The 101495-nt window shown below is 49.6% G+C and overlaps 2 protein-coding genes and 1 non-coding gene across 4 annotated transcripts; 2 read left to right on the top strand and 1 right to left on the bottom strand.

Annotated features, from left to right (window-relative positions):
- Window positions 1-5098: 5098 nt before the first annotated feature.
- Window positions 5099-93780, bottom strand: RASGEF1C (RasGEF domain family member 1C). 2 transcript variants are annotated; one of them, XM_023254000.2, is made up of 14 exons: window positions 93663-93780; window positions 43305-43487; window positions 43026-43148; window positions 41681-41818; window positions 33816-34016; window positions 32668-32742; window positions 22340-22429; window positions 20662-20764; window positions 20096-20175; window positions 19917-20012; window positions 15173-15268; window positions 13214-13337; window positions 6275-6347; window positions 5099-5798 (listed from the first exon to the last, which is right to left on the bottom strand). In XM_023254000.2, the coding sequence occupies exons 2-14, from the start codon at window positions 43479-43481 to the stop codon at window positions 5774-5776; spliced, it is 1401 nt and encodes a 466-aa protein (XP_023109768.1). In that variant the 5' UTR covers window positions 43482-43487; window positions 93663-93780; the 3' UTR covers window positions 5099-5773. The 2 variants fall into 2 exon arrangements, with proteins under 2 accessions (XP_023109768.1, XP_011279828.2); XM_011281526.4 differs by lacking the exon at window positions 93663-93780 and adding an exon at window positions 43722-44588.
- Window positions 87572-87677, top strand: LOC111556762. Its single transcript, XR_002736495.2, has one exon. It is a non-coding gene; the product is annotated as a U6 spliceosomal RNA (small nuclear RNA).
- On the top strand, window positions 93698-95151 carry LOC123385308. The gene is made up of 2 exons (XM_045057152.1): window positions 93698-94163; window positions 94446-95151. Exons 1-2 carry the CDS (start codon window positions 93698-93700, stop codon window positions 94622-94624), a joined length of 645 nt encoding a protein of 214 aa, XP_044913087.1. The 3' UTR covers window positions 94625-95151.
- The last annotated feature ends 6344 nt before the right edge of the window (window positions 95152-101495 follow it).

Raw genomic sequence — 101495 nt, 5'->3', positions numbered from 1 at the left:
CCCCCCACCCCTGCATGCACCCACTCTCTCTCTCTCTCTCAAAAATAAGTAAATAAATATTTAAAAAAAGAGAACAGCTTTCTGTATTGCTAGGCTGCACTAAACTTATTGTGGCACTTAGCCCTCCACTGTTAGCTCATCAGATGTGCACGCTGAGGCCAGGTGAATGTGCCAGTCTCCCCCTTGGACTCCAAGAAAAGGTTCAGGTGTGGCTTATCAACAGGTAGGGACTCTCCAGGCGCTGGGATGGGCTGGGATGGGGAGCTCAATCCACCTGCTCTCTGCCCTAGGAACAGGAATAATATAACCATTTGTTACTTTTCTGTTATGCAAATACTGTGCTAATCTTGGATTTTTTCCTTAAGATTAGTTACAGAAGTAGAATTACTGAGTTAAAAGGTATCTTTCTAAGAGATCTTTCTAAAACTGACCAAGTTCCACCTTGTAGTAGTTGGGGTATCCAGAAAAATCAAAGGAGAGATAGGTAGATAGATAGATAGATAGATAGATGATATATAGAAAGATAGATGATAAATGACAAATAGATGGACAGGTAGATTTATTATAAAGAATTAGCTCACACGGGGAGTCTGGGTGCCTCAGTTGGTTGGGCATCTGACTCTTGATTTTATTTCAGGTCATGATCTCATGGTTTGTAGGATCGAGCCCTGCGCCCAGGCACGGAGCCTGCTTGGGATTCTCTCTCTCCCTCTCTCTGCCCCTTTCCTGCTCTTGTGTGCACTTATGTGTGTGCGCTCTCTCTATATATAAATACATAAACATTTAAAGAAAAGAATTAGCTCGCATAGTTTTGGAGGCTGAGAAGCCCCAAGATCTGCTGTGTGCAAGCTGGACACCCAGGAGAGCCAATGATGTAAATTCCAATCCAAATGCAGAAGACAGGCAAAGAGCAAATTTTCCCCTCCTCCATCTTTTGTTTTCTTCTGGCCTCCAGCTGACTGGATGAGGCCCACCCACATTGGGGAGGGCAATCTATATTACTCGGTCTACGGATTCCAATGTGAATCTCATCCAGAAACACCCTCAGGTACACACCCAGAATAATGTTTGACCAGATACCTGGGCACCTCATGGCCTAGTCAAGTTGACATATCAAATTGACCATGACATGGCTCCCTTAAATTCTTCAATGCCCACCCCGCTCCCTTGCTCCCAGAGCCTGCAGTATAAACTTCAATCTCCTGGTCTGCCTTGTAGGGGTCTTTCACTGTCTGGCCTCTGCTGGCTTTTCCTGCCATTGCTCTCCACCCCTGATGTGCTGGATTTCTGCTCCCCACTCTTTGCTGAACTGTTCTCTTAGTGGTCCCATTGGTCAATAGTGAGGGTTCTGGCTCATGCCTCAGGTCTGTTCATTTCCAGTTAATCTTCCCACCTCTCTGGTCTTGCCTGCAGGCCCAGGGTTGGATGCCAAAGGAAGATGTTGTTAGGCGCCCTGCTCAGCCATGGGCAAGGGCACAGTTTTGGCTGAGAGGTATTTTGTGCATGTGTCAGGGTCTTCCTGAAGCATCTGTCTCCTGGCCCAGAGCCCCAGGGCTCCCACCTGGGTCCTGGGGAGTGAAAATGGGGTCATTTTCACTGAAGATGCTATGCCGCAGGATGTGAGCCTCACAGCATGCATATTGGTGACAACGGGCCGCATAATGGGGAAGGAGGTCTGAAGTCTTCTATTGCTAGGCATTATGCGTGACTTTGCCCAGTACAGGGCCCATGGAGGGGTGTGCGCAGTAAGGTAGGTGGAGGCAGCGGGAGGTTTTGCCTTGCACATGTATGAGATACTCCAGGTCACTCCTGAAACCCCAAGGGCACCAGGGGGCCTATACTGTCCATAAAAGGAAGAGGCAGGAGTGGAAGAAAGACGTTTGTCACTGTGTCTGTGCTTGCAGCAAGCCTAGGCTGCTAGTTGGAGCTCCTCCGCCCCCTCGGGAGCTGAGCTCTGGAGGCTGATGGACTCCGGTAAGCCCAGGCCTCATCCCTGTGAGCCGATTGTCCTTGGGCAGAGTCTCTGTCACTTGACAAATGGGATGGTGAAAGCACCCACCTGGGGGGTTTGTTAGGCTGTATGTAAAGAGCCAGGCTTGGGGCTTGGCACTTTGACAGAAGCATTTGAGTTTCTGGGTGAAATGAAGCTTCCAACTGAGGCACTCCCTGGCTGTGGTTCTTGACTGAGTTACTTGGCTTCTTGCTCCCTTGGCCCATCAGTGGGTGTGCCAGCACTGAGAGTTAGAGACTGGGGCATTGCTTGGGGGTACCCATTCTTTAAGAACCTCACGTGAGCCCTGCAGTGTGTGGGGAGGCCCGGGGTGGGGGGTGCAATGGTCTGAGGTCTGTTGGCTGCTTGAGAAGTTCAAAGGACCAGGGGCCGTGCTGGTAGCCCAGGAAGGGAACAGGGGGTTTTCTGTGGGTTCCTCTGGGACAGCTTTGGCCACGCCTTTGAGAACCACTCTGGGGTCATATCTTGGGGTCCTGCCCTGGAGGGCTGCTGGGTGGGATAGCTAGGCTTCTGCAGAAGCCTGTATGTGGCTAAGTTACTGGAATAAGTTGCTGGTCATGATGGAGACGCCCTCACCTCAGGAAGTGTGGGGGGTTGGGGATAGTGGGATGCATCTTCAGTGATACAGCGATGTGGGGTCAGGGTTTTCAGCTCTCCCATGGATCCCCTGTGATTGATTCTGAATCTCAGCCAGGCCCAGGGGCCTCTGAAGCAAACCCCAGTCAGGGATATCTTCTTGTCCTCCCCCACTTTGCCCTCTCTGGAGGGCTCTGGGAAAAAGCATTAGAAAGAGACCATGGCTGTACCCTCTCCTTGGCCTCCTGGGCACCATGGGGCTGTTGGCTGCCCCAAGGCCCAGATGCCTGCCTTGTGGATGAGCTGGGCAGCTTCAAACCCTGGGCTGTGTGTTGGGGGCCTGTGTCACCCACCTGGCACTGCGCCAAGCCTCACGGCCATCAGTCTTGGGTGCCACCTATGATGCTGACCCTCGATTCACAGGTGGAGGCCCCGCCCTTCAGAGCCCCTGTGGGCCATCTAACCCAACTGTAAGGACTGAGGCCAGGTCGGCAGGAGGACAGAAAGGGTCTCTATGGGGAAGGGCCATGAGTCCTGGAGGCGGCAAAAGAACCATCTGGGAGTCTGTAAGCAAGGCGCCATCCCTCTTGGGGTTCTGAGGTTGCACCTGGAGAAGGGCTACCACAATCCTCACCTTGGGGGCTGCCAGGCAGGTCTCTCAGAGAAAGCCTCCTCCTCGCTGCACTGGGGCCTCGACCCAGCAGGTTCAAGGGCCTATTGGATGAACCTGAGATACAAACACACTTGGCCTGAGCCTCCCCGGGCCCTGCGTTTTCTGTGGGGCTGATCATGGACTTTCTCCTTCTCACCTGCCCAGCATGGGGTGAGCCCCAGCCTCTCCCTGCCATCCTCCCAACACCCACTCTGCACTGAGCCACTGAGGGGCTGGTGGAAGCAGGCATGAAGACAGAGCTGCATGTCAGGAATCCCTCCCCAGAGGCTGCATTCTGACTAGATTGACAAGGTGGGGAACAGCATGCACAAGGTCACAGAAAACAGGAAACGGAGTGTTTTTTGCCTTGGGACCACAAGCTGGGGGCAGAAGGGTCAGCCCACCCTCTACCTGCACCGACAAGCTTGATTTACCTCCTGTCTAACTGCTGGAGCTGCAACTGTGGTGCTGTTCCGCTTTCTCCAATGTCCTTTCCTCATGTTCCCTGCAGCCTGGTAGGGGAGAGGCTGCTGCCATTTCTGAACAGGAGAGAGCAAGGACTGAGCTGGGCCTTGGCTATGGGGAGGCATGGCTGTGGGGAGGCATTTGGGCGCCTGGCTTTGGAGAAGAAGCTGGAACCCTGGGCCCCGAGACCTCTCCCAAAGCTTGGCATTCTGGGGTTTCCTCACAGGTCCCTGCACCAAGTCACTCAGGAACCAGGAGATGGAGCTGGGTGACTGGCAAGGGCTGGGGTCCAGAGTGTTCTGTCTCCCCGTGGCTGGGGTAGGACACAACCTTCTCGGGTGGGCACTGGAGCCTGAACAGGCCTCCCTGAGCTTCATGGGCACCAGCCCTGGACCTGCCATCATGTGTCTCAGAGGCCACTAACTCCTGTGATGCTTGCTTCCTGCCCCTGATACAGGACTCAGTGTGATCAGAAGGCAGTGACGGTCCCTGCTGATGTCTGCATGTCCTGTCTAATGTTGCCCAAGAGATACCAGGGAGCGAGAGAGTGAGGGAGCGAGGTGCTTCTAGCCAGGGCTCCTTGAGGCCCCATCAGGGGCTGGATGTGGCATGAGGCAGGGCGGCAGCCTGAGCCTGGCTGCTGGCTGAAGCCCATCCCTGCTCTGTTCCCTGCACTACTTGCCCTCTCTGGGGTCTCGGATGAAAAGGGGGTGTGCTGGGCTGGGCAAAGAGCAGATCCTGCCCAACCCTAATGTTCTCATGCCTTCTGTGGCCTTGCTGACATCCGGGGTTTGCTGGGCAGAATTCCCCAGAGAGGAGGCCCTTGGAAATGTTGTGGCATTGTCTCTGCCTGTCCCTCTCAGATGGGACCCAAGTCCATGCCACCAGGACAGCCAGGTCTGAGACTGAGCAGGGCCTGAGACTGGCCAGGGTGGGTCAGTGAACCCTAACACACACCCCCCTCTGCCCAGCAGACCCTGACTGGGTGAAAGATACACATCATACTCCCTGACTTCCTGGCTGGGTGACCTCTGGTCACATGCCAGGTGGGGGCTCAGCAGCTCCATGGCCCATCTGCTTCCTGGCACAGAAACGTGACTCAGTGTATGAGGGTCTGGGGCGGGGGGGTGGGGTGGGGGCGCGGGTAATGGGAGGAGTCTCATGGTAGGTTCATCAACCCCATCTCACCCCCACCCTCCAGCCCTCATAAAAGAAGTGTCTGGTCACATGTAGGGCTGTTGGGTGTCCATTCACCAGGCCCTGTCAGTGCAACATGGGGTCTACAGAGTGGAAATGGCCACCGCATCCCCAGGCCCGAGCTGGGAAACTGCCCTTCATCCTGCCAGAAGTTTATGCCAGACCCACGAGTGAAAAGCACAGTGTAGACGTGGATATGCAGGGTGTATGAACATGTTTATACCAACTCTAGAGTTTACAATGTACTGTACATGTTGTCATTTTTGTGACTCAAATCTGTCCCATGACCTGTGTCACAGCTGTCACCGGAAAGCTATCCCCTGATACCAGCAGGATCCAGAAAGGGAGTGAATTGGGCTGCAGAAACCAGCCCATCTTGGGGCCAGGGGAGGGGGACAGGGTAGGGTCCATCAGCAGAATGGCAGGGGCCAGCGGCGTGGTGCCTGCTGGAGATGTAGAGGCTCCCAGGCCACCTGGTGACAGACTGGGGGTCAGCCCCTGTGGCACTCATCACCCAATGAGAGCGACACTACAGTCACCCGGCCCTCTGGGGGTCGTGCCGTGTCCTTGCCGAGGTCACAGTAATGTGACCCCCACCATCCTGAAGGCAGGGCCCCTGAGGCACGTGCCACCCACATGTCAGGAGGCCCCTGGGCCTGCCGGGGCCGAAGTTCCACAAAAGGTGGAGGAAGGTCTCCTGTGCCGTGTGGTCGCTGGGGCGGGCGCCAGGCCGTGGGGTCACGGTTTGCAAAGCAGGGAAGCACCAACACCTCCACTTTCTGCTGGGCCGGCTGAGGCAGGGCTGCGGAAGGCTTCTGCTGACTTCCTCCCCTCCTCCTCCTCCACCTCCTCCTCCTCCTGCTCAGCGCTTCTCACGTCTTCCCCAAAATAGAAGATCTGCAGATTTAAACATGCCCAGGGTGGTGATTATACTTCCCTCCAGCCAGTCCCCTGCAAGGCAGGTGACTCCCACCCCAGAGGGGCTCTGTACAACCCTCTTGGCTTAGTCCTCAGAGCCCACTGCTGCAGGCTTGGTCTGACCTCCGCTGGGCCGTGTTAATAGGCTGAACGAGCAGGAGGTGGTGTCTCACTTTCTGGCATAAGAATATGGACTGGGGTTTCCTGGACCTGGACACACATCCTGACGGCCTGCAGGGCCAGCCTCCGGCCATGGCGGTGGGGGTGGGGGTGGGTTGCAATCCTAACCTCCCTCCCACCCAGTGCGTGAGTCCCACCCCCACCCCTAAGAGCCTGGCCTGTCCTGCCCCCTCCCCACGGACCTGGGTATCCACGAAGCCCCTCGGCCCTGGCCTGGCCCCAAGCACCCACCTTCTCCCCCATGCCAGTCTTTACTCCCGTCTTCACAGACTCACCTTAGAGATTTCCACCTCTCTTTTTCTGTTTGGTTCTCTGGGCTCTCACTTTCATAAGAAGCCAAATAAAGACCTGGTCAGAAAAAGAGGTAAAATCACACAGTTATGGCCTATGATAATAGCCTGCCCTATACCCAGAGTCTGACCTGCTTTTTATTCTTAAACGTGTTGGGAGGTACACATGCAGTTGTATGTGCTAATTAGTACAGAGAGGTCGGTGTACCCTTTCCCTAGTTTCTCCCAGTGGTAACCATTTGCAAAACTATAGCACAGAACCACCACCAGCATGTTGACAGTTTGCAGAACACCCTCATCACCACCAGAATCCCTCATGCTGCCCTTTTAAGGCCCACCTGCTTCCCTTTCTTAATCCCTGGCCACCACTAATAGGTTCTCCATGTCCAGATTTTTGTCATTTCAAGAATGTGATATAGGGACACCTGGGTGGCTCAGTCAGTTAAGCATCCAACTCTGGATTTCCACTCAGGTCACGATCTTGTGGTTTGTGAGATCAAGCCCCATGTGGGGCGCTATGCTGACAGCACAGAGCCTGCTTGGGATTCTCTCTCCCTCTCTCTGCCCTTCTCTCACTCTTGCTGTCTCTGTGTCTCTCAAGATAAATACATAATTTTAAAGGAAGAATGTGATATAAATCGAATCAGTATGTAACATATGGGATGGTCTCTTTTCACTCCGAGTGATTCTCCGCGTTTCATCCAAGCTGTAGTATGAATCAATACTTAATTCCTTTTTCTTGCTGAAGACTATTCCGTGGCATGGATATACCACAGTGTGTTTAGCCACTCACCCACTGAAGGACATCTGCATTGCTTCCAGTGTTTCTCTAGAACTATTTATGCTGCTGTAATTATTGGAGTGCGGGTTTTTTGTGTGAACATGAGTATTCGTTTCTCTGGGATAAATAAATGCCCGAGAGCACATTTACTGAGTCAGTCGGTGCAAATTTAGTTTTATAAGAAACTCTTTGTCTAGTTCTACATCCTGAAGATTTCCTGTTACTTTTATTCTTCCTAAAAGCTATACAGTTTTACATTTTACATTCGAGTCTGTGATTCATTCTGAGTTAATTTTTCATAAAGGGTGTAAGGATGAGGTCAAAGTTCATTTTTTGGCTTATGGATGCTCAGATGCCCCTGTTCCATTTGTTGCAAGGGCTCACTTTCCTCCACTGAATTGCTTTTACTCCATTCTCAAAAATCCCTGGGCACAGTGGGGTGTCTGGGTGGCTCAGTCAGTGGAGCGTCTGACTTCGGCTTGGGTCACGATCTTGTGGTTCGTGAGTTGCAGCCCTGCATCTGGCTTGCTGCTGTCAGCTCAGAGACCGCTTTGGATCTTCTGTCCCTCTTGCTCTCTACCCCTCCCCATGCACATGCTCTCTCTCTTAAAATTGAATAAACATTTAAAAAAAGTCACTGGGCATTTGTGTGGGTCTATTCTTGGGTTCTCTATTCTGTCCCATTGATCCACATATCTGTCTTACCAATACCACACTGTCTTGATTACTGTAGCTGTATAATATCAGCTTTAATATTGGGTAGAGTAATCCCTCTCATTTTATTCTTCTTTTTCAAAATTGTTTCAGCTATTCGAGTTTCTATGGCTTCCCATATACATTTCATTTAAAAAATTTTTTTAAATATTTATTTTTGAGAGAGAGACAAAGTGTGAGTGGGGGAGGAGCAGAGAGAGGGAAACAGAATCCAAAGCAGGCTCCAGGCTCTGAGCTGTCAGCACAGAGCCCAACATGGGGCTCGAACTCATGAACCATGAGATCATGACCTGAGCTGAAGTTGGATGCTCAACTGACTGAGCCACCCAGGCTCACCCCCATATACAATTATCTTAGAATTATTGTATCTTTGTCTGCAAAAAAAAAAAACAACCACTGTCTTTTGATGGGAAAATCCTGGATTTTGATAGGAAATGCATTAAATCCGTACTTAAATTTGGGGAGAATTGGTATCATTGCTATGCTGAGTCTTCCAATTCATGCATGTCATGTCCCTCCATTTATTTAGACCTTCTCTGATTTCTTTCATTAGCATCGTGTAGATTTTGGCATGCAAATCTTGGATATGTTTTGTTAGATTTATACCTAAGTATTTAATGTTTTTGAGCGATTATATTGAGTGATGGCATTGTATTTTTAATTTCAGTGTCCACATATTCATTGTTAGCACGCAGAAATATGATAGATTTTTGTGTCTTTATCTTGTATTCTGCAACTTGTGCTGAACCCACTTAGTTCTAGGAGTTTTGGAGATTCTTTGGGATTTTTTACATTTTTTAATAAATAAGGACAGTGTTAATTCATCCTTTCTGATCTGTCTTTATTTTCTTTTCTTGCGTTATTGCATAAACTAGATCTCCATTACTATCTTGAACAAAAGTGGTGAGAGTATATATCTTTGCCTTATTACTGATCTTAATGAGAAAGCAGTGTTTCACCATTAAAAATGATGTTAGTGGAAAGGTTTTTGTAGGTGCAGTTTATCAGATTGATAAATTCCCCTCGATTCTTATTTTTCTGAGAGTTTTTCCCATGCATGGGTGTAGAAATCTGTCAAATGAATTTTCTGTATCAGTTGATATAATCAAGTCATTTTTCTCTGTTAGTCTGTTAATATGGTAGATGACACTGATTGATTTTCAAATATTGAATAGTATTGTATCTCTGGAATAAACTCACTTGGTCATGATATCTAACTATTTTTCAATATTGCCAAATTCTATTTGCTAATATTTTGTTAAGGAATTTTTGCATCTATATTCACAAGGGATCTTAGTCTTTACTTTCTTTATTTTACTTCCTTTATCTGGTTTTGGTGTCAGGGTAATACTGGTTTCGTAAAATGAGCTGGGAAGTTCCGTCCTCTTCTATTTTTTTTTTTTATGTTTATTTATTTTTGGGAGAGAGAGAGAGAGAGAGAGAGAGAGCAGGCAAGGGGTAGAGAGAGGGAGACACGGAATCCGAAGCAGGCTCCAGGCTCCAAACTGTCAGCACAGAGCCCAACACAGGGCTCGAACCCATGCACTATGAGATCATGACCTGAACTGAAGTTGGATGCTTAACTGACTGAGCCACCCAGGTGCCCTGTCCTCTTCTATTTTTTGAAAACGATTGTGTAGAATCCATATTAAGTCTTCCTTAAAAGTTTAATAGAATTCTCTAGTATAACTGTCTGAGCCTAGAGATTTCATTTTTGGGATGTTTTAAAATTACAAATGCAATTTCCTTAATGGTTATAGGGCTATTCAAATGATCTATTTTGTGTTGAGTTTGTGGCAGTTTATGCTATTTAAGGAATTGGTCCATTTCATCTAACTGGCCAAATTAATGGGTCTAGAGTTGTTCACAGTATTTTCTTATTAGCCTTTCAATGATGACAGAGGCTATAGTGACATCTTCCATTTCATTCTAGATATTAGCATTTTCTGTCTTCTCTTTTTCTTTAAGAGGTTCTTTGCTGGAGAATGGCAATGTTACAGTTCTTTTCAAAGGACCAACTTCCTGTGGGTTACTTGAACAGTTTTTAGAATTCCATTTTGATTTATGTACAGTAAATTCCTGAAGGATATTTTCACTGGATATAGAATTCTGGGTTGGCAGCTATTTTCTTTCAGCACGTGAAAAATATGCCACTGCCTCTGGCTACCATGATTTCTGATGAGTACTCTAGTCATCCAAATTGTTTTGCCCTCATAGGTAAAGTGTCATTTCTTTCTCAGTGTTTTCAAAATTTGTGTCTTTTTATTTGGTGCTCAGAAATGTGACTATGATGTATCTTGGTATGTGTTTCTTTGGGTTGATCCTTTTTGGGATTCACTTGGCTTCTTGAATCTGTAGGTTTCTATCTTTTCCAAATCTGGGAACTTTCCAGCCATTACTTCTTGGATTATTTTTTCAACCCTGTCCATTTTGTCCCCTTCCTTCCCAGACTCTGATGACAAGAGTGTTAGATCTTTTGTTATAGTCCCACAGGTCCCTGACACTCTGTTGTTCAGATTGTTTAATTTCTATTGTTCCATCTTCCAGCTCATCGATTCTTTGCTTTGTCTTCTCCATTCTGCTGTTGAGACCATCTACTCAGTTTTTTATTTTAGTTATTGTATTTTTCAATTCTATAATTTCTACTTGGCTCCCTTTTATATCTTCTGTTTCTTTGCTGATACTTTCTATACTGTCACCTGTTTCAGAGAGCCTCAAGGCTGGCTGTATTGCTAGGCAGGTCTTGCCAGAGGAAGCCTGGAGCTGAGTGCTGGGCAGGATTCTGTCAGAGGCTGTGACTAACCCAGTTGGGGCTCAATACAGCTTAGGTCCCTTCTCTTGCTTTCTCCAGTTATTATTATTATTATTATTATTTTTTTTTGGTGGGGGGAAGGAGAGGATGAAACAAGGGTCACTAGAAGGAGCTCCTTTCTTTTTTGATTTGTTTTTTAAAGTTTATGTATTTATTTTCAGAGAGAGAGAGATAAATAGAGAGACAGAGTGAGAGTGAGCAAGAGAGAGAGAGAGACAGAGTGTAAGTGGGGGAAGGCAAGAGAGAGGGAAAGAGAGAGAGAGAGAGAGAGAGACAGAGTGCAAGTGGGGGAAGGCAAGAGAGAGGTAAAGAGAGAGAGGGAGAATCCTAAGCAGGCTCCATGCTGTCAGTGCAGAGCCCAACACGGGGCTCAATCCCATGAACCGTGAGATCATTACCTGAGCTGAAATCCAGAGTTGGATGCTTAACTGACTGAATCACCCAGGTGCCTTGGAAGGTGCTCCTTTCTAAGGGCACTTCAGAAGGGCTAAGTTTTTTTGCTGTATGTTCATGGCTGAATCACTGTCTCACACACAGCAGGTTCTCTAGAGATACCATTGGCTGAAGGAGTGAATGAAATGCCCTTCTCTTGGGACACTTGGGTGGCTTAGTCGGTTAAGCGTCCAACTCTTGATTTCAGCTCAGGTCATGATCTCACAGTTATGAGATGGAGCCCCACAATGGGCTTTACACTGGGCATGGAGCCTACTTAAGATTCTCTCTCCCTCTGCCCCTCCCCTGTTCATGCTGTCTCTCAAAAAAAAAAAAAAAAAAAAAAGAGAAAGAGAGAGAGAAGAGAAATGCCCTTCTCTCACTCCTCTCCCTGCCCCCAGGCTCTCCCACCCCTTTCTTAATATGCTTTGACACATTACTGCACAAGTTCTATTGGTTAATGACAACAGTTATCACAGTAACTAGTAGGTTAGATAATGGCCCCCAGAGATATCCAGATCCTACTCCCCGGGACATGTGAATATGTTAGCTTCCGTGGCCAAAAGGGACTCAGCAGATGAGATTAAGTTAAGGATATGGAGATGGGGGGATTATCCTGGATTATCCAGCAGGGCCCTAAATGACACTGCAAGTGTCCTTCTAAGAGCGAGACAGAGGAGACTTGACCACAAGAGAGAAGATGATGTGATGGTGGAAGCAGAGGTTCAAATGATGTGCTTTGAAGATGGAGGAAGGGGGTCATGTGCCAAGGAATATGGGTGGCCACTAGAAGTCATAACAGGCCAGGGAACAGTCTTCCCCTCAGAGCCTCCAGAAATAACCAGCTCTGTTGACACCATGATTTCAGCCCAGTGGAACTGACTTTGGACTCTAAGAGAATAAATCAATGTTGCTTTGAGCCACTAAGCCAGATGCAGCAGGTGAGGCTTAGAGAGGGTGAGGCACCTGCCTAGAGTCACACAGCTTGCTGGGGTGGGAACAGCCCAGGCTGGCTTATCCATCAGGCTGCTGAACTTCTTGTTGCAGGTAGGGATTGCTGTTTCAGGTGAACACTCCCCTCCCCGCAACCCACCCCTAAAAGTTAATGGTTCCAAAACATAACATATAAAATGGCAAACTTGAAAGTATTAACAATTAAAAGCAAAATCATTAAAAACTCCTTTCTCCTAAGTTTTTGTTTTTGGCAGAACATGTTCTCCCAGGCACGGGTGTGGGTCCCTTTATAAAATGCTTGCTGTGGGGACGCCTGGGTGGCTCAGTTGGTTAAGCATCTGACTTCAGCTCAGGTCATGATCTTGTGGTTTGTGGGTTCAAGCCCCGCATTGGGCTCTGTACTGACAGCTCAGAGCCTGGAACCTACTTCGGATTCTCTACCTCTCTCTCTCTCTGCCCCTCCCCTGCTCACGCTCTGTCTCTCTATCTCTCAAAAATAAATAAACATTAAAAAAATTTTTTTAAATGCTTGTTGTGCTCAGTGGGGACCTCCTGGGGTAGGTTGAGGGTCTTGGATCCAGGAAGCAGCTGACCATGGGGCCACATTGCCTCCCCTGAGATGATCAACTCAGGACCAAATGGCCACTTGCTTCCAGCACTTTCTCTTCCTGGAGTATGCTTGCTTAGAAAATTCACAGCAAATTTGTCACATTTGATAAATGATCAGATGGGAATGCTGATTTACTGGAGGGCACAGACATTAATGGCACTCTGGAGAAAAGATGCCTCAGCACACACACACACACACACACACACACACACACAGGCATGCACGCACTCACACAAACATGCACACACCCCCAGCTGTGGAAAGACCCATGGGGAGCCCAGGGCTCTGCCTTCCCTATGTGAGCACAGGGAGGGTAGTTCTCACCATCTTGCTTATTTTACCAATGAAGGAAGTGGGTGGGACCGATGGTTTCAATTTATGATGCCCAGCAGCAGCCATACTGTGTCCAAGGGGAAGCCTGGCCCTGGGGACCCTGGAGGTCCCCAGCCTGCAGCTCCTCAGGCCCTGACTGGTGCTCAGCCTTCTCTGCTCCCTTTCACATCCAGCAAACATGGGCGTGATGCGTCCTGCTCGCAGCAGGGGCCCCATATGGAGATGTGACTAGGAGACCACCCCAGAGTCCCAGAGCTGGGGGTGACAGAGGCCATAGGGTCACCTTACCATCCTCGCTGAAGATAGGGGCGGTGTGCAGGTAGTGGGTGATGCTGGGGTCTTGCTCAAAGGGACATTCCACTTGTTTCCACGTGATGAACTCTCCAACCTGCTTGGCCAGCTCCAGAAATTTCTGCCAGGGTCATTGAAACACAAATGGGAGCCCCTTACCCCACCTCCACCCCCCAGTGCCTGGAGGTCACCTGTGAGAGTGGGCCAGTCTCACTCATCTGTCCCTGGGGGCCCACTCCTGGGCAGGGCAAGGCAGAGCACTGGGCAGTAAATGACAGACCCCCCATTAGGAAACCTGGGTGTTCGCCACATCTCTTCATTCCCTCTGTGGAATCTGGGGAGAGAGAGCATCTAGGGCCAGGTCATCGGCAGGCAGCACATCCAGCGAGAGGCGAGTATTACTCTAGTTTCATTCTTTTTCATGATTATCCCTGCATTTGTTTATCTAGAGAATGATGCAAATAAATTTAAATAAATGTATTTAAGGAAGATTTAAGTGGATCCACTTAAAGCAGAATTTTATTTAAGTAAAATTTAAATACATTTATTTAAATTAAAAAAAATCTGTGCTGACTTAAAGAAGGCTTTTAAATAAACTGCCAGCATAAAGTCATGACCGGGTGGGAACGACCCTCTATGGCATCTTTCATCAGTCCTGGTGGCTGGCTCCAGCCCCCACTGCCCCTGCCCCAAATCTGGGGCCTCAGAAGCACTTTACAGTCTTGCCTTTCCTCCCTCGGTCTCAGGTCTGAGGACCAGTTTAAGAAGAGTGCAATACAGGGCTTTCCACAGCTGGTATGTGTGGGCTCTTCTGGAAAGTGTGATCTTGGGCTCCCGAGCCCCTCTGTTAATTTAACCCAAGGCCAGCCTCCTTTATGTCACTTCCAGTCCGGACTGTCCTGGGGATGCAGTGCCCAGGCTCCCTGCTGGACTGGACTTCTCCCTGCTACACAGGTTCTCAGGGCTAACCAGGCCTGCAGGCAGCACAGGAAAGTCTGCCAGGGAGTCTGTGTGAGGCCCCAGAGCAGAGGCAGCTCCAGGCCAGAGGGCCCAGGCGTTGGGTGGGGGACCCACCAGCAGGGGATGCTGTCCCTACAGAGCCCTTGGTGGGCTCTGTGCCAAAGCCCTGTTTTAGAGAGGGAGAGACTGGGGCTCAGATAGCGCAGGGGCCAGCCCAGGACTGACTGTCCCTTGGTGTTGGAGGCTGGGTGGGGCCAGCACAAGTGTGGGCCAGCCTTCCTAGGGAGAAGAGTCTCCTCCTTCCTGCAGATTCGGGGGTTGTCACTGCTGCATGGCTGGCTTTGTCTGTCTGAATCAGTGACCACTTGTTGTCACTGCCCAGGGCTCTCAGGGCTCCTGGGCCTCAGCTCCCACCATGCCTAGGCCACCAGCCACTCCAAGATATGTGTGCTGGGTGGTCCCATGTGTGTGTGGGGGAGGTCAGCCTGCCTTTGCTTCTAAGGAGCTCAGGGACTGGAGAGCTGTGACCAAAGAATGCCCAGTCCACTGAGTACGGGCTGGGCCACCCTCTGTCTGGGAAGTCAAGGGGAGCTTCCTGGAGGAGGGGGACACTTGAGCTGATGGCAGTGAGTGTCTGCAGAGGGAGTAGAAATCTTTCCTTCTCTGCCCACACTGCTTGCCCACCTCCTCCTGTGCTCAGGGAGGCCTTCCCTGACACATGCCCTGTGCCCTGTGCAGGTCACAGCACCTCACCCATTGTCACTGTGGGTCCGTGGGGCTTTCTCACAGCCTTGTGCTCTTCAAGGGCTGAAAATGAGTCTGCCTCACCTGTGGTGGGCAGTGGGGGATCAGTGCCTGCATGAGCCTCAGTCTCCTGTGGAAGGGGTGGGGTGGGGAGACCCTGATAATCCCGCCGTGATGTCTTGTGAACCGTGCCCCATTCGTCCGGTGCCCCTGCCCTGGGGGCTTTGATTGTCGGGGGCCCCTGGACTCTACCTCAAAGTTGACATGTCCATTGGGGAGGCGGTTGGCACAGCCCTCGTTCAGGAAGTAGATGTCTTTGATGAGCAGGCTGAAGAAGGGAATGACGATCTGGAAGAGAGAGAGTGCAGGTCAGCCCTCAGTCGGCAGGAAGCACAGGCCCCTTTACCCTAGCACCAGACTCTTTCTCCCCAGGCCCCATCAGACTCCAGTGCTGACTGAGCGCCTACTGTATACGCCCCCCCCCCCCCCCCACCGCTTCCCCGTGTTGGGGCTGAATGAAAGATGCATGGTCCTCATGCCCTTTGAACATTTCTTCCACTCTCCACTGGGAGAGGCTGGTGGCGGTTCCCCCTCGACCCTCCACCATCCAGGGATCTGCAGACCACCTGGTTCAAGTGTGCCAGGACTTCAGGTGCATGCGGAGCCCACCATGAGATATGTATGGAAAGTGAGTCACCTGTTGTGAAATTCTGCAGCCTACTTTTTAAAATATATATTTCATGATTTGTCATTTTATGCCTTTCTTGATGCCTGAAGGAACAGACTTTGGAGCCCGGCCTGAGTAGGGCGGGGGTCTCTGCGTATCACTGCCTGGATGTCTCATTTCTCCCTCCCTGCTCTGCACATGCCAACTCCTGGCCCCTAGGGAAGGGACACCCACTGCTGACAGCTCTGGCGACCCGAGGGGAGCTGGCTGGGTGCACGCTGCTGCAGTGGGTTGGACTGTGTCCCCCCAAAAGATATATTTGAGTCCTAAACCCTGGTGACTGTGAATGGGACCTAATTTGGAGATAGTCTTTGCAGATGGAATCGAGTTAAGAGGAGGTCATACCGGACAGAATGAGCTCTCCTCCAGTGACTGACGTCCTTGTGAAAAGAGGGAAATTTGGACACACACAGGAAGGAGAGCCATGTGAAGACAGAGGCAGAGATGGGAGTGATTTGGCCACTGGCCAAGGAACACCCAGGGCCATCAGAAGCTGGGAAAGGCAAAGAAGGATGCCCCCTTTGGAGGGAGCACGACCCAGACTACCTTGATTTTGGCATCTGGCCTCTAGAATGGGGAGACAATACATTTCTGTTGTTCTTTTCTTTTTATAATTTTTTAATGTTTATACATTTATATGTAACATTTATAAATGTTTATGTTTTTGAGAAAGAGAGACAGACCGTGAGTGGGGAAGGTACAGAGACAGACAGAGACAGAATCCGAAGCAGGCTCCAGGCTCTGAGGTGTCAGCATAGAGCCCAACGCGGGGCTGGAACTCATGAGCCGTGAGATCCTGACCTGAACCGAAGTTGGACACCCAACCAACTAAGCCACTCAGGTGCCCCTGTTCTTTTTTCATTTTTAAGTAGGCTTCACACCCAGTGCGGAGCCCAACACAAGGGCTTGAACTCATGACCCCCAAATCAAGACCTGAGCTGAGATCAATTCAGATGCTTAACCAACTGCGCCACCCAGGCGCCCCAACATTTCTGTTGTTCTAAGCCAGTTCCCAGGGAACTAACACACCTGCTGTGCCCTCAGGTTCCAGAGCTGGGCATGTGCTGCCAGTCCAGCCAGGAGCGGCCTTCAACCCATCACCCTTGGGACCTGACATTTCTGGCTAACCCTTTATCTAAGTTGATAAAGGCTTTGAGATCAGGACCTGGGTATGACCACTCTGCACAGTACAGATGCATGGATGGCTCAGTGGGTCAAGGAAGATGGGAAACTGAGGCCCACACAGTGGCAGGGCCTGGCCCAAGGTCACCCAAGTGAGTGAATGCTGAGGCTGGGACCAGAGCCAGATTTAGCAGGGAGATGAATTGCCTGGTTTGTCCAGGGCTGAGGGGTTACACGAGATACAGTTTCAGTGCTAAAAGTGGAGCCATCCCAGGGAAACTGGGACAAACTGGTCACCTTAGATTTATGTCAACTCCTCAGACATTTGCTCAGGTCTTCACTGTGCTAGGTGCTGGGGCTTGGAGAAGAGTGAGGGTGTGTCAGACACATCCAGTGTAGTGGAGCCTTTTCCCTGAAGTCTTTGCTACCTATAGGCTGGGTTTAATTCCCATTTGGGCCCCTAAAGAGCCCTCCACTCATACCTTTGTCACAGGGGCATTGGTGGCCGGCCTGAGTGCTCCGTTGTGCCAAGCTATACATGCATGGGGATCGAGTTTCATCTCAGCAAGTTCCGAGATGCAGGGTTCTATTACCCTAACTTACAGACAAGGAAGTCGAGACCCAGAGAGGTTAAGCAACTCATACAAGCTCACACAGCAGTAAGTAGCAGAGGAAGGACTAGCCCCTGTCCTGCCTGCTTTCTCACTGTGCCAGGAGGGAGAGCAGTCTGTGTGCATCTCCCTACGCCCACCACAGTGCTGAGCCCCAGGCCCAGGGTTGGGGCATGATGGCTGTGTTGGGTTGTAATGTGCCTGAAATGTTCCAAGACAGGGAGGGGATTAAGGGCAGTGGTCCTCGGGGACTCAGTGCAGGCTTCCTAGAGGGTGGACATTGGAACTGGTCCTCAAAGAGGCAGCATTTTCTGAGAACTTCTCACCATTTCTGCCTGCCCACATGGGCTCAGGCTACCATCCTATCAGGCTTTAGCATCCTGGCTGGTCTTCCTGCCCCCATGGGTTGACTGCAACCCACTGATGTTGTTTTCTGGAGCTAAGCGGTGGCAATAGGGGGTCAGCCAAAGAATCCTGTGTGGAGTGGGCCCCATCACAGAGATGGGGAGAAAGAGGGGCAGATAGGAACTAGCTATAGATAAGAAGAAAGCATAGAATGTCATGACCACTGAGACCTCCTGGCCTCAAAATTTCAGCTGTAGCAGTGAGGAACTGCGAGAGCATCAGCAAATATCCTTCCTTCCTTCCTTCCTTCCTTCCTTCCTTCCTTCCTTCCTTCTTTCTATTTGTCCCTCCATCCATCCAACCATTCATCCATCCATCTTCCAGTCTCCTATCCATTTATGAAGCACCTTCTGTGGGCCCAGCCGATGATCCATATCTCTTTGGACGTTAGAGGAGAGTGCAGCAAAATGAAAGGCACAGCTCTGTAAATCACCCACCTCGAGCCCCCGTACCCCAGAGCTGGAAGGGGGCTCAGAGTGCAGGAACGGGACATCACAGTCCACTCCACAGCCACCTGGTGAGCACGGATGGAAGAAAAATAGTGCAGAGTGCCACTGCCATAATTGACATCTTGGACCAAAGGTGGCAGCCAACTCTATCTGCCCCCACTCCACAGTCCCACTCCTGGGCCACAGGCGAGGACCTCTGTGACTGCCACACAGCACCTGAGCTCTGGGAATAAGACGAGGCCTGGTGGTGCGCTGGAGAGGCTGACTCCTGGTTTTGCCACCTACTTGCTGTGAGACTGGACAAGTGAGGTCTCCTCTCTGAGACTCAGTCTTCTAATCTGGGAAATGGCACTGCTAGAATCCACCTGGTAAGTAGTCATCAGAATTGAATGGAAGGGAGAGACAGAGTCAAGTAGTCCTCACGTGGTAGGTGTTCAGTGAAGCAAGGTCTCTGTCCCTGCCACTCTGGTTTTGCAGCTTCCTGGCTCCTGGGGGACAGGCTCACTTGCCTGGGATTTTGAGGTTCTGTCTCACTGAATGCTGCTCCCTGGCATCAGCCCTCCTCAGACCCAGAGCTGCTGAAGGGCTCACAGCCTGCATAGGAAAGGCCAGCTGGATAGGACATAGCCATTAGTGGGGCCAGGGTATGTGAACACCCACCCCCACCCCTGGGTGGGGGGTGGAGGGCTGGGAGGGCCGGCTGGGTGGCACAAACGTGCAGGTCTTGGCCTGCTCCCCAGACTTAAAACCCTGGTAGCCATCTCATCTAATTCCACAGGGACTTTGAATTTCAAGAACAGCAACTTGTTCTCAAACTGGAAACAGACCTCCACAAACATGGCAGAGACCTAATTCTGCCAATATTCCTGCCAGGAGATCAGGCAGAAAAGGTCTTGGTGTTTCTTCCCCATGGATATGATAACTCTAATCATCGGGCTGGTGACAGGTTTTAAGCCAGAGGTTCCCCTCAATCCCAGGGCCCAGTTTCTTATATTGGAGGCCACCAGGAGAATTTGGGAGACAAATACAATTGATCAGGGTCAACGAGGCCCCCAAATGCAAATGTATAAGAACAGAGCCTGTGAAAAGGCAGCTCTAGTGAGCGAGAAGCTTGGTTCAGTCATTGCCAAAACCGTGAATGTGATCTGAAGCTATATCAATGAAGGTATTGCGTTTAGAGTAAGGAGGTGTAAGACCCTATGTACTTGTAAACAATTTGATCTGAAACAGAAGGGACTCTGACAAGTCACACTCTTCAGGGACCAAAGAGATCCAAGTGGGGAGTGGACTGGAGACCGAGTATGGCGGGGCAGACCTGGGTTGTTGACTTAGGAGGGAGGGGAAGGGGACCCGGGGGCGCCGAAGGACTGGTGGGTAGAAGAGGGAGCAGCCTCATTCTGCATGGTCCTCCGGAGAGGACAACCCCAGCCCCATAAGGGAACACTTCCTACCAGCTAGAGCTGCGTGAGCATGGGCTGATCTGTCTGTAAGGTGGTGAGTTCCCCAAATTGGAGGCAAAGAAGGAACATGGCTGCCTATACAGATGCTGTAGAAGGGCAGGGGTTGGAGCCTGTGACGTTGGAGTCGGCATAGAGGCTCTCTGATACAACCCATCTAGGCCAAGGTAGGGAGTAGGAAGGAGTAGGGAGGAGCTCTAAAGGCCAGGCAAGCCTCTGACCTACCTTCTCCCGGCTGCTGTGGGCCGTCAGGGAGCGGTGGGCTGCCCCCCGCAGGGCTGTCCTGTAGTTGCAGAAATTCCCTGTCGGGTCCATCTGGTGCTGGAAGGAGACAGGGAAGCATGTGGGGGAGCTGCATCCCAGGGTCGGCCAGTTCCAGCCGGCAACCCGGCAGCCTTGCTTACCTCAAGGATGAAAAACTTGGCTGTCTTCACTTTGGCCCAGGTCTTCTTCAGCCTGGAGACAGGGCTCATGTTCATGCCGGCTGGAAGAGGGAGGGTCGAGCTAGGGGAGCGTCTCTGGGCTGCACAGTCTGCTTAATTCCCTAGGGCGGGAGGCCTGGGGGGTGGTCCCAGTTGGCCGCCTGAACCAAGGTTGAGGCCTCTGCAGACGGCCCGATGGTGGTGTATGGGTGCTGGGGACACTGTGTCTGGGCGAACCGGCCCATGTGTGCAGGCCACTGTCTCAGTCCCCGCCAAACTGGCCCCACACCATGACCAGGGTCTGGTTTGGGCCCCTGCTGTCCCTGGTTCTGGGGACACACTGTCCAGCCAAACACCCTGGCAAGGAAGGCCTCAAGGGGGGGGGGGTCAAGTCTCTAGGACCTCTGGGGCAGGGGAGTATGGGCTCAGCAGCACCAACCTTGCTCAGAGGAGGGCCCTGGTTTCCCCCCCCCGCACCCCACCCTTGGCCTGTCTGCATGTGCCTCTGGGGGCGCTCCCACGGGGACCGGGCCGGCTGGCCTACTCACAGATAATGGCCATCAGAGAGTTGAAGTTGCCAATGTTGAAGCACTCACGGGCCACGTCAATGAAGAACTCCACCACCTGGGCCCTCTGTTTCTTCTTGGCCGGCTGGGGACAAGGCATCTGAGCCTTAGTGGTGACACAGCCCCACCCCATCACTAGGGCAGTCCCTCATCAACATTCTCTCAACCCAGTTCACGGTGGAGACGCTTGATGCTGGGTAGTCTGCAGCCAGAGAGCTCAGGGTCTCTGCACGTCCTCGGCAGAGCCAGCAGAGCCCACCACCATGAAGGGCTGTGGGGGAGGGGGTCTGACGGGACTCCATGGGGCATCCAGAGTGCTGAGGGGCTCTCCCTCCAAGACACTGCTCCTCCCTCCAGGTCCAGCTCCAGCATCCTCCCTGGCTCCCTCACCTGTCCCCCGTGCATTGATCTTGCTCTCTCCACACTGGGGCTGCACGGACCCTGGCCCTGTCCCCAGAGTGGCCCCTCCACTGCTTCCTGTTGAATGACTGCATGACTTCACCTCCAGCTTGTGGCCAAGTGCTTGGGACCCTGACTTCTCTGATGGCTCCAAACAATGTCATCCCCTGCGCCGTCCTAGACTGAGGCACTGCCTGACTCCTGGGAGGGCTCAGTCCAGCTTTGCCTATGTAAAAACCGCCACCTGAGCTGCCAGGCCAGTGATGCAAATGCAGGAAGCAGATGGGCCCCATGGAACCCTACCCTGTGTTCTTTCCATATAGATTTTGCCGTCTTGCTCTTACGTGTGGCAGTGGTCTTTACTGCCACAAGGAAGCATGAGACCTGCTGCCCAAACCCCGTTCAGAAAGCCTCCCACCTGAGGTCCTTCCTGTCCCTGTCGGGGTGTCTGTACAGTGGTGGAGATGGCTGAGCCTGGCGGGGATGGAGGCCAGGCATTTCAGCCCGCTGTGGGTGCCCAACAGGAAGCACTCCCAAGGCTGAGGCATCGCAGACCAGCTTCTCCTTCTGAGCAGGCCTGCCTCTGCCCCTTTCTCTGCCCCTTACCCCAGTTTCCATCTCAGCATTTGCTTTCAGAGAGCCCCACCTAGCACCTGTGTTGCCTTCAGTCTTTCCTTCCCTGACACAAGTGGCCCCAGGGCCTCACCTGATGGTGACAGAGGGCTTGGAGGAGGTTCCTCCACTCTAAGGAAGAGAAGAGGGTGGGCAGGGTCTGGCCCTGAGGGACCGTGACTTGGTGACAAGGGCACCTGGCTCAGTATTGATGTCTTCCTGCCTTCTGGGAGAAGCTGGAGACCTGGGCTTTGCATGTACAATCTCCCAGTTCTTAAAAGGTTGAGGCATTTCTACTCTAAATCCTGAGAGAGCCAAACACAGTGTGGCAGCAGGGCAGGCCACGCCACCCAAGGCAGATAGGAAGAGATGGGGGTGGGACCACTTGGCAGATCTGACTCCTTCAGCAAGCCATCTCTGACACTCTCTGTCAGAGTCCAGTGGATCCATGCCAGGCTCCATCCAGAGAGAAATGTCACGGTAGGCAAGCTGGGTGGTGACACCTGGTGTCCCAGAGAGGTGCCCAGCTTGGTCCCGGGTTTGGACACGGACAAGCTCAAGAGGCCCTTCTGGTTCCCTCCCAGGTGGGCTCCCCCAACCCCCACCACCTTTGGCTAAGCCAGGTCATACCCCCCGGCTTTCTACGCACCATGCAGATCTCAGTCGCCACGAGGTAGCACAATCTGTTGAACCATTTCACATAAGCCTCCAGATTGTTGGTCTTGTCACTGAAACAAGGCTGGGAAAGACACAAGGATCATACTCAGTCTTTCCGTCAATAACTTTTGGAACATGGAGTCAGTTCATTCATCATTATTGTAGATAATCTGGAAACCATTGAAACCTCAAAATCATCCACAAATACCAATGGTTTGAAGTGTATCCTTCCAGTCTTTTTTTTATATACTCGAAGATGTAAGTTAATATGATATATATATATATATGTATATGCATAGCTCCCCCACATCTGATTGTCATTTTTCATGGATTCTGTCTTTGTGAATCTGTCTGCTTCCTAAAAACGTATTTGTAGCCCCAAATCGCTACTCATGTCACTGTCACTTGCTGTCATTCATGGATATGTGCAGAGTGGCAAAAAATTTGACTTTGGCTCAGGTCACGATCTCACGGTTCATGGGTTCGAGCCCCACATTGGGCTTGGTGCTGACAGCTCAGAGCCTGGAGCCTGCTTCAGATTCTGTGTCTCCCTCTCTCTCTGCCCCTCCCCTGCTCATGCTCTCTGTCTCTCTGAAAAACAAATAAACATTAAAAAAAATATATTTGAGTCACTCAAAGTGTCTTTTTGTTCCCAGCAGAGGTTGAGCTGACACCCTGCCTTCTCGTTTCAGCTCCCCTACTGTGAAGAAACTGTCCTTTTTTTTTTTTTGTGGTCTGTTCAGTGTGATGGTGAGTTCCCTGCTTAACGTGGCTCCAAGCACAGTGCTGCAGTTCCTGAGCACATGAAGGTTGTGATGTGCCCTAACGAGAAAATATATGTTAGGTAAGCTGCACTCAGACATGAATCATGAGTTCAATGTTATTGGAAGAACAATATACGTTAAATACGGTGTCTTTGAACAGAAACACGCACAATGCAAGGTTATGTATTGGCTGGTCGATGCAAATGTGGTGGGAGGCTTGCAAGGAACTTACCCCTGTATTTCCCTTGGGAGCAGTGGCATTTGCTAATTCTGTGTTCATGACAACTTCATGGATATAATCATGTTAAATTATGAGAGTCAACTGTATGTATCTATCTGCACATAACTGTGTATATGCTCCGTATTTTTCCAGATGAACCTTTTCATGTGTCATAAAATATCCCTTTGGAAACATAATTTTTCAATTGATGTGGAATATTCAGCTGTATAAATGTACTGAAGTTTAAAAGATTTAACTTAACTTATTAACAATAATAAGTTGAATCAACAATATTCATGTTGAAATTGCCAGGGTGACTTTCAATAAGTAGAGGGGGAGATAGAATTGGGGATCTATTAATCCAAAAGAAGTAAAGAAAAGAGGAAAAAAGATAGGGAAGAAGTGGGAAGACAAGTCAAAGGTGCACAGAAAGTGGTAAAACCTGATCCATATATATCAGTAACTATAATTGCTGTTATTTTATTTTATATTATTTTATTTTACTTTATTTTATTTTTCAGAGTGTGTGTGTGTATGTGTGTGTGCATGAGCAGAGGAGAGGGACAGAGGGAGAGAGAGAATTTTTTTCTTTTGGTTTATTTATTTTTGAGAGAGAGAGAGAGAGTGAGCAGGGAAGGGGCTGAGAAAGACAGAGACACAGAATCCAAAGCAGGCTCCAGGCTCTGATCTGAGCTATCAGCACAGAGTCCCACACCGGGCTCTCATGAGCCATGAGATCATGATCTGAGCAGAAATCAGATGCTTTAACCAATGGAGCCATACAGGTGCCCAGAATCATTTTTTTTTATGTTTGTTTATTTTGAGAGGGGGAGGGGCACAGAGAGAGAAGGAGAGAGAACTCCAAGCAGGCTCCATGCTGTCAGTGCAGAGCCCGATGTGGAGCTCAATCCCACCATGAACCATGAGATCATGACCTGAGCTGAAATCAAGAGTTGGATCCTTAACAGACTGAGCCACCCAGATGCCCCGAGAGACAGAATTTTAAGCAGGCTCTGCACTCAGTGCAGACCCTGACTCGGGGCTTGATCCCATGACCAGAAGAAATCAAGAGTTGGATGCTCAATCAACTGAGCCAGTCAGTTGTCCCAATTGCTGTAATTTTAAAACCCCAGCTACTTGCTATTTTCAAGTGGGACACCCCAAATCCAAAGATATAGGTTAAAAAAATGGAAAAATATATATGAAAAATATCACATAGCTGTACTAATATTAGACAAAATAGATTTTAAGGCAGGAATAAAAGACTCTAGGGCAAAAAGCATCAGAGAAGATTAAAGGGTAACCACATAATGGTAAAAGTTTGATCAATTGAGGGTATGTCACAAGTCCAAACTTGCTTGCGCCTAACAACATAGCTTCAAAATATGAAGGCAAATGCAGTCAGAAAGTAAGCCTCTTTATAGGGAGAAATCACATCTTCTTGCCACAGTGGAAGATTTTCACACATTGGCAGTAATCCATAGATTATGGAGACAAGACAGTATAAATATAAATTTGAGCAACACAATTTACATAGTTGAAGTAATGGACAGATATGGAAGCCTGTCTACCCTCCACCCTATGAGAATGTGCATTCTTTTCAAATAGTCGGAAATCTAAAAACACATTTTAAAATAATCTATGGGTCAAAGATGAAATCGTCGCGGAAATTAAAACAAGAACGAAAATGTTGAAAAACAAAATGTGGAGGATGCAAACAAAAAATATATTTAGAAAGAAATGGATAGTCTTTCATGCTTTTATTAGAACAGGGGCTCCTGGGTGGCTCAGCTGGTTGGGTGTCTGACTCTTGATTTTGGCTTGCGTTATGATCTCGTGTTGTGAAATTGAACCCTGCGTCAGGTTCCATGCTGAGCAGGAAGCCTGTTTAGGATTCTCTCTCCCTGCCCCTCCCCCACTCACGCTTGCACACGTGTGCTCTGTCTCTCAAAAAGAAAAAAAGAAGAAGAAACGATAACAACAGGCTGAATATCCAACAATAAAAAATAATTAGAAAAGGAAAAAGAAAGAAAGAATCCAAAGCTTTCTGGATTTTTGGATTTCTACTTTCTTTAAAGTAGATGGAGGGAAATAATAAAGATTAGAGAAAAAAATGAAATAGTAAAGAAAGATGCAACACATAGGATCAAGGAAGCTAGAAGCTCTTTATTTGAAAAGACTAACAAAATTGATGAACACTTAGCAAGAGGGATGACGGAACAAGGACGGATGTAAATACAGAGAATATTAGAGGTGAGTATGACTTGTTTGTTTAAAACAAACAAGGAAAATCTTGAATCAGTACATGAAAGTCTTCCCTAAATGGAAATAGCAGGCCCACATGGTTTCGCTGGCAAATTCTAGCCCAATGATCCAGGAGGAGGAAATTCAGTCTTTTATACAGAAGAGAGAACAGGGAAAGAGAAAATAAAGACTAGAAAAGAAGAGGGGCAGGCAGGAAAATAAGACCGTCTCATGATTATAGCTGCAAAAATCCTAAACAAAACAAGAGCAAACGGAATCTTAGGATGTACAAAAAAGATAACGATCACGACCCGATTTCATATATCCCAGAAATGCAAGGGGGGGGGGCTCCACATTGGAAAAAAAACGACTAATACAGTAAGTAGTTCCCCCCTTATCTGTGGTTTGTTTTCTGTGGTTTCAATTACCTGCCATTGAGCAAGGTCTGGAAGCAAGATGATCCTCCTTCTGACATAAGGTCAGCAGCAGCCTAACACCACGTCATTGGGCCTACATCATTCACCTCCCTTCATCTCCTCACCTAGGCATTTTATCATCTCACATCATCACAAGAAGGGTGAGTGCAGTGTAATAAGATATTTTGAGAGAAAGAGGCCACATTCACACAACTTTTGTTATAGTAAGTTATTATAATTGATCTATTTGATTATTAGTTGTTATCTCTTACTGTCCCTGATTTATAAACTTCATTATAAGTATGTATGTGTAGGAAAAAACATAGTATAGAGTTCAGTACCATCCGTGGTTTCAGGCATCTGGGGTTTTGGAGTATATACCCTGTGGATAAAGAGGGAGCCTACTGTATAAATAATCACTTAACAGTTTAAAAGAGAAGAGAACCTAGGGTCAATCGATCCAGAAAAAGTAGTTGAGAGGGGCACCTGGGTGGCTCAGTCGGTTAAGCGTCTGACTCTTTAATTTCGGCTCAGGTCATGATCTCACGGTTTTGTGAGTTCAAGCCCGTCAGGCTCTGCACTGGCTCTGCAGAGCCTACTTGGGATTCTCTCTTTCCTCTCTGCCCCTCCCCAGCTCATGTTCTCTGTGTCTCTCTCAAAATAAATAAATAAACTTAAAAAACATTAAAAAAAAAAAAGAAAGAGTAGTCAATAAAATACAACAACCATTCATGATAAGAACTTTCTGCCAAGTAGGACCAGGATACTGCCTTAAGCTGATAAGGGACATCTAAAAAAATGATCTTATAGTAAACACCATACTCTATTGTGACCTGTTAAAAGCATTCTGTTTAAAATCAGGACAAAAGAAGGATGCCGGGTAGCAACACTTCTATTTAGCATTTTACCAGAGGTCCTAGTTAGCATAATAAGCAAGAAAGAGAAATTCTTATTAGTCAGAATTAGCAGGGCTATTCTGCAGTAACTAATAATCCCAACATTTCAGAGTTTTAAAAACTAGGATCCGTCTGTCATGTCCATTTCCTATCAGTGAGGATTCTTTGTATGGCTACCATAGAAATAAAAAGAATAAGGATTGGAGTGGTGCCTGGGTGACTCAGTTGGTTAAGCGTCCAACTTCGGCTCGGGTCATGATCTCTGGTTTGTGAGTTCAAGCCCCATGTCGGGCTCTGTGCTGACACTGCAGAGCCTGCTTGGGATTCTCTTTCTCCCTCTCCCTCTGCCCCTCCCCTGCTCATGCTCTCTGTCTCTCAAAAATAAATGATAAAAAAATATGCATAAAGTACTCAGAGGAAAAAAGTCTAACAAAATCTGTTTAATATTTTTATGGAGAAAGTTATAAAGCATTAGAAAGGTATTACAGAGGGGTGCCTGAGGGGCTCAGTAGTTTAAGCATCCGTCTTTGGCTCAGGTCATGATCTCATGGCTCATAGGTTTGAGTCCCGCGTCGGGCTCTGTGCTGACAGCTCAGAGCCTGGAGCCTGCTTCAGATTCTGTGTCTCCCTTTCTCTGCCCCTTCCCCACTCATGTTCTGTCTCTCTCTCAAAAATAAATAAAAATTAAAAAAAAAAAGGTATTACAGAGTAGATCTAAGTAAATGGAGGGACCCACCATTTGTATGGATTGGAGGACTTATTATCATGAAGATGATAATTCTTCCCAAACTGGCCCACATGTCATATATCTTAACAAAATCACAGTAGGATTTTTCATTGAATTTGACAAAGGATGTAAAAAGTCAAACAGAAAAACAGAAGGCAAGGGCACCTGGGTGGCTCCGTCGGTTAAGCACCCGACTCTTGATTTCAGCTCAGGTCATGATCTCTCAGTTTGAGTTCAAGCCCCCATGTCGGGCTCTGCTGACAGTGCAGAGTCTGCTTGGGATTCTCTCCCTCTCTCTCTGCCCCTCTCCCACTTGCATGTATGCACACACACACTCTCTCAAAATAAATAAATAAAACTTAAAAAAAGAAAAAAGAAAAGCAAAGGGTCAAGAACAGCCAAGCCACCCCTAAAGAAGAACAGGAGAATTTACTTGACTAGACAGCGAGACTGATCATACAACTATAAAAATGAAGACTATGTAGGGGCGCCTGGGTGGCTCAGTAGGTTAAGCGTCCGACTTCAGCCCAGGTCATGATCTCATGGTCTGTGGGTTTGAGCCCCGCGTCGGGCTCTGTGCTGACAGCTCAGAGCCTGCAGCCTGTTTCAGATTCTGTGTGTCCCTCTTTCTCTGACCCTCCCCTGTTCATGCTCTCTCTCTGTCTCAAAAATAAATAAATGTTAAAAAAATTAAAAAAAAAAATGAAGACTGTGTATATTGACACAGAGATAGAAAAATTGACCAGGGAAACAGAAGAGACAGTCCAGGAACGGATCTACACGTGTGTGGAAACCTGACACACGATAGTGACAGAACTGTCTGGGCATATTGGTGGGCAAGGCAATCCATAAATTATGGTGTAGGAACAATTCCTATTTGTGTGGAAAACCATGAACATGGATCCCCACCTCAATCCACAGCCACAGAGTGAATTTCAAATCCAAGACTTAAATGTGAGGGGCAAAAGTTTTAAAACTTCTAGAGGAAAACATTGGAGATTATCTTCATGACCTGGGTAGGGAGTAGGGAGGGATTTCTTTACTACCTCCCCAAAACCTAACTGACAAAAAATAATCACCTACTACATATTTAAAAAAAACAAAAACAAAACAACTTATTTAAAAAAAAAAAGCTCTTGATAATCCTTAAGAAAAAGCCAAATCACCAAAAGGAAACTGGCATTTCATAGAAAACAAGAATGTCCAAAACACATGAAAAGATGTTCCGCTTAATAGCTTGACATTTAAAAGTCTGACAATTTTAGGGGCGCCTGGGTGGCTCAGCCAGTTAAGCATCCGACTCTTGGTTTCAGCTCAGGTCATGATCTCACAACTTGTAGTTTCGAATCCCACATTGGGCTCTGCACTGACAGCAGGGAGCCTGCTTGGGGTTCTCTGTGTCCCTCTCTCTCTGCCCCTCCCCTGATTTCTCTTTCTGTCTCTGTCAAAAATAAATAAATAAGCATTAAAAAAAAAAAAAAGGTGGGACAGTTTCACGTGTCAGTGAGGGTGTGAAGCAAGAATGCCTCCCTGCCGGTAGCACGAACGGGCATTGCCTGGTAAGGCTGGCCATGGGCCCAGCCTGTGACACAGTGCTTTCTGTCCTAGATATATTGTGGAGCCTAGGGCACAACTATTTTCATATTCATACAATGTCATTGTCTTTTCATTGTGTTGACATTTGCACTGACGTGTAAAAGAAAATCGTGTAAAATGGCTTCCCTCTTAGCCCGAAGCAAGGCAGAGTCACCAAGCCATAATCAGTGGTCATTGTGTTCCTCACTATCACACGTTCGAGGTCAAAGAAAAGAAGTGAGTGTGACTTCAGAACGTCCTTGAGGAGGCAAACATTTCAATTTTACTAAATCTCCATCCTTGTGTACACATCTTTTGGGTATTTTTTTTATTTAAAAAATTTATTTTTATTTTTTAAATTATTTTTGAGAGAGAGAGAGAGAGAGAGAGAGAGACAAAACATGAGTGGGGGAGGGGTGGAAAGAGAGGGAGACACAGGATCCAAAGCAGGTTCCAGGCTCCAAGCTGTCAGCACAGAGCCCAACACGGGGTTCGAACGCACACACTGTGAGATCATGACCTGAGCCAAAGTTGGATGGTTAATGACTGAGCCACCCAGGTGCCCCTCTTTTTGGTGTTCTAAGTGACTAAACACAAAACACTTCTGATGCATACAGAATTCAGGTCTTGAGGAAAAGCACTGGTGTGATTGGCTTGTGAGAAGAACTGGCCACTTTTCTCAGGAGACACCATTTTTACTCAAAAGAAGGACTGACCAACTATGGTTTTTCAGACTTCAGTATTTGGCTAATATTTTCTTGAAAATCAACAAGATGAGTCTGTCACTTCAAGGAAGCAATTGATAGTATTTGTTGCCAATGATAAAATTCAAGTTTTTAAGAGAAGGTTTGGAACTTGTAAAACATGTATCTGTCTCTGTGACCTTGACAGTTTTCCAATACTCAAGGGCTGTTTTGGAGGGATGAGATCAGTAGTGATATCAATGGATATGATTTTAAAATATTGTATGATGAGGGGTGTGTGGGTGACTCTGTCCATTAAGTGTCTGACTTTGGCTCAGGTCATGATCTATGGTTTATGGGTTTGAGCCCCAGGTTGGGCTTCGAGCTGACAGCACAGCGCCGGTTGGGATTCTCTCTCTCTTCCTCTCTCTCTGCCCACCTCCCTCACCCTAAATAAACTTTAAAGAAAAAAAAAGGATTTAAAAAATATTGTATGATGAAAGGTACCAACATTTGGAAGATCTGCCTGATTCAGTCAACTCCTATTTTCCAAATGACCAACGTATGATGTTATAAAATCATGCATGAGCAAAAGATACATTCCGGATGCAAGACGAATCAATAGATTTCAATATAATGGAGTGCAGAAAGTCCACGGGTATATTTTCAGATTCCAAATTGCAATTAATCTTAAAAAACTACCACCTGCTGAGTTTTTAGCATAGTATCAAGGAAAAACATTCACAATTATCTGAAAAGGCTTAAAATACCATTCCCTTTTCCAACTACATATTTGTGGGAGGTTGGATTTTCAACCAAAATAATGTGGAGCGAATGTGTTAAGAGATTGAATGCAGAAGCAGATAAGAGAATACAACTGTCTTTTAGTTATGTTGGTCATTATTGAGATTTGTAAAAATACTATAAAACAACGTCACTCTTCTCAATTTTTTTTTTTTACTTTGGAAAATCTAGTTAAAATATATTACTTATGTGAACCTATACTAGGTTGTTATTGCTAATTTGAATAAATAAATATCTCTAAAAGGTACCGTTTTTTTTTTAAGGTTTATTTATTTTGAGAGAGAGTGAGCATGAGCAGGGGAGGGGCAGAGAGAGAGGGAGAGAAAGAATCTCAAGCAGGCTCCACGTTGTCAGCGCAGAGCCCGATTAGGGGCTCTATCTCAGAAACCGCGAAATCATGACCTGAGCTGAAATCAAGAACCATCCGCTTACCTGACTGAACCACCCAGGTGCCCCTAAAATTTACTGGTTTTAATGGCTAATATGATGAATATCGGTAGATATGATCTCCATAATCAAAAGTTCTTTGGGGTCCTTCATACTTTTTAAGAGTATAAAAAAGGCCGTAAGACCAAGTCACTTGAGAATTGATGCCCTAGAAAAATATGCCCTGATGTATATGAAAACTTGTAAGTGTTCGTAGCAGCAGGATCTATACTAGCAGGAGGCTGGAAAGACCACACACGTTCCTCTACCATAGAGTGGGTAAAGAGAGGTCACTGCAATCTTGACGTGGTTCACAATAAAAAAGTGATACTTGGATATGGCCAAAAACCCAAACCCAAACCCAAATGTAAAAAACAATCTGCTACGAGTGGCAAAGTCTCCTTCCTACTCCGCCCGCCCGACCCCCGACACCCCTCTGGTTTTCCTAGAGATCGTCTACATGCATGTGCTGTGCAAGCAGACATGTATCACGAACCCTCCTTTTTGTTGTCACACGAATGGTCACATCCTCTTTGTCACTGCTCTTCGCTCTTGCTTTTTGTCTCTACAGCGGATCTGGGGGATTATTCTATTCTTCCAGTTGTTCTCATTCTTTGTAAGGGTCTCACAGCATTCCATGTGTGGAGGCACCGTGATGTAATCCAGCCCCCATAAGGTAGTTCGCTTCCGGCCTTTGGCCATAATAGCCACAGTGTATCCCAAATATCTTAACGCATACATCTTTGTGTACATGGGTGTGTACATCTGTAGGATAAGTTATGAGGCATGGGAAGTTGAGGTCAAGGGTGTACATGTTAAGTGTTGGTGTGATTGCCAAGTGGCTCCCCAAGGCGATCATGCCAATTTCACCCCCTACCAGACGTATGTGAGGGTGTCCCTTTCCCTACACACCCACAACGTTTAATCTTTGCTTATCTGAGAGGTGAAAAGGCATTCATATTTAGTTGCTCTTCTTTTATTAGGTCAGAGAGGAGAAGACAACAGTGTTTCCAGTTCTGATTAGAATTGAACCCGGTTGATAAGCACCAAGCACCCTGCTGGTTGGGCTCTGAGGGAGGAGGGGCAAACCCGAGATCCGGTGTGCAGATGCTGTCTGTAGCGCATGGCCCAGGGGCCACTGCACCACTTGGGAGAGCACACGTTTACCTTTCTTGGGCAGTGGGCACTAGCACGCACTACCCCGGGTGGCCACTGGAGGGCACCAGTGCCCACAGAAACGCGCAGGGAGAGAATGGGGGTCTTGGAGAGCACCTGGTGCGCCCTCCACTTTCCTTCTCACCCAGGGCCTTAGCTCTGCCCCTCCCCTCCACCCTCCCTGGGTAGGTGACCAGCTGGCTTCCCCAGGACTCCGGGACTGTCGGGGTTCGAGGCCCTTGGGCTGGGTGGCAAGCTGGAGGGACACAGGTGGAGTGGACACAGCCCCTCCAAGCCCATCTGCTCTACTCTGGGCCCCTCCGAAGCTCCTGCTGACACTCGTGACATTCCCCAGAGGGACCAGTGGGTGGGAGGGATGCTGCTGGGACAGCCGTCTAAGGGCCTTCTACCTTTGTGCTGGCCAAAGGATCCTTGTTCACAAAAGCCTGGACAAACTCCTCAGGCCCGATGTGTCGTAGGCGTTCCTGCACCAGAAGGGAGAGGAGGAGTCGGGAAAGGGGGTAAGGTATGGAGAGGGTGCCCACTGGGGGCCTGGCATGGTGCTCCTGTGGGCTCCCTCCCTCTCAGCCCACCCAAAAGGGTCTCTGGACACCTGTCCTTCTCACTAGGGCTCCACAACCCCTATACTGATTTGTCACGGAGCTCAAAACCAACCTGAAGGAGGCGCCCTGCCTTTCCCATGCCCAGGGACTGCCATGGTTCATGGGGGGCAGGAAACTAGGCTCAAAACTGGGTAATTGAAATGACCAGCTCCCTCCAGGGGAGGCCTGGTAGCTAAGAGCATGGGGTCTGGGTCAGAATTAAATCCCGGCTCTGTCCCTTCTACTGTGTGACTTCTGGCAAGTCACTTAACATCTCTGGACCTTGGTTTCCTCATTTGTGCAAAGAGGAGAATAACTGTGCCTACTGGGCAGGGTGGTGGGAAGACAAAATACAACAGCACACCTCACATGTTGAGTCTAATGCCAGAAAGCAGTAAGGGGGCCATAAATGGTGGAGGTTTAAAAGAGAAGAAACCTATCCCCCCACCTCCCCCTCTCTCTCTGGGGCAGGCCCCTTACCCTCTGCATCTATAGGGACTCCACCATGCTGGAGGCTAGGCTGGGGTATCCCCTTCACAAGCAGGAAGGCCTATATGGATTCCTCTGGGAAGCAAGGGTGGGTGCAGTGTGTCTGTGAGTCCTGGCTGGGGAAACTTAGGCCCTGGTAGGGAAGGCACTAGTTGGTGGAAGATCACACAGCAGGTGGTAGCAGAGCCAGTATTTGAACCCGGGTCCTCTGCCCCAGGCCCAGACTCTCAGGCAGGCCGAGCGTATCCAGCCCTCCTGCTGGAGTGGCGAGACTGTTCCAGAGCTAGGGAATCCTGGAGACGCTGACCGGCCCTGCTGTGACAGGCTCCAAGCACTGGGTTATGCTGACACAATGCAGGGCGGTGGGGGGGGGGGGAGGGTGGGGAAGGGGGTTGGGATCAGGGACAGCCGGTTCTCAGCTGTTCCTGGCTCTGGGTCCGGGTAGAGGATGGCACGGGCCTGCTCACCAGCTCCACGTGGGTCAGCTGCTGGGCCAGCGTGTAGGGGTCACTGCAGACGCCGAGGAGCTCCCTGTGGATGGAGGCGGGTGGCTTGGTCCTGTAGGAGATGGGCTTGTCGGCCCCCAGCAGGCCTTCTGGGCCCTGGCCCTGAGCTGCCAGCTTCTGGTGCAGAGCCTGAAGGAGTTGATGCATCGTCTTCCGGTACGCCTGGAGAGGAGGTGGAAAGACAGGGGCTCGTGCCCGAACACCCATCTCCCCATGTCCAGCGTCTGGGGCTCCAGGCTGGCAGAGACAAGCTGTTGCTTGATGTGCCCACGCCTGTCCCCTCCTGTGGAAGCTGGAAGATCACACATCGGGGAGGGTGACTGTGGTCCAGGGCCGCCCCGCCTCTTTGGGCTGGGGTGTGCACTGCCAGGGGGACAGAGGGAGGGAGAGAGGAGGGAGATGCCGCAGGTGCTGGCCTTTTGCTGGGCTTTAATGGGGGGCCCTCCACTGGGGGCCCTCCTCTCTCCTGACCCAGAGTGGCCTTCCTGACTAGCCATGCTGTCCTATCTCTGCCCCGACAGTACTTCTCCAGGTCGCTGCGTGTGACTTCTCTATGGGGCCACTGCGGGAGGTGATTGGGGTTGTTTACTGCCCCACCAGAATGACAGCTCAGCAGGCTCAGGGAAGCCTGTGTTGCCACCTCTGTGCTGTCAGGGCTAGGCCTGGCTCTGGGCACACGGTGGGCCTTTAATAACTACTGACTGTACTGACAAAAGTGTCTCACCATTCAGCTCAGACAGATGCCTTCTTGCTTTGGGCTGCTCTGGATTGGGGAAGAAAGGCCAGGGCCCCACCCTGGAGGGGCACCCATCCTCCCCTCCCACATCCACAGGGAGATTGATTATTTCCCCCCCATCAGAGACCCCTATTTCCAAGGAAGGCACCATCAGACTGGCTACGTTTACTAAGCCTGACATCCACTGTTCCCAAGGGTTTTCTCAGTAATCCACAGAAGGAGCCCCTGAACTTGTCAGCAAATGGCCCCCCAGAGGTTGATTTAACCCCCACAGGCCGAGGATCCTGGGTGGGAGTGTCTGAGGCCTGGCCTCCTGGCCATGATGAGCCATCAGGCAGGGTGCCCAGAGGGCCTAGAGGGCTGGGAGAATAATGGGTGGTCAGTCATCAGTACTTCAGGTAATTTCATAATTTTTTTGATGTTTATTTTTGAGAGAGAAAGAGAGAGAGAGAACGGGAGAGAGTAAGCACGGGCAGGGGAGGAGCAGAGAGAGAGGGAGACATAGAATCTGAAGCAGGCTGTCTGCACTGATGGCAGAGTCTGATGTGGGGCTCTAACTCATGAACCGTGAGATCATGACCTGAGCCAAATTTGGACCCTTAACTGACTGAGCCACCCAGGTGCCCCTAGCGCTGCCAGGTTATTTCAGACAGAAGAAGTGTGCTTTCTTCATGCTGCTTTGAATCACACAAATCCAGCAGCATTTTGCAGGTGGGGCGTCTGGCAAGCTGGGCCGAGTGTGCACGGAGAGGCCTCAACACTGAATCTGACGGGGCTCCAGGTGGGGCGGTTGAGGCCCAGCATTGTTGTGGTGCCCAGAGCTCTGGGAGACCAAGATGGCATCCGCTTGGTGCTCATGGAAGTGCTTCTCTGTCAAGCGGTCATGGGCAGAGCCCTCAGGACATGGGAACCAGGATGGGAGGCTGTCAACCCTAACTGAACCCGAACGCTAAGCCTTGCTTCCAGAGCCATAGTGGGCAGACCCACTGGTTAGCTGGATAGTATGTGGATAAACTGAGGTTGCCTGCAGACTAGCTGTGTCAGGTCCAAAAGTGTGGTCAGCACGCTGCCTATCAGATCTTTATTTGTGTGCTGGGAAAATGAGGGAGTTGGGTCCATCCTGTGAGCCCCGATACCTGCACTGGCCCCCTATCTCTGTCCTCACTCAGACTCAGATTTAAGCGGTCACACTGTCATCATGTTCCCTCCTTCCCCACTCACCCCTCCACCACACCACCCCACTAGTCACCCACTCCTGTCAGCCTTCGGACTGGCCCTTACTGCCTCCCTGGACCTCCTGTCAGGAGAGCCCAGGGCCCCTTCTCAGGCGGCATCTGCCTTGGCCTCATCGCCTCAGCCTCCAGTTCCTCCTGCCTCAGGCTGTCAGCAGGCTTGTCTGCATCATCCTTCGGGGTATGTGGGGGGAGTGGTCCTCCCTATCTCCATCTGGTCCTCCCCTTCCCCTCAGTCATACGCTGTCTAGAGTGTCACTTAGTGTTTGTGTGTGGACAACATCCAACTTCTCTGATCTCCAGATCAGATCACGGCTCAGGGGTCACCTTGACCCAATGCATGTAAGTGGAAGTCACCCTCACCTTGTCCAGAGCTGCCCCCTCTGTCTGCAACCCTGTCTCAGTGACTGGAGCACTGCCATCAGGCACGCAGGCCTGGAGACATCCTCAAGCCACCCTCTCCCTCACATCCCTCCCGGTTATCACCAACCCTCTTGATTTTGCTTTCTGACATTTCCATGCTCTGTCTCTGTGGTCCTAAGAGACCTCAGAGGGCCCCCCTCATCCATGCTGGCCTCTCTAGACTCCACTCTGCAGCTAGAGCCGTCTGTCGAAAATGCACATCTGACCCCTGCCTCTCCCTTCTTTAAAATACCTCCATGCCTTTGCAAAGACAGAAGCCCCGCAGGACTGGGGGGTCCTGAAATCAGGCTCTGGCCATGCTCGATGGCCTCCACACGGCCCCTGCCTGCCTTCTCAGTGCTCCAGACACATGCAGCTCCTTCGTCCCTTGACCCCTTCCCTGCCCCCGGCAGGGCCTGTGCAGCCTTGTCTCTCTTGGCATGCTCTTATCCTTGGGACCTCAGAGCACCAGGCTTCCTTCAAACACTCGGCCAAGCCTCGTTCAGGGGATTGAGTATCTCCTCTCTCTGGACTATCAGCTCCATGAAGATAATACTGTGTCACTCTTTGCTCATCCCCAGCGTGAAGGACACGGGGACTCACACACGTGCTGATTGGATTAATGTGGCCTTCACCTGCTTCTCATTGGTTGGCCTCTCCAATGTAGATGTCGGAGCCCTCCTGAAGTCAAGGATGCAGCGTATCTGTTCTAGTTTGCTAGAACCATGTGCTTACCCTATTTTAAAAATACACACATAGGGGCGCCTGGGTGGCTTTGTCAGTTATGCGTCTGACCTCTGCTCAGGTCATGATCTTGCGGTTCATGAGCTCAAGCCCTGCGCTGGGCTCTGTGCTGATGGCTCAGAGCCTGGAGCCTGCTTCAGATTCTGTGTTTCCTTCTCTCTCTCTCTGCTGCTCCCCTGCTTGCACTCTGTCTCTCTCTGTCTCTCAAAAATGGATGTGTTAAAAAAATTTTGAAAACATGCAGGTAATTTAGCAAGACTTGTTTGTACTGAGCCAATATTCACTCCAAATGGTTATCATTTTCCTGTTAGCTCATTCCTTTAGAATTTATCTGGTGGTGTTAGCCTCAAGCTTACTGTTGGTTCTTTCCCGAATCTTCTGCACCCCCTCGGAATATGGGGATGGTATTTACCCTTCATTTCCTCGCTGATTCCTACACCCTTGTGGATAGAGGCTGAGAGATCCCCTAGGTGCATCCGAGCAGGCCGAGAGAGACCTAGCACTGAGAATGTTGAGGTCATTCTTGTCCCCATCAGGAATCCACATTTCGGAACACATGGCTTTCCTGCATGCCATCCATTTCCACAGAGCCACCTGCTGTGTGCACAGAGCTGGGTTTCAAGTGCAGAGGTTGTCCAAGAGTGAAGGCTGTGCTTCTCCAAGGTGCCTCTTGGACTTTCATGGTAAGAACTCATCTCTGGCTGGACAGCCCTGGGCCTCTGTTCTTTGGAGTTCTTGCAAATCCCACCCGAGCCAACCCAGGGTGCCTTGCAACGGGCTTGGCCCACCTTGCATGGGCAGGAGCTTGGCACCTGCTGCCAGTTTGTTCTCCATGTCAGCTTTCTGCTACCTGTGCCCTTGGGTGCGGGTGAGGTTCCAGGGGCAGTGGGTCAGCCCAGCAGACAGTTGTGTGAATGGCAAAGCAAGGTCAGTCCCCCGGAGAGCCCATGGTATCAGCTTCCTGTGTGGCTGGCCCCATGGGTGAGGCCAGGGCACCAAGATCCTCCCGTCCTGTCTCCCTTACTGGAGCTATGACCTTGGGGCCTTCCCTGGCTTCTCCTTTAGCCTCAACACTGGCCTCCCTGAGCCAATACTGCTGAGTCCAACCCACCGGAAGCCCCTCTAGGGCAGGGTCCTCTCCCTAGCACAGGTTCAATGCAAGGGCCAGGTGCTGGGAAGACTTCCATGTTCAGTCATGGAGAAAAGCCTTTTCAGCTCCTCTCTGGCCTTTTGTTCCCAGATACTGAGAGGCAGTGGGCAGTATAGGAAGGGACATGAAGGTTCAGGAGAGGGGGCAGCTCATAAGAGAGAGGTGTCATCTTTCACAGTCCACTAGTGGGAAAGCCTCCTTGGTCCTGGCCCTGTGCTGTTTCCTCTTCTTCCCTGAGCTCCATTGTTATGTCACAGTCCTTACCATGCTTCCTCATTATAGAAAGAAGTTTAAGGCTCAGAGAGGTTAAGTAACTTGTCCAAAGACACACAGCTGTGAAAACACTCGTGCTCATTTCATGGATTTATGCATGGCATTTTATATCATTTGATCCTATTCCTATGTGAGAAATCTTTTATCGGATGATGCTGAAGTATTTTTGGAGCCAAAGATATAATCTTTATAATTTGTTTAAAAATAATTTGGATGAGGGCACCTGGGTGGCTCAGTTCGTTAAGTGTCCGACTTCAGCTGGGGTCATGATGTCACGGTTCATGAGTTCGAGTCCCACATCGGGCTCTCTGCTGTCGGCCCTGCTTCGGATCCTCTGTCCTCCCCCCACCCTCCTCTGCCCCTCCCCTGCTTGTGCTGTCTTTCTCAAAAATAAATAAACATTAAAAAAATAATTTGGAGGGAGGGGGAAGTGTGTGAAGGGATAGAAGAAACGATTTGGCAAAATGTTGATCATTGTTGAACCTAGGTGATAAATACACAGGTGTTCAGTTACTATTCTGTGTTTGTGTATGCTTGAAATGTTCCACAATAGCAACTCCATAAAAGTTAAAAATAAGCCCCATATGCCTGAATTTTGGAAATAATTTGTTCCCCATCACAGCTCACATTTACCAAGTGCCAAAATAAGAACACAAGTGACTTCAGGGATTCTTTGCTGCAAAGTTGTGTAGTGGGAACAGTATTTTTGCTGATGAACAAACTGAAGCTCAGAGAGGTGAAGTAACTTGTCCGAGGTCACACAGATGTGGTTTCTGAGCCTGGATCTATGTAGGCTCACATGGTATGGTCCAGACCTCATGCTCTGAGAGTTCTACTGGTCCTGCCTTATCAGTCTGGTCACCAGCTCCCTTCTGAGCCCAGCCTTTGCCCCTGCTGGGGGGCAGGGAGCAACCCATAGCCCCATCTAGGGGAGGGGAGGTTGCACATAGAGGACATCTGCTTTGGAGGGGCTGCTCCTGTGTAAGGGCAACTTGGGGATCTCAAAGACACATGGAAGCACCCTGGCCTGGGCCTGGGCGGGTAGGGACGGGGCCACAAAACCTCGTTCCAGCCCATACTGCTCAGCACACCTAACTGGATCCCAAGCCAGGGAATGAGAACATCTGCAATGAATTATTTCTGCCCCAAACACCTCCACCTGGTGGATGACTGCTCTTGACAGCCATTCCTAGGCCTCAGTTATTCTCACCCACGGGTGGTCAGAAAAGATTTCCCAGCACAGCCCTGGTGGCAGGCCTGGCAGTTTCTCAGGGGGCTGGCACTTGCGCCCTGTTTCCCTAGGGAACCAGTCCAGGACTTACACCCATCCCCACCACTGTAGCCAGAATGGCAGGGTCTGCCTTTGAAGTGGCTTCACCAATGGCAGAGGCAAGCCTGACAAGGGTGGATAGTTCCGCCGATGATTTAGATCTCATTCTACTGAAGGCCTCCTGGGGAGAGGGAGCTCTCACCCCCTGCATACCCTCCACTCCACTCCATTCATCCATCCATCCATCTCTTCTCCCCTCATCTGCTATTGCCCATCTCCCTTTTTATATAGTCCCCTACCAACAGATCCATTAATTCACTCATCTATCTTTCCTCTGTCCTTCCTAATGTTTGCCACTCATCCCCCTACCCATCCATCCATCCATCCATCCATCTATCCATCCACTCCTATATCCCTCCATACACTCACCCACTCACCCTCCCACCCATACATTCATCCACCTACCCACCTAACCCAAACTTCTACCCACCTAACCATCCACACACCCACCCAACCATCCTTCCACTCATCCATCCATCCATCCATCCATCCATCCATCCTCCCATCTACCCATCCATCCTTATTCACTCATCCATTCACCCAACCATACACCCTTATTCATCCATCCACCTATCCATCTATCCACCCATTATTCACCCACCCATTCATCCATCCATCCATCCATCCATCCATCCACCAATTCACCCACCCATCCATTATTCAGCTATCCATCCATCCATCTATCCATATTCATCCATCCATCCACTCACCCACACCCACATAGACCCATCCACCTACCCACACACCAACCTTCCCATCCATCCATCTATCCATCCCCCCATCTACCCATCAACCTTTCCACATCTGCTCACACCAAAAGTCCATCTGTCTATCAGAATACCCAAACATCTATCTTCCCCCTCCACCCATTCACCAAAGTAGCCAACTATCTATCCAGCCAGTCAGCCAGCATCTCCCTTCCTGCTTCTGCCCACCCTCCTGATTCATCCAATCATTGAGCTTTCTCTGACCCTATTTCCTGCTGCAACCTAAGCCAAGTGTCAGGATCCCCAGATGGCTTGGGGGAGGCAGAGGAGGAGGAGAAGGAGGAGAAGGAGGAGGAGGAGAGGGAGGAAGAAGAGATGATTTATCTCACTGAGCCCTCAGTATGGCTAAGTCATTTGTCTGCTCTGTGAAGTGACCCACAGGCAAGGCCTCCCTCTCTGAGCCTCAGTTAGGTTGTGGACCTTATGGCTTCTTATTGCCCAGCCTGATTTAGTTTTCCTTTGTTTCACAAGCACCTGGTTCTGCCATGTTCAGACCCACTTTGAGGCACATGACTAGCTACCAGCTTGCCACATGCAGTCTCCTCCCAGGGCAAGTGATGTGCATTCTCCCCAATGTTCTCTCCTAGGTAAAGCAACATCAGTGCTGGCCAAGGAGTCATCCTGGAGATTCTGATAAACCTGCCCCTTCTAAATGTACCAGGAGATCTCCATCCCTTCGCCGGGCCCTTCTCTGTACTCTGCTTAGAGGTGGGGATTTTTGCCCTCCTTTTACCTTTAAGTGTCTTCCCCAGAGTAATGCGGCTGGGAGAACTGGGCAGGGTGTGGGGTGCGGAGGCACTGATGCCCAGTACACTGGCTGCCTTCCAAGCCACTAGAGCATTTACCCTGGGATGAGGTTTTGGCCACACGGGGGCGCTCTCTCCTCCTCTGCCACTACCAGGGCCCTCCAGGTCAGCCTAATGGATCACTGACCAAGGGCCTGATCCCAAGAGCCCATGAGAGGGTCCTTCCTCGCCTGCCATCTGATGCCATGTATGAGTACAGGCCAGGAGCGAGGTCAAGAGACGCCTGGAACCAGAGGCGTGGTTTCCCTGCCAGCTCTGTAGGGCCTGATTTCCTGATGGGGCAGAAAGGGGCTGATTTTAGAGGAGCTACAGTGTACAGGAACGGGCTCAGGTCCCGGGTGTAGGGGTGCAGACGGGGGTGTAGGACTCGCGCTAGGCTTGCCCACCTCGTCACAGGGAGCGATGCGGCCCATCACGTCCTTCAGGTGCCCGATGGTCGACTCCTCCTGGAAGTCCCGTGGGAATGTCTCCGTCCATTCGGCCAACAACTGGAGGAGTTTTGGGCCAAACTTCCGGACCCGGGCCTGCAAGGCAAGCCAAGGAGCGTCTGCGCCAGGTGAAGGGTGCCTGGAGGCGGGGCCACATCAGCCGCTGCATCAGCCCCTCACCGCACATCCTCTGCCGGGGTCTGGACCACCGAGGCGGCGGCGCTGGTGGCCAAGGGAGGTGTGCCTCGTGCCTTCTCTGTGTCAGGTGACAGGGATGCGACATGGGGATGGGGCTGACCACCGTGGAACAGGGACAGACACACCTTTGAGGCAGAGTCCTCTCTTATTTTTGCCTGCTGGGCATCCGGTCTCCCTTCCTCTGGTGATAACATCTCAGTTTGCTTTGGGGGTTTCCCCTCTCACTCATTCCCAGTCCTTGGGGTTCAGTGGCAGCTTACCTAGCTTCAGGCCTCGTGGCATGGACTCGGATCAGTGCTGGCCAATCAGAACACAGTACACACCCATCATGCACAGTGATTGGCTCACATGGACATGGCGTCTAAGCTAAGCCAATGAGATAGAGACTTTTACTGGGAACTATTTAGAACGCGGCATGCTGTGGCCACCCAAATTGGTAAGAGTAGATGGTGAGCCTAGGGCGGCAGAGGCCACGTGCCACTGTGCAGGGAAAGGGTGAGGTTGGCACAGAGGAAAACAGGGCGGAGGGTGGGAGGGAGAAAGACCAGGTTTCAATGCGGCTCATTTGAGCCCCTGGAGCCAGAGACACTTGAGACTTTGCAGTTACATGAGCCAGTAAATCCCTTTGTCTTAGGCCAGTTGCAAGTGGGTTTCTATCACTGTAGTAGCAGAGCCTGATCGACACACCTATAAATAATCATAGCCCGCAGTATCTGGCCAGGGACGGATGTGGGGAACCACAAGAAGGCTAGGCCATCAGCGGACCCCACAGAGGAGAGAAGGTTGGAACAGAGTGTGCGGAGGGCAGGAAGCCCAGCAGAGGCTGCAGAACCATCCCACGTGGCAAGAGTCCTACTGACGGGGCTCTGGGGGCCCGGGTCTGGACTTGGTGTAAGCCCAAGGGCTCCCATAGGGCATTGGAAAACAGTACCTGGTTAAAGGTTGCAACTTTGTCCCCTCTGTCTCTGGTCCTCTGATAAGTTAGAAACCCCTGTGGGCTTCTCCTCCGGAGAATGGGGACTCACTGCCACTCCAAGATGCAGATATGTGAGGACACGTCAGGGGAGCGCCTGCGTATTCAGAGGGCCCCTGCCCTGCCCCTCACCTTGTCCAGCACCGGCTGGTCCAGCTGCTGCTGCTCAATGCACAGGTGGCAGACCCGGGCCAGGAGCTCCCGGGGCTCGATGAAGAGGCGGGAGCTCAGAAGGAAGGTGAAGATGTAGGCTTTCTGGGGGGGACAAAGAGAAAGGCAGCATGTGCTCCCCAAGTCATGGCAGGGATGTGCCCTCAGGCCCCAGCCCAGCCCCAGCCCTACTGTCTCCCCATGCCTGGTGGAAGAAAGCCCACTCTGAGGCCCCTCCTCCCCACTGAGTGGGCCACCCACCTCGGGGTAGTAGTCAGTAGTGGGCACCAGGTGCTGGATGAGGGTGTCCAGGGAAGCTGAGGAGGGAGCTCCGTCCAGGAGGGGCTGCCCGGCTTGCTCGCCATCCGTGGGCTCCGTGGGGGGTGGGCCAAGGCTGCCTGGGGTGACCATGTCGGAGGCGCTCAGTGTCCGGGGCATGCCTGCCTGTAATAACAAGGAGAAGTTGAGGCACGCCTGAGCTGGGGCCTGCTGGTCCTCCGGGCTCCTGGCTGCGTGGCTCTGACTCCTACAGGCACTTTGGTGTCCACCCAAGTCCAGTGATCACTTCCTGGGAGGCCTTCCAGGGATCCTTAGCCCCACAGCACAGCACTCCTCAGGAACCAGCCACCCTCTACTCTTGGTCCAAGCCATTTAGGGACTAACCCCTTCCACTCTTACCTCAAAGCAATGAAGGTTGCTTTTGATAAGACTTGGACAATTAGCATATTGCCCCTGCCCCTGGCCACAAAGACGATTAGTTCAGGGATGGGTCTGATCCAAACTGGAGAGCTCATGTGCAATCCCAGAACTTCTGTGGTACTCAGAAGCTCTCTTCCCTCTGGAGTCCCTGAGCAGGCAAGAATGGCACCATTCGGGCCATCTTGGCCCCACAAGGAGCCAGGGAGGTGGGCACATTCCTGAGTTCCTTGGGTGGGGCCTTGCGTCCTGCTGTGCTTGAAGCTGCTGTGTGGACTCCTCCATTGTGTGAGCCTGTTTAACGTGCGTTTCTCTCAGGTGGCCCTGTGTAGCCTGGTGCTCCAGACTCTGTGTGATTCAGACCCACTGACCCATCCAGCTGTTTCCTCCACAGAAATGCTCTCCCGCCATGTGCACTCGCTTATCCCTGTGCACCTGGCTAAAATGCTTCCTCGTCCGTGAAGCCTTCCCTTCTTCCCTACAGTGACCCCTGCCAAGGCTGGGCCTCACTTCAGGTGGGCAGCACCAAATTCTCCTTGTCAGCGCTGCTGGGTGCTTGCGATGTGGCTGGTGGTGTCTGGTGCAGAGAAAGGCCACCTGTGGCCTGTTTATATAGTGACTTCACCCGAACCTCATCCAGGTGGGGCTCAGCGCACGTGCTCTGAGCTGGCACTAGTCAAGGGCTGGCCTGTAGCAGGTGCCCATCCGTGTGTGTGCTGTGGACCCGGGTTTCCTCCCCCAGGTTCTTCCGCATATCCCTGTAGGCCAGTCTTCCTGAACTAAGCCTTCAGGGCACTTATGTCTGTGAGTCCTGGCCAAGCCTGTGACTGTTTAACCATCCCCCATGCTGGGCATTGAAGTCACCCTACAGTCTTCTTCTTCTTCTTTTTTTTTAATGTTTATTATTTTAATGTTATGTTTTTTAAAATGTTTTTTAATGTTTATCTCTCTGTTAAACAGAGAGATAGCCAGAGCAGGAGTGGGGGGAGGGGCAGACAGCCAGGAAGGAAACCAAATCTGAGGCAGGCTCCAGGCTCTGAGCTGTCAGCACAGAGCCCAAAGTGGGGTTCGAACTCACGAACTGTTAGGTCATGACCTGAGCCGAAGTTGGACACTCAACCAACTGAGCCACCCAGCTGCCCCTCTTTTTTAATGTTTATTCATTTATTTTGAGAGAGAGAATGAGAGAGAGAGAGAGAGAGAGAGAGAGGGCGAGCAGGGGAGGGGCAGAGAGACAGGGAGAGAGAATCCTAAGCAAACTCTGAGCTGTAAGTGCAGAGCCCAACCTGGGGCTCGATCTCCTGAACTATGAGATCATGACCTGAACTGAAATCAAGAGTCACTTAACCGACTGAGTCATCCAGTCGCCGTCACCCCCACATTCTTAACCAGGGAGTCCTGCAGGGTTACTGTAGGGACCTTCCAGGGAACAGAGTCTCCCCATCACCCTGCTCACTCTGCCTGTGCATTTCCCATGGCAGACTGGAACCCAGGCCCATTTCTGTCTTTCCTGACCCCTTGGGTGACCTGGCTCTGAAAGTAGAGACAGTGGTGTGCAGAATCAGAGCTGAGGTTGGGGGTTGGAGGGAGCCCTGAGGAGGGCTGTCCTGAGGGTGTACAGGGACTGGGTCACAGCATGGGGTGGGGGTTGGCAGTGTGGGAACCAGCGTGGATGTCTGCCGGCACAGTCCTGGCCCTGAGCACAGCGGCAACTTTATTTTCACCTCCCTGGCGAAGCTGTAAGTGTTCAATTTTCAGCTGATGCAACTGTGAAATGTCACAAAACCACCTCTTGCCAACCTGTGGGGGAGGCCGCAGGTGTGCACGTGGGCACACGGGAGGCTGCTGAGCTCACTGGGGGGGTGGCTGTCAACTCTGGGATGAGCGCCAGCTCTGCCCCACACACAGGGCCTGGTGTCTGAGCCTAATTCCATAAGACAGAACTCATGCCAGGCTGGCAAAGCGTGGTCTCTCCTGCTGGATACCTAGCACCTTCTCTCTCCAGGGATCCCAGTCCAATTTTCTCAAAGATGAGCCACTATCTTGGGTGGAGGTGATTCTAGAAACCTCTCTGCAGGGCAGGGTGGCAGAAGCCCTTCTGGGGAGGCCAGGATGCCACCACTTCAAGAGATGAGCTGGGAAGCCCCCAGATCACCTCCAGGCCTGGACTGCCACTGGGGGCTGGATGCGGGATGCTGGGCACGTGGGGAGGTGGGTGGGCTCAGACTCAGTTCTTCTTTGGAGCAACAGGCTCACACTGGAGGCTGGAGCGGAGCTGGAGGCCAGAACCATCGTGGTCCACAGGGATGCCCAAAGAGTGGACAGGCTGCTGGGATCACCCCTCCGACCTCCAGCTACCCATTGTGACCTCGGCTGGGCCCAGGCCTGGGGCTCAGTGGATGGGCTTGTGTTCCTGCTGCTGCAGTCTCTGGCTCCCTCTGCACCATTCTAGGTGCCGTGGACTCAGTGGGATCTCTCAGAACTGGCGGTGGGAAGTAGACCACGAGCAGACCAATGTGTGCAGAGTGTCCCATGGAGACATGTGCTCTGCAGGGTGTGCCCAGGTGAGGGGAGAGGGGAATGGTGGTGCTCCGCCAATCTTTCTGCCCCTTTCTGCAGGTGTGCTGGGGAGCACAGGGCTGTGGGGGCCCTGGGGGCACAAGCCAGCCTCCTCCTTCCTCCAGCAGGGGTTCCAGAGAAGGAGCCCAGAGAAGGGCTGGGGGCAGGTGGTGCTGTCTGTGCTGAGGACTGAGGGCAGGAGGCAGTCTGTCTGGAGACTTGCCAGGCCAAGGGGATAAGTGTGTGCAAAAGCTTAGGCAAGCTGGGGGGCAACACACTGTGGTCATGGGAGTATGTGCCTGGGTGGCAGGAGCCAGGCTGTGGTTCCTGGAGAGATAGGGGTTGAGTGACCTAGTAGGGGATCAGGGAAAGTACTGGGTGCTGGGGGCATCCCACGCCCATGTGCAAAAACACAGCCATGTGAAGATAGAGCCCCCCCACCCAACGCACCAGTTCCATAAGCAACTGCTTGTAGGAGAGCTTCTTTATGCAAGGATGAAGAAATTATATATATATATATATATATATATATATATATATATATATGGCACCTTTTCTGTCTTTATTAGAATATTGTATGCATTCTCCTGAGCTCTTTTTTTACTAACAACGTATTTTGAAGATCTTTCCTTGGCAGCATAGAGGGTGTTTGTTCTTTTTTTTTTTTTTTTAACCACCTCATGGTTTTCCATGCTTTAGATGTCTAGGGATACTTTTTTTTAAGTTTATTTATTTATCTTGAGAGAGAGAGAAAGAATGCGTGAGCACAAGGGAAGGGAGAATCCCAAACAGGCAGAGCCAGACATAGAGCTTGAACCCAAAACCATGAGATCCTGACCTGAGCTGAAATCAAGAGTTGGATGTTTAACCGACTGTGCCACCCAGGCTCCCCCAGGGATAATTTTTAAAAGCCAATGTTGCAGGGGCACCTGGGTGGCGCAGTCAGTTAAGCGTCTGACTTTGGCTTAGGTCATGATCTCACTGTTTGTGAGTTTGAGCCCTGCATCGGGCTCTGCACTGACAGTGTGGAGCCTGCTTGGGATTCTCTCTCTCTCCCCTCTCTGCCTCTTCCCTGCTTTCTCTCTCTCAAAAAAAAAATTTTTTTAAAAAGCCAATGATACAGCAACTCAAGTGTCCACTGATGATGAATGAGTGAACAAAATGTGGGCTATCCTTACAATGGAATATTATTCAGCCTTAAAAAGGAAGGACATTCTGACATGTGCTACAACATGAATGAAGCTTGAGGACATTATGCTAAGTGAAAAAGGCCAGCCACCAAAGGACAAATACTGTGTGATTCCACTTATTCAAGGTACTTGAGTAGTCACATTCATAGAGACAGACAGGGGAAGCAATGTGGTTGCCAGGGGCTGGAGGGAGGGGGAAATGGGGAGTTAGTCTTTAATGGGGACAGAATTTCAGTTTTGCAAGATGTAAAGAGTTACGAGGATAGATGGCAGGGATGGCCGCACAACAACATGAATGTATTTAATAGCATCGGACTGTGCCCTTAAAAATGGCTAAGATGGTAGATTTTATGTTGTGTGTATTTTACCACAATTAAAAAATTTTTAATATGTATTTTTGAGAGAGAGAGAGACAGAGTATGAGTGGGAGAGGGGCAGAGAGAGAGAGAAAGACAGAATCCTAAGCAGGCTCCAGGCTCTGAGCTGTCATCACAGAGCCCGATGTGGGGCTCAAACCCACAAACCATGAGATCATGACTTGAGCTGAAGTTGAACTGAGCCACCCACATGCCTCTACCAAAATTTTTTTTTTAAAAGCCAGTGATGATGGGAAAATTGTTTATTGTCACAATTTCCCTTGAAAAATCCTTGAGATCACCAGTAAGTCTTCCAATCTGTGTTTCTGTGAACACAGCCTGCATGGTGTATGTGCAGGGGGCTGGGGGTCTGGGCATAGACAGGGTCTGAGCCTGAGGGGCTCACCATGGCTGGGGACACTGGGCAGACTGGCAGGCTGCTCTGCCTGTGACCTCTAAAGAGAGGTTTCGATTCTCTCCTTCTGCCCTGCTGGGGGCCTGGGGCTCTGTGTGTGTGAACAGACACCTGCGTGATATGGCTCCAGTAGGCTTCTGCTTTATACCCATTAATGCACAAGACTGCATTAAACAGCCGGTGCTATCAGGTATGCTGGAGCATCCCATTAAATACAGCTGGGGGGGGGGCGGGTGTACTGTGTCACGGCCCCTTTGAATCGTACAAGATCTGGCTCCATGTGCCAATAGCCTGAAGTTTGATAGCGCCTTTCACCTCAGTCAAATGCTTGGAAACGCATCCCAAGAAAATCATCTGAAGGGGAAAAGCTGGGGAGAGGGGTCTGCTTTGGCATGAACTATAAGCAGGGGATTAAATCCAGAGCACCACAGATGATGAACGAAAGGAGACGGGACAAGAACATTAGCATGCACCTGTTAGTGCGGTGTCTGTTGTCACCGATAATGGGGTAATGAAGACTTGGTGGCAACACAGAAGCGGTCATGGTATAGAAGGAGAGGGGCGCCTGGGTGGCTCAGTTGGTTGAGTGTCCGACTCTTGGTTTCCGCTGAGGTCATGATCTCAAAGTTCCTGAGATTGAGCGCCGTGGAGCCTGCTTGGGATTCTCTCCCTCTTTCTCTGTCCCTCCCTCCACCTCTCAAAACAAGCAAGTTACATTAAAAATTTATATAAAAAAAGGAGAGACCACTGCACACATAGCGCAATACAAAACATATTGGAGTGGATAAGACTACAATGGGGCACTGCAAAAGGTGTCACTGATATGCATCCCCCCACCCCCACCACTGTTATTGTTTTAGTGTCCTTTATTCCAGCCCAGTCATCAAACAAAGCCTCAAGGATGACAGGCCCCAGGAACACCTGAACCAATCCCAGGGCTGCAAGGGGTGCTGGGGTCAGGGGCATGTCCACCCTGTGATGATGTCACTGAGGGGGCACAGATGCCTGGCTCTGACTTACAATCAAGAGTGGCCAAGCCACTCTTTGCACTCTCTGACCTGCCCAGGGGAGGACCCCTGCACTCCGGGATGAGTGACTCACCAGACCTTGGCACACACCAGACCTGTCTGCCTGCTGGCCTCCCAGCACCACGTGGCTCTCCCTGTGCTGCGATTCCTCTAGGAGGGGACTGGGTTGCTCACTGCTGCACTCCTAGGGTCAGCCCCCCCCCCACCTGGCACATTCATAGTGGGTGCTTGGTCAAGATGTGTGCTGTTCAAGTGACTCAGTAATGCAGGTGAGAAGCAGTGAAGCCTGAGATTAAATAGTGCAAAGGGGATGTGGCTAACATACATGTGGAAGGGATTCAGGTGGTAGTCAGTGGGGAGGGAGGAGTAGGGGAGATGTCTGGGGTCCTGGCCCAGGAAGGATGATGGGGCGACTTCTCCCTGCCTGCCCCCTCATCTCATCCCTTAGCCTTCTCATCTTACAGATGAGGAAAGTAAGGCTCAGAGAGTGAATGGCCAGTGCCCAGCTCACAAGCTAAGTACCCAGCAGAGCTGAGACTTGAGCACAGGTGTGTCTGGGTCCTGGGTCCTGTTCTGTCCACCAGCCCACATGGGCACTGATGTTGGCATCCCCAAACCACAGCCTCCAGGGGACTTGGCTGGCAGAGGGATCACCGCGGCCCCTCCTGGGACAGGCCAGCCCTTCCAAACATTGTGTTTGGCCTGTGGGTGCCAGCCTCAGGTGCTGTGTCTCTTTCCCACCCCAGACCCCAGTTCCGGACCCAAGTCCACCCTCCTGGTGCCTCCATCTGTTGAGTCTGCCTTCTCAGCATCCATTTCCTTTCCCTTCTGGCCAGAACACCAGGGTTTTGCTTGGGGAAATAACCACCACACTCTCTAATGAACACTGAACATCCTGGTGAGACTGTCAGGAAGGCTATGCCTTCAGCGGGCCAAAGGGTGGGCACCATCACAGGCTGGGCCAATCAGACGCTGCCATACTGAAAAATGCACCTGAAGGGAACCTGACCCGAAGAGGCCTAACCCCTGAAGGCAGGCTTCTGAGTCACAGCTTCCCCCAACTAGGCATGCACTTCTGCCTCCATGTCCCTGCTCACATCCCCTACTCCGGCTGCCCAGCCCACACCTGTCAGATGCATCCGTCTCTTCACATTCAGGTCTCCAAGCCCAGTATCTGGAGGTCCTGGGGCACTCCTGACAGTTATGGGGCAGCCAGTCTGCATGGCATCTGCAGAAGAAGGGAAGGCCTCCCTGGAGACCCACCCTGCAGGTGGGCATCCTTCCTTCTTGTGTTGCACGCGGTTCAGACCCGGAGCCCACTGGCGGCCAGGATCTAGTGCTGGACATTTTGGGACTGTGTGGCCTAAACCTAACTCCTTTATGGGAGACAGGGGGAAGTGTCTGCAGGGACAAGTGTTGGACCATAAGTGGGATTATAAGGAAGGCCCAGACCCAGAGGATAATCTTTCTTTCATTTCCTGTTTCTTTTTTTCTTTTTTCTTTTTTTTTTTTTAAGAGGGAGTGAGCGTGAGAAGGGGATGATCCCATGACCCTGGGATCATGACCTGAGCAGGACACTCAACTGACAGAGCCACCCAGGTGCCCCTCGTTTCCCAACTTAAAAATTTTTTTTTTAAACTTTTACTCAGTTTTGAGAGACAGAGAGCACAAGCAGGGGTGGGGCAGAAAGAGAGAGGGAGAGAGAGAATCTTAAGCACCCAGTGCAGAGCCTGATGTGGGACTTAATCTTACAACCATGAGATCATGACTTGAGCAAGAGTTGGACACTTCACTGACTGAGCCACCCAAGCACCCTTATAATTATTTTTAAAAAGTTTTTAACATTTATTCATTTTTGAGAGACAGAGACAGAGTGTGAGTAGGGGAGGGGCAGAGAGAGAGGGAGACACAGAATCCAAAGCAGGCTCCAGGCTCTGAGCTTCCAGCAAAGAAGCTGACATGGGGCTTGAACCCACTAATCATGAGATCATGACCTGAGCCAAAGTTGGACACTTAACCAACTGAGCCACTCAGGTGCCCCCCTTTATTTTAATTAAAAATTTTTGTATGTTAGCCAATTTGACAATAAACTATATTAAAAAAATACAACAGACATTCCTTGTTTCACGCAAAAATTTTTTTTTAACATTTATTCATTTTTGAGAGACAGGGACAGAGTGTGAGTGGGGGAGGGGCAGAGAGAGAGGGAGACACAGACCAATAATTATTTTTTAAATAAAAGGATGCATTAGTCTACAATATCATATAGAAAACAAAAAGTGGAGTAACAAAGTTATCATAATACAGGATTTTATAATTGCCCATGTATATATCTTTACCAGAGATGTTTATATGGCTTCAAGTTACTAATTAGTGTCCTTTCATTCAACCTAAAGATTCCCTGTGGTATTTACTGTAGAGCAGGTATAGTGGTAATGCACTCCCTCAGCTTTTATTTATCTGTGAATGTCTTAATGTCTCCCTCATTTTTGACATAGAGTTTTGCTACATATAATTGATAGTTGATAATTGTTTTACTTTCAACACTCTGAATAGATCAACCCACTGCCTTCTGGCCTCCAAGGTTTCTGATGAGAAATCTTCAGATAATCTTATTGAGGATTCCTTGTATGGGACAAATCACTTTTCTCTTGCTGCTTTCAATATTCTGTCTTTAGACAGTTTGATAATATGTTTCAGTGTGGGTCTCTTTGTATTTACCCTATTGGAGTTCATTACGTTTCTTGTATGTTTATATTTATGTCTTTCATCAAATTTGGGAAGTTTTTGGCCACTAGTTCTTCAAATAATCTCTTTCCCTTTCTCTCTTTTCTCTTTCTGGGACTCTAGCAACATGCATTGCGGTTTACTTAATGGTGTCCCCCAGACCTGTTAGGTTCTGTTCATTTTTCTTTAATCTTTTCCCCCCTATTCCTCAGAATCAATAATTTCAATTGTCCTATCTTCAAGTTCACTGATTTTTCTGTCTGCTCAAATCTGCTTTTTACACACTTGTAGTGCATTTCTAATTTTAGGTATTGCATTTTTCTTTTTCAAGATTTCTTTTTGGTTTCTTTTTATGTTCTCTCTTTATTGACATTTCTATTTTATTCATACATAGTTTTCTTGGCTATCCACCTTTTTTTCAATTGTTTTTTGTTTATTTATTTATTTAGAACAAGCAAGGGAGGGGTAGAGAGAGAGGGAGAGAAAATCCCAAGCAGGCTCCACACTATTAGTGTGGAGCCTGACATGGGGCTCAAATCCACAAACTGTGAGATTATGACCTGGACCGAAATCAAGAGTCAGGCACTTAACCTACTGAGCCACCCAGGTGCCCCAGGGATGGCTTCTTTGATTAATTTCCTCCCTTTAATTGTCTATACCTTCCTGTTTATTTGTAGGTCTTGTGATTTGTTGTTGTTGTTGAAATGGGATGTTTGAGTCTTATAATGTGGTAACTCTGGAGGTGAGATTTCTGCAGGGTTTTATCTATTTCTTTTTTATTTTTTTATTTCTTTTTTATTTTTTTATTTTTGGGACAGAGAGAGACAGAGCATGAACGGGGGAGGGGCAGAGAGAGAGGGAGACACAGAATCGGAAACAGGCTCCAGGCTCCGAGCCATCAGCCCAGAGCCTGACGCGGGGCTCAAACTCACGGACCTCGAGATCGTGACCTGGCTGAAGTCGGACGCTTAACCGACTGCGCCACCCAGGCTCCCCTCTATTTCTTTTTTAAAAATTGTTGTAGGGTGCCTCTGGGCTGGGATATACATTTAAGGTCCTTTTGGGTCTTTTCTGAGCCTATGCCTTTCTCTGCATGTGCAGTAACTTTCTAAATTCCCTTGTATATGTGGTTGCTTCTAAATAGCCAAATCCTTAAAAGTCCAGCTTCTAAAAGGAGAAAAAGGAAGAAATGAAGGGGGAAAACAATAGGCCCTTGAAGTCCCCTGGAAGCCTCTTCAGCCAGTACAGATTGAAGCAATGGTGGCCTGCCTCTGTATCTGCACTTCTGTGATCAGAAACAGCAATAAGCATCAGATCCTCCAGAATTTGCAGATAAGGCCCTTATTGTCCACTTTGGCTCCCACAAGCTCTGGGTAAACTATTCCAGGAACCTGTGTATGGCTGCCTGTCATGAGGCTGGGTGGGGTGAGGTGGGTGGAAGATGGGTAGCTGCTACTGTGCTACGATCTTAAATTGACCAAAATTAACTGAACATTTCCAAGCATTCTTATGGAAGCTGCAGGTCTTTGAACAGGCTCCAGAGTTCTAAGATAGTTACACCAGATGGATTCTGCCAGTTCAGCTGTCTGGCTGAAAAGTCTTGGTGCTTCCTGCTCCACTGTCTTCCCTGATACCCTCCTCTTCCCATTATATCTTTAACTGCATATTGGTATTGGATTTTACATGTGGGTTTTATATCTCATTAGTTCTAACAGTCTTGTTTTTCCAGAAGGCAGTTATGTCTACAATTCATGGTAATTTAATCTTTTCCTTTCTGGTGGTTAAACCTCATACACTTTTCTTATCATAACACATTGGACAGAACTTTTCAGGAGAAACAAAGAGAATAGTGCTGGTGAGAATAAGCATCCTATACTTTTCTATCTTACTGTCAGGGCCGGGTGTGCCGTGGGATAGAGCTCAGAGCCCTTTTAGGATGATGTTCCTAGTCCCCCTGCAGCTTTTTGGGAGGAGCTGAGGCACACAGCTCCTGGCATTGTGTGTGTCCCGAGAGCCCCATCTCTCTTCCTTCCCTTGACATGAGAAAGAGTGCCTACTCCTGTCCAGCTATACCTCTGCAGAGTCCATGTTTCAGCATTGTTCAGTTTTACTTCTATCTGTGCAGGGCCTGCAGAAGCTCCAAGAAGAGGCCTGAATTACAGGTTTCCTCATAGGGTCCACACCAGACTTGCTCCCCAGATAGCGTATCTGGAGCTCCAGCCAGACCAGGGCATTGTTAAAAGAGTCAAATGGGCATCTTTGCTTGGGACTACTTCTGCAGGAACAGGGACAGTCCCTGTGTCCTTGGTTGGGTGGTGGTGGTGGGGGTACTGAACTTGGAGTCTTTTTCAAAGGTCTTGGGCAAAGTGCCTGCTCCACCTGACCTGGACAGTTTCTATGTCCCAGGTTTTAGTTCAAGAGAAAACATGTGTCATGCTTTATGTGTCTTTTGTTCTCATATGTCACCTAATCCTTAAAACAACACATGGGAATGATTACCTACTTTATAGATGAGAAAATATGGACCCTAAAAGGTAAAACAGGATGGGCAGGGTTACCAGCTCAGTGACTAGTACCCCAGGCTCCTGGGCTCCTGACTCTAGGCCCAGCTCTTGGCCCTGTCCCTGGGAGGGGAAACTGGTACAACCTGAGCAGAAGATAGATGTGGTCTAGAGATTCAGCAAAGGAGCGGGGCTCAGGGGCAGGGAGCTTGGGGAGGGCAACCTGAATATTGAGAACCCCAATGTGGCCTGGCTTCCAGGAAGCAGGGAGCCCACTGAGCAGCCCCTAATGGACTCAGCTGAAGAAGAGACCTCAGTTGATAGCCAAGTTCTTCCTGACTCTCATAGGAACCTTAGGGGAGAAAAGAGTCCACCCTGGGTAGGGCCCTGGACCATGTCAACTCATGCCTGCTGCTCCAAGCAGTGGCAGTATCTTGTCCAGTGTCCACAAAATGCTGTGGTCCTCCACTTCTCCCTCCCCAACAAAGCCTGGGGCTGAGGCACTCATCTCATTCCAATTTGGGCCTCATAAAGGGCTCCTTCCTGTTCCCTGGTGTCTGAAAGGATGCCGTGGAGGTATGAGGGCCTCTCCCAGGCATGAGCCCAGGGGTTCTGCTTGCCTCAGCTGGGAATGCACCTGGCTTTGCCTTCAGGAGGCCACCCAATAGACCTGGCTGTGAGGGGAGGACTGGCTTCAGTTATTTTTATGCGCCATATGTCTCTCAGCTCCTGCTGACAGAACCTGCTGCTTCCACATCTCAGGAAGCTCCTGTGTCTGCAAGCTCAGGGTCCAACTTGCAGCCAGTCTGCCACATGCAGGTTGATAGCACCAAGACCCACCATAGGCTGGTAACTGAAAATAGAGCTCTTCAAAGAGGGAACAGTCGGCCCCTCTGTTGCTCCATAATCCATAGGGTCCCTCACTCTTGGTCTCCATCCTCAATTATTTCCTGAGGACACACTTCTATAAGGAGAGCCACTGGGCTGAAGAATGGTAGTCCTTTCAAGGGGATCAAAATATACTGCCCGGTTGCTCCCCTGAACACAGAGAAGGGGTTTTGTTTTGGATTCCCAATGGTCATGCTTCCTTACTTCCCGGGACAATTTCTCACCACTGGATGGAATCCTGGTTAGGGTGGGGTGAGGGGTTAACTGAAGCCTCGCCAGTGAGAGTTCAGCATCCCCTTCTCCCATCCCTGATCAGGGACCTGGGTTATCTAATCAGAATAAATCCTGGGCCTTCTTTGGAGATCAACCCAGAGATGTTCCCTCGATATTTTTTCCTCTCTATACTTTTATTATTTTATTAAAAAAATTTAATGTTTATTCATTTTTGAAAGAGAGAGAAAGAGACAGAGCATGAGTAGGGGAGGGGCAGAGAACAATGGCGACACAGAATCCGAAGCAGGCTCCAGGCTCTGTGCTGACAGCTCAGAGCTGGACGTGGGGTTTGAAACCACAAGCCATGAGATTTTGACCTGAGCTGAAGTCAGATACTTAACTGACTGAGCCACCCGGGCACCTTATTATTATTTCTTAAAGTTTATTTATTTATTTTGAGAGAGAGAAAGTGTGTGCGTGTGTGTGTGTGTGTGTGTGTGTGAGCTCACGCACATGCATGTGAGTGGGGGAGGGGCAGAGAGAGAGGGACAGAGAGAATCCCAAGCAGGCTCTGTACTCTCAGCACAGAGCCCCATGTGGGGCTTGAATTCACAAACCATGAAACCACGACCTGAGTCAAAGTCAAGAGCCAGACACTTAACCGACTGAGTCACCCAGGTGCCCCTCCTCTCTTATACAAAAATTAAACACAAAAGAGTTTATAAATACATCTACAATTTAAATTATAACAATTTTTTAATTATTAAAACTAAATGAACATCTGTGAACTGATATCCAGGCTGATATAAAAAGCATTATCAGTACCTTAAAACCACTTATTCACCTTCTGCAAACAAGCTGACCTCCTAACCCTCAACTCTAGCTGATGACCATCCTTTCATGCTAATTGTTTCCTTGCTTTTCTTTATAGTTCTACCTGTGTATCCATTCCAGACAATATACCACCTATTCTTAGTATATGTGCTGCCGAAGCGAGCACAAATACCACCTATTCTTAAAAACAGAGGGTAAGCACACTGGACAGAGGCTCCAGGAGAGGGTGAGGAGAGCACTCTCTGGGTCGTGGGCTGACTTCCCCTTCATTGGGAGCTGACAAGGCCCCTTCTGGGGAAGTGGCAAGCAAGGTCACAAGGGAGTCTGGGGAAACACAGGGCACTCCACAGCCGGGCGCCTGGCAAGGCTGAGGTGTGCACCGGGCACCCGACAGAAGTATGGCCAGAGGGAATGGGCTGCCTTGTATTTTCCACTTCTGAGCCTGCCATGGCCCTCTGGCTCTTGGGGAAAGCCAAGAACTTCTGGGAGTGATACATGTGTCCTCAGCAAGCACGAGGGGAGAAATCGTCAGCAGCACATGGTCAAGGCAAGCCAAGTCCTGATGAAAATCTGGGCCAACCTCTCATGGGTGATCTGTCCTTGGGTTAAGAGCATGGCCCTATGGAAGTGGCAGGGGAAGGGGGATCTTAGTGATGACCGTCTGTCTGTCTCTTGTGTCACACAGAGCCAGAACGGCTCAGCTGCCTCCACATCTGGAGCAGAGCTGCTGATCTGGGATCACTCCATCATCCTTTGAGGAATTCCCTCCTCACTTCTTTTACTGGGTCTCCTGCTTCCTGTATCTTGTCTCCTCATTTTTCTTGGCTTATTTTCATTTTGATGGAGCACGTCCTCCAGTAGCTTCTTGCGAATAGATACTTAGGAACAAAATTTTGAGACCTACATGCCTGGGAATGTTCTTACTTTACCATCATACTTCTAGTAGGTTTGAAAGCTCAGCAGGGTATAGAATTCTAAATCAGAAATCATATTTCTTCGGAATTTTGAAGACATTGTCTTGTGGCTTACCTCTCTGAGCTTTGTAGAATTTTTTTTTTGTTTGTTTGTTTGTTTTTGTTCTCAGTAGGATGACCGGTCATTCTGGCTTTCCCAGGACCATCCTGGTTTTAGCGTTGAAAGTCCCATTTCCTAATAAACCACTCAGTCCTAGGCAAATCAAGACAGTTGTTCATCCCAGCCCTAAGTGTCCTGAAATTTTACAATGATGCACCTTGGTATGGGTCATTTCCGTCCCTTGTGTGGAGCACTTTCCAGATGGACTCAGGCCCTTCAGTGCTGGGATATTTTATTAAGTAATTTCACAGAAGACTTTCCTTTTTTTTGGGGGGGGGGACTCTTAGTATTCATGTTGGACCTCTTGGACTTGTCCTCCAATTTTTTACCCTATTTAAAAAAATTTTTTTTAGTGTCTATTTATTTTTGAGAGAGAGAGAGAGAGAGTGCAAGTGGAGGAGGGGAAGAGAGAGAGAGTGAGACACAGAATCTGAAGCAGGATCCAGGCTCTGAGCTGTCAGAACACAGCCCAACATGGGGCTCGGACCCACGAACCACAAGATCATGACCTGACCTGAAGTCGGACGTTCAACTGACTGAGCCACCCAGGTAGCCCCTCTTTCCTATTTTCCATTAAAAAAAAAAAACCGTATCATTCTACTCTCTGAAAGTTTTTCAGTTTTGTATTCCGAACCTTCTATTGTTTATTTCTATTGACATGTTTTGAATTTCTATGATGTATTTTTCCTTTGAATGTTCCTTTTCAAATATATGACACTCTGTTCTTTTCTCACAGATGTAAAATCCTCTCTTACTTCTCTGAGGATATTAGTAATCTTATTTTTTAGTGACTTCGTTTTATTAGAAATTTTCTTCTTCCTTCATTGCTTTTGTATGCCCCAATTTGCCTTCCCCCCTCATTTGTCTTGGTCAACATGTTCCCTGTTGGTATTCCTCAGGTGTCCGGGAATCTTCGGCTGTCACATAGAGACTAAGAAGCTGACTGGATATTCTGAGGGAGAGGGCAGGGCTTGCGGAGTAGCTCCTGGTGGGGAAATCATGGTGGGCTGCTTGGGGGAGGAACTCTAAAAGGAGTCTGGAAAAGAAGCCATGGGCCTGACTCCTCGCCGGAACAAACCCCCTTACTTAGTCCACTGGGCTTTGACTTCTCAGGTCTGCTCTGTCATTGGTTACTCATCCACCTGCTTTCCAGCCTCCTAAAGTTTCTTGCTGTTGTTGCTACCTATCCTCCCTGTGTGTGTGTGTGTGTGTGTTTAACAGAAGTGTATTTTAGTGGAGGTTTCAGTGGGGGCAGGGTGTTCAGCCTGTCCTCCCAATGCTCTCTTTCCAGCAGGAATGGAGGTTGAGCAGATGCAGGCCTGAGCTGCTGGTGGCCATTTGGTCACCAAGGGGAGGCTGGGAAGGCCCCTTTCTGCCCCTGGGAGGGGGGAGGGGGAAAAGCCTTGAGCACCGTGTTTGGGATCCAGCTGCACTCAAAGTTAGCCCCGGTGTTAGGCTTTTTTGTATATGACACAGTTGATTCCCTTTTTTGTTTTGTTTTGTGTTGGCCAACTTGACCTGGGCCAGTATCACTGGACGTGGAAAGAGTCTTGATGCCCCAAAATTGCTCCAGTGACATTTTGCCTGCAGGGCTCGTGCCTGCCCACCTGTGGCCTCATTTATCCCATGAAAGGGGGGACTCTTTGGTAACTTGGAGGTACTCCCTGCAGATTCCCCCTAGTTCCTGGTGGCTCAGCGCAGCACCCCTCCCAGATCCCTCCTGCAAGAAGCCATTTGGCTCTGGCTGGGCCTGAGGAGCGGAGAGGGGTCAGTCAGGGCTCCGGGGTCCAGTCAAGGCACCATTTCCTTCCATGTGCACTTGGCCTCTGGGTACCCCCAGACTGGCTGCCCCCTGCCTCCCACACACCTGGGTATATTGTTCTGCAAACTCAGACATCTTTCTCCAGGCTGTGTAAGGGGTGGGCTCCACGCTGGGAAGAATGTCCCCTGTGTCGGTGACACACACTGGCCACTGCTTCACCACCTGGGGTCACTCCACCTGGCTCTCTGTAGCACAGCCTCCAGGGAGAGACCCTCAAGCTGCTCTCACACACATCCCTACCCTAATGCAATTCCAGCATCATCCCCACCATCCGTGCCAGCCTTGCGTCTGCGAGGAAAAAACCTGGCTCCCTACCACAGATAAGCCATATACTATATGTCCGTCACCCATGATACAGTGTTAGAAAAGCCTTTAAAATGCCTTTAAAGGTAACAAATAGAAAGTTAACCTTGGGGCGCCTGGGGTGGCTCAGTCAGTTGAGCGTCTGGCTCTTGGTTTCAGCTTGGGTCGTGATCTCAGGGTTTGTGGGTTCGGACCCGGCATCGGGCTCTGCACTGGCAGATTCTCTCTGACTCTCTCTCTGCCCCTCCCCTACTCGTTCTCTCTCTCTCAAAATAAATAAAAAAATTAAAAAAAAGAAAACGAAAGTTAACCTCTAGCTAGGAGCACAAGAGGGGGCAAAAACTGAGAAAAATATCTCCTTCGCGGAGTCTCTTGGCAGCAATAATCCACACACGGCTTGAGAACCTGCCTGTGAAAACCTGGCGGATCCCTAGGGTGGATTCAGAGGTACTTCCCACAAATGCTTTAAGGCGTGTTTGCCTTGGCATGCTGCTATTTACATACACATCCACGGCATCCGTATTTACGGCATAAAGGTGGTGGCATTAGAGAAATGTGTCAACGCGATGGACGACAGAAAACCTGAGCAGGGGTACATGCCTCCATTTGGCCCCTTCCCCTGGAAAGTCGTGGATGCTGAAAGGAGGAGGGGCATCACTTAAGACCCTACCCCGCCTGCCCCCAGCCAGGCTTTGCTCAGAGCCCCGGAAAGGATGTGAAACAGGCCTCTCCCAGGCCTCTGCATTTTATATGCCTGGGACAGACACCATGGGTACAGGCAGGTCTCCTCCACAGGCTCCAGGCTAGAGAAGTGTCTCCCAGGCTTGGGGGAGAGAGGGAGGGGTTGCAGAGAGCCATGGGGCTGAAACATGATTCACCTGCATGGCCCAGATGGGGCCACGGGGATTCCCAGGCTGAGGGGCCTCTGACATCAGTGCCTCATCCTAGTTTCCCACACTTTAGTGCCTTGGATGCAGCCTGGAGGGCAGATGTCCAAACAGACCTTGATCTGCACTCCCAGGTGGGTGGGGATTGCCAGGACTCTAAAGAACAGCTGGAGGGCAAGAGAGGTCAATCAGATACCATCTGCCCTCCGCTGGGCTCAGCCCCTGAAACCAATCTGCTGGGAGCACCGTCCCCTCACTTCACCTGGCTGATTCCCCATCATTCAGGGCTTGCTGGGATGTGTCTCCCAGAGGGGACCTCTGTGATCTTGTGATTCATAATAAGAAATACATTCATCCCATGGGGCACCTGGGTGGCTCAGTCGGTTAAGAGTCCAACTTCGGCTCAGGTCATGATCTCGTGGTTTGTGAGTTCAAGCCCCAGGTCAGGCTCTGTGCTGACAGCTCAGAGCCTGGAGCAGCTTTGGATTCTGGGTCTCCCCTCTCTCTGCTCCTCCCCACTCATGCTCAGTCTCTCTCTTTCTCCCTCTTTCTCTCTATCTCTCAAAAATAAAAAAAAGAAAAGGAAGGGGAAGGAAGGGAAGAAAGAAAGAAAGAAAGAAAGGGAAAATGGCAAACTCACTGTCAGTTTGGTGGCACTTCAAATTCTGCTCTTTTTCTCCAGGCTGCCTGCTATTATTTACTTTTCCAAGTCCCCAGATAGCTGTTCCATGCATTCTGTCAGATTCAAAGGTGCATTCAGTGGGAGAGGTAGAATGGAGCCATCCTAGAACTTTAATTTTATTCTTTTTACAAATTAATAATGCTTGTTTTTGTTGCATTACTTTTTTTTTGTTTTGTTTATTTTGTATTAGTTTTTAAAAAAAATTTTTTTTTCAACGTTTATTTATTTTTTGGGGGGACAGAGAGAGACAGGGCACGAACGGGGGAGGGGCAGCGAGAGAGGGAGACACAGAATCGGAAACAGGCTCCAGGCTCTGAGCCATCAGCCCAGAGCCTGACTCGGGGCTCGAACTCACGGACCGTGAGATCGTGACCTGGCTGAAGTCGGACGCTTAACCGACTGCGCCACCCAGGCGCCCCTATTTTGTATTAGTTTTGAGAGAGAGAGAGGCAGAGAGGGGTTGGGTGGTAGAGAGAGAGGGGGACAGAGAATCCAAAGCAGGCTCTGTGCTGATAGCAGAGAGCGCCAAGCAGGGCTTGAACTCATGAACCGTGAGGTCATGACCTGAGCTGAAGTCGGGCACTTCACCGACTGAGCCACCCGGGTGCCCTGTTATGTTAGTTTTTATAGTCACTTTCTATTTATGGTGATTTAGGTAGGAACATAAACTTTCATTATAAGATATATTAATTTTAACAAATGAGTCGATTTTACAAAAAAACAGTAAGCCTACACTGGACCTATCTGCCTGCTTGCTGTGCCCAAACATGCTGTCCACACTGCCACCTCCAAGTCAGGCTCTTCATGGTCTACTCTGTTTTAGAGCACCCTTCTCCTGTTCCCCTGGGAGGTCCAGATGCCATGTCCCCTCCCAGAAGAGACCTTCAGAACTGCAGCGGACAGGGGGCGGGGGCCAATGAATGCATTTGGAGGATGGACAAAGGGTCCTCTGAGCCAGTGGGGTCCCCGAAGAGGACATGTCCGAGGGTTGGTCTGCTGGGAGAGGAAGAGCTGTGTCAGGTGGATGTGTGGGGCAAGGGAGTGTGCAGGCACCTCGCTGTGCCTCAGTTTCCCCCCATGCACAAGGAGGCTAACAAGCCTGTGTAAGCTTGGAGAGGCTGTGAGTGATGATTGGCACCAGCGTTGGTGACATCCCGTGACATGCCTGGGCCTTTCCCTAAAGTCCTTCTCGTGGCCCATGAGCTCCCACCTCTCTGACCTTGTGTCTAATTCCCCCTCCTGCCCCCCACACCGCCCTCTGGCACACGCTGCACTCATTCCTGCCTCGGGGTCCTGTGCTTGCTGTGCCCTCACTGGAAATGCTCTTCCTCCAGACCCTCACCTACTACCGTCCATCAGAGCCCACTCACTGTGCCCTGGGCCCCGTTTCGTGCGCCTGTGTCATTCATCCGAGTGTGAAGTTAATAGGCGTCTTTTTATCTACTTGTTTATCTGCCTTCCTCCCCACAGGGCTGTGAGCTCCTCGGGGATACAGCTTTGTCCGTCCTGCTCACGGCATCTGGAACAGAGCTCAGGCAATCAACACTTGCTGGCCGAATGAATGCATGGGTGGATGGATGGATGGACAGATGGACGGCTGAAGGAATGACAGTCACCAGGAGGTGACTGGATGCAGGGGCCGATGGAGGAGAATGGAAAAAGGGCTCCGCAGCGTCTGGCCACCAGCCGAGGTCGACAGCGGTGACCAGGCTGCTCTGTGGCCTGGCCAGCAAGGCAGCAGCTGTCAGGGAGCAACATGGCCTGTTTTGTGCAGGGAAACAAGTGTCTTATTTACCATCACGGAGAATGACTATCAGACTGTGTGAAGAACACATTTGCCACTGAGACGTGTAAGGGGAGGGCCAGGCATGAAAGCGCTAACTGTTCCTCCGCTGAGATGCTTTTAGCTCCACCAGCCCCCTGCTAGGCCACTCTCCCAGCACTGCCTGCCTCATCCCTGCAGGACCACTGCCCTGGCTGGCTCACCGCCCTCCTGTGACCACCCAGGGTCAGATGTTCGAAGTTTCCTCTCCCACCAAACCTTTCAATGGCTCCTGTGGTCTCAGCCTTCCCTCCTTGCCATCCTGCACTGGGGCCCCCCAGACCTCCGCCTGCCTCCTCTGGCCTGCACCCCCTCTCTGTGCGGCATCTGCTCACCCGCTCATGTTCCTCTCCTGCTCCCCTCGTCCTCAGGGCTGAGTCGCCAACATGTTGGCAGCTGTGGGAGCTGTCCCCAGGTCCAACCTGGGTATGTGTGTTTCCCTCCTGCAAATAGAGTCAGGAGGACCCCTCTGTGGCCCCTGCCCGGTGTGGGCCTGGAGGCAAAGGGCTCTCGTAAGCACCGCAGAGCCTCTCCAAATTGAAGCCCTTGAGTCCCAGACAGCGGAGGACAGCCTGGGTCAGAAGGCCACAGCCCTGGCTCCAGGATGTGGGGACCACACTGTGCGACACTGGCCACGGCCCTCCAGTCTGAGTATCCCCACTCCCTTAACTTCTTTGGGGAGGGAGCACCTAGTGGGAGCACAGAGGAGATAAACCACCCTGTGCTGAAGATGTGTAGCTCCTGGGCCACAAGAGCTTGGGATTTTCAGCTTCCACAGCTGCAGCCACAAAGGGAAGGCTCAGACGGATCTGGAAGAAAGCGTGAGCCATCTGGGGACACACAGCCTGGAGTCGGCAGGGCAGGGGGCGGCCACCAGAGTCACGGTCCTCCCTCCCCACAGCCCGGAGCCAACATAGTCCCTGAGAGGGCGGGAGACCTTGGGGTCGACTGGCACTCCAGGGAACTCAGAGCCTGCCTTTTGGGCTGAGGGGCTTGTCTTCAGGCATGCTTACAACCCTGGGTACACTGACTTCACCGCCCTATCTCCTCCACTGTGGGTCAGCCTGGGCCACCCGCTCACCCGGCAGGGATACTGCCCATAGCTTGCCAGAGTCTGGGACAAAAATAGCCAGTTCCATCTCTGCATGTCTGCATGAGTCACCCACACCTCCTGACAAACACCTCTCAGGCGCCTTCAGGGATGGGGAACAGTTGGCAAAAATAAATGCTTTGTTTTCTCCCTGCAGCTTCTGGGAGTTGTCTGAAAGAATCATCTGGAGAGGTAAGCCTGTGGGACCCAGAGACTGGTGCTGTGACCAAGGGGGGAGGGAGCGTGTGGCTCGCTGGGGGTCTTCCTCGCTGTCTGGTTGTGAGACAGCCCCCTCACCTGTCTGAGCCTCAGTTTCCACATCTGTAAAGCGGGTTCATAATACCCTCCAATAGGTGGGTCCACTGGGGTTGGGAGCAGGCATCAGTGTACCCTGCCCCGTTGCACATGAAAGGGGGCCAAGGAGGACCAGTGGAGCTACCTTGTCTATGACAGGACACACTGAGGCCCCCGTCATGCCCAGACAGCTGGGTGGTCGTCCCAGCCTGCTCTTGCACCTCTACCCATGCAGGAATGTCCCCCCCAGCCCAGGCTTCCTGACCCTCCATTGCCACTTGCATTGTCTTGCTCCCTCCCTCTGAGTCTAGACCCAGGGCCTGGCCACATGAGCATGGGGTTGTCCTGGTCAGGGCCTGGGGATCACAGGATGGCTAAGGAAGTGGGGCCCAGAGGTCCAGGGATGCCCAGAAGCCAGGACAGAGTTGAGGCTGCACAGACATCACCCTCTGGAGCCATTCATTTCCTTCTAACTGGAGATGTCTGTCAAGGTTCTGGAAAATCTTCAAGGACAGAGAAATCATTTCATTTCTGCCCTGAATTTGGTAATCTGGGGGAATGAGTTGGAAACCGTGCAGGTTTTTGTTAATGGTGACCCATGACTGGGATCCACAGGTATGGGGGCCACTCATATGGGGAAGTCCCAGGGGGTCGGGGGGCAAGTGACCAGGACAGGGGCTCCTAGCCCTTCTCCCCATGGACAGGAGGAGTTGGAGACCTGCTGTGAGCCCAAGTGAGGCCTGAGTGACACCAGGAAGGGCCACTTAGCTGAAAATAACTCCAAGAAGCAAGAAGCTGCCTTTAAATACTTCTCATTCTTGCTATAAGAGGGGGCTCTCGCAGCTGAACTTTAACAAATTCGTCATCGTCTTTTCTCGGAAGAACAAGGATGGATGAAGTCATCAGTGTTATAACAAAACAAAGAAACATACTGTTTTTCTCCGGCTTCTCTCAGAAACATCCAGCAAACAGAGAAAAGGCTGTTGTCAGAAAGGCTGGGACGACATGTGCATGTGTGCATCTGAACCACCCCCCCCAGCTTGGCGGCTACACTCGCAATTGTGGGTTCAGTCCCTGTCCTGGGCTGCAGCCAACACCCAGGCTGCATGTGCACAAACACACCATTGTGAATCTGCTGTCCCCAAGACCTGCCTAAAAGCAGTTTCGTCCTTCTCTGCATTTCACAGAAGGGGAAACTGAGGCTCAGGAAGAGGACCTGACCCATGCTAGGTCACCCAGCTGGAGCATGATGGGGACAGAATGGCCCCCACCGCTTCCAGGGACTCAAACTGATAGCAGGCTTTTACCATCTTCTGCAAGCGGGTCCAGAATAGCCCGAAACAGGGACTGACTCTGACTTGGGAGGATCTCTGCATGGAGACCCCAGGCAGCTCGTGTGGGGAAAGGCTCAGGAAGGATGAAGGATGGCAGGCTACACTGACCACAGGCCCTAGAGGCTGCCCCCCTGCACAGGGTCAACCCCAGGAACCTGGGAAAAATGGAGTCTCCCTAGCCACTGTCCTGAAAGATGGTCAAGGAGGCAGCTGGGTTAGAACCTGAATCCTGGCTTGAAGGCCACGTGGTCGTGTCCACCACTGCAGAAGCCAGCAAGTCCCTGCCTCAGAGGCCAGGCCGTCTCACCACTGGGGGAAGAGCCACCTGCTCGGCTGCAGGCATTGGACATTTGTCCCTGCTCTCTGCCTCCAGGGGGCTCACAGATGCTTCTGATCTTGGTCAGCCTGCATAATTCTGATGCTCAGGCTGGCAAGAACCTTAAACCAGCGAGGTCCCTGATTTGAGGCCACAGACTTGGGTCCTCACCTGGAGCCTCCTAACGAAGTGGCCACCAGTGCACTGCCTCGTGCTGGTGGAGGTGAGGGTACAGCTGTGAACCAGCCACTTTGCTTCAGACAAAGTCACAGTCCAAACATGGCTGATACACACGTGCTCGAACATGAGCATGTGATATCAGAAAGCACCACAATGCCTTGGAAGAAAGGGGTCTGGAGCAGTCGTGATGGGGAGGAGCCATCATCGTGATCACAACAGCAGGAGTCTGGGCTCACTGCCTCCTCTCCAGCAGCCAGCACTGTCACCTGCACTTGCCCATCTGCATGAGGCTGCTCTTGGTCTGTTTCACGTGACGAAATTGTGGTGCCTGACTTGCCCCTGCAGGCGAGGGAGCCGGGCTGTGGTGGTGTGTGACTCAGAACCCAGCTCACCCCACCTCCTCCGTGGTGAGCCCTGGGCTACAGGTGGCAGCATGTGGAGTCCCTGAGGGGTGCTGGAGGAGCGAGGACCCCCACCAGGAGGGGGGGCCTTCCCAGGATCGGGGACACCTGTATGCCAGGTACAGGTGGGTGACACGGATGGGGCTCCCCCTGGGCACACCTGTCCCGGGCAGCGCCTAGGGTCCCTCCAAGAACCCTGAAGCCTCAGGCTTAGGGCCTTTGGGAAATGGTCCCTCCATTTCAGCGTTTGTTGAATGAGGCACTCCAGGGTCAGTTTGCGGGTATTTCCAGGCTTCACTGCTTCCTGCACAGCTATTCAGTCAATCACGTTCCTCATATCAATCCACATTTTAAAATCAGCATCGTCCTGGGGCACCTGGGTGGCTCAGTCAGTTGAGCGTCCAGCTCTTGACTTTGGCTCAGGTCATGATCTCATGGTTTGCGGGTTTGAGCCCCTCATCAGGCTCTGTGCCGACGGCGCAGAGCCTGCTTGGGATTCTCTCTCTCTGTCCCTCCCCTGCTCGAGTACACACACTCTCTTTCTCTCTCAAGATGAATGAATAAACTTAAAAAAAATGTTTATAAAATTAGCATCGTCCTTACCAACAGTATCTATGACCTCATGGGTCTAATGTGCTGGCTGTATGCTTTTCAAAATTTGTTAAAATAACCACATCAACACGTAACAATGACTGAAAGGTGAACAAACACATGGCTGTATTTAATCCTCAGTCCAGCGTGAAGAGGCAGCATCACTGGCTGCCAGTGGGGTGGGTTTTGGGACCTCCTACGCTGGTGTCTCTTAGGCAAACCAAGCTGGCTCCTTGACATGCCTGAGCCCTGCAGGAAGCCTGGACCTCAGCCCGTGACACCCTTGGGCAGCAGATGGCCCTTGAGGCAGAGGCCACACCCTCCCCACAGCCCTCCTGGCTTCTGTGGGCTTCTGCAGATGAATGGCCAGGGAGGGCACTGGATGAGCCAGCCTCGCTGACTGCCTGCTTCATTCTTGCAAAGACTCAGCTTGAGTGGCCATCCATCCTGTCATCAGGGCAATGACTGTGGGCTCTGTGTGGGCCGTAGGCCAGGCCAGGTGTCACCCATCACACCTCCTGGCCCTGTCGGGCTGCACCAGGGAGGAATTGCTGCTGGTCCAGACAGGCCCCGCCACTCAGGTGACAGGGGGGCCCTGGTTTGCTCAGGCTAGTATCTTTCTTCAGAAAAGATTTAGCCACACAGATTCAATGAAAACATTGCTGTTCTGGCAATCGCTTGGCAGAAGCCAGTGCCTGCGTGCATCCCCTCCTGGCACACCTTGGTAAACCTGGCTTCCTGGAGGAGGGGGCTGCAGACAAGAGGGGCTTCCAGGGATGGATGGAACCAGGGTGAGGGCAGTGAGACCCTCAGGGTGAGAAGGAGGGGCTGGGTGAGAGGCAGCGATGGGGAGGCTGGCCTAAGGGCCATAGAACGACTGGGGGCTACTTCCAGAAACATCCACCCTGGGGGAAAGCATGCCTTTGGGGCCAGCTGCGCATCAGACCCCTGACTCAGCAGCCCCAGTCCTTTCCCTCTTGGGGCCTGCCCCCCTCCCGACACAAGGGCTGGTCTGCCTTAGTCCCTTAGTACTCAAGCTGAGTTCACGGAGTGCTCAGGCTCCGCTCACCTAGCAGCTTCCCTAAGGAAGTAGGCTGTTAACTGGCTCCATTTTTAGCCTCCTCTCAGCTCCAGCAGCCCCAGTGAGGGCACTCAGGTGAGTGTCTGCATGATCCCTCCCGCCAAGCTGCAGCAGTTAATGGATCGAGGAAGGCCAGGGGGCGGCAGGTGCCAGAGGGAGGCTAGGTTTGCCTCCAGGTTTCACGCCAAGACCTGACCCTGTCGTGGCTGCCCAGGGTCCCCGGCCTCTGTGGCTTCTGCTTGCCCATCATCTGTCCCTCCTTCTTCTGTCAACAAAACCCATTTTGTCCTTCCTCTCTTGTCTCAGGTAGAAGGCTCCCACGGCTCTGGTGGCCACTCCAGGCAGGAGCTGCCTTGACCTGCAACGGTTTGAGATGGGCATGTGATCCAGGCCTGGCCACTCAGCATATTTCATTCCTCCAGCTTTTGAAATCGATTCATGGTAGGCACGTTACCTGGTTGGGCCACTGCACTCTGTTCTTGGAACATGTATTTGAACTGTCAGAGCAGACACTCTGTCTTTCTGCTCAGGTCATGGAAAGCATAGGAAATAAGTGTGAAGCTGCTGGGGCTTCCTTGTAAGAGGAACCCATGTGGAGAAAGCAGAGCCAAAGGCAGAGAGACTGAAGCCATGTCCTAGATCTAGCCATGCCTGAAGTCCATCCCCTGGGCTTTTTATTTACAGACACAAACAAATTATCCCTTTGAGCTTAAGTCTGATTGAGCTGAGCTTCTGCACATGCAATACGAAGAATCATACTACCCCAGACTCTTGAGATGGATGGAATATGCCTATCTGGAATATGCCGTCTGGAATATGCCGTAGGCAGGAGCTGTGCTGAATTGGCAATGGCCTGTGGGACCAGAGGGTAGAGGTGGGCTTGGTCCTTGTTGGCCAGGACACTCTGAGGAGGTCACTTTCCCTCTCACATTCTTATCTGTAAAATGGGCCTAGTGACCCCAGCTCCCAGGCTGATGTGTGGAGGTGACATCTGGTCAAACTCAATGGCAGGAAGAACCAGCCTTGGGAAGGACATCTGGGGACTGGGAGGAGGGTGTGTGGAGGGGGCCAGCTAGTGCCAAGGCCCAGAGGAGGGAGTAAGCCAGGAAGGGCAAGGTTACTATGGCTGCAGCAGGGTGATAGGGACCCTTGCCATGGGGCGCAGGATGGGAAGGAGGTATGTTTGGTCAAGTGCTGCAGGATGGCCTGGAGGGTCTCTGATGGGTCTCTGACTGTTGGGAGAAGACCAGGTGGAGGGAGAGCCAGGAGTATGGAATGAGCTGGAATTGGGGTGGAGAGGAGTGGCTGCAATCCAGACAGATTGGGAAGGTGAGGCCCACAGCTTATGCTGATGTTCAGATGGCAGGGGCATTGCTGATGGGAAGGTCACTCAGCTACTTGGGTAACACTTGGCCACCGGGGTGACTTGATGAAGATGAGGGAGACTGTAGGGAGAAGAGATTGGAGGGGTGGGTGGGGAGAGATGGGCACCACAGCGGGAGGAGGTTGGGGGAGGGGGTCTTGGAGGCTTGGAGGGGGGTGGTGCAGGACGGAAAGGCTGATCAGTGGGTCCAGCATACAGCCAGGGGCAGGGGACCACAAGGCACAGTGACCCCACAGGTGATGCCTGAGGCTTTGAGGACCCTCCCCAGACCCCCTGGTGGATGGCATGAAGGCAGAAGCTGGCCTGGATCAACACCTTTGACCTTACACAGCAACTACTCAGGGACCCAATCCAGCGTTGGGGTGTGTGTGTAACCATCAGTAGCACCTCACCAGGCTGAACATGAGGGGAGCCCAGAAACAGAGCACCGACCAACAAAGTGTGAGCCCACTCTTCATACCACCTGGCCGTCAGAGCAGCGCCAGAGCCTCTGAGAAGAATGTCTGACAGCGGCGGAGTGAGAAAAGCCAGTTATAATTCAGGCTCTGCTTTCGTAGGAACGGATCTTTGCAGAAGAAAATGACACTTCCATGCGCCCAGAGAAAAAGCCCCAGTACGTTCAACGACGAGAGGGATCATCTCATTTAATGGGCTAGTGAGGGGTTTTAATTTCTCATTTACCCCTTTCTGCATTTCTGACTTCTTTGTGTTCCTTCAAAAAGAAAAGAGAGAGCCAACAGGTGGTGGGGGTGAAGTGTGGGGCCTCAGGTGGGCGGGAGCGCTGGTCACTCTGCAGGCGCCAGGTGGAGGCCACCTACTGGGGCTGCACCTGTCTGCTGCTCTGGGAAAACCAGCCAATTCCACTAAAAGGCAACGGTCACTGGGTGGCTCAGTTGGTTAAGCGTCCAACTTCGGTTCAGGTCAGGATCTCACGGTTCGTGAGTTCAAGCCCTGTGTCAGGCTCTGCACTGACATCACAGAGCCTGTTGGGATTCTCTCTCTCTCCCTAATTCTCTCCCTCTCTCTCTGCCCCTCCCCTGCTGTCTCTCTCTGTCTCTCAGAATAAATAAACTTAAAAAAAAAAAAAAAGGCAACAGTCTCCTCTCTCTCCAGGCTTGTATGAATCTGTGGAGGTAATAACATGCAGGCGCATGTAGGGCACATTTGTGTTTAACAAAAGGCAGGGATAACTGATTCCAAGTCATCTGTCAAAGCAGAGGCTGGCCTATGGGGTGGCCCGGCTGCTGCCTTCAGACACAATAGCTGCAGGGCCCCTCTCCTCTAAACCCAGAGCTGCCACCACTGACCAGAAGTAGTCAGAAGGCAACCTGCTATTTGGGGGTTCGGATGGGTGTGTGCAAGCACTTTACAGTTTGCAGAGTCCTTTAACAGCTGTCATCACCCCTGGGTCCTAGGTCCCTGCTTACAGGCTCAGGGAGCTAAGTTCTGGCCCCAAGCCGCCCCTCAAGCAGGTTCCACACTGTCAGCGCAGAGCCTGGCATGGGGCTTGAACTCACGAACTTGAGATCATGACCTGAGCTGAAATCAAGAGTCAGACGCTTAAGCAACTGAGCCACCCAGGCATCCCCTGCCCCCAATTAGTTTAAAAGAATCAGAAAAAGTAAAAGGAATAAAGAGTACATGAAACAACTAAAAAACATAGCAAGATGATTTAAATCCAATAATATCAATGAATACACTAAATGTAAATGGTCTCCACAACTGGATTAATAACCAGAAATTTTCAGATTGAATAGGAAAGCAAGAACCACATAGATGCTGTCTACAAGAACCCCTCTTTATTAAAAAAAATTTTTTTTAATGTTTATTCATTTTTGAGAGAGAGACAGAGCATGAGCGGGGAGGGGCAGAGAGAGGGAGACACAGAATCCAAAGTAGGCTCTAGGCTCTGGGCTGTCAGCACAGATCCTGATGTAGGGATTGAACTCACAAGCTGTGAGATTATGACCTGAGCTGAAGTCAGACGTTTAACTGACTGAGCCATCCAGCACACCTATAAGAACCCTTCTTTATTTATTTATTTATTTATTTATTTATTTATTTATTTTTTCAACGTTTATTTATTTTTGGGACAGAGAGAGACAGAGCATGAATGGGGGAGGGGCAGAGAGAGAGGGAGACACAGAATCGGAAGCAGGCTCCAGGCTCTGAGCCATCAGCCCAGAGCCTGACGCGGGGCTCGAACTCACGGACCGCGAGATCGTGACCTGGCTGAAGTTGGACACTTAACCGACTGTGCCACCCAGGCGCCCCAAGAACCCCTCTTTAAATATAAAGACACAAATAGGTTAAAAGTAAAAAGATGAGAAAAGGAAAGAAAGTTGGTATGTCCACATTATCATCAGACAAAACAGATTTCAGAGCAGAGGACATTATAATAGATAAAGAGGGCCATTTCATAATGGAAATTGCAGGTGAGATTTGAACACCACTTACTCATTAATGGACAGAACAAGTAAACAGAAAACCAGGAAGAATATTGACCATTTCAACATTACCAAGTAACTTAACCTGATTTATATTGATAGAACCCTTCACACAACAACAGCAGAATCCACATGCATATTTAACAAGACAGACCATATTCTGGGCCATAAAACAAATCTCAGTACATTTAAAAGGATTCAAGTCATAGAAAGTATGTTCTTTGGATGTAGTGGAATTAAATTAGATACCATTAACAAACCTTTTGAGACTAAAAGATATGCTTCTAAATAACTTATTGGGGTAAAAGAAAAAATAATAACAGAATTTTAAAATATTTTGATCTGAATGAAGAAAGAAACACAACATGTCAAAGTATGTGGGATGCAGCTAATGTGATACTTAGTGGAAATTTTACATATAAATGCCTACATTAGAAAAAAAAATAGGGGCACCTGGGTGGCTCAGTCAGTTGGGCATCTGACTTTGGCTCAAGTCATGATGTCACAGCTTGTGAGTTCAAGTCCTGAGTAGGGCTCTGTGCTGACAGCTCAGAGCCTGGAGCCTGATTGGGATTCTGTGCCTCCCTCTCTCTCTGCCCCTCCCCTGCTTGCACTCTGTCTCTCTCTCTCTCAAAAATAAATAAAGATTAAAAAAATAGACCTTAAATCATATACTCACATTGATGACCTCAGCTTCTACCTTCAGAAACTGGAAGAAGAACAAATGAAACACAAAGCAGAACAAAGGAGATGATACTATTCAGAGCAGAAATCAATGGTGTATATGACAGAAAAACAATAGAGAAAAACAATGAAACAAAAAGCTGGTTTTCTGATAAGATTAACAAATTTAATAAACTTCTAGTCCGGCTAATCAGGAAAAAAGAGGGGATACACAAATTACCAATATCACAAATGGGAGAAAGATATTAATACAAGTTCTAAAGATATCAAAAGAATAATAAGGAAATGTCATGGACAACTTCATGCCAATCAATTGACAATTTAGGTGACGTGAAAAATTTTCTTGAAAGATACAAACTACCCAATCTCACCAAATAAGAAAGAAATGGAAATTGTAGTTAAAAACCTTCTCATCAGGAATAGGACAAGGATGCCTGCTTTCATCACTGCTACTCAATATTTTATTGGAAACTGGGCAAGAAAAAGAAATAAAAGGTATTATGTTAAAAGGAAACAGTAAAGCCATCTCTATTCACAGATGGCATGATCCCATATAGACAAAATCCCAAAGAACCCATAAAAAAGCTACCAGGGCTGATAAACAAATTCAGGAAAATTGTGGAGTACAAGATCAAGACACAAAAATCAGTCCTGTTTCTATACACAAGCAATTAACACACTGAAAAGGAAATTAAGAGAACAATACCATTTTACAATAGCATCCAAAAGAAGAAAATATCTGAGAAAAAACGTAGCCAAGAAAGTGAGAGGCCTGTATACTATAAACTACAAAATATTATTGAAAAGACATGAAAGAAAATCAGAATTAAAAAAAAAGACATCTCATTTTCATGGATTAGAAAATTTAATGTCATAAACATGGCAATACTACTCAATGCAATGTATCTATACAATGCAATGCTTACCAAAATTCCAATGGCCTTTTTTTTTTTTTTGTTACGGAAATCCAAACCCATTCTAAAATTCATATGGAATTGCAAGGGGTCATGAAGAGACAAAAGAATCTTGAAATGAATAACAAAGTTGGAGGGCTCACAATCCTGATTTCAAAATTTACTACACAGCTACAGAATGTACAGCAAGTGGAACTTCCACACATCACTAGTGGGAATGTACAATGATTCAAGCACTTTGAAAAGGAATTTGGCAGTTTCTTATAAAGTTAAACATGAACTTACCACATAGCTTAGCCATTCCACTTCAAGGTATTTATCCAAGAAAAATAAAAGCATATATGCACACAAAGGCTTCATATAAATGTTCACAGCAGTATTATTTATAATAGTCCCACAACATGAACAACCCAAATGTCCATCAGCAGGCGAAACAGATACATGTACCAGTTTCTTATGGCTATGTAACAAGTGCCACAAATTTTGTTTACAATTACCATGAACTTAAATAAACACAAACTTATTATCTCCCAGTTTCTCTGGGTCAGGATTCTGGAACATTCTGGTTGGGTCCTCTGCTCAGGGACTCACCAGGCCGAAATCAGGTTTCAGCAGGGGCTGCCATCTTATCTGAGCATTGGGATCCTCTTCCAACCTCAATGAATTTGGTTGCTTGCACTTGTAGGACAGACCCTCAACTCTAAGATGCCACCCACTTTCTGATCGCCATGATAGTTTGCTTCTTCAAAGCCAAGAGAAGAATCTCTCTCAGGCTTCAAAGCTGACTTTTGGGGGGCTCAGTTCATCTTTTAGGGTTCACCTGATTTGGTCAGACCCACCTAGAATAATCTCCCTTTTTCAGTAACTCAAAGTCAACTGACAAATTGCCAGAAATTTCTTCATATTCAAAGGTCCTTCCTACACTCAAGGGGAGGGGATTATCTAATGTGTATCTATTGGGGTAGGGAGAACCCTGGGGGCCATCTTAGAATGTTGCCTACCACAGAAACAAATTGTGGTATATCCATGCAATGGGGATCTTGCTCAGCAATGACAGAGATGAAGCTTTCTTTAAAATTTTTTTAATGTTAATTTTTGATTATTTTTGAGAGACAGAGAGAGAGAGAGAGAGAGAGAGAGAGAGAGAGGGAGAGACAAAGCATGAGTGGAGGAGGGGAAGAGAGAGAGGGAGACACAGAACGTGAAGCAGGCTCTAGGCTCTGAGCTGTTAGCACAGAGCCTGACTCAGGGCTCGAACTCAGGAACCTTGAGATCATGACCTGAGTCGAAGTTGGACACTCAACCAACTGAGCCACCCAGGCACCCCAGGAATGAAGCTTTCAATACACACAACAACATGGGTGTATTTTAAAATGACCATGCTGAGTGAAAGTAGCTGGATAGATACATGGAACATTTTGTGGTGATGGTTTCATGAGTATTTACATATGTTTATATATGTTGTGAGTGTTTATTGTACAACAACTATACAGATGTTTAAAAAATAAGTATAAAATCTGATATTTGATACAGTTATTAGAAAACATTTAAGTATGCTTTTCAACTTTTCTACCATTATTTTTATGAAATTTAAATTCAGGTCAATTATTTCTTTAAAAATTTTTTTTTCAACGTTTATTTATTTTTGGGACAGAGACAGAGCATGAATGGGGGAGGGGCAGAGAGAGAGGGAGACACAGAATCGGAAACAGGCTCCAGGCTCTGAGCCATCATCAGCACAGAGCCTGACGCGGGGCTCGAACTCCCGGACCGCGAGATCGTGACCTGGCTGAAGTCGGACGCTCAACCGACTTCAGGTCAATTATTTCTTAAAAAAATTTTTTTTAATGTTTATTTACTTTTGAGAGAGAGAGACAGAGCACAAGCAGGGGAGGGGCAGAGAGAGAGACAGAATCTGAAGCAGGCTCCAGGCTCTGAGCTGTCAGCACAGAGCCAGATGCAGGGCTCAAACTCATGAACTGTGAGATCATGACCTGAGCCGAAGTTGGATGCTCAACCGACTGAGCCACCCAGGCGCCCCCAGTCAACTATTTTTGATGGAAACTTAACATTAAAACTGAGATGTGTGGTAAGCACTAAATGCACATCTGATTTTGAAGACAGTATGAAAAAGGCTATATCATTGTATTATATTGATCACAGGTTGGAATGGTAACATCTTGGAGATACTGGGTTACATAAAACAGGTTATTAATCTTTTTAAAAACATGCTTATTTATTTTTTTGATAGAGAGTATGAGTGGGGGAGGGACAGAGAGAGAGGGAGACAGAGGATCTGAAGCGGGCTCCGCGCTGACAGCAGTGAGCACGATGTGGGGCTCGAACTCATAAAACTGGGAGATCATGACCTGAGCCGAAGTTGACACTCAACCGACTGAGCCACCCAGGCGTCCCAAAATAGATTATTAATCTTAATTTCACCTTTTTTAATGCGGCCACAAGAAAATTTCACATGACTCACAGGACTCTGTGGTATTTCTACCGGACAGAGCTGGTCTAGATCAGAGTACTTGGTGAGGGCAAGTAGGGGGTTCACAAGCAAGATCAACAACACCAGGAGACAGACAAATGCAGAAGAGGGGCCACTCTGCCGGACAAGCGTCCCTGTTTCTCAAGGAAATCGGTGGATTAAAGACCAAAAAAAAAAAAACCCAAACAAAGCAAAACAAAGAAACAAACAAAGTAGAGGAGAGGGAGAGAAGGACAAATCCAGAATAAAGGAGGCTTAAGAGTCAAAAGATCGGGGTGCCTGCCAGCTCAGTTGGTTAAGCGTCCAATTCTTAGTTTTGGCTCAGGTCACAATCTTGCAGTTTTGTGAGTTCGAGCCCCATGCAGGGCTCTGTGCTGACAGTGTGGAGCCTGCTTGGGATTCTTTCTCTCCCTCTCTCTCTGCTCCTCCCTCACTTGTGCTGTCTTTCTCTCTCTCAAATAAATAAATAAACTTAAAATTTTTTTTAAAGAAGTTAAAAAATCAAATGCAATGTGCAAAGTATGTCTTAGATCCTGGTTTGAACAACCCAAGTGTGAAAAGATATTTTTGAAGTCATTGAAGCATCTGATTATGGACTGGCTTTTAAACGATATTAAGAAATTGTTATCCATTCATTAGTTGTGTCAGTGGCATGGCGCTTATACAAATACAAGCCCTCCACACCAGAGTCACGGCAGGGAAGGGGCAGGCTGGGCGCACACACGGAGGAAAATGAGCTGTGAGGTTAGCAGAGGAGCTGGGACACGGGTACGTGGTGGCGGGTCATGTTTGCCCTATTCTTTGCATGTTTAAGTTTTTGAAATTTTCCATAAGAAAAAGTTAGAAGAGAAAAGAGGGGCGCCTGGGTGACTCAGTCAGTTGAGCATCGGACTTTGGCTTGGGTCATGATTTCATGGTTTGTGGGTTCAAGCCCCGCATCAGGCTCTGCACAGCTTGGAGCCTGGAGCCTGCTTTGGATTCTGTGTCTCCCTCTCTCTCTGCCCCTCCCTTACTAGTACTCTCTCTCTCTCTCAAAAATAAATAAAAAACATTTTAAAAAATTTTTTAAAAAGAAAGAAAAGAAAAGAGAGGCAAGCCTGTGACTTTCTCCCTGAAAGTCCCATGAGACATGGGTGCTGTGTGACCTTGGGCTGCCCTCCCTGACTGAGCCAGGGATGAAGACGGCAGCAGGGACACAGGCTTCCTCATTAAGGTGAGTGGCAACACTGCTGATCAGTTTATTACACGCAATGTGCATCTGTCAACAACTCTGCTCCTGAAATTGGTTACAGCCAATAACCTAATTTGTCCCCCACCCCCTTTACACTCGCTGTTTGCAAAATATAAGGACATTTTCCCCAGCAAACATTTCAGAACTGCAACATGCAGACACTTAAAGCCCTTTTCATCATCCAAAGTGCTAATACAATTTGGCTGCGTTCATGCAGAAACATCTGTTTTCAATCCGCAGGCCACCGGGGGCCTGCAATTCACTCCCAGAGCAGCTGTCACACACTCTGTCACCTCAGTGTCTTTAACACTTTCCACAATCCCCTTGCACACATTCACACAAACCACCAAGTGTGCAATGTTTGATTCTGAAGGGGCTTGTCAGAACAGCCCTGGTATCAGAACTGCTGAGCCGGGAAAGCCCCTGGTGTGGTCAGGACACAGTGCCCCTGGGTGACTGAAGGGCACCACCATTAAACTCGAAAGGACTAGGGAGTTCATTTCTCTGGGGATATGTCACAATAGTGCGGGCCTTTGATGCACTATTAACCTCTGAGGATCAGAGCCAGCCACTCCCCGCCCCTCCCCCCGCCCCCCCACCGTCACCTTCCCGGGGTGGATCTGGGTGTGTGACCCAGTCCAGAGCCCCAGCCCCTTTCTCCTGGCTCCTCTGCCTGCTTCTGTTGTGTTTGTGTATGCTGAGGGTTGACAAGGAAGCCAGGAAATGGCTTAAGAAGGTAAGAAGGCCCAGGAGTGCCTGGGTGGCTCTGTTGGTTGAGCATCTGACTTCAGCTCAGGTCATGATCTCACAGTTTGTGAGTTTGAGCCCCAGGTTGGGTTCTGTGCAGAGCCTGCTTCAGATCTCCTGTCCAGTCCCCACCCCTGTACTTCCCCAGCTCACGTTCTCTCTCTCTCCAAAATAAATACACACTAAAACAAAAAGAAGGTAAGAAGGCCCAGAACCCTCCCATACACCCCATGCCGCACCGCCAGCCTGTGTGCATGCAGGTAGCGACAGTGGTCCAGTGTCTGTCCTCAAGCTGCACACAGCCATACTGCCCGAGTCTCTGATACTGGGGGCCTGGACCCTTGCTCCTTCCTCCCCTCCTACCTGACCACCAACATTCTGCCTGGGCTCCTGGTTGACCCCCTCCAGAGCAGCCAGGGCATGGCTCCCCCAGGGAGCCTCCCTTGAGTTGTCCCCACCTGCAGCCCTCCTTCACTGGGGTGTGAGCTCAGGGATGCCCTGGGCCTGCTGCAGAGGGGCAGGGGCATGTGGGGGCTGGTGACCTCGTGGTTGGATGAACTTAGTGGTCTGCCAAGGGCAAAGGGTGCCCCATAGCACAGACCAACATGAGGAGTATGGGAAGAAAATATGAGAACTCCTTTTAATATTTTGCATTCACTGAAAGTGATTTTGTTACGTGGGCGCCTAAGTGGCTCAGTTGGTTAGGTGTCCGACTCTTAGTTTTGGCTCAGGTCATCAACTCATGGTTCATGAGTTCAAGCCCCTAGTCGGGCTCCATGCTGATGGTGCGGAGCCTCCTTGGGATTCTGGGTCTCTTTGCCCCTCCCCCACTCATGCTCTCTGTCTCTCTCGAAATAAACTAAAAAAAAAAAGTGATTTTATTATGTAATGGTTGCTATGTAAAAAGATTACCTGTAACATATATGTTATGAAGCATGATAACAAGTTAGATGCCTAGAGGCCCTCCACCCAATCAGGCAGGGAAACATGATCAATCCCTCCATTTCGTCCACCTGGGCCATCCTCCCTACCCACCCCACTTCCATCATTCCCACTATCCGCAATTTTTTTTTTTAAGGTTTATTTATTTTTTTTGGGACAGAGAGACAGAGCATGAACGGGGGAGGGGCAGAGAGAGAGGGAGACACAGAATCGGAAACAGGCTCCAGGCTCTGAGCCATCAGCCCAGAGCCTGACGCGGGGCTCGAACTCACGGACCGCGAGATCGTGACCTGGCTGAAGTCGGACGCTTAACCGACTGCCACCCAGGTGCCCCAACTATCCGCAATTTTTAAAAAATTCATTAAGAATATTTTATCTAACTCATATAACTCAATAGCAAAAAGCACCCAAACAATACAATTAGAATGGATTAATTATGATTAATTAATGGTTAATGATCACTTACATTTTAACTTTATAATTTGGGTTGAGGATCTGAATAGATATTTTTGCAAAGAAGACAGATGGCTAACAGGCACACGAAAAGATGCTCAACGTCACCCATCATCAGGGAAATGCAAATCAAAAGTACAATGAGATTGGGGTGCCTGGGTGGCTCAGTTGGTTAAGCATCTGACTTCGGCTCAGGTTATAATCTCATGTTTGTGGATTTGAGCCCCACGTCAGGCTCTGTGCTGACAGCTCAGAGCCTTGAGCCTGCTTCAGATTCTGTGTCTCCCTCTCTCTCTGCCCCTCCCTTCCTCGCACTCTGTCTCTCTCTCTGTCAAAAATAAATAAACATTAAAAAAATTAAAAAAAAAGTACAGTGAGATAGCAGCTCACACCTGTCAGAATGACTAGTATCAAAAAGACAAGAAATGACAAGTGTTGGTGAGGATGCGGAGAAAAGGGAGCCCTTGTGTGACTGTTGGTAGGAATGCAAACTGGTGGAGGCACTCTGGAAAACAGGATGGAGGTTCCTCACAAAATTAAAAATAGAACCACCTTATGATCCAGTAATTACACTAGTGGGTATTTACCCAAAAGAAACAAAAGCACTAACTTGAAAAGATATCTGCGCCCCCATGTTTATTGTATCATTATTTACAATAGCCGAGATATGGAAACAAACTAAGTGCCCACTGATGGATGAATGGATAAAGACAATGTGGTATCCCACCGCTAACATATCCTCAGTGGTGAAAACCTGAGAGCTTTCCCCCTGAAGGCAGGAACAAGACAAGGCTGTCCACTCACCACTTTTATTCTACATAGTACTGGAAGTCCCCTCCACAGCAATCAGACAACAAAAAGAAATAAAAAGCATTCAAACTGGTAAGGAAGAAGTAAAACTGTCCCTATTTGCAGATGACATGATACCCTAAATAGAAAAGCCTAAAGACTCCACCAAAAAACTACTAAAACTGATAAATGAACTTAGCAAGTTTGCACCATAAAATCAATGCACAGAAACCCATTGCATTTATATACACTAATAATGAAGCAGCAGTAAGAGAAGTCAATAAAATAATCCCATTTATAATTGCACAAAAAATAATAAGATACCTAGGAATAAACTTAACCGAAGAGAAGAAAGATCTGTACTCTGAAAACTATACAGCACTGATAAAAGAAATTGAAGAAGACAAAAAGAAATGGAAAGACATTCCATGCTCATGATTGGAAGAACAAATATTGTTAAAATGTCTATACTACCTGAAGCAATCTACACATTTAAAGCCATCCCTATCAAAATACCACCAACCTTTTTCACAGAGCTAGAACAAACAATACTAAAATTTGTATGGAACCAGAAAAGACCCTGAATAGCCAATGTAATCTTGAAAAAGAAAAACAAAATGGGAGGTATCACAATCCCAGACTTCAAGTTATATTACAAAGCTGTAGCAATCAAAACAGTATGGTACTGACACAAAAACAGACACATAGGTTAATGGAACAGAATAGAAAGCCCAGAGATAACCCCACAATTATATGGTCAATTAATTTTTGACAAAGGAGGAAAGAATATGCAATGGGAAAAAGACAGTCTCTTCAACAAATGGTGTTGAGAAAACTGAGCAGATACATGCAAAAGAAAGTGGGCCACTTTCTTACGCCATACACAAAAATAAACTCAAATGGATTAAAGATCTAAATTTGAGACCTAAAACCATAAAAACTGTAGAAGAGAACACAGGCAGTGACTTCTCTGACATCAGTTGTAGAACCTTCTAACTAGATATGTCTCCTGAGGTAAGGGAAACGAAAGCAAAAACAAACTCTTGGGACTACATCAAAATAAAAAGCTTCTGCACAGCAAAGAAAACAATCAACAAACTAAAAGGCAAACATACTGAATGGGAGCCTGCTTGGGATTCTCTCTCTCCTTCTCCCCCCACTCTCTAAACATTAAATAAATAAACATTAAAAAAATTATAAATTAAATTCCTTTAACAGAAATAGATTTTCTATTTCTCCTTGTGTCAGTTTTGGGAAGTTACGTCTTTTAAGGCATTTGTCCCTTTTATCAAATGTACTGGTATAAAGTTCCTCATAAAAATCTGTTATCCTTCTAACGTCTGTGGGATTTGGGTAACTTGTGTGTTCTTCTAGGCAGTCTTGCTAAGACTTGATCAATTTTATTAATCTTTTCAAAGGGTTTTTTCTCTTTTGCTTTCTATTTTATTTATTTCCTTTCTTGTGAGGTAATGTTTAAAAAACAACGTGGCACACACTGCCTGATAGATAGTAAGCACTCAGACAGGCACTCCTGGCTGCTTAGCACATGTCTGTCCAGTGGTCAGATGGATGGACAGATGGGTGGCTGAGCAGAGTGGAGGCCCCATGAAGACAGAAGGAGCAGGCAGGTCACACCACCTAAATGTAAACATCTGAATGTGAACAGCCCTGAATGCAAACATCTCAGAAATAAACACACAGACCAAGTTCTAAGGCTCGCATGGTCTGGATGACCCTGTGAGGTTCCCTTATGTCCCTGAACCTCTGTTTTCTCATATTTTTTATTTTTTAACTTTATTTATTTTGAGAGAGCGGTGGGGAGGGGCACAGAAGGGGAGAGAATCCCAAGCAAGCTCTGTGCTGCCAGTGCAGAGCCCGACGTGGGGCTCAAACTCAGGAAACTGAAAGATCATGATCTGAGCTGAAATCAAGAGTCACCTAACTGACTGAGCCACCCAGGTGTCCCGTTCATTTGTTTGTTTTTAAATCCAAACAGCATCCAAAAGCAACAGAGTTTGGCTAAATAATAATAATGAAAGGATCACTTCTCTCTGATGCTCGGAGCACCCACACAGGGCCACTGTGTACCTGTGGCCTCAGGCACTTGTCACAGCAACCTCTGTCTGCTTCACGAAATGAGAGAACCGGGGTTCCCGGGTGGCTCATTTGGTTGAGCATCGGACTCTTGATTTTGGCTCAGGTCATGATCTTGCAGTTGTGGCTTTGAGCCCTGCATCGGGCTCTGTACTGACAGCTCGGAGCTCGGATTCTCTCTCCCTCTCTCTCTCTGCTCCTTCTCCACTTGCACTGGTTCTCTCAAAATAAATAAACTTAAAAATGAACAATATACTGACGAAATAAGTCAAGGAAATCTTTACTCTGCAGGGGGCAGTGTTTTGCTGGTTTCAAGAGGCTGCGCTCCTTCTCACTCTTGGTGAGATCTGTTTCGTGTAAAGCAGGAATTCACCAATTAGGATGATCCTGGTGCAGGATGGAAAGGCTGTTAACTGGCAATATTGGAGCCTGTGTTAGCTTTCTCCAAAAATAATAAAACTGAGCACTCCTTCCACCCCCAGGCATGGGCCTTTCACAGATTAGTCCATAAGACTCTCCCTGGCTGAGTTTATGTGGCTTGGGTTTGGGGCATCCTTGATGGCTGGGTGGCAGTGGACTGGGTAGTAAGGCCTTCCGGAAGTCATGGAGACAGCGGCATCTGGGTGGCTCAGTCAGTTAAGTGTCTGACTCTTGGTTTCATCTCCACTCATAATCTCTCTGTTTGTGAGTTTAAGCCCTGTGTTGGGCTCTGTGCTGACAGAACCTGCGTGGGGTTCTCTCTCTCTCTGCTTCTCTCTGTCTGCTCCTCCCAAGTTTGCACCTCTTTCTCTCTCTCAAAATAAATAAATAAACTTAAAAAAAGAGGAAGCAATGGAGATAGACATGACATGCATGAGAAGGCTCCTTTTGGAGCCCACAGAGCTCTGTTGGGCAAGGGAGCGCCAGGCCCCACTCTTGCTATTATTACTGAAAGTGATGCACACATGCTGGGTCTCCAGGAAGGGAAGGAAATGAACAGAGTGGAGGCCTTCTCTGCACCAGACACTGCCATTATGAGCCCCATTTTGTGTCTGGAACGCAGGGTGATCCTGGGAGTGTAAGAGCAGTCCCCCAGCGAGGAAGCAAGGGGTTCAAAGTCTGGCCTTGGTGATGTGGGCATCTTCTGCTACCTCTGGTTCCTGGAGGAATCTTTGTGGGGTCTGCATGAAATGGTGAGCACCTTTCCCGAAAGAAGGAACCCACTAAGGTAGAGCCTGGTGCATAGGCCAGGCAGCCTGCTGGGAGGGCATAGTGACAGGAAGGGGACCAGGAAGAAAGACAGGAGGGTGGGAAGGGAAATTGAGACCGGAGCCCAAGAGTACCACAGGACACCCCAGTAAAGCCTGCAGCCCCAAGGCCCTGGCCTCTTCTCCCAACAGCCCCTCCCCACGCTGCTGCTGGCCCCTGTCCAGCTCCCAGGAGGGTACAGGATGGGCCGGCAGAATACGGGGTGGACTTCTCTTCCTAGGTCCACTTCCTAGGTCTGTAACTTTATTTATTTAAAAATTTTTAAAAAATATTTATTTATTTTTGAGAGAAAGAGAGACAGAGCCTAGCGGGGGAGGGGCAGAGACAGTGAGGGAGACAGAATCCAAAGCAGGCTCCAGGCTCTGACCTGTCAGCACAGAGTCTGACAGGGGCTCGAACCCACCAACTGTGAGATCATGACCTGAACTGAAGTTTAACGCTTAACCAACAGAGTCACCCAGGCGCCCTTATGTTATTTTATTTTATTTTATTTTATTTTATTTTATTTTATTTTATTTTATTTTATTTTATTTTATTTTTTATACATGTTTATTTACTTATTTTGAGAGAGAAAGAGAGAGAGCATGAGTGGGGTAAGGGTAAGGGGACAGGGCAACAGAGAATCCCATGCAGGCTTCATTCTGTCAGTGCAGAGCCCAATGTGGGGCTTGATGTCACAACTACCAGATCATGACCTGAACTGAGATCAAGAGTCTGACACTTAACTGGCTGAGCCACCCACGCGCCGCCCTGTCTGTAATTTTAAAACCACTTCAACCCAAAACACTTTGCCTGAATCGAGTTTTGAGGAAAGAGTCCAACAAATCCAGATTATGGGAGAAAACTGATGTGGAGCCTTCACGACACCAGGAAAGACAGACAAACAATATGGAAGGACTGTGGTAGATTAAAAGACTTTAATAAACATGACAAACAAGTGCAACGCTTGATCATTGATTGGATCCCAGATGTAAAAATAAGGCCCAAAAGGACATTACTGGGGCCACTGGGAAAAGTTGAATATGGACTGTATAAGAGAAATGTTTTTGTGTTAATGTTTCCTGGGTGTGACACCCGACCTCAGGTTTTGTAGAACGTCCTTGTCCTAAGGAGATACTGATACACTTACACTTAAATGGTTCAGCTAAAGTTATGAGGGCTGAGATAAAACACACACTGCCAGATGTTAATGAGGAATGGATTGAAGTGGGGTGTACACCATTCCATGCGAAGTTTTCTGAGTAAAAAGCTTGGGGACATCTCCAAGTCCCTGTAGATAATGACAGCCACCTAAAGGCAAACTTCTCCATACAGATTGACCAAGAGCACAAATAAAACCACCCACACTGGGGCCTAGAGCGTGACCAGGAGACAGGCTGCTGCCCGCCTGTAGTTGGTGTGAGCGAGGCGAGAGACCCCACCTGCAGAGACCGCTCCAGAGAACCGCTGGCATGGCAGGTCAGGCAGAGACCAGGTGGGAAAGAGGAGCAGGGAACTGGGAACAAGAATTTAGACAAAATGACACCAGAAGGAGAAAGTCCCACTAGAGTGGGGCAGTTCTGAGAGCAGATGTGAGACCAGGTGAGAGGCAGCACTGGATTCTGGGGGGATTCAAAAGGGACAGAAAGTGTACAGGACCAGGGTTGGCTGTCTTGGAAAGGTCCTGCTTCTAGAGGATGTGGCTCAGAGGTGGAGGCCTTTAGAGGGTTGGGGGTAAATGGATAGGGTAAAAAAAATGTAGTATGGGGAAATCAAAGGCCTATAGAAGCAAAAGTGAATGGTAAATTTGGCAGACACCAAACCATCCCATACCGGATAAGACTCCAAGTAAAGGAGTCCTTAAACCAACAGAAGAGGGCACTCCTGAACTAAGAAATCTGATGTTACCCAAATCCCCAAGGCTAGCCTATGATTGGTCTATTATTCCCACTACCTGCAAACATAAAAACATTTCTTTTTCTTTTTTAAGTTTATTTATTTATTTTGGGGTGGGGGGAGAGGCAGAGAGGGAGAGTGAGAATCTTAAGCAGGCTCCATGCTGGCAGCCTGGAGCCTGACACAGGGCTCAATTCCTCAAACCATGGGATTGTGACCTAAGCCAAAATCATTCATCAGACACTTAACCAACTAAGCCACCCAGGCTCTCCAAGACACTTCTAAGTTAACAGAGGGTAACAAACAGTATCTATACAAAAGCAATATAAGGGGCTGACAATCATTCTCCCCACAAACTAATTTACATGGGAATAATGTAACACAGAATCCTGACTTGAATAGCCTTACGAAAGTGTCTGAGACGTGACAAAATACCTTACATATAAACTTGAAAACTCAAAACAGAAATGGACACACACAAAAAAGGTACACACAGGGGCGCCTGGGTGGCGCAGTCGGTTAAGCGTCCGACTTCAGCCAGGTCATGATCTCGCGGTCCGTGAGTTCGAGACCCGCGTCGGGCTCTGGGCTGATGGCTCAGAGCCTGGAGCCTGTTTCCGATTCTGTGTCTCCCTCTCTCTCTGCCCCTTCCTCGTTCATGCTCTGTCTCTCTCTGTCCCAAAAATAAATAAACGTTGAAAAAAAAATAAAAAAATAAAAAAAAAAAAGGTACACACAAAACTAGAATTCCCAAACTCAGGAGAGAAAATGAAAAACACAACATCATCTCAGAAATGAACACTAAACTAGACGCTCTTTTAGGGAGAGTAGATTTGACTGAAATTTTAATAAAGTTCATTGAGGAAATGAATGAAAACAACCATAAAACCAAAATGAAATAAAAACAGTAGCAAAGAGGATTATATAGAAAGTGATAGATACAGAAGATGGGCAAAAAAGATCTAGTGTATAGACATAGCATTGGAAGAAAAACAACATAATTAGCAGCATAATGATTTTCCAAGAAATCTTTCTGGAAATAAAAGCAGACTTGAATCTGCATAGTCAACTTCCCCCCACCCCTTGCCCAGTGCACTTGAGAAAATCGATACTGAATGGGCAACTACAAGATATTTCTTAGTAAAATGGTCAGACTTTAAAGGTAAAGAAAAAAACAATCTTCTGGAGCTCCAGGAAAAATGATCAAGTGACTCATAAAAGGAAGAAAAGTGTGTTTACATCAGACTTCTTGACAACTGCATGTAAGCAATACAACCCAGAGCAACGTTATAATGAATTCAAAGAAAGCAAGTGTGAGCTAGGATTTTATAACCAGCCAAACTATCCTTCAGGTATCAAGAGGACAGAAAACAATGTCAACATGAAATGAATCAGGGAATGTCATACTCATGAGTCCTTCTTGAAAAACCTGCCAGAAGCTACACTTTATCAAACGAAGGAATGACTAGGAAAACTAGTAAAAATAACGATCAGCAAACCAAATCTAACACCATTGTGCTGGATGGACTAAAGCACCTGCCATCCCTATCTCCTGGAGTTCACGCCCTGGAGTGTGGATGGAACCATTGACTTTCCTCTAACCAACAGAATATGGCAATAAGCTCTCGTCCTGCAACTAAAAAAAGGTGAGTGTTGCTGGCAACCACATAGGTAGAAGAGCAGATCTATTCCTACCTCAGCCTCTAGATGAGGATTAGTCCTGCCGACACCAGTACGAACCCAGCAAAGCCACGCCTGGACCTCACATCCAGATGGCTAACACAATCATATTGAAACATAATATATCATGCCCAAGTGGCTTCCATTTCAGGAAGGCAAGGATGGCTTAATATTCATATTTAATAAATTTTGTGTCTTATTGTTTGCCTTATCCTCTCATCCTGGAGCTCGTATCAGGAAATCCATTAGTATGATTAATCTTATCGTGCTTGTCTTGGCAGCACATATACTAAAGTTGGAACAATATAGAGAAGATTAGTATGGCCCCTGCACAAGAAGACAGGTAAGTTTATGAAGCCTTCTGTATTTAAAAAAAGGTGGGGGGCATCTGGGTGGCTCAGTCGGTGAAGCATCCGACTTCGGCTCAGGTCATGATCTTGCGATTCATGGGTTTGTTTGAGCTCTGCGTTGGGCTCTGTGCTGACAGCTCAGAGTCTGGAGCCAGCTTCAGATTCTGTGTCTCCCTCTCTCTCTGCCCCTCCCCTGCTTGCATGCATTCTCTTTCTCTCTCAAAAATAAATAAAACATTAAAAAAATAAAAAAATAAAAATAAAAGATTCATCTTATTAACAGTACTAGGAGAAATATCATATAATTATCTCCATATAGGTCTTCAATGAAAATCAATATTCATTCTTGATTTTAAGAAACCACCCAATAAAATAGGAATTAATGTGTACCCCCACATATACATACATACATCCCCCTATCTCTGTTCTAAAGTCAGTACCTCTCTCTCTCTTTCTCTCTCTCTTTTTTTTTTTTTGACATGCAAGGCAGAATGTTATTCACTTTTGTGTTGAACAGTGTAAAAACCACAAAATCTGGATTGACTTTAGGTAACAATAATTTACAAGATAGAAAGCCCCTATTACAGAAATTTTTAAATTACCTATTTGACAATTTATACAATAAATGAAGAAAACTAACACTAGAATAGGCTAGGGATCAACCAACACAATACAACATGTTAACACATGTGGCCAAAGGATGGATGTGTATCATCCATCACCTTCCATGTAACATCCTGGCTGGTGTTTGTTTTATTTTGGGGGGGGGGGGGGCTAAAGTCAGCATCTCCTGTAACAGGAGAAGTACTAGAGACATTTTTTACTAACCTCAGGAACAAGGGAAGGAGGCCCATTATACCTAATATTTAATATTAAACGGGAAGGGTGTCAGGTGGCTCAGTCAGTTGAATGTTCAACTTCTGATTTCGACTCAGGTCATGATCTCTCAGTTCTGGAGCTCAAGCCCCACATGGGGCTCTGTGCTGACAGTGTGGAGCCTGCTTGGGATTTTCTCTCTCCTTCTGTCTCTGCCCCTCCCCCACTTGTGCTCTCTCCCTCCCTCTCTCTCAATTAATAAAAACTTAACATGTTTTTAAAAAGTTTTTTTAAATGTTTATTTTTGAGAGAGAGACAGAGTGTGAGTGGGGGAGGGGCAGAGAGAGAGGGAGACACGGGATCCGAAGCAGGCTCCAGGCTCCGAGCTGTCAGCACAGAGCCTGACTCGGGGTCGAACTCATGAGCCACAAGATCATGACCTGAGCTGAAGTCATAGGCTTAACCGACTGAGCCACCCAGGTGCCCCAATAAATAAAAACTTAAAAAAAATAAAAAAAATATTGAATGGGAGGTATTTAGCCAATTTAATTAGATAAGAGAAAGCAAGTAGATGCATAAAAATCAGTAAAGAAGAAGTCAAACTATTTCAAGTTTCAGATGATAGAATCCCTAAACTCTCTAAAAGGATTAATGCTGAAACTAATAACAAAATAAATTCAGTGAGGTAGGTGTACACAAAACAGCACACATACACACACATACACACACTGACCCATTCTAGACAGGATGGAAGAAAAAAATTATAATAACAACAAACAAAGCCACATCCTCATGAATAAACTTAATAAAAACGTGAGGAAAACTTCAAAATGCTCCTGAAAGTGGTCTTGAACAAATAAGACTAAATAGTATTTTTTTATTAAAAAAATTTTTTTTAAATGTTTATTCATTTTTGAGAGAGCACAAGTTGGGGAGGGGTAGAGAGAGAGGGAGACACAGAATCAGAAGCACGCTCCAGGTTCTGAGCTGTCAGCACAGAGCCTGATGCGGGGCATGAACTCACGAACTGTGAGATGATGACCTGAGCCCAAGTCAGACGCTCAACCGACTGAGCCACCCAGGCGCCCCAAGACTAAGTAGTCTTGAACACACAGAAAGATGTTCCTTGGTTTTGGATAAGATGGCTCAACTTGATAACGGTGTCAATTACCCTGAAGTTTGTCTGTAAATGTGATATCCCAACAAAAGATAGTGACCACACGCAGGAATAGCTAGGATGCCCTGACACAGAAGCAGACAGAGGAGGTCTAACTCTACCAGATATTCAAACACAGTAATGGCAGTTGAGTTCAATCTCTCCCTCCTATTGCAACAATTGTGGATGAAGCCCTTCCTTGCCGTTTGCACACACACGAGCAACATAATGACGCCTTTACAATGCCCACCATGGGGGACCAGCACATGAAGAGAAGAGCTAGTGAGACAGACTGGAAAGCCCAGAATTAGGTCCAATGCATTTGGGTGTTTATTATATGACACGGGTGCATTTCAGATCACTGGGGAAAAGACAGCCTCTTCAACACATAGTGCTGGGATAGAGAGACAGACATTTGGAAGAAGATTCAATTGGATCCATGAACCAAACAAGCATTAGAAAACACACGTAGGGGCGCCTGGATGGCTCAGTCAGTTAAGCATCCAACTCTTGATTTAAGCTCAGGTCATGATCTCAGGGCTCACAAGTTCAAGCCCCGCATGGGGCTTTGTGTTGACAGTTCAGAGCCTACGTGGGATTCTCTCTCTCCCTCTCTCTCTTTGCCCCTCCCCTGCTCACTCTCTCTCTCTCTCTCAAAATAAAAAAACTTAAAAAAAACCCCAACATGGGTAGATTCCATACAAACAGATATAAGAACAGTCTTTCTAACTAGGATTTAAAATCTAGATGCAATAAAACAATAATTAAATCAACTATGTGAAAATAGAAAGCTTTTACTGGCAAAACCTGCCATAAACAAAATTTTTAAAAACCTGGGAGCAACACTTGCAAAAAAAAATAATAATAGATAAAGCACTAATCTATGTATTTAAACAAACTTCAATCCAAGGGGGAAAAAGGACCAAAAATCCAATAGGAAGCGGGCAAAATAGACAGGCAATTGACAGAAAAAGATAGTTAAGTGACTTGAAATCGTATACAAAGATGTCCAGTTGCATTCATAATAGAAAGGTAAATTAAAACACACTGAAATACTATTTCCTGGCTCTGAGAGAGGTTGCAGGGGAAACAGACACAACCATTCACTGCTGGGAAAGGGGAATTTGGGAGTAGCTAACAAAACAAATACATATTTATTCCTAGGAATTAAAGATACACCTTCACAAATGGAAACAACATGTATGTGAGGCTATCCTTAACCTACTGATTGTAATAACAAAGGCCTGGAACAAACCAAATGTCCCTCTGCAAGGCACAAGCTGAGTAAGTATGATACAGCCACTCCGTAGAGTAGGTCCTTGTACAAAACCAAGAGGAAAGTCTCTATTAATTGGTAAGGAGACATTTTTAATTGCAAAAAGCAAGGTGCAAAAGAGATGGATATGTTAATTTTGTGATAACGCATAAATGGACGAATAAACCAGAAGTGGTTTTAAGTGGTTACACCCAGTGTAGGAACAAGGAGGAAGAATCAGGGACCGGATTCAGACTTCTTGGTATAGCTTTTTTTTTTTGAAATTTTGGCATTGAACCATGTAAATGTTTTACGTACTCAAAAAATAAAATTATATCATAAACACTAAAAAGGAAAAAAAAACCCCAAATATCATGCAAACAGAAATAGCTGAAGCTATTGGTATAAACAAACTGATAACAAGCTCACATAGGGCCGACTACACACCCAAAGACATCCTGAACTTGACCTGGTAGGTTTTGGTAAGCAGTGGTTTGGATGTAGTGACTCTAAAACTCTTTGGGATATATTCTAAGACTAAGCAAATGATTACCTATGTTGATGTTTGGGGAGAACCAGGTTCTTACTGTGGGATGAAGATGAAAATACAAATTTTTAGTTAAAAAACAAAAACCTGATTTCTTGCCTCGGTGCACTGAGAAGGCCTAGAGACAATGACGCCAAGCACTCTGAGCACATTGAAAGTCCAGATACTAGTTTCTGAAGCCCACCCCCCACTCAGAGGCACGGAGCCTTCTTGGAGAAGTGGCTGACTCTAGGTCTGGGTCAAAATACAAATGAGAGCTGGAACAATGTGCAAAGACCTCTGGGGACATGTCAAAAGGACGCAGAGAGACCAGCCTGAACACCCAGCCCAAGTATCCAGCAGCACCCTGTCTTATCTTTTTGAACTCCGGCAGGTGCCCTGCTTCCATGGGGAGGTCTGAGAGCAGCGGGGGCCCGCTGGGGACATGCCAGGAGTGGGGCAGTTGCTTGAGCCCAAACCAGGCTCCTCTGGCCACTACCGCTGGCAACCCCACCACTTGCAGAAAGCCCCTCCATACTCATGCCCTCCTTGCCCTGTGAGGAGGGAGGAAGCCTCCACGTGGCTGCAGCCCCACTGGAGTGAGGGTGACTCCACATTGGGTTGGTTCGCTCCTCCTCGAAAATCCTTGGTGGACTCCTTGCTTGCTCCCTATCCTTCCCCAAGTCCTCTCTACCCACTTGGGGTGGGGGGGCATCTTGCAGTACACAAACTGTAATCTCTCCCCTCTCCCCTTCCCCCCTCCCACCGGCACTGTGCATCGCACCCAGAGAAAAACCCAAACTTCACAGCTCTGTTCCAGCTCCTTCCACCCACCACCTGTGTCTGCCTCAGGGGCCTCCCATCTGCTGTTCCCCCAGAACTTTTCAGTGGGCTCCCACCTTGTAACTGCATCACAGCTAGTGGTCACTTCTCAGGGACTCTTCCTGATCCTCCCCTTACCAGGCTAAGTCTCAGCCCCCACCCCAGTCTCTCTCTCTGCAATAACTCTGTTTTGTTTTCTTCCTAGCAGGTATCCTCGGCCATGACCTCAGTCTTCAATTACCCGTTCAGCTTCCCTAAGCACTTACTGGGGCTGGGAGCAGATAGCACACAATAGGGGTTCAGTGAATGCCCTGGGTGAGGGAGTGGACAACCTCACTCCGGTCGCCGGGCATAACGGCTGGAGTTTGGCTTCCGTGGTTGGAAAGCCAGCTTTGTCAATTCTTAGTCCTGTGACCTTGAATAAGTCCTGTCACCTCCCTAAACCTTAGTTATTTCCTTGGTAAGATGAGGACATAGCTGTTGCCCGCAGGTAAGCCTCCCCAGGGTGCTTCTTGGGCTACTGAAGCCCAGCAGGTCATTTGCCTCAGGGGCCCAGGAGGCAGGAGGGAAGAGGCTGGGGTGAGCCCCTCCACCACGACCCCAAGCTGCCAAGTCTGCTCTCTCCACACTGCCCCCTATACAGAGCAGAGCATGGGACAGGGAGCACACCTCACCACCTCCCCTCCAGGCCTGCCTTTCCCTACCTGAACACAGAGAGGAGTGGACTAGGGGTCCCCTGACCCTGTCCGCTGCCACCGTGTGAGGCACCACTCAGAATCCCAAGCTGACTCCACTGTCCCTGCAGGCTCTCTGATCGTAGCATTGATCCTTTCCTCAATCCGATCCCAGCTTCAGAGACAACACCCTCTTTCTCTCATTCACAAGCAACCGGCAGGTCAGCTGTTCCCATTTCATAGACCGGGAAACTGAGGTCCGGCGCGGGGTGGAGGCCTTGGGTCCAGGCTGGCTTTTTCTGCCACTCCGGTGGCGGCAGGAGGTGGCTGCTCACCCCGAGTGAGTGGCGGGGGGCGTGCAGCAGAGCCAGTCTCTCGCCCCGGCGGGCGGCCGGGGGGTGTGCCCTCCGCCGGTGGCCTCCCCGCCGCCGCCCTGGCGCACGCACCCTGCAGCCCCCTCCCGCCGTCCCCCCCCCCCTCCGCCGCTCCGGCCGCACACTCCCGCGCGCCACGTCTCCAGGGCCCGCCAACCGGCCGGCCACGCGCACTGTCACCCGCGCGCGCACCTGTGCTCCGGGTCAGGCCCGCGCGTCCCCGCGCCGCGGCCCGGACGCCCGCGGTCCCCGCCCGTTCGCCGCCCCGCACCTCCCGCCTCGGCACCCGCGCCCCGCCGCCGCCCGCAGCCCCTCCCCAGCGCCCGCAGCCCCGCGCCCTTGCCCGCAGCGCTCGTGTTCCGCCCGGCCGCGCCCCCACTCACCGGCTCCCGGCGCGCTAGGACCCCGGGCCCGGCCCATGGGCAGCGCCCGTCGCTCTCGCTGCGAGCCGCGGCGCCTCGGACCCGGGGCGCTGCCCGTCGCCCGCTGTCAGCGCGGCTCCCAAGCGCAGCCCGCCGTGCGCTCACGGCCGGCCCCGGAGCAGCGCGGCGCGGCGCCCCCTCGCGGCCACACGGGGAAGTGCGGGCCGCGCGGGCCGCGGGGTGGGGCTGCGGGCGCCCTGGCCAAGCAGCGCCCTTGCAGCTCCTCTCCTGGGGCCTCCGGTTCCGCGGGCCGCCCTGCCCACGCGCCTCTCCTCTGCTCCAAGCCTCAGGGTCAAGGCCGAGCGTCTAGCCCTGCGTTCAGGGCCCTCCTTTGCTGCTCACCTCCCACCCCTGTGGCCAAGACCCACTATGAGCATCATTCGCTGCTCCCCCGAGCGTGGCTCCTGCTGGACTCTGCACCCGAACTGCCCCTCACTGACTTCCTCACCTGGCAAAGCTCTGGTACCCTAAGACCTTGGTTTACCCCCTTTCCTCATTGTTGGGCTCTGGCCACTCCTCTGGCCTCTCCTCCTTCTTCCATGGCCACTCAACTGTGGTTTGTGTCCCTGAGTCATGTGGGCACAGAGTGGGCATCAAGGGGGTGGGGAAGACTGCATGTAATCCCCCGACTGCCCTCCGTGGGAGAGGGACGGCAGGCCCAAGAACTGGCCGACAGGGAGGGTAGGTCACCACTCTGAGGACGCTGGGTGCTAGAAAGAAAATGGTGTGCTATTTCACTTTTAGAATGGTGGAGAGAACCTGAAGAGGATCTGGTGAACTTCCTCAACTGGCTCCAAGTGGACGTTGAAAGCTTCCTGGTTTATTCCAACATAGACGTCAGGACAGCAGTCCTCTGTATCAGTTGTAACCTGACCAATGAGATGTGGCAGCAAACCCAACCCAAACAGCTCAAGCAAAAATAATTTATTGGCTCATGAAGCATTTTTTTTTTTAAGCCAGGGCATGCTGCTTTCAGGAATAGCTAGATCCAGGTGCTGAAACAATATGAATAGGAATCTACCTCTCCCATCTCTTAGACCCGCTGTAGCAGAATGGCCCTCAGCAGCCTTGGGTTGACACCCTCAGAAAGAGCATACCTGCCTGATAGTTCTGGTGAGAGCCCGGGCTGCCACACACAGGCTCAGAGGAGCCTGGCTCAGGCCATTTCCAGAGACCTGGACAGTGAGGATCACAGGCCTGGGTGTTGCCTCCCTGGAGCTGGGGTGAATTTAGGTCTGTGTCAACCCTGAGAATGGATGGAGTAGGGCTCTGTCTGCTCCAAGCGTGTCTTGAGGGCTGTTTCCAGAATGCTGGACAAGTGAAAACAACAGAGTCCAGCCTGTGGCTTGCATAGTTGGGGAAACTGAGGCCTGGAGTGAGCAGGTGCCTGCCTGGGGTGCAGGCACCCCAGGGTTGTGGCTTGGTTGGACTGGCAGGGAGGCAACAGGGCCTTGGGACAAGACCAGGCCAGAGGCTGACCCCAGTGAGGCTGATGCCCAAGACCAATGTCAAGGGTCAGGCTGGGGTGAAGAGGCAAGGGGAGACAGAGGCAGGCTGGGGACGATGGCAGGTGCTGGGGCCAATCCTTAGGCTGGTGTGTTTGCTCCAATTCCCACCCCACAGCCCTGGCCCTCAGGTGTGTTACCCAGAGGCATGCTGGGGGTCTAGGAAGAGAAGGTTGCAGGAGGGAACTTGTAAGAGCTGGCCCACTCACCTGTGACATGCAGGGGCCAGAGCAGCCATGAGGGACCCTCTAACTGACTGTAGTTGCAGAGAAGCAGGGCAGTCTCTCCCTACCCTGTCCTGTCTCTTTGAGCAAAAGCCTGGGGGTCACTGATGCATGATTGTCCCGCTGAGTGAGGGGTGGGGTGCTGGGAGTCAGGGGACAGGGCCTGGGAGAGCAGCTGAAACCCGAAAGCAAACTTTTTTGTGGCCGCAGTTCATGTCCCAAGTGGGTGAGTGGGCGGGGCTCTGCCCTGTGATGAGAGGAGGTGGCCGTGTCCCCTCCCACTGCACAAGAGGTCAGGTCGTTGGTGCCCAGCAGTCCCTTGGACCGAGTCTTGAGGCCAGCATGGAGTTCTGGCCCAGGGTAGTACTGGCTGCTGGTGTGTATCCGGGCCCGGGAGAGGTCTGGCCCAGTGTTGGTACCAGGTTTCCCCAGCCCCCTCCTAACTCCTCTGAGAACACACTGTCCAGCAAGGCCCCTTACCCTGCCCCGCCCCACCTACCTTCCTGCTCCCCAGAGTGTGGGGTCCGGGATGCAGGGGTAGCCTCCTGTGAGCTGTCAGCTCAGCTTACCTGCCCCCCACCCCCCCTGAGATATCCAGTGAATACTACCTGAAGCCCTGTGTGTGCCACAGAGAGCCCTGCCCCCTCAGAGCCCACAGTTTAGAGAGGAGACACTGAAAACTAACCATACAAACAAAAGAATAACAAAAGCAATCTTTTCAAAGAGCGCTTAAGTGCCATACATTAATTAGTACAGCGTCAGGTGGTGGAGTGGGGCTGGGACTATTTTGGAGGGGAGGCTCAGGGAAGGACCCCTCTGCCCAGGGCATGTAGCGTTTGGGTTGAGACCTGAATAAGGAGCCAGCCCCACAAAGTCTGTGGGAGGAGCGTCCCGGGTAGAGGGGATAGCAGAAGCAAAGGCCCTGTGGACAGTACATGCTTCTCACCTTTGTGAGGAAGGAAAGAGGCTGGGTGCCTGGATGGGAGAAGAGGGTGGTGGACACAGCAGGAGCCCAGGTGGAAGGAGGCAAGGCAGGTCGGGACCTTCTGGGGCATGAGAAGCTGGGATTCTGGCCCAGGGGAGGCGATGTGCTGTCCCCAGGTGTACTGGTCCTGGCACCCATGAGCCCTTTCTGGCACCCCGTGGCCCAGATGGTACCTGTCACACACAAGCGACTCTGAAGCCACCTGAGTTTGCTCCACTAGGCCAGCACTGGGATGGCAGGGCTGGGCTCCTTGTCCCCTGAGGAGGCTGCCCCTGGAGCTGCTGTACTGAGGGTGGGTGAGAGGGAGGGGGTGGTGGGCAGGGGAAGGAGGCTGGGGGAGTCCTGAGAGTTATTGCTGTGGGAGAAGCCACTGGGTGATGGAAAGATGACAAGGATGTGTGAGGGGTGACAGAGGCGCCTGGAGCCTAGCCAGAGTGGACAGGGGGCCTTCTGAGACTGTGGGGCCAGGGTGGCATTTGGAGGACGCCTGGAGGCGGCCAGATTTAGGGTTTCAGGGCCTGGTGTGGCTGTCATGGGTGACAGAAGGAGACACCAGGGTTCCAGTCGCTGCAGACACTCAGCCCCTGGACCCTGGGAGACCTGTCTGCCCCAACTCTTGGCTCAGCCAGAGCAGGTGACTCAGGGAGGAGCCTGACACCAAGAGGGACTGCTGAGCAGTGTCACCAATAACCTCAGAGAATGGTGAGGACAGAACTCTGGGCCCTGGCCCGTGTGTTTATTAGTGTAACTAACTCGTAACTCATCTGTTCTTGGGTCTGGGAAAAATTCTTCAAATTTACTATAAGAGCAAAGCTCCAGGAAAAAGTCATCATATTGGCAGCCACTAGTAGGGGGCACTGTTAGGGACTGAATGTGTCCTCCCACCCCCAGCAAATTTACATGTTGAAATCCTAAACACCAAAGTCATGGTGTTACAAAGAGGTGGGCCTTAGGGAGGTTACTAAGTCAAGAAGATGAACCCTCATGGGGTGCTTGAGTGGCTCAGTTGGTTAAGCGTCTAACTTCAGCTCAGGTCATGATCTTATAGTTTGTGAGTTCAAGCCCCATGTCGGGATCTGTGCTAACAGCTCAGAGCCTGGAGCCTGCTTCAGATTCTGTGTCTCCCTCTCTCTCTACCCGTCTCCCTCCTTTGCTCATACTCTGTCTCTGTATCTCTAAAAAACAAATACACATTAAAAAAAAAAAAAGAAGGTGAACCCTCATGAATGGGATTCCTGCCTTTATAAAAGAGACCCTGGGGCACCTGGGTGGTTCAGTTGGTTGAGCATCCAACTTTGACTCAGGTCATGACTTCAGCTCAGGTCATGATCTCACAGTTTTGAGTTCAAGCCCCACATCGGGCTCACTGCTATCAGCACGGAGCCTGCTTCAGATCCTCTGTCCCCCTCTCTCTGCCCCTCCCCTGCTTGTGCTCTCTCAAAAATAAATAAATAAATATTTAAAAAAAAGAGAGAGAGAGAGAGAAAGACCCCAAAGATTTCCCTTGTCCCTCTGCCTTGTGAGGGCACAGGAAAAAGATGACCATCTATGAACCAAGAAGCAGGCTCCCACCAGACCTCAGTGATACCCACACCCTGATCTTGGACCTCCAGCCTCCAGGACTGTGAAAGAGAAGTTTCTGCTGTTTATAAGCCACCCAGCCCGTGGTACTTTGCCACAGAGGCCTGACTGAACTGAAACAGTCACATTCGATTATTGTTTATAGACCAGGGCCCTGACTACCCACCAATTCCCACTGGGTGGGGACCCGAGAGAGAGAGTGTGCACATATGTGTGTGCACTTGTGCTGTGTGTTCCATGTATGTACATGGTGCACGTGTGTGGTGTGTGTCTGTGTGTGTGGCTCGTGTCTGGCATGCATGTGTTGGGGGGACACGTGTGGGTTTGATCCCCTGCTGGGTCCTCCAGCACAAGGCTCCAAACAGGGCTGGTCTGAGGACAAGGGCAGGCATTACAGGTGGGGTCCCCTGGGAAGCAGAGCCTGAGACGTTAGTGCAGGTGGTTTATGTGGGTGGGGAGCCAGGGAGGACAGAGAGGGCTAAAGGGGGAGGGGGGACAGCCCACACAGGGTGCATTATTAGGATGGTTCCCATCATAGGTGTCACAGGCCCAAGCTTCAGGGAGCTGCGTAGGAAACGTCTTCACTTCTCCCGCTGGGCAGAGGCTTGTCTGTGTCTCCTGACTTCCTGGTGGCTCTTGCATGAAGGCTGAGCAGACTTCGCATCTGAAGCAAAATTTCTGAGGCTGAAAAGCAGAGCGTGAGGTGGGCCCCTCCTGGCACATGCACAGAGCTGTCCACCCAGCTCGGAGGTAGGCGAGACTCAGTGCAGGGTGCAACGCTTGCCTGCAACATGTCCCCTGTCTGGGAACCCTCAGGTTCCCTCAGGTGCCACGTAAGGGTCACATGCTCGCCCTTCCTCTTCTGCTAGAGTCGCCTGCAGGCAGCACTTCCGCCAGCCTGGGTGGCCACTAGGGGCACCCAGTGTCCCACAGGCGTGCACTGTGGTTCAGAGGAGCCCTTACAGGGTCCCGGAGGCAGCCTAAATCTGCAGGCCTGTGAAACACCTCCTGAGGGTCTTCAGCCTCCAAGCTCGGGGCACAGTTGCAATGTAACGGGCCCGCAGGGTTCTTGGGGGGACTAATGGCATAAACGTACTGTCTCCTCCAAGTGCTCCTGGCACTTGCCACACCGGAGACCTCACTTGTCCAGGCTGTCAAATGTCCCTGTGCAGAGGCATCACCTGGAACTTGAGGAGAGGCGGTACCCCAAGACCCCCATTGAGACTTGGGTTTGGGGGGTTGAGATGTCCCCCAGTCTGTATGTGTCACAAGAGCCCCAGGTGACACAGATACAGGCAGAAGATGGGGCACACTCTGAGAAGTGCTGATGGCCAGGGGTATAGAGTGATCACCCCATTTGTGGCGGGGAGAGGAGAAGCCACCCAGAGATGTCCACATCCTAATCCTTGGAATCTGCAAATATTTGATCTTATCCAGCAAAGGGGACGTGGCAGATGTGATTCAGTTAGGACTCTGAGACGGGGACCTTATCCTGGATTATCTGGGGGAGCCCATGGATTCGCATGGGTGCTTGAAAGCAGAAGATAGGCAGAAGATTCAGAGAAAGAGATGTGTAGACGGAAGCAGAGTCAGAGAGATGCCAGGCTGCTGGCTTGAAAATGGGGGAAAGGGGCCATGAGCCAAGGACTGTGGCCAGCCTCTCGAAGCGGGAAAAGGCAAGGAGCAGATCTCCCTCCTAGAGCCTCCAGGTGGAACTCGCCCTGCGAACCCCTTGCTTTAAGTCCACAGAAACCCACGTGGGACTTCTGACCTACAGAATGTAAGCTAATACACTCGTGTTGTTTTGAGCCATTAAGTCTGTGGTAATCGGAGACAGCAACAATAGGAAACTAAGACCCCATTCCACAAAAGAGGCTCAGAGAGGGCAGGTGGCTTGTGTGGGTGGCACAGCAGAGCCAGGGCCCAAGCCCTCCATGCTTTCCTCTGGCTGCCCTATGTGGGTTCAAGCCCTGTATCCGGCTCACTGCTGTCAGTGCAGAGTCCACTTCGGATCTTCTATCTCCCTCTCTCTCTGCCCCTCTCTCACTCTCATTCTCTCACAAAAATAAACAAAAAAAAAAAATAGAACTGACCAACAGGAAATCACAGAAGGTGGTGTGAGGACATCCATCTGTCCTAAATGTGATGCTGGCAATGAGCAGGATGGCAGTGGGAGCTCAAGTTTGAAAAACACCTGGGGAGGCAACTGGGGGCCCATGGAGACAGGGACACGGTGGTCACAGCCGCATCCTAGGAGGCTCATTCCAGGGTCGGGTGAAGGACAGACAGTAGCTGGGCAAGAGTGGCAGCCAGGAGACCCTTTGGCCACTACAGCCATGTCCCCACGCACAAGGGCTGGTTTACAGTCCGGTTGGTGGTGGAGATGGGTGATAAAGTTGGGGGTTAGATCTTCCTTCACCCAGGCAACTTCTTTGTCTTTAGCTGTCACCTGACTTGCGTTAAGTATTTGATGGCGGCCACAGAGTGAGGTCTCCAGAGGCAGGGGCAGAGTGTCAGATTTCTGGCCCACTTATTTATGAGCTGCCTGGCAAGCATTTGTCTAAATGAATGGCCTGTGGTGGGGTGAGGTGAAGAGGGCACAGAAGGGGTCCTGGAAGGGGAGCCTGAAGAGCACTACAGCCCAGCTGAGGAGTCTGAACGTGGTCCTGGGGGAAGGATGCATTTAGATTTGCACAGAGGTGGCAGGATGTCCCTGGGCATCAGTGCTCTCTGCCTCCAGCTGGGCTGCTGGCTGTTACTAGACAGGGGCAGGGGTGGGGGTTCAGGCTAAAGGGACGCCAGCACCGAGCTTCAGCAGGGCCGCTGATCTGAGCTCAGCAAGGCTAGGCCTGGTCTATGTCCTCTTGCTGGGCACAGCCATGGCCTATTTGTCCTGGTCAGTGGTGCCAGGTGGTCCCATACTGGTGGTGTGCGTGCATTTCTGGTGGCGAGTTTGCATGCGTGTACATGCACACACACACACACACACACACATTCACTCCAGTCTCCATCAGGATGTGTCTTCAGGCTGTGGCTTCGGGATGTTTGACATTTTCTGCTTCCTCCTGCTCTTCCCTGAATAAGCCTGGACACTCCCCAAAGGAAGCTCTTTTCTATTCAGAGTTTTGTGGGCAATTTACAAAAAAACAAAAAAACCCCACAAAAATAGGTTATTTATTGCCACAGTTGTGTTGAGTCACCCTTGAATTCTGGAATAAACCGTACAATGTTGGATTCAGTTAGCATCTCTGAAAAGGGCACATAATCTTGATGTTTTTCCAGTTTTTGAATCAAGATTATATCAACCTCCTAAACTGAGTTGGGTGGTTTGAAAATTTTGGATAAGATAGGGTTTTTCTGTTTTTGTGGAAGTTTAGTAAAAATCGACCTGTAAGACTGATTGGTCCCGGAGGGATTTAGGGGTGTCGGGGTGGGCTTTGGTTGCCATTTCCCTTTCTCTGATGATCACTGGTCCATTGGAGTTTTCTGGAGGCCATCC

Source organism: Felis catus, chromosome A1 (assembly GCF_018350175.1).
Source record: "Felis catus isolate Fca126 chromosome A1, F.catus_Fca126_mat1.0, whole genome shotgun sequence".
Classification (NCBI taxonomy): Eukaryota; Metazoa; Chordata; class Mammalia; order Carnivora; family Felidae; genus Felis; species Felis catus.
Note: the sequence above shows the minus strand (reverse complement) of the source record. Positions and strands in the feature narration are given on the sequence as shown.

Coding starts and splice junctions, on each gene's coding strand:
- RASGEF1C (XM_023254000.2), bottom strand. CDS start 43,481: ATGCCCCGGACACTGAGCGCCTCCGACATGGTCACCCCAGGCAGCCTT. Junction 13,338..15,172: donor ATGGACATGTCAACTTTGAG/GTAGAGTCCAGG, acceptor TGACCCTGGCAG/AAATTTCTGGAGCTGGCCAA. Junction 6,348..13,213: donor CCCTATCTTCAGCGAGGATG/GTAAGGTGACCC, acceptor TTTTCTGACCAG/GTCTTTATTTGGCTTCTTAT.
- LOC123385308 (XM_045057152.1), top strand. CDS start 93,698: ATGGGCAGCGCCCGTCGCTCTCGCTGCGAGCCGCGGCGCCTCGGACCC. Junction 94,164..94,445: donor CCTCACCTGGCAAAGCTCTG/GTACCCTAAGAC, acceptor TTTCACTTTTAG/AATGGTGGAGAGAACCTGAA.